This window comes from Cyprinus carpio, chromosome A10 (assembly GCF_018340385.1).
Source record: "Cyprinus carpio isolate SPL01 chromosome A10, ASM1834038v1, whole genome shotgun sequence".
Taxonomy (NCBI): domain Eukaryota; kingdom Metazoa; phylum Chordata; class Actinopteri; order Cypriniformes; family Cyprinidae; genus Cyprinus; species Cyprinus carpio.
In genome coordinates, this window is record NC_056581.1 from 18,516,356 (window position 1) to 18,660,534 (window position 144,179).

Consider the following 144,179-nt stretch of genomic DNA (forward strand, 5'->3'; position numbering starts at 1 on the left):
AAACCTACAGAAATATGTTTGTTTGGTTTTTTAAAAAGATAATTGTCTATTTTCACATAATTGAACATTTCTGAATTAAAAAGCTATATTCAGCTGTGCACAATACTTCATTGTGAGGCTATGTGTACATCTTGATATATTATATTGTGATTTATTAGGTGCATCTTAGCTAAATATGTTTAGGAATTAAATGATAAGAACACTTATTTAATACAAATGATACTTGTACAAATAATTGTCCATGTTTACAAGCATTTGATTTAATATATATATTATATTATATATATATATATATGTTTAAGTCAAACTTTATCTTAATATTATAACTTTAGGCCAGACTGTTTTGCTGTATTGTATGCTGAGTACTTCTGGTTTTCAAGCCCCTGGAGTTGTGAAAGACCAACCAGAACAGCAGGTTTGTAAAGTTTCTGATGCGAGTTCTTTAACATGCTCTCTGGTGTTACAGCAGAAGTGAAAATATGTTAAACATTATGAACAATAGAAAGTATAGAAAAGGGAAGTGTAGACGTATAGAAAAGGAAATATATGTAAGATGTATTTTTTAGTGGCAAGACCAAACTTCAGTTTTTGACATATTTAATTTTTTTCATTACATATACTACAATAAGCAGACATGTGTGACCTAAAACAACAGGCTTAAGGTGATCCGCAGCTGAGTGATTATTGCTCTGTCACATGTAGAGAGTGTTCAGGTCAGAATGTGCTGCACTATTAAAGTGCTCTTACACACCCTAGTGGACTTTTGAGTTTTGTTTAACTTTCTTATATTGAAGCAGATTTTTGTACTTCTTTATGAAAATAATATTTATGTCCTTTTATATATATATATATATATATATATATATATATATATATACATACATATATATATACACATATACATATATATATATATACACACACACACACAAACACACCCACACATATATATATATGTGTGTGTGTGTGTAATATTTATGAAACGAATTACATTGTAACCACAATTGAGGAAGTAGCAGCAGATATTGGTGGTGACTGAATAAATATTTATATTAGCCTAAAAATAAAAAAAAAAAAAAAAAAAAAAATTATATACATAAAAAAAAAAAAAAAAAAAAATTTGTACAGGGTTATTATAGTTAAACATTTTCGTTATCTGAAATAATATACACTTTAAATGAAATAAAATAAAAACTGCCAAGGCAACATTTTACTTGTAGTGAAATAACTAAAACTGAAATTAAAATTAATAAAAACTATATAGACAATAATAATAATAATATAAACACATAACACGTTAAAATTAACTTGAAAACAGAAAGTATAAAAATAAAAACGAATTAAACATATGGATAAAAACTATTATAGCATTTCAGATTATGCTAAAATAACACTGCATTTGTCACACCTGATGCACAAATTATCTTTTATTAATTTTATTCATTTATTTGAACTGACTGAAGTGAATTCAAAACGCTTTGCATTGTGGGCTAAAGCAAATCCAAGATGGCGGCGAGTAGGCGACTGCATAAGGTAAATATTCCGAAAAATCTGCTTTTATGCGCACTAAATACAGATTTTACTCGAGTTACCTCCGTTAATAGGAGTATTATAGACTTGAATCACTTTTCATCGGAAAGCTGAAACTTTAGAGTACTCCGGTGTGAAATGTGACGAGGATGATGAGGAAGAAGCTAACGATCTTAGCCGTAGTTCGAATTTACACTTATAATGGAAATAAAGAGTCAGATAAAGCTCATATAAGTTCATCAGTGCTCTGGACGAGTCTAATTTAGGACGTGCTTTAATAAACTTTTTCACGTCTGTTAAAGAGTGTCGTCGTTGAAAGGTGATGTCTGATATATAAGACAGAATCTAGCTGATTTGTAAGTTTATCAAGTAAGAGCAAATCAAAAATGCTGTTCAAATTGAATAATAACTAGTTTAAAATAACAGATGAAGTTTTTTGCGCGGTCTTTATGAGACAATGAGAAAGAGAAACAGGAAGTATGTGTTTTCCTGCTTTAAAATCGTTCGTAATTGAGCAAATCTGTTTAAGGTTAACGATATTTTGATAAATATGTAATATTATATATATATATAAAATATATAATTGTGTGTTTTAAGTGATTATAGTTATATTTCAGACTCGTGCTTTGCAGCCTGTTAAATAATCAAGACATAAAAATAACGATTCTCAGTATTTTGCATGAATTTGTGCCATTTTGAGATATTTAAATGAAAACGGGTTTTTTGGAATGTGAATATAACCGTAGAGTTTTAATTACAGATGAGAGTTGTTCACATGACCGCAGTGAAACTGAAAGTATTTTGTTCTCACTTTGTGGTTTCTCAAATCTCTCAACCATTCGAGAAGTGTCAGGCTTCTTTGTAGCGTCATATACTGTGTGTTAACAGGAGCTTGATGAAATCCGTAAGTCTGGAATGAAAAATTTCCGCAACATTCTGGTGGACGAGTCCAACATTCTGACCTGGCAAGGACTCATTGTTCCTGTAAGTTTGAAGGCATTGAATCTGAATGTGTTTCCTGCATTAATTGCATGCATTAAAAAAAAAAAAAAATCACTGTCTTCTCTCGATTGAGCCATTTTGCACGTACCCCGTTTTATTTTCAGGACAACCCTCCATACGATAAAGGTGCGTTCCGGATTGAGATCACATTCCCTGCAGAATACCCCTTTAAGCCTCCGAAGATCACATTTAAAACTAAGATCTACCACCCGAATATTGATGAGAAGGGTCAGGTGTGTCTGCCGGTCATAAGTGCTGAGAACTGGAAACCTGCAACCAAAACTGACCAAGGTATGGCCCGTCTCTAAGCCCTTTTATCAGCCTCACACTCATAAAATATTGGCATTAAATATGGTTTTCCCCCCTTTTTAACCAGTAATCCAGTCTCTCATCGCGCTCGTCAACGACCCCCAACCAGAACACCCGCTGAGGGCCGACCTGGCGGAGGAATATTCAAAAGACCGTAAAAAATTCTTTAAGAATGCAGAAGAGTTTACAAAGAAACATGGCGAGAAGCGGCCAGTGGACTGATATCGCACGGGCGCATTTCCCTTGTTTCTCCTTTGCCCACTCCTCCAAAACCGTTTCCCCCAATCCGAGTCCCCACCAGTCCGCCCTCACTCTCGGTCCCCCGTGGAGCATCCCAACCACATTTGACCTTCGACAGAAAGACCCATGACTTCTCAGTCTCTGGGTGTCGAAGTGAGTTGAAATTGTGATGAGGGGAGCGTGCGAATGAGAACTTGATAAAAGTGGTGAGATTTGGGGGTGGGGAAGGACGGGGGCGAAAAGGTTGTTCCTTTTAATTTGTTCTTAAATTGCACAGAGATGTGTTCAGGTCATGTAATCTGCTGTGTGATGAATCTTGACTGTTTTCATAGCAGAATACTATGGTGAACCAGAGTATAATGTTAAGTCGTTTCACTTTCACATTTATGACATTGAAGAAATCAAATCCAATAGTTTGTTTAATGGAAACACATTAATACGTCAAAGGTGTGTGGCAAATGTTTCTTTTATATTTCTCTCATCTCTGTAATTTTTTTAAAATTCTTTTGCTTAGGTTGCACTGTTTTCTGTGGAATAAGGTTTCATGTTCTTCATAATCTCAGTTTGTAACACAAACTAGTCACTTTCACCAATATAATGTTTATGATGTCATAAAAAGGAAAGCAAAACTTGATTTGACTTTGTGTCTGACTGAACATCATGAATCTCGAGACCTTTCTGGAACCTCAAACATTTAAAACTCTTTTAAAAATTCTTGGTAACACTTTAGATTAAGGAATACATATTCATATTAACTGAGAGTTTTCCCTTAATAAACTCCTAATTTCCTGCTTATTGATAGTAAGTTGTAGTAGTAATGTTTAGGTATTGGGTAGGGTTAAGGGATCTAGAATATAATCATGCATTAATGTGCTTTATAAGTACTAATAAACAGCCAATATTCTAGTAATATGCATGCTAATAAGCAACTGGTTAATAGTAAATAGTGTTCCGTAATCTAAAGTGTTACCAAATTCCTATACTAAACCTCCCCTTTTAACTGCACGTGAGATATACAGTCGCATAAGAATAGTTATGTCTCTTCACTAGTTAATTCCTGGATTTGGCGGAAATTAACACATAAGTATGGTGACACAATCACTGTACCAAGTTACAGCAACAGTGCTGTTTTGTCAAGGTTAAAGGATGCATTTTTTTAATCAGATTAGGGGTTATGCAATGAATATTTAAATTAATGTAGTGGTTTGGTTACTTATAAAATAAATACATAATAAAACCGTGTGCAGTCCTATAGTTGTGCAAAATCCAAAACATACGTCTAACGATGAAGCACTTCATCATCATGGCCATTAGGGGGCGTTTGATGCTTCTGATCCAGGAAAACGTGGACCGCATGAATCGCCAAACCAAGGAAGAAGATCTGATTACAGTACTGGATTAAAGACATTAAAGGTAATTGGCTAGATTTGTGCAATTCTATTATAGCCTAATATATGTTTTATAGACTACAAAACTGCACCGTGCAATGAGTTTACTTGATTACAGCAAACTACCATACTTGCCACCAAAATACACAAGTACTTGTACAGTTATTGCTAACTGATATTGTGGTAATTTTCATATTAGCCACCAATTTAATCAAAACAGAAAAAGGACATCATATTAAATTCTCAGTAATGGAAGTCATACCTACAGCTTTACACAAGTTTGTAAAAGTTACAGTATTCTTTAAAAAAAAAAAAACAAATTCAGAACAAAAGTGTATAATAAGATGATTAGACCATTTAACCTAGAAAAGACTGATTTTCTCATATTGAAAAGTGTTTTTATATATAGTTCAGCATTCCTCTGTCTATACAAATAATGGTGGTTCCAAGGTACATTGATGTTATAAGGAGGTAAATTGTTTTATCATCATAGTCATTGGCTACATTTAAGTTTTGGTTGCATGTAGACCCCCTTAAAATACCCCTCATTTTTTTTAATGACTTCTACAGCCAACACAGTAAACCCATTTTGTCCAAGCGCACACATATTTACCCCCACCCCAACCTGCTCCTCGCTTAAGTATAGAACAAAGATTAGCAATATTAGATACGGCACTAAGCAGCTCTAAATGGAGAATTAGCCTCACTGGATTAGTCTGTCTAACGATGGGAGGCCAGTGTCTGGCGTTAAATTAATAACAGTTTAAACCATTGTGTTAAGAAGGTTGGGCCTTTCTGCACTTTATAATGTTTGGACAAAGACTGTGCTTACATAGTGTATAAAGATTTTTTTGCTATAACAACTCCTCAGATGACAAAAAAACATATACCTAAAAATCTAAATTGAGACAAAACAAAAAAAACATAAATAAATGCTCAAAAAGTCCATCAACTCATTCACAAAAACCAAACTTTGCTTGGAATTACAGTGCATTGACCATACCATGTGTCCATTTACTGGGTTTCTAGAACCTTATCTAAATGTTGATATGATAAACTCACTGTCTATAACATCAGAGCAACTGTGTGTGACTTTGTTAGTAACATCCTGCTGCTAAATACTTTAGAGTAAAAAGTTTCTGGTAGCAACATAAGATGTCTACACTGCAAGCAAGCAACGTTACAAAACTAGATACATTTCTGTTATAACAAAAGAAGCTCTTTACACTGCTACCAAGCAAATCATTTTTTGTTGATTGTAATGGCAGCGTTCTATAAGTTGCTCAGTGCATGCACATAATGTTAATGTTGCAAAGAAATAAGAAAGCATTTGTAGTTTTAGGGTTTATTTTATTGAGCTTTCTATACATATAAGACCTTCGGTTTTGGGATTAGTTGAAGGAGTGTCCATGTTTCTCTTGCTTTGTCCATCCTTCATTAAAAGAGCATTGCTCACTTCCTAGACTGTTGGATGGGGGCAGGGATTTTGATATCCTGGCCCTTTTCCAGCCTCTTTTCACACTCAATAAGGTAGTTGACACCATCGATGACTAGCTGCACCAGTTCCACCTGGTAAAGAGAAGCAGAGTCACACCAGAGCTTAAGAATCTTATACATGTAAAACTCCATGTATTTAACTCACTGGTTTTGAATGACCTACCTCGGATCTGCCCAGACGGTCAAGGTTTGAGATGTCGAAAGTATCACCCACTGCAGCTGTGTCCACACCTCCAGTGCCACGCTTCTGAAGCCGCAAGTTTTCCAGGATCTTGCCAAAGCGAGGGTCCTACAGGCAATTGTTTCCATTAGACAGTTTTCAACACTGGATATACCTTATATCTAAAAGCTCTCACTATAAGATAAAGGTAATTATTGTTACCTTGCTGAGCTTTGGCAAGCGGACATGTACTCCAGCCCTGAGGCCGGTGCCCAGGTTGGATGGGCAGGTTAAGATGTAGCCAAGACGTTCATTCCACATAAACTCCCAGCCTCTCTCCTGAATCAAGTGTTCTACCTGTCCAAAAGATGGAAGACATTAACCTTAAAGGACAACTCCAGATAAGTCGGTTAATGGTTAAAAGTATGAAGGAGGTGTGGTTTTACCTGTTTGAGTCCTCTGCAGAACCTCTCAAACACCCTTTTCATGTTGCCACCCTTCTCCATGGAGATGACACGGGTGTGGTCTTCCTCATTGATCCATATTAAGAATGTCTTGTCATTGTTATGCTTGCAAATGATTGGATGTTTAAGAGACAAAAAGGAGCTCTGTACTCTACCGTCAGTCATGCCAGCAAGTCCTTTTTGTTTTATGAATCAAGAGTATCTTGCAGAAGTATCCTATGTCATGCATTCAATCTAGCATTAAAGCTACATATGAATATGTTTTATCTAAATGCAGTTCTTTACTTGCAGGCAAATGTGAGAATATTTATATTGTGACATATCTTGTTAGTTACACAAAAGGTGACCAAATCATGCCAAGAACTTCCTAAAGCCATACCAGATGCCTCTTGCATCTGGCCAGTCACGGGCCATAAAGGCACAAGTCAACAAGGGGGAAACAGGTTTGTCAAACAGGAAGTGGTCCTACAGAAGGATGAAAGGAAGAAAAGGTGGAACTGGAGGAGGATCACAGAATAAGAGGAAGACCAGACACTTGGAACACGTCTTGAGTCAAATGCAACCTACAAAAAACACGGAAGATAGGAAGAAGGGTCTAGGACTAAAGAGTGGGGACTGTTTGGGGTTGTACTGCCATGGCTTGTTTTCTCTCCCTGTAGCCTTACCATATCCCTCGAGCATCTGGCCAGTCCCTGGCCATCCCAGATGCAGTGAGCAAAGGAGACACAGGCTTGTCAAAAAGAAAATGCTCCTAAGCCATGCCAGCATGAAAGGAAGAGTTCAGTATCATGATGTGTGGAAGCAACTCAGTTAAACCCAATCACATTATCAACCAAACACTTTACCTAGAAACCTGTTGGGACCAAAGTATCCCATGACTGAAAAAGCTTTATGGAAGCAACTCACATCGATAAGTCTTTGCTGCTCTTCTTCAGTCATTTCAGTCAGGCTGTAGTAACGACCAGAGAGGTCTCCCTTCAGGCCAGCCAAGGCCTGGACCGTGACCCTTTCGACTTCACGTCGCTCAGAGCGGCTGCAGGCAGGGGGAAGGCTGAGGCCACGGATACTGCGGCCTGTGCGCACACGGGAGGACAGGACGTAGTGATCATCAAACACGCCTGAATGGATCTGGAAGATATAGAACAATCAGGTAATGTTGATATAAAATAGAATTAAATGGAAATTTGAGAAACTCATTTTGCATGAAGAAATAAAAACAGACGTGCACCTTGGAGGCATCCAGGTCAGTGGGATGCTTCATGGTCCTTGGGTCATAGCCATTGTGTCTGTCCTTGATTACAGGATCAAAGATTTCAGCAAACACCTGCAACATCATTCAGCAGAGGAGTCAAGGTTGGTTTCTCTAGATTAGTTTGCACATCATTACCTTGAAAAGACAGGAGAGGCAAAGCCAGAACTTGCAGAAGAATTCAGCTTATACAATAATAAATTAGATTTGGCCAAGCTGGTTTATTTAGTTTAGTGGTGGTATAGTTAGCAGACCAACATAGTTGTACCCTTAACCAGCAAAACTAGGTCATTCTGGCGAAGCAGGATGGTCAAGGAAGTTTTGCCAGTTAAGCTGGTTAAGAAGCCAGCATCCCAAACACAACGCATGCTGTTGACCAGCTGGTCTTTTCATCAAGGTTTGAACAAAACAACCTTGGGAAGAGAAGTTGGATGTCACATTAAAAGAAAAGCATGAGGTAGTTTGAATGTGTTGCTGTACCTCATAGCTCTCCTCATCGCCAGCGACCATCCCAACTGTCTTGATGAAGGGATGACCAGGGTTGTCCACACCAGTCTGAATGCACTGGTCAAGAGTCCAGTTGTTCGGGGTGATCTTGTCCCTCAGTTTGGCATAGATGGCTGGGGTCAGTGCACTGGCCATGCAGTTGTTGTGTTTGCGAAGGTCAGGGTAGTCAGCACTGTTGAGGAACACAAAGTCACATCTTTAGTCATGTTCTGTCTTTGGGTTAGACCTAGAGCCTGTGGAAGTGATTACTAAGAGGAAAGTGATGTCCCAATTGTTGGCTATCATGCCCCATGGCATTCTTGTTGGAATGAAGAATGTGTTCAGCAGTACAGTAATGCAACAGGGAGCACTACAGAAAGTAATTTCTATCTACTGCTTTAAGACTGTACAACTCATTCACTATTTGCATTCAGAATTGGCTCTGGCTCACATGGCACACTTGTTGAAGTGATTTGGTCAAATCGTGAGACTACACTAGTGAGGACTTTATAGTGGACTACTACCTGATGATTTGTCCAGGATTAAGTCAGTGTGGACTTAGAGGATTGCAAAGAATGAGAGAGGCATTTTTGAGGCAGATGAACTTCTTGTGAACCAGGCCTTAATCCAAAATATACAGGAATGTAACAGGAGACTGACTGATCAGAAACAGTTATTGTGGTTTCTCGATTGATGGTTGTTGTTTTTTGATCACCCTAAAAGAGAAACTCTCTTCAAAGTTGGCCCCTTTAAGAAACTTAAATCCTGGAATGCTGATCTGATTTGATCTTTGGCATCTATTAGAGTAGTGCAAATAAGGTGACATGAGGGACAGGACATAAGTGTCATGTTCCCACCCTTTTACCTTTCACTCAGTTAACATGTGATACTTCATCATATTGTACATTATGACCATCTGATCATATTTTTTTTTCCATTACAGAACAGGTGCAAGTAAGCTAATGGAAAAGAAAGTACCTCGCCCTTCTGGGTGCATTTGTTGAATGTTAAAATCTTATTAGCTTCTCATGCATTTTATTCTGACATGATTACTACATTAGCAATGTGTTAAGGGACAAATGGTAATTATAAAGCAAGTCTAGATATTTATTAAACACAGACTAGCTATATTTTATGCAATATTATCATTATTGCCTTCAGTGCCTACCTGGGAGGGTAGAGTTTCCTCCTCTGATCTGCAGAGGCGGCAGCATTATCGCTCATTAAGTAACCGGTTGCCACAGCACCAGCTCCAAGGCTCGCCATGAGCAAGCCAGTGGTACGGCTCGACATCACCTTGGCGAATGAGCTTGCCATCTTCACACCGTTTCTTGTCAAAAAGTTCTGACGGGATCAGCACTGGTAGAACAAGGTGGCAAGTTTTTCACAATGATCATAGCAGTAAATACTTATTTTTAACACTATAGTCCTATATTGTCCTAAATTTAAGGCATAGTTTTGTAGTCAATCCAAACATTTTTGTCAAAAGAACACATCAAATCCATTTCAAATACACCTCTACAATTTGGAAACCCTAAAGTTGGTCAATCAATATTTGTTTTTCTTCTTAAACTTTAACATTTGGTGACATCCTTGACAAAGTCCTTTTGACACTGCAACTGGACTCTAAAAGTGAAAGTCTTATTAATAGACTAGCAGACTACATGAAGTGTTTGGAACAGAGCCCCAACTGGCACCAGTCTACTCTGAGTCCTCGTGCTCTGACATGACATTCTGAACAGGTCACACAAGCGTACACAAGACCCAACCAGAATCTGGCAGCTTGAACTCAGATCTACATTATACAGCAAAACCATGAACACTCTGTGATACTTCCAAGCAGGTGGCCTGTCAGCACTTGACTGTGGTTTAATGTCTATCTCTCAGTGGAGTTGTTGGGGATTTTTACGATTCTAAATCACTGATTAGTCCAGAATGTTTGGAGAATACTACTAAATAAGATAAACTACTGTTTAACGTCCTTAAAGATGGCACAGTGATTCCAACAAATGATTCCTGTTGAAATGGTTACCTGTCTTATATAGGTATCTGCAATCTATTTTACATTCATTCAATACAACATACCAAATGAGAAAAATAATTAAAAGATATACCAAATATAAATTACAGTGCACTCTGTTATTAAATAAGTAAATATCCAAGCAAATAAAACAGTTGATCGTTGACTTGCTACTTTGCATCCAGCATTTGCAATTTAATTAAAGTTTTCTCTGGATAAATATTGACATTAAAGTGATTTTTGTGAGCAAATAATATAAGAGAAGAGAGTTTTACCTGTAGAGTCTCCTCTGTTACAGTAGGCTGTGTCAGGAAGCACACAGTCTGTGAGGGAAGCTGGCGCTCCTCCCAGGATATGGGATTAGAAGCGGACCTGATGGCCAATCCTCTTCCACGTAAATGCCAGGTCATAACCCATGTCTGTCGTCCGACTTGTCCTTGAGACCTGCCGCCATAGTCCAGCATTTTGCACTATACTCAGCCTCTTAAATAGAACCACTACCAGCTCTTTAAAACTTCTTAGTCTTAGCAGTACGTAGGACAGGTCTTAAGTGGACATCTAGAAAACTTCTTTAATCACAGTTTTATCCCATTATCAAGTAACTTTTAGATGCACAGACAGGCAGCAAGATAGCTGGCTAGAATGATAAAAACATAGGCTGATTATCTAAAGGATCTTTTGCTATAATTAATCTTTTAAATGAATAATGGAAAACAAGCATACAGAAGATAAGACAAAAAAACTGTTTATTTCATTAGTTACAGCTACATCATGGATAGATGTACAGCACATTTATGTCAATGACTGAAAAAAGATGTGAATTCATTTATGAAAAGAGGTAAAGACACTCCTTTAGGAAGTGTGCATTGGTTGACAGCATTATTTGAAAAAAATAACAACCAAGCAGGGCTGCCTAATGTTTACTAAACTACTTTTTCCAAATACAAGTTAAAATAATATATATACCCTAATAAATAAACAGGACACTGCACACATTCTGCTGAACCCATGTTTGATTTAAACAACAATACTCTATTTCTCTTTGTACAAAACAGACTTAAATGCACACGTAGAAACTCTGAAACACTGTGTAAAATGTAATACTGTCACAGTACAGCTGGGTGGAGTAAACTTTAAGAAAACAACCAAAAACTGTAAACTGGTGAATGATTCCCTGCCCATATTAAAATCAACAATAAACCACTTCTTCTGCATTAACCAGAAAGTATCTTTTCTGGACATGGTATGGTACCATAGCGTGGAGTGCCATGTAAATACCATAGTACATGGATATGGTAATAAATCAGTACAAAATTACTTTGGCATTACCATCAAATTTTTTTTGAAGGGTGTCTAAGTGTAGAATATATGTATCAAATGCTTTGAATAATATAAATAGCTATTGTTAAGCCAAAAGTTAGAGACAAAAAATAAAAATATTAATTAAGAATATGACTAAGTAGAGATTCATGCAAACACATGCCAAAAACATCAAACATTTCTTCAAACAAAAACATGCTAAATGAGCAAATGCAGCCTCGTGGCAAAATGCAGCTGACCTGCTGTGTAAACAGATGATACCTAATATTAACATATAACAAAAGCGTATAAACATATTTCTTTTGATAAACTGTAAACATGCTTGGTTACACTTTGACATTTCAGCAAACTCCAGTGGATCAAAGTATTGACATGAGTCTCATACATGTGGGCAGATTATAATGGAGGAGGGATTGAGAAACTTGCTTGTCAAAATTGGACCAATGAACATCAACAGTTCATTTCTTGACATCTGAACAGACGTTTGCAAGCATACAAATATGATTCTGATTATAGTAAGGGAATGATCAAACTTTAAAAATGGAACTGATATTTTGCATTCAGGTAAAAACAAAGATTATCAAATTGTTATTAAAATGCATCATGATAGAAATAAGTTCTATGAAATATTATAACTGTACATAATATTTTACAAAAAGGCACATTTAAACCTGAGTTTACAGCAAAAAAAAAAAAAAGAATAATTATGACACAAAATTACATGGAATGAAGTAAATATATGGATAGGTTGTCGTTTCTATAGTGGACAGACTTCAGTTCAGATGTAAGTTTAGATTCCCACAAACTGACTGTAAAAGGTTTCTTACTTTAAATCTGAGTCTGGTGTAAACATTATCATCAGGTTTAATTGGCAGGAGGGAGTCTAGGCTCAATCTTAAGAGATAATTCATAAAGTGTGTCCTCGTCCATTACAAGAGTCTTATCGAGGAGGAACTGTGTTACCTGAGAAAAAAAAACAGCGATATGTAACATAAATTGACAGTCTTAAAGCTATAAAGCTACTGTACCATATTTACCATAAGGCCACTATATGTTCAGACAGTACCTTGGGTTGCAGATCTATCCTGTAGGGCGCCTGCTGAAACTGTCGGATCTCTCGTATTATGTGTGAGATCTGTGAAAAACAACAAACAGACATTTGAAGACAGGTTTACAGATGTCTTTCAAAACCCTGAGATGTGACGTCCTACAAACAATTTCCATGTAAATCGGAGGATTGTGTAAATACCATCCTCATTTTAGAGAAGTTGACGAGACCCTCCTCTGTGAAGTTTGGCGTTCCTTCCTCGATAAACGCCAAATCCGTCAGGTACATGCCCAGATAGGGCACACACGGAGGGTTACAGCTGCAGATCAAATATCTCTCTTAGTATAAAATCATATATATATTTATATCATGTGTAAATCTAACAAACTCAAACTTACTTTTTCAGAGTTTCCCTCAGGTTCTTAAACCTCCCTTCAGATGAAACTATCTTCTGCAGTCTGTCCATAAGCGCCTTGGTCTAATCCCACATGGTTAAAATTAATAACATGCACAAAAATCACAAATACCATGTTTGTTTACATAGGGTGACCATTCGTCATTTTTCCTGTCCTGGCCAGGATTTCTCTGGATTTTAATTTTTTTCAAACTTGCTTAAGGTAATGACTGAAAAATATTTTGACCAAGGCCTGCACAATGAATCGTATTTTAATCATGAACAGGATTTCTGCTTCTCTTGATTTATTACGCATAATCATCTGTGATATTTGCCCACTTGTTATTTATCCTGAAAAGGTTTTTATGGCATATGCATAATCTTGCATTGGTAAGAAGCCTCCACAAGCTTGCATTCGCCAGATTTCAAGAGTGTGAATCCCCCAATCAGAGCTTTTATCATAAACTGATACATTTTCTTCCCAGTTGTTTACTTCAGCTTCACAACCTGGCAACTATAAGCACACGCTCCTTCTGCATTATGGAAAAAGCGCTCATGATCTGAAAACATCAGCAAATATGTAAGTAGGAGTTTTTATTGAGATATTCTGCTCAAATAAAAGTGTAATACAGCAAGTCTTATTTTCTTTCTCTTGGCCGTTTGCGCTGTTTGAGGCCTAAATCTGCAAGCAAACCATGCAAGTTGACATTCTCTTGATCTGTGCTTATGTGAAAGGTCAATAATTTTGATGAAATGTAAAAATTACAATAATTGTGATCATATTTCTGAGCAAAATAATCGTAATGAACCATTTAAGCATGCATGCAGGCATTGCACATGCATAGTATGACGGCATTGTACATAACTAACCAATCGTTGTGTGTGATCTACAGAAAACGATCAAAGCAAAGCAAATACACGTACATATAATGTACGAGGACTGCAGAGAACATTTCAACAGGAAAACAAAGGCAAAACCCAGACATTTTAGCAGTTTAGAAATCCCGGCCAGGAAGAGGACGCATGCTCACCCTAGTTTACAATCCTATGTAATCTGTGTGGCTTTCTCGACTCACCTGTTTGCAAACCTTGACCCAAGTCTTCTTTAACCTGTAGATGGCGCTGCGGTTCAGTGCGGATGTGATCTCCAAGACGCCGTTGTAGTTGTTAAGACAGCGGCATATATCAGCCACTGCCAGCCACTTTCACACGTCTGCATGAGCCATGATCTGAGACGCCACCAGATTACTCATCTGTTCGAGAAAAAAAAAAAAATTCATTTAAACTAGGGCTGTCAAATGTTCGAGAAAAAAAAAAAAAAAGAAGTTATACTGACTCACTCACACCACATTTACATTTAAACGCATGCAAATGCTGTTTAATGTTGTCTTTTTCAGGCTTAAAGATGTGATAACGTGCTGGAGGAACAGCAGGGGTTCGTGAATTGATGAAAAGCTAACTATTTATTTTATTTTATTTATTTATTTATTTTTTTTTTTTTGGAGAGAACCCACAATAAAATTAGTTATTTAAAAAGAAAAGCTAAAATTCTTGTTAATTTTGTAGAAGCTGCTGTTATACTAAAATGTTTTTTTATTTTGTGGTGAAGTTTTGTGTTTTTATTTGATTTAATTATAATTATAATTGACAAAAAGTTAATTGGAATGAAAAAATGCCAATCTTTGAACAATTTAAAATTGATATTATAATATATTTGGAAACAATATTCAGAAGTAAAAACTTGAACACAATAAGAACTTTGCAGCTGTTTAATATGTACAAGATTTTTGTAATTATGTAAATGTGTATTTACTTACTAACTTGCATGTATTTGTGCATATGTTTATGTATTTCCATATAGATCTACCCCGACATGTTTGATTATATGTACTCTTGTTAGTACAATATTTTTGCTTATCAATAAAAAAATAAATAATTACAATAATGCCCTATACGTTAACATTAGTTAATGCATTAGCTAACATGAACTGACAATTAACATGATATTTTTCACAACATTTATTAATCGATGATAATGTTAGCTAATAAAAGTACAATTCTTCATTGTTTGTTCATGTTAGTTCATGTTTGATTTAAAAAAAATTAGTAAAATGTTTAAATTAACTAACAAATGCTGAAAATAAGTTTTGTTCATGCTGCATGATTATCTAGATATAGCTAAATGCAATTATTCAATCCATGTCTGCAATTGATTTAAATAATTGTATAGCTCATGTGCTGCATGTTTCTGAGTATAACTGTAATTTATAATTGTAAGATATCTGTCTTTATTTTATAATTTTATAATTAATATAATAACACTACTACTGCTACTAATTATAATGATAATATAACAATAAAAAATGTTTTAATAAATAAAACAATTATTACTACTAAATATTGTAGAAACTTAATTTTCTGTAAAGTTGCTTTGCAATGATTTTTATCGTAAAAAGCGCTATACAAATAAACTTGAATTGAATTGAATTGAATTACTTATGTTAATCAACATCAGAAAACTGCGAACACGCAATTGTGCCATTAAATTATTGAAATGACAATCCCAGGAGTCTTTAATTAAATATTTGTGATGATAAGTTGTGTTTCTCATGATTTTCAACATCTTTTATACCAAAAGCGTGAGTCACTATTATTTTAAAATATGATTAGGCGTGTCCAAACTTTTGACTGGTAGTGTATGTTTACAGTTAAAATTTTTGCCCACATCATTGAAGTGCTGACTGGTCTTCATAATGTATGGAGTCCTTTCATTTTTGTCCATTTTCATCCAGCCTTGACCAAGAAACTCCCTGGAAATTCAAACACCTTTATCAGACATTCTGCAGTTTATATCACCATCAGTTTAATACTAAAGCGCTCTAAAGTACTTATTGTTGCTCCGGTGATACACTCACTCATATGGAATGTTCCGGAACACAATATGGTCCAGTAGAGTGATTTGTTCTGCTAGTTCCATCGCTGACAGCGACTCAAAGGATTCGACTCTCGCACAGTCGGACTAAAGAAAACGTATGAATAAAATGAAAAATGAATGAAATACATCTATGCACACAAACCAGGGAGACTTCAGTGATGCAGTCACACTAACCATGTGCACAATATCCTCAATCTTCAACTGTGAATCATCTTGCTCTTCTTGAGAAAGCGCACTGAGGAAAAATGAACATTATTAATGGAGTTAAAATTCTGTCATTTAACTCTTTCCCTGCCACTGACGAGTTATCTCGTCTTTTAGAAGACAACGCTTCCCCGCCAAAGACGAGTTTTCAATGCTTTTCGTGTTTTTACTGTTATACACTCGAGGGCGCTATTACACATCTTCTGAACGAGTACAAAACCTCCTGAACAAAAACACACGTGAACAGGACGGAGAAACGAGCGATCTCTTATGTAAACAGATATGACAAATATGACAAATAATGCGATCATCGGCAATAGACAGCATATAAATGAAAACTGCGTAATGTTACGGAGTAAAATGTTGATCCAGGAAGTTGTATATGTCTGTGCAAGCTTTGGAGGGGTTGATGGAAGCGATTTACTGGATTTATGCTTTGATAATCATACTGAATATCATCCAGATGTAGTTTTTGATAAAAATTTGATTTTCTCACGATTTTGCTCAAAACTATACAATTTTATGAAACCTACCTATATTCAAGTGTTGATAAAAAAAAAAAAAATAATTCATTAAGCTAGAATAAAAAAAAAATTAAGTAGAGGCTCTGATCTTTATTTTGGTGTATTGCATATTCAAATATTTAAATATACAGCAAAATATACTGGAGGCCATCAGATTTTAGAGAAAATCATCAAAATCGCTGGCGGTGGCTGGCAGCTTTTTTCAAACATGCTAGTGGGGAAAGAGTTAATTATTTATACAACAGTAATAAAGTTACTAATTAATTAAATATTTTATCATTTAAATTCCATAGATTTACCCCAAATCCAATAAATTGATCAAAAGTTACAGTGAAGATTTTCTTTTGAAAGAAATGTATACTTTTATTCAGCAAAGATGCAATAAATTGATCAAAAGTTACAGTGAAGACATGTCTAATGTTACAAAAGATTCTATTTCAAATAAATGCTGTTCTTTTCAACTTTCTATCAATTAAATAATCCTGAAAAAATGTTTCATGGTTTTCACTAAAATAGTAACTGTTTTCAACATTGATAATAATTAAATCAGAATATTAGAATGATTTCGGAAGGATCATTCAACACTTAATAACCCATAAATTATTACAAAAATAAATCACCGCATCACACTAATAAAATACATTTTAGAAAACATTAGTAACATGTATGTTTTCTATAAGTATAAGAAAAAGAATTTTATTCAACTGAAATAATAAAAGTAAACTATTAAACTAAAAAATAGGAAAGTATGCTTTTAGTTTACTTTTTATGTACTTATCAGAAATGGGATTTAGGTACTCCTAAGAAATATACTTAAAATGTCATTTAAGTATACTTGACTTATACTTACAAAAAGTCTAAATATATTTGAGCTATACTTGTGCTCCTAGAATCCGTGTTTTCATTGTTATACTGTAGAGGGCGCTAGTACACATCTTCTGCACAGAATTTCCAAATAAACACAAGTGAAGAAGAAAAAGAAACAGCAGATACTAACACATGTAATCTAACACGATCATCTGAAATGTTGACTGATGAAGAGGTAATAATTACAGTCAAGCTTTGGGGTGTTGATTGACTCCATCTACGTTTTGATTATCATTCTGAATCCAATTCATAATCTTTTTTTCAGCTTTTTGTTCAAAATGTTTATATAGTAAAAAATATTTCTTTATTTTTTTTTATTAAACTTACCCACGTTAAAGTGTTCAAAAAAAGAATGCATGAAGCTAGAATAAAATTATTTTGTTTACAAGCAGATACCCTGTTCTTTCATTGTATGTTTTGTTATGTTCAGATATTCAAATAACAAAATATATACAAATTAAAACCTAAATAGGGACATAGTAGTATACTTAAAGTATGATATAAAGTTCACTTAAAGAAAACTCATGAGTATACTTGCAGTATAAAACTACTAAACTAGTAGTTTACTGAAACTATACTTCAAAGTGTGCAAAGTATTTAATTAGTAAACTGTCAGTATACCTATAAGTTCACTTTTAGTATAAATGCAGTACAAACTACAAACATAGTAGTAAACTAGTAAACTAGTTGTGTACTCAAAGTTTGCTACTGTTATAATTAAAGTATACTTTTATATACTAGAAAGTGGGCCAATTTAGTCCCAAGGAGTATTGAAACAGTACACTTACAAGTAATATAAATAAATAAACTTGAAGTATACTACTTTTTGGTAAGGGTAGTCATTTCGTTCACCTGGTCTTAACTAATTATCTCATTAGCCCCATTGTTTCATCCATGCATTTTAAACCCTGAGTTTTCCATTAGTCTTTGTCTTAGTTGACGCTTCGTTTGGTTGTGTTTCTCTATGGTCTACAAGTATTTCTCATTTAACTCTGTTCCAGAGTAGATTTCTTATTACAACCAATGCGTAACAATATTCACATGGAAAATAGTTATTTGAAATTGCAATGATATTGCATAGTACTACTCTTTTTTTTTTTACCAAACTCAAACTTTTGAATGCTAGTGGAGGTGTTTTAACTAATACAAGGGTGAGTAGACGATAAAACATTTTAGGTGATCTATCTCACCTTTCAGTGAGACATCAAAATAATTCTACCAGATTTTTACAGATTTATCACTCATGCAACTGATGCACACAAATGCAGTCTGATTTCAGATTGATGGTGTGTCACCTCAGTATATTAGCTGCGGCCTTCCTCTCCTGCGGCAGAAGATCTGGATCTCGCAGCACCTCCTCCAGCAGAGCGATCACAGCCGTCGTCAGCTCTGCGTTCATCTCAAAGTCCTACAAAGACAAACACAATGCTTCAGGGAGGATGTTCCTTTAATTTATGCACTCCATGTATGTAAACGTGACCCAACCATTACTGCAGAAGAACAGACATGAACATCCTGTCATGAACATGTTTTTTGGTCCTCTCTGAGTGAGTAAACACCAAAAATGGTGTTTGTGTGCATGCACAGGTTAAATTAATTTAATGTAACTGCTGTTCAGAAGTTTGGGGCCAGTAAGATTTTTTTTATGTTTTTCAAAGACATATCTTCTGCTCACCAAGCCTGCATTTATGTGATCAAATATACAGTAAAAACAGCAATGTTGTGAAATATTATTACAATTTCTATTCTATTTCAACTATTTTCTATTTTATTATATTCTAAAATGTATTTTATTTCTGTGATCAAAGCTGTATTTTCAGCATCATTACTCCAGTCTTCAGTGTCACATGATCCTTCAGAAATCATTCTATAATGCTGATATGCTGCGCAAAAAAAAAATTTATCAATCAATAATAAATATATTCTTCCTCATACATATTTATATAAACAAACATACATACCTTTTTTTTCTTCTCAGGGTTCTTTGAATAAGTTCAGATGAACAGCATTTATTTAAAGTAGTATTTCAACTATTTAAAATTTAATTATTTTAATATTACAACTGTCTTTACTGTCAAATTTGACCAATCTTCTGCATCCTTGATTAAATGTATTAATATATATATCTTACTGACACCAAACTTTTGAACGATTGATTTAAATTGATTTAAATTAAGTTGATTTAAATAAATTTTTGAATTCCATATTAGAGAATTTTGAGTAAATATGAAAGAAAATTTTATTTATATAGTACTTTTATATATCATTTTAATATATAACAATTTAAAATATAGTTCTAAAGTACGAGAGTATCAGCCATTGAAATACTCATATTGGTCGATTGGAGATAAAAGCATCCACTAAATGACTGCTTACTAAAACCGCTGTGAGCCAAAAGTATGGTACCTACTACAATAAATTAACCACCAGCTCCTGCAAATGATCTGCACACTAAAGATGGAACAGATTTGACTGGATGCATGTAGCTGTAGTGCAAAGTGATATGCTGCTCTGTTCCTGACAGGTAACAGCACGGGGCCCTCGGGGGTCCGCTGACATTTCAGCACAGTCACTACTGCACACGATGAAAGACTGAAGGGCAAAGCAGGTCTGACAAAGACTACGTTTGTGAGGTGTGAGACATGTCACAGCAGCTGTTTGAAACTGGTGGGCCGCAGGTGTGTCCTGATAGGGTCACATACTAAATGCAAATCAAAAAAAAATGCAGCTAATAATCATATAATCATGCATAAGTGGAATAGCAGTGTAAATCAACTGTTTGAGTTTAAGGATGTTTTGTGTGCTTTAGTACAATAAACAATTTTGGTACTATGTTGGATCACAAATCAATACTCTCCAGACACAAAACCAGTTGAGAACAACCAAAAACAGAAAGATTTAGAGTAAATGGAGGATTATATTTAGAGATGAGATGCAAAAAAAGGCAATACAATACAAGCAAAGCCATTGTTTTTCAAGTACTTGTCAATTTTGAGATTTTGGAGTATTTTGCTTCCATTGCATGTCTTGTTTCCACCATGGAATAAAATAATAAAATGGTAATTGTGACTTTTTTATCTTGTGATTGTGTCCTTTTTTTCTTGAAACTGCAAGTTTACATCTCACAATTCTGACTTTTTTTTCCCCAGAATCGCAAGTTTACATCTTATCTTGCAATTTTGACTTTTTTTTCCCCCGCACAATTCTATTTATTATTTATTGCAACTTTATCTCACAATTCAGCCTTTTCTTTATATTTTGCAATGAACAGTTCTCAAAATTGTGAGCAAAACAGTAATAATTGTGAGATTTAAAAATAATAATAATTATCACAATTAGGTTTTTATTTTTTTATTCTGTGGTGGAGACAAGTTTCCTTCAGACTAAAACATACAAAATATACATTTACATTTTTATTTTGTTAGTTTTATCAAAACATTTTTTTTCTCCATTTCAGCAGCATTTACATACACCAAACATTACAGTTTTATTAATATTTATATTCTGAAGGGTTTTACTGTAGGGTTTGTTTATATATCATTTGGCTGATTTATATGGCTGTTGAGAAATCCCAAATCCCTTCTGTAAAAACCTTTAATATATCAACAAATAAAACTATATCCAATGTTTAGATTTATGTTCTGGAAATGTATGCAAATGAGTGCATATTTAATTAGATAACTCATAATTTGCATATTTAAACATAACTTTCAAGAAAACCTGTAATACAATATAATTGATTAATCAACTGGGGAAGTATGGTGATATCTATTAGTTAACATTTTAACCCTGTTTACCTCTTGTGTCTTGACTTAAAGGTGACCTATTATGCAAAAATCACTAAGTTGTTTGAACAAAGTTGTGTGGCCACAGTGTGTGAAAGCAACCAGCCTAAAAATGTAAAAATCCACCCAATCATTTTTTAATAATCCCAATAAATAATAAACAGTCTCTCCAAACGAGAGAGATTTCCATAGATCTCCATACACCACTGAGGACACAGTGGTTCAATTTAATTTTCGAAGGAAATGTCTCAGGGAAAAAAACGGAAAAGTCCTATATGTTTGTGCTAATCATTTAACACTGGACTACCCCACAAACGAAGGTCAGTTCAGTGCTGGAGTTGTGCAAAGGTTGCTTCTGAAAGAGGGATCGATACCAACGCTTCGTGCGCGAGCGTCATCTCTAGACAAAGTAAGCATCACACGTCATATTTTGTTTTCTTGGCTCTCTGTAAGGCTAATGTTGCTAAAGCTACCATTGTCTCTGCCTGTTTTCACTGATGCTGTTTTCACTTGCTACCAGAATGATCGTAAATAGGAACGTGGTAGTTAAAAATTGCATATGAAAGCAATGGGAAGTTTACCGCTTGAATTTGTCAAGCTCATAATGTGATGTGCACCATGGGACTGTCGTTATTTTTATCGTGCCGTGCTCCCCGTCTGTGTAATTCATAAACGCACATTTACTGCACAGTACAGTCCGATTACATGAGATTGTACTGTTTTGGCAGAGCATGAGATCTTGAAGCTCCACCCACTTCTGAAAAGGGAGACAGGAGCACCAGCTCATTTGCATTTAAAGGGACAAACACAAGACAGCGCATTTTGGCTCATACCCTAAAAGTGGATATTTTAACAAGCTATAAAAAATTATCTGTGGGGTATTTTGAGCTAAAACTTCACATACACACTCTTAGAGACTTATTTTACATCTTGTAAAAAGTGGCATAATAGGTTACCTATAATGCAATGTAAACAACCCCTCTCTATTATGACTGATAAATCACTCAAGGGCAGGGCATTGGGAATAAAATGTCAGGCTGGAAAGTCAACAAACCTGCGAGTGTTTGGAAACCCAGTGGCGCAGGACGTTGAGCACCCTGTTGGTGGCGGCCCTGCGGATGAGGAACTCCTTATCATACGATTTCTCAGGGTTGGTAAATCCTGAATGAGAGACAGTAGGAGAATTCTGTTAGATGAGGACATGAAAGCTTCCCCAGAGCCGTGTCACGACTCCTCAAAGACCCGAAGGGAGATGTGTTTCAGCGGCGAGGGCAGCTGTCCAACCCCATCAGTGTCACCTAACCTTGCGGCCTCCTTTTCCAACCTCCGCCGTTGCAAATGCCAAAGCGGACGCGGGGGACATGGCACAGCGGGAGCCATCGGGAGACTGACCTATGAAGTCACCATATCATGCAAAATCTGATTTTCTTGTTTTGAAACATGAGATGAATCCAGCCAACACGGGGATGTTCGCTAAACTTTGGCAAACATTCTGCCGAACGATCTTCCAGTAACATTAATAGAATGTTCATTCAAATGTTCTCAAAACATTAACAAAAAAACATTATTTATACATCCTTCATGGAACGTTTTTCTTCTAAAACATTTTAGTTGGATGTTTGTCTAACGTTTTTTTTTTTAAATGTTACATCTCAGAATGTTCAGGGAACATTCAAAAGTAACGTTCCCATAATGTTTGCAAAATTACAAAATGGAATGTTCCTTTAACATACGTATATACAAGAGGGAAAAAAAAAGCATTTTCAAACTTTCAGAGATATCGTTTTCATAACTTAATGGGAACATTAACAAAACATTTTTAGAACATATTTTTGTTACCTGAGAATGCATTTTGCAAACATTCAAATCCTTTTTCCCAATCCATGCAGACTGTTTATTGTAATTAAACTAATCCAACTTCACAAGGTGCATTTTGCCATGCTTTTTAAACAGTACTGAAGAAGTTAATTTGCTGGACTTTGATTTATGCCTTTCCTGCACTATCCAGTCCAACTAATCCATTTACAAAAATGAATGAATGAAATAAAAATGTAATTCAAATAAAAAACATTCAGTCAATTGTGTTCAAACTTTGACTTTTAGAGTAAATTTTTTAAAGGTATAGTATAAAAACGTCCTATTAAATTTGGTTTAAAAATCTAACAATAAATTATGTTTTTTAGCGGATTAATAGCGGGGTACACATCCACAATGAAAATATAAGAGTGAGAGAGCAGTACCTGTAGGTGGTCGGTAGCGGAGGTGTCGCGGGGTGGACGGTGAATGGCACGGAGACATGTCTCCAGAATCACTGGACGTGGGCGTCTCAGGAATGAACTTATCCAATGATACCGACTCCAGTACAGCTGTCAGGAAAATCATACAACATCAGTCATGCATCTATCTTCACTATATGGACAAAAAATATTGGGATGCGCCTCTTAATAATTGAATTAAGGTGTTTCAATCTGACCCTTTGCCACAGGTGTATAAAATCAAACACCTAGCCATGCAGTCTGCTTTTTCAAACACTTGTGAAAAAATGGGTCGTTCTGAGGAGCACAGTGAATTCACCTTTGTCACTTTTGCAATAAGTCCGTTCATGATATTCAGATCAGCTGTGTGATGGGCAAGTCTGAACATTTACATTTAGTGCCTGAATGCACTGTGCTAACTGTCAGGTATTAAGGGGAGGAGGAATAAAGGTATGGGGTGTTTTTTCAGGGGTTGGGCTACTGTAGGCCTCTTATTTCCAATTATGGGAAATCTTAATGAGAAGCATACCAGGACATTCTGGACAATGTTTTGCTTTCAACTGTGTGGGAACAGTTTGGAAAAGGCCATTTTCTATTCCAGCATGACTGTGCCCCAGTGCACAAAGCAAGGTGCATAAAGACATGGTTGGACGAGTTTGGTGTGGAAGATCTTGACTGCCATGACTTTAACCACATCAAACGCCTTTGGCATGAACTGGAACAGAGATTATGAGCCAGGCTTTCTTGTCCAACATCAGTGCCTGACCTCACAAATGCCCTACTGGATGAATATACAAAAATTCCCACAGAAACGCTCCAAAATCTTGTGGAAAGCCTTTGCTGAAGAGTGGAAGCTGATATAGCTGCAAAGCGGGGACTAGCTCCATATTAATGTCTGTGTTTTTAGAATGCAATATCATTAAATGGGCAGGTGTCTCAATACTTTTGTCCATATGGTGTATCTAGCTACGTTTCTGTATGTCTGTCTGTCTATTCGTCTATTCATATATGTGACCATGGACCACAAAACCAGTCATAGGTGTCAATTTTTCGAAATAGAGGTTTATGCATCATCTGAAAGCTGAATAATTAAGCTTTCCATTGATGTATGGTTTGTTAGGAGGACAATATTTGACCGAGATACAACTATTTGAATATCTGGAATCTGAGGGTGCAAAAAAATCAAAATACTGAGAAAATTGCCTCTACATCTGTCCAAATGTATTCTCTAGCAATGCATATTACTAATAAAAAATTAAGCTTTAATATATTTATGTGAGAAATGTACAAAATATTTTCATGGAACATGAATATCCTAATGATTTTTGGCATCAAAGAAAAATCTATAATTTTGACCAATACAATGTATTTTTGGCTATTACTACAAATATACCCCAGAGACTTAAGACTGCTTTTGTGCTCCAGGGACACATATCTGATTTTCTATCCATCCAATATGGTGTGAATTTGCAACTAAATGTTAGCAGATCCACAACACTCACCTCGTCGAATACTCCGTCGCAGCTTCCCGCAGAAGGCGTCTATACGAGGCAGCTCCCCGCCCTCCTCTGGGGTGGAGGGGCTGAGCTCTGGAGAGCTGGGGCCCCGGCTGAGGTCCAGAGGGGCCTTGGTGCAGGTGGGTGGAGGGGAGGTGACGAGGGGGTTGTAGGGAGACGTCGGGCTGCCGGCCGCAGAGAAAGATGCCGTCGACAGATCCAACGCGCCACCCTTAGAGCTCACAGGAGAGCTGAGGGACAGCTTCCGGGGGTGGATGGGGGAAGAGGTGCGTGAGGGGATGGAGACGGGCGGAGGAGAGGAGAACTTGCGAGAGAGCCGTGGGGATTTGTTGTTCAGGTGCTCTCCACTCCAGGTGCCTTGGTTGGTAGCGAAGAAAAGCTCAAGGGACCTGAGCCATCAGCGTAAGATGGAAACAAGTAAATAAATGCAGTGCACAACCAGATCTATCTATTATTTATCTATCATCCTAACAGAGCTCATTTACATACAGTCATGTGAAAAACAAAGGTTGGTTTTTCTGTATCAGGACATGATAAAAAAAATCATCTGGTCCTTGGCAGGTCTCAATATTTGAAAAAAAAAATAAAACCTCAGATGAACAACATACAGTATGACATATCATGTGTCATTATTTATGATAGGCACTGCTAATCAAATGCCTTTGATTAACTGATCACCCGCAAGTTCAGGTGTGTGTTAACACAATGCCAAAGAGGAAAGACATCAGCAATGACCTTAGAGAAGCAATTGTTGCTGCTATCAATCTGGGAAGGGAAAATCATGGAATTCAGTAGAGTGTCCTTTCTTTTTCACATGACTGTATATAATACTTTAAATGTACAATAGCAAATACAACCTGTATAACTCTTAAGGATCAGAAAGAGGGTGGAAAATTATCATGAAAAACTAAATTATGACAACAAACCTGATTAACTGCTAATAAGAATGGACATGAGGGAAAATAAAGTCACAAAGGACACGGGGGAAAAAGTCCCCATGAAAATCAAAAAGAGACACAGGGAGAGACGGGTGATGAGTTACTTGGACTGGTCCAGCGCAAGCCTTGTGATCTTCAGGCTGTAGTCTGGACAGATGGAGGTGATGGACAAACGGTCGGACGAATGATACTGAACCCTGCGAGTGACAGTGAGGGAGGAACAGGAGGATTGTGGGAACAGAGTGAGTTCTGTGGTCTGTATTCACACAGATGGATCTAAAATATAACATTTGTGTGCAGCTAAAGTGAGGGTTTTGTGTATTAAACCCATAATGAAAGAAAAGGATTTTATTTGCATTTTATATATGTTTAAGATTTCACGCACATATACTGGAGGATTACATTTGCTTTTTTAATTGAATGCCTTCAGTTTGCATGTTTGAATTTGGCATATCATTGAATAACATGGTTTTTCAGTAAAATGCGGAAAATCTCATTTGTATTTGCATCTAATTGAAAACTGATTAATCAAAGAAATAATTCAAAGATGAATTGAATATCAAAAATGATTCTTAGTCACACACCTAATATTCCATTAATTAATAACCATTCAATAATTTGTGGTCAGTAATTTTTTACATTTTCCAAAAAAGATTATTAAAATACTATTTAATAATAATAATAATAATAATACATATTAAATATTAATAATAAACAGAGAACGGTTAAAACATAAGATATATTTAGTTTTTTAATTATTTGCTGTCATGACATTGCTCTATTTCTATCTCTATTTAAAAATTAAAATTGTAATTATTTTATAATTATTATGATTATTATTAGAAAACATTACAAATACCTGCGCTTTTTGATCAGTTTGCTTTATTTTCAGCAGGCATTACTCCAGTTTGAAAAAAAAAAGATAATTATTTGATCAGTTATTATTATTATTATTATTGATACATTTTTTATCAGTTTGATACATCCTTGCTGAGTAATAAAAATGTATATTTATTCCAAACCTGGCAGTTTACAAACTCAAAATGAGCTTCAAATTAAGGGTCTCACAATCATCACATCAGAAAAGGATTAAGAACGTGTTTTGAATGTGTGACAGTCAAACAAAACAATTAGAAGAAAAACAACGATTAAATAAATCTTTTTTGCATTTCCTTTGCACTGGACGAAAAAAAAAGCTGCTAGAGTGTGGGGTACTCTAACCTGACAGGTATAGACGTGAAGGGTTTCTTGTAGATGTCGGCCAGTTTGTCCATCACGACAGCAGCGGTGGTGAAGATGCGGTAGGTGTGGAGGAAGGTGTTGAGGAAGTCGATGGACAGGAAGCGCAGGTCGGTCAGTCGTTCCAGGAGTCTCTCCACGCTGGCGTAACGGATCTGTGGCACTTTGCAGGAGTTCAGCGTCTTACTGAAGCAGATGTCCACATCGTCTTTGTGCAGTCGGGCGTCAGACCTGCAGACACGAACGAGCAAATTATTAAACTATTAACTATTTATGCTTAATTCATCTATGCTAATTCTGTGTTAAAATTAAAACAAACTATTAAGTTTTTTTCTATTATTGGAATTATGCTGAAATGAAATAAAATGTGAATATTAGATAAAAATCTTAAATTATAATGAAAATTAGAAATGGTGTCTTGGCAGCTAACTTAAAAAAAGTAAAAAAAAAAATTTTTGTAAATACATTTTAAATAAATAGATTTTTATTTTAAACAAATAAAATCTTATTTATATTTTTAAGAAACATTTGTTTTTATATTTGTCTTAACTTATTTGTAATTAATTTAAAATAAATGTTTTTACTGTATTTAAATAAAAAATTCTAAATAATAAAAAAAAAAAATAAAATAATAAAAAATCAAAAATATTTAACATATATAATTATATATGTGTCTATTAGTGTGTGTGCGTTTAGGAATGTAAATAAATATTCATTTAAAATCAAGCATATTTATGTTAAATACATACATGTTTATTATAAAATAAAATATGTTTTTATAACAAATATATGTATTTGTATTAATAAATAAATCTGAATTTGAATAAAAATAAAGAAAATTAGAAATTAAATAAATTAAGTTGAATTACTAAAACTAAACTTAAAAATAAATAAAAAGCTAAACAGAAGTATAATTCAAAATATTTATATATATAAAAAAAAAAAAAAAAAAAAAATATATATATATATATATATATATATATATATACACATATATATATATGAATATAAATAATAATAAAATAACACTGGAGTGAGTGTGTTTTACTTGATCATGTGTGGCACAGTGACTTTGGAGTTGTCCTCAAACACGCTGGTCATCAAGCCATTGCAGCGAATGTTGTCAATGCACTAAATGGCATAAAAATGGAGAAGAGAAAAACAGACTGCAGTGACTTCACTCTCACACAGTAGCAATTTCACTCAAAATGAACAAACTAGGAGAGTGCATAATATATGAGTAAACAATCATTATCATTATTTTGAATGATCAGCATTTGTATTTTTAGGCCGATACTGGAAGCATATAATATTAGGCCTTGTTTTTCCTATTCAAATCGTTTCTGTAAGATGAAATTAAAGAGTTCATCTGAAGCTTGTAAAAGTATAGATGAATAGATAAACAAAAATACCAAAATAGCTACCAGTATTAACCCAAATTTGCATACCGGTTCATACCAAGGGCATGAAGAGTGTATAATAGACTGTTCCTATTAAAAACATGCAAAAACCTTACCGTAAAGTCAGTGAAACTATTTATGTCAATGCACATATGATGGAAACTTCTCACTCTTGTGCATTTCATGCATGCTGCTTTCTAGCTACAAAACATGAACTTCTGCTCTACGGGTTTGACTGAATCTCTGCATTTCTGAACTTGAATAAATTCTTTATTTCTTGTGCATTTTTGCTTCATATGAGCTGTGATATTCATAGAAAAGCTGTCTGCAGTTTGTTCTACAGATGCACACACTGTGAAAGAGTGTTGCATGTATTGTGCAGATTGTACCTGGCTCATGTCGCTGGTCCAGGCTGCTTTCTCCTGCCGAGACGGAGCGAGCAGAACCACTGAAAATGACGGACCATCAGCAGGTTCGACTACTATTTTAAACTCCAGGTGATTGAGTCCCTGACCAGCAGCATTATCTGAAGAGATGGGGAATCAAACCTCACTACATTTACTTCATTGATAGTTAGCTTCATGTTGGTATTACTAGGATTAATGGTATTAATAAAGTTGTGTGAGTCACACTCACAGTCTTCATCACTGGCATCCAGCTCCTCGATAAGCGTGCACTCTATCAGAGACAACGTGCCTCCTTGCTGTGGTTTAGAGGAAAGGTACTTTGAGTTATTTTATACTTTGAAACGGTTAAAGTAAGAGTTCACCCAGATGTCTGCAGTTAACTTTTCAATGAAGGTGAACAGTGACCAGTACTGTAAATAAAAAAAAAAGACCAAAGTGGGGTAGGAACAACATGATGGTGATTCAATCATGAGAATATTTTAGGGTGAACGATTCCTTTAAGAAATTTAAATCACTTTGATTCCTTTTATTGCTGAGTGGTTGTTATTTTCAGGGCGACTCGAATCACTTTGAGCAGGAGCATATTTTTGTTTTTGATTAATTTAAAATATAGAAATGATATTAATTTAATATATAGTGACACACTATATATATGACACACACTTAAATGAATAATATAATTCAAAATTATTAATTTAGGATGCATACTTTATACACACACACACACACACACACACAAAAAAAAAAACACACACTTAAATGAAAAACAAAATTAAAAATTAATAATTCATAATTAAAAACAAAATACATTATTTATTTTAAAGTAAATAAATATTATTAATTTTAAATAAATAATACAGATCTATTATAAACATTAAAACTATATAATTTAAAAATTTTAAAAATACATTATTTTAGAATAAAAATATTGTAAATAAAAATACTATTTATACTTAATATTTTAAATAATGCATAGTTATAAAAAAAAATACATTTTATTTTAGAATAAAAAATTGAATATTTAAATATAATATTAAATTTGATATATATAATATATATATATAGATATATATATATATATTATATATATATATACACATACATACATATATATATATATGAATAATTTTGGGTGAACTATTCCTTTAAGACACTCAAAGTATCACTTAGATTTTTTCACTTGCTGAGCTGTTATTATCTTCAGAAGGACTTGACTCACTTTGAGCAGGTGCAGTTTGCCGCCAGAGGTGCGTGTGCAGATGAGGAAGTGTTTGGTGAACAGAAAACACTGGCGTTCGCCTTCTTTCCTGAGCGACAGCGAGCCCAGACGCACCTTACTCAGTTTACCCTTCTCCACGGAGGGCAGCTGAATCAGAGAGCCTACAGCAAACACACACACACACACACACACACAGATCAGCTCAGTACCCAGAGGAAGGAGAACATTAAAGACAGTGTTTCAGGGAGAGAGGGCAGCGCTGTCTCATCCAGTGATGCTTTTCTATGAGACAAGATGCATTAAAATGGCACATTAGATCTCATTAGAGCACATTTCACACCTTGCTGTCAGTGTGGAGCAGAGCTGAATGAGATCAGTGTTTGTGTGGAGCTGAAACAATCACACACTGATATTCTTGCAAAACCGCTGACTGACTCCAGTTAAGCTGGTCAACTTTAGTTGTAAATAAAGAAACAATAATAATGTACAATAAACAAATAATATATATGCATTTTAAATAAATACATTTTTATTTTAACACAAATATTTTAGGTTTTAATAATAAGTATGTTTTTATATTTGTCACTTTTTAAAATAAAGAAATAATATTAATTTTAAATAAACACCTATTTTTATATATATATATATATATATACACACACACATATTTCTTTATTATGCAAATTATATTATATATATATTTTATAATTTTAAATTAAAAGTATTATGAATTTATAATAAATAAATAATACATTTTTATTTTATTTTATATATATATATATATATTAATAAATGTATATGAACAAACAAAAAAAAAAAAAACTAATGAATATATTAACAACAATAAGAAAAAAGTGAACATCTGACCCATAAAAAAATGTTCCTTGCCATAACATGATAAAAAGTAATCAGTAATATTTAATCACAGAAATAAATCAAACCATTAAATAAATAAGCCAACAAATGAAAACAGTTACTGTGTTTGAGAATGGCACTAGTACTGTTGTAGAACAGAGAAACAAACAGGAAGGAAATCACTACATGAAGTACTGGGGAAGAAAGTAATTTGACGAGGATGTCCTGCAATCAAACACAAACACAACTGTAATGAACTGTGTCTCACCCTGCCGTACAAATGTCTGGCTGGTGTCTAGCAGAATATCACAGCCCTCCACAATCATTCTCTCGATCGCCAGATTCTTACGGATGTTTTCTGTGTCACTCACTTCATCGTGCATCATTCTGAGAATAAACACACAAACACACAGCTGTATCATCTCTATATACACATTAAATTGATTTTAAGTGTATTTTAAGGTGTTCGTCAGAATGGTAGTCAATTGAAAAACAAATTGGACAATACTGAATCATGACACATTCTAGGCTTGAGAGAAAGTGTGATCAAAGCCTTGGTCACGTGAATGTTAATAATACAATTCAAAAGCCTTGTTTGCATTTAAAAGCATCACTTTCTCCATAGAGGAAGCGTTCATGCTGATAGAGCTGTTTGATTTGAGAGTTTCATCTTAGAATAACCAAAGGTTTAGTGGATGATATCTGATATCATTTCACAGAGGTGTATGGCATCTTACTGCTTGAAGTAGGATGATTTTAAAAGCTGGCAAAGAATTAAGAGAGATTATAGGAATTTAAAATAAATAACACATATGCATTTTAAATAAACAGATTTTAAAACAAACAAAATATAAATTTTTTATATTTTATATTTTTATAATTTTAAATAAATAAATTATATTAATTAAAAATGAATAAATTAATATAAATGCTATATTATTTTTATTTTTAATGCATTTTTTATTTGTTAGCATTTTGATCCAAACCAATAAAAATAATAAAAAACAATTATTTGCCTTAAAATAATTTAAGTATGTTTATATTTTATCACATACGTTAATATTGTTATAATTTTAAATAAAGAAATAATAGTAATTTAAAATGAGTAAAACATTATATTTAAAAAAATATATATTTTAAAATGGTCATGAACAGAGAAATCAAAATTCCCTTGATCTTTTGACAGATAAGCGAACAGAACTTACAACTTTCTCGACAGTCTAAAAACAGCTTATATTGAAGCCAATCTGCCAAAACGACAGCTTGAGGAATGAGCCACTTTATGATGTAATAGTGTGTCTAAACCCCGCCTCCCCAGAAGATCAAAGCCTGCTTCTACATCACTGCCTGTTTAGCCCCACCCACCGATTCTACATCACTGTTTGTTGAGCCCCTCCCACTGATTCTACATCACTGGCTGTTTAGCCCCGCCCACCGATTCTACATCACTGCTTGTTGAGCCCCTCCCACTGATTCTACGTCACCGCCTGTTTAGCCCCGCCCATCAATTCTACATCACTGCTTGTTTAGCCCCGCCCACTGATTCTACATCACCGCCTGTTTAGCCCCACCCACAATTCTTCATCACTGCCTGTTTAGTTCTGTTGTACCGTTCATCAGAAAATGAAAGAGAATATCATATACTTTTTTAGCTTTCACTCACTTGGACAGTTCCTCGAGTTTGGATTTGGCAAATTCCAGGCTCTTGCGCTCCACATGTTCATGAGGCGTGTGAGCGAGAAGCTCATGAAGGGTGATGATGTATCGTGGAATCTAATAATGATAAATACAAAAACACTAATTTTTACACAATCAACCACGGTTAAATGAAATGCACTGTGCAGTATTGCTAGTGTTACTATGGTTTGTTCTCACGCTCCTTGCTCAAAGGTCAGAGGTCAGCGGTTCACCTGAAACATGGGGTAGGTGAGGAAGGTTTCCAGCATTCGGCCCTCACAGGAAGCGTTTGCTTCATACTGTTTCAGAAGCTTGTCAAAGTCCCGGTTCTGTTTACAGTTGGCCAGAACCTGCAAACTGTACTGATGGTTTCGCACAAACTCCTGATAAATGTTCAGCATCGGCAGCAAGATGTCAAAGAGATCCGCTGAAACATGACAGTTCAGTTTTCAGACATTAGCATCTTGTTCATGTGCACATTTCGTCTGACAAACTGTGATATGTACGTGGTCGTGAGCATTGAAGTTAAGTCAAATAACATTTCATTTGTCTCAGCAAAATTATTCATATACTTTCTATTCTGACTTGTGTAAATTACTAGATGAGAGAATTATTCTTATGTTCATTTTTATTCTATATGTTAAAAGTACAAAAAAAACAATTGCACTGCACTTCGTACTACTTTATAGTGTGCAAAAAAATACAATAATTTAATCTGAATTAAATATAAAATGCAGCTTAAGCAAACTCACCTAAAACTAATGTTGGCCAGTTGGCTATCCGAGCCTTCAAGCCTTGATGGAATATCTCATGGAGAAACATTATCGTCTCACTTAAAAACAGCAAAGAAGAGAAATGCATGGTGCATTAATTTCTAAAAAACATATTAGACTTTCAAAAAAAGAATTGCATATAGTTGCATATTTTAATCATGTGATAGTTGCATATATTAATCATTTATTGGTGGTGTTAAAATAAAAGTTATTTTTTTGTTGGTCAACAGCTTGCCAAAAAATAAAAAAATAAAAAATCTGAAATACTGTATAATCAGAATCAGAATCAGAATGAACTTTATTTGCCAAGTGTGTGCAAACACACAAGGAATTTGTTTTGTTTTTATTTTAAGAGCTCTTATAAAAAAAATAATAAAATATACATATATACATATACATCTGAAACAGAAGATTTATGTACAGATTGTTCAGATTTTTTTCCCTAACAAAGAAAATAAGAACTGCAAGATAAAAAAAAAAATTGTAAGAAAAAAAACCCCTTTGCAATTACTGTTTTCATTTAGAAAATAAGAACTGCAAGATAAAAAAAAAAATTGTAAGAAAAAAAACCCCTTTGCAATTACTGTTTTCATTTTTTAATTCTGTGTTGGAAACAAAACAATGCAAGATGTAAACTTGCAATTCTGAGAAAAAAAGTCAGAACTGTGGGATATAAATTCAGAGCTGCAAAATATAATCTTGCAATTGCAATAAAAATTATTTATCATGCTATATAAATTATTTATTTTGTGGTGGAAACAAAAAAGCAGAATAGTAAGATATAAATTGCAAGAAAAAAAGTCTGAATTGTGAGATAAAAAGTTTTTTATTTGTTATTCCGAGGTGGAAACAAGCTTCCACAGTTTTCCACCAAGTATTCAATTAATTTAAGTTGACCATCAGAACATTAAATATACCTATTGAGGAAGATGCTGCTGACATCGTCATGACTAATGGGGGGTTTTTTGGAGCTGGCCGCCATCCTGAGCGGCCGCAGGAAGCAGTTGACCAGGATAGAGAGCTGGAGCACGTACTCCGTCTCGGCCTCCACCATGTTAAAGACGATCTGGTTTCTCTTTCTCATGCTCTCGGCGTGTGGTGAGCAAATGTAGTCCTGCACAATGATCTTCCACTTCCTTCTGCACAGCCAACCACGCATGAAGCTTTGCACCTGCGAGAAAACACGCAACGGAGACGCCCCAATGACTGCACTTACGCTAGAAACAATAGCAAAAATGATTGTGTAAATGAGGTGGATATAGAATTGTGAACAAATGTATGACAATCCATATGTAGACAACCATTTACCTTCTTGATTTTCTTGATATCTGGATCTTCTTCCTCTTGATTGGACTGAAAGGGCAACATTCGCTCTTTCGTTTTATTCAGAACAAGAATCTAAAACACAGATGACACAGTTAATATACACATAGCAGTGTTGCCAGGGTTTTCCTGCACAATTGGGCTTTTGAAAAATAATATGAAGATGGATCATTTTACTAACGTGTGAACCTTTCCTATTGTTTGTTTTTTTTTGGGGGGGGGGGCTACTTTTATAATGCCATCAGAACCAAATAGGTTTAATTGTAGACAATGAAGATGATCATTTACTACTAACATTACAGTTAGAGACACGAAATTAGGCAAAGTAAAGATGCATGAATTATATATGTATAATATGTTTTGTATTAATTATATATAGTTTTTTTGAAAGATAATTCTGCTCATCAAGTCTCATTATCTTTGATCAAAATAACAGAGCGTGATACCAATAATTGTTTTTAAATTTTATTAAAATTATCATTTATGTTCTGTAGACAAATAATCATTTCTGCTGAAGATGGATCATTTTACTGCACCGGCCAGGATTCTACACATACTGCCTGTTTGCGCACGCGTCATCGTGTGAACCTTTGTCATGGATCGTTGGATGAATCAAACGGGGGGTGTAAAACAAAGAAGCTATTGTTTTAAAATATTCTTTGGTAATAACGTATACCCTACTGGTCATTAACCACAGTAATTTGAAGGGCAGCAAAGTAAAAGTCGAAACTATATTCTAGAATATTATTATTAGATTTTTATTTTTATTTATAATGGCGTTATAACCTTTTATTCAGCAATAACACTCATATAAATCAGAATAGTAAGATGATATATATATAGACGGATTGTATGTATGTATGATTCAGTAACTATTAAGTGGTAGGTCATATACTGTTTTTTTCTGTACATAAATAATCAGGCTTGATGAACAAGAGGGGACTTCTGTTCAAAGACAGTAAAAACTGTTTCCAAACTTTTGACCACTGTACTACAATCATGTGTGTGTGTTTAGTGTATAGTATAAGAAATGTAAACTACATATAAGCTAAATAAAAAAAGAAATAAAATAATTAATAAAAAAAAATAAAAAAATAAAAAAGGTAAACCCTTTATGGGAATCCAGCAGCTGATTGGACGCTTAAAAACTAGGCTAGTTTTCGTTCATTTTCAGTTGCTTTTGGGGTGGATTTTTTTTCTGAGAATAAAAATAAAAAAATAAAAAAGGTAAATGCCTTTTTTTTCTTGCAATTTCAAGTTTATATCTCGCAATTCTGAGAAAAAAAAATTGCAAGCTTTATGGATAGCTTTGTCATATATCACATGTTGTGATATTAAAATGTGTTATTAAAATATATACATCACATTTTATGCAATTTATCATGCAAAGTTCTATATATATATATATATATATACACACACACACACACACACATAAGATTCAGTATGTGAGGAGGTATAAAATACAGTAAAAAATTATGCAACTACTACATATAAACTAAAATCATCCAAATAAAAACAGAATAGTGGGTTTGGAGTTTACATTTTTTCTGGTATCTGGCAACCCTGGATAGAACCGATGAAGATGAACTGACCTCTGCCTTTAGTCTCTCGATCTCTGTATCCTGGTCTTCCAGTTGCGTCCGCAGCTGATTTGCCGCCACCTTTTCCGTCTCCATGATCTGCACCAGATGGATGTATTTCTGCATGAGAACTTCCCGCTCGATGATGAGGTCTGAATAACTGCCAGTGACACAGTTACAAAGAGAAACTCTGAGTTCTAAATACATCAATGAGCCACTCAAAAGTCTTATTTAATGTGGTCTGGATTGAATTTAATTTTACCTTATGTAGTTTTGTTTATGGCCTTTGAAGATGTTGCATCTGTCTAATTTATATATATATATAGGTATTTTTTCTTTGGAGAAATATCTGAGAAGCACGAAACTTCAGCAAAAGTCTCCATTTGCATTGCTATCTAACAGCTGTTACATGACAGGTTAACCAGCTCAGCAAAACCACATAATGTTCTCCAGAGACGTTGAGTGTTTTGTCTTTTATTGTACCTGGCCTGATGAATGGCCTCCACCCACTCATTACAATCAGCATCCTCTTCTGTCCGCAGCTCCAGAGGTTTCTGCCCATCGTGGCCGAAAATCACCAGGAAGTAATACTGAAAAAGATGAGAAATGAAACATTAGAGAGTGCAGGCCACATATCAGCATTCAGCATTCATATTGCATTTGACCCATGGTGAGCAGCATTAAAACAGCTCTGACCTAAATAGAGATGCTTCCAGCGGCCTCTAGCATGAACTTGCATGCACTCATTAAATGGAAATGACAATAGATGTGCCTTAAATCATGAAGCAGCATGTGAAACACCCAATCAAAAGAAGGTAATATAATTAAACACCAAGCGCATCGCCAACACACAGTGGAAAAATATGAATACATCATGTCTGGAAGGGAAAAATACAACGCTTTCTTTAACTCTCATGTTGTGTTCCGGTCATTTTAACTTTGATTTTCTTTTTCCCAAAAATGCTAGTTACTGTCCTCACCAGAGCTGGGTAGATTACTTACAAATTGTAGTCTGTTACTGATTACAGATTACATGATGAAAACTGTAGTTAGTAATGTAATCTAGGTTACTCATTTTAGGTAATGTAATTCAACTACTTTTTAGATTACTTTAATCAAACTTGTTTTAAACTTACATTAAACATACCATATTCATATAAAAAAGCAAAGAAAAAATTGCCAAACTGGGGTTAATGTAAGCACTTAAATAGGTTTGTGAGTTGATAAAAAGCTAATAATTAATAAAATCTTAAAAAGCACAATAAAAATAAATAAATAAATGAATCCACCCCCACCTTGCTATACTTGAGGTGTCCTGGTCAATAATGACCAGCCTAGAAAATACAGACAAACAAAAAAATTGCTTATACATTTTTCATTATGCTATATTTTTTTTTTACCAAATATCGTATTCAATCTTTTGGTCAACTTGTATACTTTCAATTAGTGCAGGTTTTGTATTTATTTTTGGAACTGATTGATCATAGGCCTCATTGATCTTATCTCAAGCAGCTCAGTTTTTCAATGAATATTGCCAAAATTACCCAATAATTAATGCTTTTTTCACTAAAAAACTGAGGTGCAGATCAATGAGGCCTTGCTACGATCAATCAATTCCAAAACAAAATACAAACCCGTGCTAACTGAAAGAAAACAAATTGACAAAGAGACTGTGATAATATAGCATAATGAGAGAAAAGCAGTCATTTTTGACCAGGAACACCAAATTAGGTAAAGGATTTTCACTACAGAGTTTATTTTCTTACATATATTCACTTGATTATGGATATAAATATGACCTGGACAGTTTCACCCTCAAATAAGTGATGGAGCAAAGTGTGTTTTATAGGACGTAGGCTTAAGGGTTTGTGTGTGTTCTCATGATGCACGGCTGGTGTGTGTGAGTGTGTGTGTGGTTATGTAACCGGTAGAGCTTCTCCTCTGTCTTTAATGCGTTGTCCTGAGCCTCAGGCCTTTTAAACAAACAGATAAAAAAAAACACACACGGCCCACAAAAAAAACATATTATTCTGTTCAACTTCAACCAACCAAAAAAACAACAACCCCCACACTGAATGCCATTAAAATCAGCTTTATGCATCCGATTACACTCATTGACGTGTCAGAATTCACATTAATATCTGTCTCGTTTACATAATTTTTGCTAGCAGCCCTATATGCATGTTTTCTTGGGTCACGCACATAAACGCACACAGATTTTTCTTTCAAAGTCATGCACTGTAGACTTTTATTCAGATAACCGTGTCTGAGAGAAACACGCTGCCAGAAGGGCTACTATTCCAAGATTGCAACCAATCTACGGTCAACAGAGCGCACGAAACAGCAAGAACCCTGGGAAACGCTTCTTCCAGAGGGACTACATCTGTAAGAATCCAGAAAATATGACAAAATCAACATGCAATGGCATTCGATGTACAAAAAAAAAAACCTCAACAACATGCAATGGCATTCTAATGCATTTTAACGTTTAACATTCATACAATAAAAAATGTACATTAAATTCAAATTTAAAAATTAAATATTTAAAATTCATATTATTTTAAAAACAGGCGGGAACAGACTTTATCCATTGGGAATCAATAGGTACAGCTTCTGTCCCAGAACTATTTTTCCAGTCTTTTCTACATAAGGATTTCATTTTCTTTTCATTGCAATAAATATGAACAAATCAGTACATTATACAACTGACACAAATATAAAATATACTTAATAAAATTAGACTTGCAGTGATTAACAACAGCTTAAAATATATTTAAAACGTATAACTTAAAATATATAAAACACAACAAATATACAAAACAAATTAATATTTCAAAACACAAATTAAACACATAAATAAAAAAAAATAATATTTCAATTATTTTTCGAAACAAATTAATATTTTTATTCAGCAATGATGCGGATAATTGATCAAAAGTCAAAGTAAATACATTTATAACATAAGAAAATATTTCTATCTCAATTAAATGCTGTTTTTTTTATGTGTATTGAAAGAATCTGAAAAAAAAAACATAGGGTTTGAAAAAAAAAAGCATATATGTACACTATATATATAAAACTGTTTTCAACATTGATAATAATAAATGTTTCTTTAGCAGCAAATCAGCATTTAAAAAATAAATAACATGTTAAACAGAAAATAATATTTCAAAAAACACATGTTTTTTCTGTTTCAAATAAATCCCGTCTTGTTGAGCATTTGTTTCTGTTTCAAATAAATCCCGTCTTGTTGAGCATTTGTTGAAAAATACCCACCCCAAAATCATTTTGTTGAATTTTATCCACCCCAAATTTTTTAACAGTACAATTATTTATATTATTTATATAAAGTCTAAGAGTGCTTTATCACATCATTTGCTATGTTTAAAGATAGTGAGTGATCTAAAAAATAAATTGGGTGACCTTTAATTTTAATGTTGACTTTAAAGTGAACAGAACTCAAAGTCAGCTGACGCAGCAGGAAGCTGGTGATGTGTAAGAGCTGCAAGCATACAGCGGCACTTCAACATAACATCAATCCTGATTTCCATGGTAACACAAGTCATTGGCACACTGGTGGTTGTGTCAAGCATATTTCATTTGCATCTGAATCTTTATCATGTAAGTTCAAAGAGGGAGATACACAGCCAAAACTGGAGCAAGAGGAAATATCCACCAATCGGATAATGCAGTTATGAGCACTTTATATCACAATAGCTCAAACTGGATTGGCTTATATCAAAAACTGCCAAACTATCACAAACATTACCATAATTAATTATAATTTAATTCTAAATTAAAAGCAGGCAAATGACTGTTTTATAAATACACAGTTTAGTTTGCACATCACAAGCTTATTTAATTGAGTTGGCCAGAAATCAAAGCGCAATCAACATTGGCTTTTAAATTCTGTTGAAGTACTTTGAAGCCCTTTGATGTTTAACGTTGATTAATGCGTCCACAATGAGTAACAGCAAATGCAAACACACTCAACTTCAACATACACCAATATTTGTTTTTTACAGTAATACCAAATTCATATGCAATAATAAAGAATTGAAAAGAATTATGTAAGTGGGTGAAAAAAAAAACACACTATTGGTCAAAAGTTTCAAGTATATATATTAATATAATAAATATTACATTGTAATTTATTTCTGTGATCAAAGCTGAAGTTTCAGCATCAATACTCCAGTCTTCAGTGTCACATGATCCTTCAGAATTCATTCTAATACCTGTTTTTAACATTGATAATAATAATAAATGTTTCTTGAGCAGCAAATCAGAATATTAGAATGATTTCTGAAGATCATGTGACGCTGAAGACTGGAGTAATGATGCTGAAAATACAGATTTGATCACAGGAATAAATTACATTTTGAACAGATGTTCGAAGTAGAAAACAGTTATTTTAACTAATGGTGAGCAGAAGAGACTTCTTTCAAAAACAACAAAAATATTAAATCAATCAAAACTACACAATAATGAAAAAAAAAAATACACTTCTTTCAAAAACATGAAAAATATGTAATGATTCCAATCTTTTGACTGGTGGTGTATGTCAATGAATAACACGCAATTATGAAAGAAAAAACTACACTAAACAAACAAAACGTGTTTCAGATCAGACGGCTGATAATCTCAGAGAAGTGTGTGTGTGTGTGTGGAGGGGGCAGCAACATCTGCTATAACATAACAGAAGAGATTGTGTGTGGGTTTACTTAGCTAAATCTGACAAAATCTCTCTAAAGGGGGATAACTTCAGCTGGAAACTATACATTAATATAGAATTTTTATTTTTTATTTTTTTTTCCAAAAATGCCAAACGTTCTGTTTTATGGTTGGGCTACAGAAATTCATATTCATATTTCACCCTATAAAATAAATAAATGATGATGATGAGGACATCCCATTTTACCACATATGTGACCCTGGAGCACAAAAGTAGTCTTAAGTCTCTGGGGTATATTTGTAGCAATAGCCAAAAATACACTGTATGGGTCAAAATGATCAATTTTTATTTTATTCCAAAAATCATTAGGATATTAAGTAAAGATCATGCTCCATTAAGATATTTGTACATTTTCTACTGTAAATATATCAAAACTTAATTTTTGATTAGTAATATGCATTGCTAAGACCTGTCATTTGGACAACTTTAAAGAGATCATTTTCTCAATATTTAGATTTTTTCTGCACCCTCAGATTCCAGATTTTCAAATAGTTGTATCTCAACCAAATATTGTCCTCCTAACAAACCATACATCAATGGAGAGATTATTTATTCAGCTTTCAGATGATGTATAAATCTCAGTTTCGAAAAATTGACACTTAAGACCACTTTTGTGGTCCGAGGTCACATTTGTATCGTTACATTTCTCATTAGTACGTAAAAACATTTCACTTTTGCGTTTATTTGTAATTGTCATTATCCTGATAAAAGTACACAGCAAAAGTGTTTATTTAAACTAATAGAATGATGTTTTTTATTATTAAAATTCTAAATAAATAAATGCTTTGAAATGTAAATAAATAAAAAAATTCACCCCTACAGTAATTTAACTTAAAAATCACAGGAAAATTTTGATGATAATCGCATTTTATGAATAAAAATATATAACAGTACACTCATTTTAATAAATAGATTTATTTTTAAATGCGTGTGCAGTTATAGATTTTCCTTTGCAAGTCTTTCTCCGTAACTTGCACCTCCATAAGGTGTTTGAATGCCTTAGTGCTTAATTAAAGAGAATGATACAGAATACAACAAATACCAAAATCATACTGTATAAATTAATACTTAAAATTTTAAATAAATAAATAAATGTTACCTTCATGATTAAATAAATTTAATTAAATCAATAATTAAAAAAAAAAACAAAATAATTTAAAATAAAAAAAAACTAACATAAAACAACAACAAACCTCAATACAAAAAAAACGTGTCTCGTGTGGTCCCAGTAAATGGCCGGGGATCAGAATATAAGTGCTTCATACGCAGAAGATGAGTGTTTAATCTGCAAGATGCTGCTTAACATGAGCAGTGACCGCAGCGCATGTCTGTTTAAGTGCAGGCTTGCTTCTAAGGATGTAAACATATTGATTCCCAAACCTCTTGACCAGAGAACTCCCATGACTTTTCTGTGAGTACTGGAAAAGCATGGTGGCTGTCCAATATAATAATTATCATATAGTATGTATAATATAGTATCAAATGTAATTCAATAACAGAAACTAACACAAGTGAGAAGAAACTTCTGTTAAGAAGCCAAGCAAATTTTCAGGCTGATGATACGTTTCAAAATAACCAAATATCAGTCAATGAATCATTTTGCTTGATAAACCAGTCTGTGACCTACCAGTGTCTAACCCATTAAATAATTCAGAGCTGAGCATAACTACTAAAATGTATATTCACAATAGAACTTTTCATGTCTGCACACTGACAATATTTTATTTCAGAACTCATTTGTATTCATTTTGCTGATGAAAACCTAAAAACTCTCATTTGAAGCCACGGTATCAGCACACAGACATTTACTCATTTATATCCACTAATTTTAAAGCCGTCATGTTTGATTGTAATATATGGGCTGCTATTACTGGTTTAGCTGGTTAACATCTGTACACTAACACTTAGGAAACGCCGGGGCTAGTTGTCACATGGCTAAGAATCAGAGGAACTAGAGCGTTTTTTTTAAAAGATGTTTTAGTTGTAAATTTGGACGTTCTATTAATAAGTGTTTTTTTAATGTTAAGATGTTTTTCTGTTTGAAACTAAGGTTAATTTGGACGTTTAAACTAAAAACCATAAAAATCTATACTTGAATAAACAATAAAAGCTATATATATATTTCACCGATAATATAATATACTAAAACTACATATATAAAAAACATAGTAGATGTTATACTACTTGAAAAAGATACATACAAATATAATTAACAAATAATAGTTCATATTATATCCTGGACTGCATTCCCTATACTTTTTTTTTTAAATGATCACCAACAATATCGCCAGAGGGCACTCCATCCCAAACCCTTGCTACTCTATCCTGGACTGCATTCCCTATAGTACACTGATCAGCACTTATTGTTTGCACCTGTGTCTTGTTAGCTCACGCTATAAAAGCCCGGTTCTCCTTGTCATTCATTGCTAAGTTTTGTATGTGTCTGTACTGCAATTCTAAGCCTTGTTTCCTGGTTGTCTCGTGTCTTGGTTGCTAATTTTGTTTTCCTGCTTGACTTTTGGATTACCCTTTTGCCTGTGTTTGCCCTGTTGTTGTTTGGACTGATTGCCTGTGTAACTGACCTTCTGCCTGTTTCTGGATTACCCACTAAAATAACACTGCACTTGGATCCTCAACCTTCATGTCCCCTTGCATTTTCATGATATTTCCACAAATTGTCAAAATAAAGCAAAAACATTGCACTAAATGTACTAGAATAAAAATGTGATAAACAGCAACTAATAAAAATGACAAACACAAATGCAAAAATTTTGAAACGAAAATGAAGACAGAAAATATAAAAAACAAATTTATATATATATGTATATATGTATATATGTGTGTGTATACAATATGTATATCTGTTGTGTGTATATAGATATATATATATATATATTATATATATATATATATATGTATATAACATATTAGTCTCAAAGATACTAAAATAACAGTGCTTCAAACTAAAATTTTAATATAATTCAATCTATGTAATCTAAAAACAAACACAGACTGAGAAGTTTTCAGTAGAGCAAAAACTGTGACAACTAGCCCCGGTGCACTGTTCAATGTGACCCACTCAAACTCGTAAACAGACACAAACACGTGGTTTGTTTAGAAACCAACTTCCTCCAAACTGGCACACTTGCATCTGAAATGTGGCTTTGAATTATTAGATCACGGATGAGATGTGGAGTGAAACATACCTGCTGTTTATCTGAACTCTCTTTCCCAGCGGTGGACACTTTGGGAGCCGGGATCCTCTCGCAGGTGCATCCCTCCAGCAAATAAATCCCCGAGGGTCTGGTGCTCTGCTCGTTATCAAAGTAAAAGCAGCACATTCTCTGGTGCAGCGCGAAGTACTTCTCGTTCCAGCGGCCAGTTTGTTTTTCTCCTGCGGCTTTTTTACTCAAGTACCCGCGTTTGATTCCCTCTTTACGCGCGAGCATGGACAGAAAAAGCGCGTGTCCTTCATTATAACGCACGCTCTTCTGCATCTTACAGCTCTGACTGTCACACTGAACCCATCATCATCCTCCTCCTCACACACAGCAGCCAGAGATGATGATCTATAGTCGAGCAGAACTCGCTGATACTGTGCCCAAAAGCATAATCAAGAACAGCAATTACTCACAAAGATGACCTAAAGGAGTAACAAAATAACAAAACAAACCAAAATACACTTTAGAAAGTAAAAGAGTTAACATATACTAATACATAATCTGTCTAAACTGCGCGCAGCGACGTAAAACAAAAATAGATGCAGAGAACAGACGGTACAACAGAATCACGACCGAGATCAGCGCTAATCGGCTTTGACACCGATTTAAAGAGACAGTACTATTTACCCTTTCAGTCTCTGTTTACCCGACGGTCTCTATTTACATCACTGTCCACTGAGAATACTCTCTTTCTGAAACGAGTTTCGCGCTTTTGTCGGAAAGTGCAGATGCTAGAACTAATCTAACTCCATTTTCAGGAACATGACTGAAGTTTTATCTCTTTACAAATCATTTAAAAAAAAGTGTAGTTTTCAAAATACTACACCGCTATTGCCAGCTGGTAAATAATACACATCTTCCACAACACTACCACTACTACAAATAGGCTAATAATAACAACAAACAACTTCAATCTCAATTAGCGTTCGGAGGTCGAATTCAACGTACTGAATCGGTTCGTTCGTTCGTTCGAAAACGACTCACCAATTCATTTGCGTCAATGTGCGCATTGACTCTCATTTGTATCAAAATACTTAAATACTGTTGTTCTTTATTTATATTAATTAGAATGTTTTCTAAAGGTATGAGTTGTATTTTAGTGTTAATGTCCATCAGAAACTATTTTTAAAAATACTTCACCGTTGTTGTGTTTTCTACGTCAGCTGAAGTAAACAATACATATTTTCCACAACATTAATGATAATAACAACAACAAATAATAATAATAATCTACAATCGAGTACCGTTTAGATGTTGGACTTAATGTACTGAATCAATTCGTTCGTTCAAAAACGATTCACCAATTCATTTGATTCGATGCGCGTACTTGCGACTCCTTTGAATCAACACATTTAAAAACGGTTGTTTACTTAAATAAATGATCATGTTTTAAAATTTTACTAGTCGCATTTTGTCTAAATGTCCATCAGAAATTCAGCTGTTTCCAAAACAATAATACAAATAACAACAACAAATAATAATAATTTACAATCTCTCTCTCAAGTAGCGTTCGGAGGTCGGATTCAGTTTACTTATTTGATTCTCTGCGCGCATTTGAGTCTCGGTTTTATTAAAAACATTTAAATACTGTCGTTCTTTATTTACTCAAATAACATTTTCTCTCACTTTTTTTCAGTAGTATTTTTTTTGTGACACCAAACTAGCTGGTCTTAAAGTAAAGCCAAACTGAACTTCAAATGTTAAGACTTTCCACATCTAAACACTTGTAGAGTTTATTTAATTTTAACAAGAGTTTGATACAGTCTGAACTGCATTAATATTGACATGCACGCCCCCTGGTGGTGACTGTATGAAGTCACCAGTAAACACTTTTACTGCACTGGCACACATCACCTCTTGATAGCAGATCATAGCAGAAAAATACAGTATACATTTATATATAATACTGGGATGATGCATGTTGGCATGTGTTATGCATAAATAATCTGAGTTCTGAGCTCGTGATGCATTCTAGGAATGCCTTCTCTGGTAAGGATGCATTGATGCTTCCTAGAATCACATAACAATGCCTTAAAAACCCTGTCTCTCTAGGCATCTAACTGGGTTTGGGAATAGAGCCAATGTTTCATGTGCTGTCTGTGATTAGAAACTCACATTAAACTTGTTTCAGACGAGAATAAAGCATCATAAAGCTTGCGGAAACTCACACCGGTTCTAATTTCATCTCCCGCTCCTGGCTGTAAAGCTGACTTCACTCCTACAAAGAGATGAACTTGTGTCTTACAGAGGAAGAGCCCACGAAAGCAGACGCCCACTTCAACACAACCTCTGCAGGGCCGATCTGGAACAGAGCAGGAAACCACATTAAGAGCTTACCCAGCATGCTTTGAGACTTCTTTGGGAACATGCAGTATAATGTTTGCTGCTAATATTGAATATCCTTGCAGCCAAAACTCAATCTCGAAATATATGAGCATGCATGAAACATCTAAAAAAGCCTGCGAAATTTTGAAATGCTGCGTTAAAAAGAGGATAATGGAGTAAATTCAGAACTAGGACAGTATTTCTGATTGTGTCCAGCTTTGCATCGGGTCAGCTGAGGTCCTCAAACTCATGATTTGATATATTCAGTGTAAAACACACCCTAAAAAAACATCTAGAGGTTTTCTCCTATGAAAAAAAAGAAAAATAATTAACAATAAAATGAAATAAAACAAAATAAACAAATCATTAAAAAAAAAAGATTATTAAAGCAATGCAAAAATCTTTCAAAAAAGAAAAAAACATTTTGATTTTTTAATATTTTTAAATATTATTATTTAATATATATAAATATATATTAAATATTATTATTTATTAATCTAAAAAAAAAATAAAAAAAAACAAATAAACAAAAAACAAATAATTAAAAATTATTATTTATTAATCTAAAAATACCATAAAGAGGAACAATTAAGGAAAAAATAAATAATTAAAAAAAAACTAATATACATAAAAAAAATATTAGAAATTTTTGAATCTTTTTTTTTATTTATTTTTTATAATTTTATAATTTTATATATATATCAGAAAGAGTAAATATACTTCCAAAATGTGTGGCTAGTGTTTAAACAATTTTATATATATATCAGAAAGAGTAAAAATGTAACATTTAAAACTTAAAATATTACTTCCAAAATGTGTGGCTAGTGTTTAGCCCAGGGAACGCTTTGGCAAGGGCAATTGGGATTATGGAGGATTACTGATTTGTCTGACAATCCCAAAAATAACGGCATACTCATATCTCAAATCTCAAAAATGGGAATAGTGTGGCAATCTGTTTGTAGATGTTCTGTTTCTAAACAAACGCAAATGGAATGAAGAGTCAAGATTCATGGATTTGGAAAGGTTATTACCAGGCCAGATGTTCAGATACTGGGAACAAACATCATCTTTATGCACAACAATAAACTAAAACCTTTGAAAGGGTCAAAAAACAATAAATGAACAGAACCAGTATTTTTAGCTGTGCTGGTTTTAGTGCTGTTCCTATAAAACTATTTCTATTGCTCTTCCAAACACACAGATTCTGTCAGCAGCTGGGTTCTTATCATGATCTTATGATATTAATATGATATTGACATGAATTAAAACACTATCACACAAATGAATCTGTTAAAAACTGCTGATAGAGTGCCATCTTGTGGCACGTCTAGAATTAATAGGTCATTTTTAGTGGTGTTTGATAAGCCAAGCATCACTAATCAACTACTTAGCAAGGTTTTCTCAACCATTCGGACCTTGTTAACAATGTAGCAATGCCAGAAAAAGCCCTTGTAACCGCATAGCAAAACCTTTGCAACCACCCACAACACTGTAGCATTGAGTCAGCAGGTTTTGCACAGGAAAGCTTGCTCTGAATATGGATGGAACATGTATGTATGTTTTTTTACTGAAATGAAAATCAATCTGAACGGACGCTGCCGACTGCTAATAGAGGAAAAGCATCATTAATGTCACTCAGTGTACTGGGAAAAGTTGCACCTGATGTTCTTGAATAGTTGCCATGACGATGGCTAAACAATTAGACTGTCCACTCTGAAGCAGGTTCATGGTTTCTGTTAACAGCAGACACATGGAATGTAACAGCTCCATGTGTGCAATAAAAGAAAAGAAAACGAAACAATAAATTAAAGAAAAAATTAAATGGAGTAAAAATGCAACAAAACAGAATAAAACATAATACAATTAAATAAAAATAAATTAAATTCAAAATAAAATAAAATAAAACAAAGAATAAAAAATAACAGTACAGTAAAAAATTAAATGACAAATAGAACAGAATAAAACCGATTCAAATATAAAAATAAAATAAATAAAATAAATAAAATAAATATATTAATTAGAATAAAATTAAACAATTTAAAGAAATAAAATAGAACAGAGTATATATAATAAAATATAAAATTAAATTACAATTCAATTAAACAAATAAGAATAAAACAATGTTAAATAAACAATAAAATAGAACAGTAAAAAAATATTTTCTAGTATTCTAAATCTATCAAGCAGAACCTTTCAGATAAATGACTAATAAACTAGAAAACTGTCATTCAAACCTGCACCACAGGTGACCTGAATGAGTAACCTGGTCATGAGTTTGATTCAAACACTGGACACATTTGAGCTTCATTAGGTTAATAAATGACATGTAGTTATTTAGTCTTTAAATATCACTCTTCTGACCTTCACTTCCAGCTGTTGCATGTGTAAAATGTTTCAGTTCTAGCATTGAAACATTTCTACATTACATCTCTAGACACCAGAACACCCAATATCATCCCAACCAAAGGTAATCACACTAAATAACTCATTTATTATCCTTTCTTTATATTCACGTGATTACTGTGTGGTGGTAAACTGCTCGGTGAGCTGCTGCAGTAATCAGCTGTGATCAGACGCAGGAGCCGTAATCTGGAAGTTCACGGTGAGTTTAGTCCAACCTGTGTGAGACTCATACGCAGCGTTTCTTTATTCCACTCGTTGCCATGGAGATGGCATTGCTCAAGTGGACTGAAACTACGCCATCTCACCTTCCAATCAACCTGACGACAGTTCTTTCACATATCAAAGCAGCTACTATTTCAGACTGCACCATATAAACACCATTATTTCAAAGGCATGATGAAAAAAAAAAGACAGGAAATACAGCTGTCCTTATGCAAGGTGTTGTTTTCTTCAGGAGTCGCTTCCTGTTTCATACAAGCATTGAAAAGCATTTTAAGGCTCTCATCTGCATGCCATCCTTGAGTTTTGAGACATTACAAATGCAACAAATGCTGTACAAACCAAAGATGACGGCATATGCAGTGTCCCTGTGAAACTCAAGATCTCTACAGTGAAGTAATACTTAAAAAAAAAAAACAACAAAAAAAAACAATGATGCATTACAAGCAGCAAAATCAATTAATGGATTAACTAAATCAAGTTTGCATTGGTTTTGCACAAAGAAAATTAAGCACATTTGCATTGTTGTATCAAAATATTGTATTATTTTCTATGACAATTAAGACCATTTTTTTCCTCCAAATTCTCATTACTGATATGCAATTAATAAAATTCTATCTATCTATCTAAAAATAGTTTATATTTTACATTTTTATTATGTGTACGTGTATTATGTGTGTGTGTGTGTGTGTGTGTATATATATGTATATATATATACATCGATATATATATATATACACACACACACACATACATGTAAACACACACAATTATATCCGTATATCATCATCTATCTATATAACAGTGTGTATATATATATATGTGTGTGTGTGTGTGTGTGTGTGTGTGTGTGTGTGTGTGTGTGTGTGTGTACAGTGGGCATAGAAAAGAATCACCCCTCTTTAAAATTATCACTGAGTAAACACAGCTGGAAAAAACAAACGGTGTCTGTCTTCATTTCAGATAGCAAAGCATCAAAATGTGATTATTTTAAAGGGGGTTGTTTTTTTCTATACCCACTATATGTATACACACACACACACACTCATATATACACATACAATAAAATAGTCTCTGGACATGTTTTAATGAATTCCCTTATGGCAGAGCCTCCTTAGACAAAACATTGAACGAATTGCCTCTGCGACCCCTCAGTTGCTTGAAATGAAATAGTTTCTAAATCAATTCTCTGAAACTCTGAAAGGGTCCAAATGTGTATCTGAAGTTCTCGAGAATCAGGGTTATTTTGAGTCTTGATGCTTTCCTGCTTCTCTCTCTCTCTCTCTCTCTCTCTCCCATCCTGCCTGTTTCTCTCCCAGCATGTGAATCATGCACCTCTCATTGTCGCTTAGATCTGATCAACGTCAGCCTGCAATGAAAGCACAGTCAAACGCATTTACACCACAGACAGACGAGCAGCTGTGATCACTGACTTCAGCCTCCATCCAGATCGGTCTAAATTTCTGATTACACGGTAAGAACAAAATGTATTTTTCTTCTTTATCTATTTACTTTTGCATCAACACTGCAACTCTGTAGTTTTTGACATTAAATGATGAAATGAGCAGCTTAAGACAATCACACCTAATTTTTTTTTCATATGCAAACTGAAGGCAGATCATATTCTATTCCCATGTCACAAAGTTGACTGAATGAGGTTCGCTTAAAGCATTGTTAGATCTATTTTCTTGTGATTCACTGGTTAAGTTGGCACAGAGCACGGAGCGCTTTGAACCACAGTACCTTGTTTAGAATAGAAACACTTTGCGACCTCTTCAAAATCTCAAGTGCATACTGAATATGCTGTTTCGTACATCATCTTTCCATGTACATTACAAAAGCTTGAAGAATTGAAGCGAAAGGCATGGAGTGGTTTTCTGAGTTTTCTCTCTTAACAGCTGGGCAGGATTTCCAAAGACCAATTTAAGTGCAAAGCTGGAGTTTCTCTACCTGCTCCCAGTAGAGTTGAGCAGCTCAGCAGAACATCGCTGACAGGGTAGAAGTCACAGCTACTCAAAAGCAATCATCATTTCCTCCATGGTAACAGCGTGCAAGCTGCTCATGACAACTTGCTCAAACCCTTGTTGTCACATAGAGGAAATGCAATTGCTACTTGGACAGTCAGTACTGATAATGTTTCACTGACAGGCAGAGCTGGGGTTTTCATTTCAACACCTGCAGCATGCAACGTGATTACAATCCAGATGAAATGACATTTGCAAGCGTTTTGCTTCTGTAACCTGACATTTCTGAGTGAAACTTGACATTCAGCGAGAAACGGAGTGCACCACACGAGCATCAGCTGAAAAGGAGAGTCATTTGAGAAGCAAAGTAAAGCATTGCATTTTGGTGAAAGATTGCAAAAATACAGAAATTATCTCTGAAATAACTGTACTAATTAACTGTACACAATAACACCAGGAATGTACGTTAACGCTGTGCAAAAAATATTTTTAAAAGTAGTAAGATTACCGGAGTATGTTTTCCAAGAAAACACTATTTCAGACTTTCTACTTCAAAATTTTATGTTTTGCTTGCTATTTCTTTGTAATCAATTGTGAAATTTACTAGCAAATTCAGAGTAAAAAGTGTGCATGTGTTCATGCTGACTTTAACACATGCAAATTTGAAAAAGAATTTTGAAAAAAAGGTCTCATTCACAGTTGAGAACCATGGAAGCATTCTTTATATTGCATCTCTCAGATATAGGAACTGAATACAGTATCTATACCTTCTTTACATAAGCGCCTACCATCTCTCCAATTGACTTAAAATGTATTCAGAAACCCTTTATAAACCCTAATCAGAGGCATGATGTTCTGCAGGCGTGTGTCAGTGCTCTGAGAAAGTAACACCAAGGACGACAAACACAATGGCCTTTAGAAAGATGCCGTTCCTAAAGAAAGTGTGAGTAAGGCCAAGCTTTGCGCTCAAGCTGAAAAGGACAGGCAGTGCAAAGAATGTTGTCTGGCAGTAATGGCAAACAATAAAGCCAAGGTCTCTGCTTCGGTTTATTGAATTTAGCTTTTCAAAAAAAATTAATAAATAAAATTGCTTGAGAGGGAGAGCTGTAATTCTTCAAAAAAGGAGCTTGTTGCTGAGCAGGACTGCGTAAAGAAACAGAGTGGGAAAGTGCATTTGGCTTCATTTCATTATTTTGCAACCAATCAAGCATCTAATAACGAGGCGAACACAATAAGATAATTCAAAGCTACTCAAGACTTCCATTCTGCAGATGTAATGCGTGTAATTTTCCATAAGAAGAGGTTTTCAAATGGACTGTCTTCCATACATCCATTGTGACAGACCATGCAATACCTAACCTTTTTCCCCTCTTTACAGGCTTTGCCATGGCAACATACGTGATCCCCATCAGGTGCGAGTCACAGTGAAAGAGGTGAAGATGGAAGGTCTACAAGTTGTCAACACTGATGGCAACTCCTTGCTTAAGGCCGTCTATCTGAGTCGTCTCCGTCTCACACGGCTACTCCTGGAAGGAGGTGCTTATATTAATGAGAGTAATGAGTGTGGCGAAACACCCTTGATGGTCGCCTGCAGGAGCAGGCATATGGACCACCAAAGTGTTTCGAAGGCTAAGATGGTTGGGTACCTGCTTGAAAGTGGTGCTGATCCGAACATCCAGGACAAGAGTGGGAAGACGGCTCTAATGCACGCCTGTCTGGAGCAAGCCGGTCCTGAGGTGGTGGCGCTGCTCTTGGGTAGCGGGGCGGATCCGTGTCTTGAGGACCACACCAGTTCTTCGGCTCTGATATACGGCATCAATGCCAGTGATGAAGAAACTCTTAAAATCTTGATAGATGCCTGCAAAGCCAGAGGAAAAGAGGTCATCATCATAACCCCTGACAAACTGGCATGCGGAAGGCAAATGGCGAAACAGCACTTAACCATTCCTCCGCTTGCAATGGTGGAACAATGGAGTTCTACAATTGTTCCCTGTGCTTCTCCATCTGATATTCTCCTCAGTACATCTCCACAGGGCACTCTTTCTTCTAGTACTACAGAGCACAAGTTTTCCTTCCAGGACCTCCGAAGCATGACTAATTCCCAACCAACTTCTCCATCCCACCAGGTTTCCCTGGTAAACAGTCGGTTGAGCAAAATCCACAATCTCCAAAGATTACATTCCGAGCCTTGGCTGAAGATCCCACAGTCTTTCTTGGCCCAACAGCATGCCAAAAGCATCTCCGCTACGGAGGAACTCCCGGACATCACGCCTGAAGAGGAAATTACTTTCAGAATGAACAGATTGGCTTTTGATAACACGCCACTATCGCGGCATTGCAGTGTTGATTTGAAAGAAACCAACTCTTTGAGTCAAACTCTACGACAAGGAAGAAATCGTGAAGGTTTAAGACCGGAAGGAGCACTGTGCCGAAACATGTCCTTTGATAGCTTATCATCCCTGCACTCTTTATCCCATCCCAATCTTCACTCCAAAAGCAGCGCGGAAGCTTTACCGGCTGAGAAGTACCCGGACAAATCCCTGCCAAATTTGGCCGTGTCCAGTCTCCGCAACATCATCCAGAGGAGGAAACTAGGAATGGACCACTACAGCTCCGATTCCCAACTATCGGTGAGCCTCGCCAACTCTCCAGAAGACCGTAAAGGACAGCTGGAGAAGAGAAAACTTACTAACTCGCGTTCTCCTATCTTGGTGGGCTCCAGGGAATCTCTTGAGAGCGCTTCGTTGACGCAGTTGCACAGGAGGAATCCCATCGGCTACGAACGTCAGGGCTCTGGGGCGCTTTTGGATCCCATCTCCCATCCTCGAGCTGGTTTCCTCCCTCCGCTGAACCAGCATACACCAATCCCAAATATCACCGGAAGTGGCAATCCAAGCAGCATCAGCTCCGGCAACAAAGCAGTTTGTGGTGTAGCGGCAGGGACAAAGCCCTACATTCCCTCGGCTCCTGCGGGTTTTCCGAAGGATCAAAAGACCAGGAGGATGTTGATGAGAAGACACTCCATGCAAACCGAGCAGCTCAAGCGACACGGTGACTTCACAGAAATCTTTGGACACTGAATGGTTGCTATTATAAACATTTTGACCATAACAAAGGCATCAATTTGCACTGACACCAAATGATTGCTGGTCATTGAAACGGAACAAATAACATCTATACTCTTCAATCTAATCTAAAACAATTTTAACCATGAATCCTTAAGGTGAGGTCACATTTACTACTGCTTTTTGAAATTTCATGGTCAAAATCCAGTCATTCCCATAGGAACCGGCATGTGAGTACCATGTGAAGATTTACCCATGCAGATTTCACACGTTCTACTTAAATCTACTTGGTATGAAAGTGACTTCTGTGAAAGCAGTGCTCCATACATCTCTGCACTACTGACAATGGTCCTTTTTTTTCGCCTGTGAAATTTCACTGATGTGACCGCACCTTTACAATCAAATACGACTTAACAGAAACAATTGGTTATGAATGTGGCTACAGCTTCAATAGCTAAGAAAACAGGATACAAACACATTAAAATGACTCAAACTACACCATTCAGCTGCTGGCATTTCTGGCATAGACATTCAGCTTGCCAACATACAAATTCATTCGTAATACATTTGAGTCACTGTGTATGGAACATAATGTACCTTTGCTTGTGTGTTGTGTTTGATGTTCACAATGTCTTTTAAAAAATAAAAAAAGTACAACAGAACTCTATAATGTGAGCAGTACATTTGCAGCAAATCACCCATTTAGAAAATCTCACTTCATCTAAATGGTAAAACAAAAGGCTGTTAGAAACATGTCATAAATGAGCAGGAGACAACGAATTTGTATATTTATCAAAATTTTATTATTCTACATGAGATACATATTAGAAATGAATGTTGTTTTGAAGAACATCCTTAGGTCCCCTACCAGATAAATCATCAAATAAATCTGGTTTTCAAGAATAAATAGATATACATTATGCAAACTGGTACATCTTAACAGCTTTTTGTAAAGCATAAAAATACTTTAATTGTGATGATTTAATTAATCAGTAACAGTGAGAAAACAATATAACTCCCAAAATATTCCACAAAGCCCAAATATATGGGAAAAGGTCTGAGATGTCTATAAAATGCTCAACTAATTTCACATTTAATCTCTATCCTTCCACAACAATCATCTTTATCTTAAGAACATTTGTATTTGGTTTATGACAGAATTATAGAGGCCTTCAGATTATTTAAATATACCAGTCAATATATCAAATAAACTGATTCATCACTGTTTATGTTGTGTTTTATCACTATGAAAAAAAAAATGAATTAAAAAAATAGTAACAATCACTCGTCCTGTATTTCATTTCACCAACGACAGTAAAAGTGCATTTTGCAAATTAATTAATTTAGATTTTTGTTAAGCTGCAGCATTTAAGAATTAATGGCTTCAATAGAATCAGAATTCATTTGAGGGGAAAAAATCTTTGTTTTGCAGGTTTAAGGTACATTTTGAGGTGAATGTAAAAATGTAGGATCACAGTCTAGTGAAAGAAATAAAGGTTATTGCATTTATAAAATGGATACTTAATTCAGAAACACCATCCAGCATATTTTATAAGGAAAGAGATTCAAAAGAATCTGTCAAACCCATTAAAAATGACAGATATTTAATGTCTATAGTACATTAAGGACATTTGGCAGCCTTGTTAACTCATCATGGTGGGCTGACCAAATTTTAATAATAATAAAATAAAATAAAAAAACATGTAAAAGTGTTCAGATGTGTTGATATTTTTTCAGGCCAACATTCAAAGCTCTAAGGATTTTTCAATTCCAGAAACACATTTGTAGTGTTAACAGATGGGCCTGTTTTCCAGTTTGTCCAGTAAAAATTAACTAATAGTAAAAGAAAGCCATTTAAAGATCTCAATAAATGGCCTTTTCTTTAATTAATGTAGTAGTGTGAAAATAATAACATAAATGTTAAAGCAAATCTTTTCATAGAGATCCCATCATCCCTTTTCTTTACTCTGAACTCCTTTTTCTTTTCTTTTTTGGTAATATATGTGATGTGAAACAATGTTTTCATAAGCATAAGATTTTTTGGGGTTGTAATTGCAGAATGAGTTTTAATTTGTAATTTCGATGCCCTATCAAAAATATCACCTTTAATCAACACATGAACTGTCTGTTCCAAAAATAGTATTTAAGCTTAATCTAATTAGCATATATGTTTTGAGCAATCAAACCGATGTGTATTTACTCTCTGTGTATTTTACAGATTGAGAAAAATGGCTAACCATAAGATGCAGTACTTAGAAAGTACAATAATCAGTACATAAAACCTTCATATGGATTCTTAAGTCCACATGAAGCTACTTCATAAGGTAACATTAAATTATGACGGATGGGGAAAAAACAGCAGATTCCAGCTCGGAAAAAACAGACATAAAGAAATGCAGCACTTCATATGCTCGGTTGCCACATGTGCAATCAAGTAACGATTATAATTATCGGTATATCTGACATCACAGTCATACATAAACAATTCTGTTCGCATTCAAACCAACATTCATCGACCGGCATCCATTGAAACACGAAGAAGCACAGCAAAGTTCTCACGTTTTTATTTTTGTTGCTGACCTCTGCTTTATTCTAAAGGGTCGCTAATATAGTTCCACTTCAGTGAAGTTCCTTTAAAATGCATCAAACTCTCCATACCTTGTCAGAGATCAGATACAAAGTCTGGGTATCCGTATCTGCGATTCATTGGCACCAGTCATAGAGGTCCCAATGGCTGCCTGTGGATGCAAAGTTTGTAAGTCACCAGCTTTCAAATGCTCAGTGAGATGTAGAAGAAAAACTCCATGTCCATGGCCTGATGGGGGACACAGGAGCTTCCTCCGTGGATGACAGGAATTAGAGCCCCGTCCAGATCATTCATATACTTCTGAGGCAGGAGGTGGCCACCAGAGCCAGCCTGGTACTCAACCTACAAAAACACAACAATGAGAGGGTTACAAATGCATTTTATGCATTTAATCTACATTACAGTGACTTGGGAGTTGCTAACAAATAAAAAGTGATGCCAGTGAATATTTTTTCCAAAAAAGCGGCAGTGTAAATCATTTTATGTCACCTTGTACAGATGCAAACTTACAAACTTACAACTGCATGATTCAAGTGCTTTCAAGATTGAAAATGTGATCAAAAAAGGCTTCAGGTTTTATAATTTCATGATTATATATGGATATTACTGTAACAACAATTTATATGTGTCCCTGGAGCACAAAAGCAGTCTCTGGGGTATATTTGCAGCAATAGCCAACAATACATTGTATGGGTCAAAATTATAGATTTTTCTTTTATGCCAAAAATCATCAGGATATTAAGTGAAGATCATGTTTCATGAAGATATTTTGTATATTTCCTACCGTAATTATGTAAAAACTTATTTTTGTTTAGTAATATGCATTGCTAAGAATTCATTTGGACAACTTTAAAGGCAATTTTCTCAGTATTTTGATTTTTTTGCACCCTCAGATTCCAGATTTTCAAATAGTTGTATCTCAAAAAAATATTGTCCTCCTAACAAACCATACATCAATGGAGAGATTATTTATTCAGCTTTCAGATGATGCATAAATCAGATTGAGACTTGAAACTGGTTTTGTGGTCCAGGGTCACATATGATTATTTTTAGTGTTATTACTACTAAATCAAAACATAAAACAAAATAAGAAATATAACTGAAATATTTCACTGCAAAATAAAAGTATTTAAGAAAAAACATGACATTTTTAAAAAAAAATTATAATTCTAAAAAATATCACATAAAACTAATATTACACACACATGCAATTTTACAATAGTAATGTTAAAAATTATGTATTTTTAAAATACTTAATATTAGTAATTTTTTATAAAGAAGCATCTTGTGCTGCTTAATATTTTTTTTTGCACCCTGAGATACTTTTTTCAGGATTCTTTGATTAATAAAAAGTTAAAAAGAACAGCATTTATTCAAAACAGAAATCTTTTGTAACAATATAAGGCTTTACAATCACTTTTTAGCAATTTAACATATCCATGCTTAAAAAAATATAAATTTCTTTCAAAGAATTATGTAGCCCAACTGTTAATAATTAACATTAATAATAAATCAGCATATTGGAATGCTTTCCAAAGGATCATGTGACACTGAAGACTGGAGTAATAATGCTGAAAATACAGCTGCACATCACAGAAATAAATTATATTTTAAAGAATATTAAAATAGAAAACTCTTATTTTAAATTGTAATAATATTTCACAATATTACTGTTTTTTTTTCTGTAGTTTTGATCAAATAAATGCAGCATTGATGAAAACCTTAAAAATCTTGCTGATCCCAAACTTTTAAATGGTAGTGTCTAGTAAAATTGCAATACTAATATTTATAGCTAGTGTTAATTTATTAATTTTCAAAAGCTAACTTTAACCTTAACCTAAAACCAAAAAAGCCAAAAAAAACCTTAAATTTTTTTTTCTTTTTTTTTTTTTTTTTGTGGACAACCGTGAAATTTTGATCTTACATTGGAAAATGGGTAGGTCTTAGCCCAGCAAGATATTTCCAGAGTTTTTAAGCCAACACTGCTGTGCCCACAATAATTTACCATGTCTGAGTCGGTGGAGACCCGGAGAGCGAGAGAGTTGAATCCATTGGCCACGAGCACAGAGAGGTGCTGGCAGAGGGTGGCGCAGCTGGCGGTGGCGATCTCTCTCTGAAACTGAGCCGATGATGTGAGGACGGCAGACAGAGAGACGTCTGAAGACTTCAGCAGATAGAAGACCTAACGGGAGAGATAGCACATGATTGAAGCAGAGAAGACACCAATAAAATTCCTCCTTTAGCAGGCATCATGCCGTACACACCTCAGTACACCTGATGGTTTGGCCGTCCATCTCAAAATCCGAGTCCTGTTGGATCTTGACGCTTGACACTCCCTCTAGAGACCTGCCATCCACCGGACTGATGACTCTGCAAACATGCTACACGTTATACTGTCTTAGGGGAATTATTTTTCACCTGACACAGCATCTTAACAATCAAAGGAAGCTTAAAGAATGAATATTAAATAGTGCTTAATTAATGCAGCTAACATTTTCAAGGTCACTTGCAACATCGGCCAAATAGATCAATAGTGCTTTATCATTCAGTAAAGTGGTTATTCAGTACATTATTGGCATACCAAACCTGCATAAGAAAGCATCTGATGAGAACGTACACTATTAGCCAAAAGTTTGAAATCATTCCAATTTTTTTTTTTTTAAGTATCTTCTTCTCACAAAGGCTGCATATATTTGATAAAAATATTATTACAATATAAAATAATTGTTTTTTATTTGTATATTTTAAATAGTAATTTATTCCTGTGTTTCCAACATTGATGATAACAATTTTAATCAGCAAATCAGCATATCAGAACGATTTCTGAAGAATCATGTGACATTGGAGACTGGAGTAATGATGCTGAAAATTCAGCTTTGCATCACAGGAATGCATTTTAAAATACATTCAAATAGAAAACAAGTTACTTTGAAATTGTAAAAATATTATTGTTTATATTGTGTATTTTGATCTAATAAATGCATCCTTAAGTGAGCTTTTCAAAAGCAATAAGAAAATCTTTTGATAGTGTTAATGTATATGATAAATTGCTGGTACCCAGTGTTGACAGGTGCGGTCCAGTCCACCCAGCGTACATTCACATTTTCCCGTGTCTCATCCGAATCTGCCTTTCCACAGGGGATCTGAAAGTCGGTTTGGTCCCTGAGGGCCTGTCGCAAACCTTCCATGGTCTCCGGAGGGATTTGCACCATTAACCCATCTAAAGATGAATAAGGAGAGTTGACGATAAAACTTTTTGAGAGTGATGACCTAAGGAAGTGTTTGAAAATGATTTGTGTGACAGCTTTACCCTCCACGATGCTGGATTTGGCTATGAATCCCGATGAGGCTTTCAGAGCACCGTTAAAAACCACAAAACTCGCTCCAGTCACTGCAAAAGAAAGAGAGGATCCGGTGAAACATCCACTTATCATATTACATAACAAATATTATACAACAAACAACTTGAGTGATTTCACACCAAAACATTTGGTGCTAACCAAAGTACATTTGAGAGTTTGGTTTTCCTAAAGATTTCGATCAAATTAAACTGGTTTTGTGATCCTTCCTTGTCTTGCAACTTGCAAGTATCACAGCGTAATCACCTCAGATATAAAATGTTAGTACTTGTAAGTTTAAATAATCATCTAAATATTTGTATGCATATAAATGAAAACGATTTAATGTAATTTTTTTCTTTGTGTTAATTCAGTCAAAAACAGTAAGAAAACATGCCTTAATTATTTTTCAGAAACATATGTAGGTAAAATAATGTGTATTATGTAATATTTGTGTATATAAATAAAAACGATTGAATATTTTTTCTTCGTGTTAATTCAGTCAAAAACAGTAAGAAAACATGCTTTGATTATTTTAGACAAATATATGTAGTTGAAATTATCTGTTTTATTTAATGTTATTTTGGTGCAAAAAATTTTTCTTTATGTAAATTCAATGGGAAAAACATGCCTTGATTACTTTTCCCTTGATTTTTCGATATTGCATTAAATATTTTGAATCTACTTGTCTACAATGGCTTGAAATTATTTAAATGTGGGTCCATCTGATTAAAAAAGAAAATAGTTTGAAGACATTAAAGAGAAAACACAAAGTTATTAAAGATTTTGAGCTATATCGCCCAGCTCTAGTAGCAGTGACTAACAAACCTCTCCTGGTTTTTCCTGGTATACTGTTGGCTTGCGTCTGGTAGCTTCCGTCCTCGTTCTGCACGCAAACCAAGTGAGAATCGGCCTCAGTGCTGAAACAGGCGCCGAAACTGATCACGTGTTCATTAGAGGAGTTCACCACCTTCAGCATCTACAACAGCCAGAACAACACAACACATTCAACAACACAATAACACTGAAGCCTGACAGCTGCACAACTCAAACATAACTCTGACCTCATTAAACCTGGACTTGGGAATGTCGATGTAGCTGTTGCCCATCTCCATGTGCACTCGCAGGCTTTCCACCACAGGTAAACTGTACTGGTAGTTCCTCAGATCCTGTGTCAGAATCAACAAAACACAAGAATGAAGGTTGATAGGCCTAAAGCTAAAGGAACAGTTCACCCAAAATTTGCTAAAAAAAAAAAAAAAAAAAAAAAGTCCTCACCCTCAGGACATCCAAGACGTAGATGAGTTTGTTTCTTCAAGAGAACAGATATGGATAAATGTAGCATTGCATCACTTGCTCAGCAAAGGATCCTTCTGATTATTGTGATGCTTTTATCAGCTGTTTGGACTCTCATTCTGACGGCACCCATTCACTGCAGAGGATCCACTGGTGAGCAAGTGATGCAATGCTATGTTTCTCCAAATCTGTTCTGATGAAGAAACAAACTCATCTACATCTTGGATGGGCTGAGGGTGAGCAGATTTTCATCAAATTGTCATTTGTAGGTGAAATATTCCCTTAATGTATGTGTGTTATGTAATGTTATTTTGGTGTTTATAAATAAAACATTGTTAAAACCCTTTTTGTTAAATCAATCAAATCAGAGGAAAAACATGCCTTGATTATTTTTCACTTTATTAGATTTTGCATTGAATATTCTGAATAAACTAATAAAAGCATAAAATCATTTTAAGCCATAAATAAACAAAGGATTTTGGGTTAAAAGGCCAAAAGTTAAAACTTGATAACATGTTTACGTTTACCTTTATACTAAAATGAATCTGCAAAGTAGACTAACTGGTAATAAACCAATTTAGATGCAAAATAAACCTATTTTGCAGAGATGTACCACATTTTCCATGCCTGCATCCAGAAAATTGGCCATAAGTGTACTTGCAAGCACAATCGTTAGAGACCAAAGAAGCTCTTTAACTCTCAGAAATCGAGAGTGGCTCAGAGCCGAAGCACACACTGTTTGGCCTCGGGTTTGAGTCTCGAGTGCTCTCTAATCTCCTTCATTATCTGTCCTGAGCTGAACTCGAGACTCCGGTTAGAAAAGAGGAAAAACATCTTAACCAAACTACCATCTTTGATTCCTGCCTTTGGTATTCATTTAAAATCTTTCAGGGCAAATCACATATTTTACATTTAACTTAAACCACAATAAACCTAAAATTTAGATATTGTATATAAGGTTAGTACCAAATAGTCTGGATTATGATCTTGACCTTAGTTGCACATCTTTCATCTTTGAGAACCAATAAGCCTTAAGCAGAAATAAACAGCATCATTTCAAAGGTTCAAAAGTTTGGAGTCTTTTTTTTTTTTGAAAAAGAAATTAATGCTTTTATTTTGCAAGGAGGCAAAAATATTGAGCAGCACAACTGTTTTCAACATTGATAATAATCAGAAATGTTTCTTGAGCAGCAAATCAGCATATTTGAATGATTTCTGAAGGATCATGTGACACTGAAGACCGGGGGAATGATGCTGAAAATTTAGATTTGCATAACTGTATCAAAATGTGATGCATTTTGCATCAATGTAATATTTTACAACTATTCAATATTACAAAATCTTACCGACCCCAAACTTTTGAACAGCAGTGTACATTTTTAAACAATACATTGCACATTTATATGAATAAGTCAAATATTTTAGGGTTAAATGTGAACACGTACTGTGAGCAGATTCATGATGGTGTGGCCCAAACCTATAAAAACAAACTCACGCAAACCAAAGCCCACCAAAACACAGTAAAAAAAAACAAAAAATCATGAACACATCATGAATGGAAGGAGGTGGTACTTATATATAACATTATATATTTTAATAGCAATATTATAATAACATTTTTTCTCTTTTATACTAAAGGATGTTTGGGCTCACCGCTGTATTGTGCCCCCAGAGCGAGCAGCAGTCGGAGGGGAAACACTTTAGCCCAGGGAACCTCCAGTTTCTGGATCAAAACACCACAGAGGAACGAGACCTGCGGCAGAGCAAGACCATCCAGGGGCTGAAAGGTTGGAGTGAAGAACAGGACACCCCCGTGATCTTTACTGCCCAGGAAACTGTCAGTGAACGTCACGTTGCCAAGGTGCTCGATGAACTTCCCTAAGTGGGGAAAAATAAGAAAAACACAGTATAAACTTCACTCATTTACATCCCGAATAGTTTGTGTTTTTGTAAAACAGATCAAATATCATTCAACAAAAAAAAAAAAAAACCCATCAAAACTAATTGTTTTTGCTGGTATAAATCTATTTTGTTACTAATTTATCAGTGCAGTAGTAAAAAAAAAAAAAAACTGTTTACTTCTAAGGGGGTGGAATGTAGTCATGAAAAAGTAAATAACGAATGTTTTATCTCTCCTTTAAAGTAAGACACAACAGGGAAATGGGGTAAAAATTATACTAACAGATATCATCATACATCTTCAGATGACTGATTACAGTGCTTTTGTATAGTATGTTTAAATATGCAAATGATGCTAATGAAACACTCATTTGCATACATTTCTAGAAAATGAAATTTCACAGGTTGTTTCAGAAGGGATTGTGGATTTTTATTAGCAAAAATGTTGTTTAAGCCAATTTATGAAACATTAACAGTTTAGTCAATACAAAAAAAGTATATATATAAATAAAAAAAAAAATGTGTGTGTACCTGTGTGTATATATATATATATATATATATATATATATATATATATATATATATATACGGGCCTTCCTGCATGTACTATAAAGCCTCTAAAACTGATCCAGAATGCAGCAGCGAGGGTTGTCTTCAATGAGCCAAAAACAGTTCATGTTACTCCTCTCCTCATCAGGTTACACTGGCTACCAGTAGCCGCTCGCATCAAATTCAAGGTACTGATGCTTGCCTACAAGACGACCACTGGCACGGCGCCAACATACCTAAGCTCATTAGTTCAATCTTATGCACCCTCCAGAAGTTTGCGCTCTGCAAGTGAACGGCGCCTTGTGGTGCCATCCCAAAGAGGTTCAAAATCACTCTCACGGACCTTTTCCTGGACTGCTCCCAGCTGGTGGAATGACCCTCCCGATCTCAATTCGAACAGCTGAGTCTTTACTCATTTTCAAAAAACATCTAAAGACACATCTTTCTCGCCAGCACTTAACCAACTAATACTAGCACTTACCTTTTCTTTTCTATTCTATTCTTGAAAAAAAAAATAAAACATAGCTACGTGTTCTGTGCTAGACACTAACTGAGACTTGTCATGTCACTTGTATATTGTTGTTGTTCTCTTGCTGGTCTGATTTCTTCTATTGTTCTCATTTGTAAGTCTCTTTGGATAAAAGTGTCTGCTAAATGATTAAATGTAAATGTAATGTAATGTAATATATATATATATATATATATATATATATATATATATATATATATATATATATATATATATATATACTATATATATAATATACAATTTATACAATAAATATAACAATAAAAAAATATATAAATATACAATTTATACAATAAATATAACAATATAATTTCCAACAAAACCACATTTTTATTTTGTCAAAAAGTGCTGCAGTACAGAAATTGTACACTGTATTAATTAAAACATGGATGAAATTTATCGGGGTTGTAAGATATTCCTTTATTATAATAATATTAATACTACTACTGCTTCTAATAATCTAATTAAGTTGTAATATTGTTATTATTAATATTATTTTTACTTATTATTTTATTATTTTATATTATTGTTATATTATTTTATTATTATTAATATTATTTTTACTTTGAGAAATACATTTACTATTATTCTAGAAAAAATTAAATACTGTCAACAGCCAGAAAAAAAAAAAATCACCATGGATTAAGCAAAAAACTGTAAAGTTTGGTGTATGCAAGTGCTGCTGAAGTGGAGCAAATACCTATTTTGAGGAAATGGCCTTTAAAGATATGTATTATAATTAAAATGTACAGACACAAATAGATCAAATAAACACTTTTGGATGTTGTCTTTCCACTAGACTTAAACAACACATTATGAAAAGCCCAAAAACTGACCAGTGCATAAAAACACAATGTTTTTTCCTGTAGTGTGAAGTGTTTTGTGTGACGTACCTTTCTGTGCATCCTCGTAGATACTAACATACAGGTTGAATAGGTCTCTAGGCAGGCTGTTCTCCTCTGCGAGACACTCAATTATAAACACCAGCTCCTTCTGGCCCACTGCCTGAAGACCATTAGAGCTCAGACACCAGCACCTCTTCCCACCATCTACAACACGAACAGAGAGAGAGTTATGATGTTTAGCATATGAACAAGCCGGACATGATCAGATATTTCAATCAGATTGAGATAACGTAACATACATGCGACGATCTTGACGTTCACCAGTAAATTGGCGTTGAGCACGAAGGTCAGTGGCTGTGGGCCTCCCTCTTCCAACAGCAGCAATATTTGGCAAGCAGCAGGACGTTCCTCAACTAATAAATCTGTAATGAAGTGAAAAGAAAATTAGACATTTCAGGAAAACACACCATGAAGAATCAGTCACAAAATAACTACCAAATTGTCAGCAGCAATTAGGATATCAACTGACTTAAACGTAAATAATATTTTGCTGTCATCAACAAAGCAGCACATGGATCTATTTTGCCATAAGTGTTGCAACAGAGGGCATGAATTTCTCAAATGTTCTCATCTAGTAATTACAGTATCTCCAATGTATTGTTGAAGCAGCATGATTCTGGTTAAAAATCACCTGTTTAGTGGGGCTGGACGATATTGCCCCCCAAAAAAACCCCAAACAAAACAATATTCACCACAACATTCAATATTTAATTAAAACAACAAGAAAATGCATTCCATTTATGCATTCCATATATTTGTTCGACCATGAGACAAAATCTGAACATAGCGTAAACTCCACAGAATAAACTACCTTTTAATTCATGGCCCCATTAATTTTTTTCCCACAAATTTTGTGTTTTCTGTTAAATTTTTTCTGGATTCTGTGTTTTATGATTTAATACAAATTTATTATCAAAAAAGTTTTCTAATGAAGTGAATTCATAAAACTTTAACAAGTGCTAAATTAAAAATAAAATATGGATGTATGATATTCCTTAAAATTGTAATATTAATAATACTATTAACAATAATAATTCAAAGTAATGCTTTAAAAAGTTGTATTATTATTTCAGAGGAAAAGTAAATTTTTACTTTACAAAAGTAATATATTTCTGTAATTATTTCTTCAAATTAAACCAGGTGGTAGCGTAGACTCGAGTTTCTGTGTGTTACTGATGATAGTTTTCTCAAAAGAAATGGTGAAATGTTCATGTGTTCATGTCCTCATGTAGTGAGACGGCAGACGCTGAGCTTCACGTCACGCGTGCTTCAGTATGTGTTCTAAACAAAACTGCACCACTCATTCACACTATATGCTGATTTTTTTTTTTTTATAATTTATACATTTTACACTGCTATTGAACTGTAAAAACAACACTGTACTGATTTGAGCTGACTAACAACATTGTTGTCTTTTAGAGCTGTTTCACAGCAGAATTTAAAGGGGTCATATGACGTTGCTAAAAAGAACATTATTTTGTGTATTTGGTGTAATTAAATGTGTTTATGTGGTTTAAGGTTCAAAAAACACATTATTTTCCACATAGGCTACTGTACATTATTGTTGCTCCTCTATGCCCCGCCTTTCTGAAACGCGTTGATTTTTACAAAGCTCATCGTTCTGAAAAGCGAGGTGTGCTCTGATTGGCCAGCTATCCAGTGCGTTGTGATTGGCCAAATACCTCAAAAATGTTACGCAAACTCAAATACACTTACAATACTGTGATGCCATGTCCCAGCACGATGAGACAAAACCAATAAAACTCATTACAAACGAGGCATTTGTTGCATCCAGTGGGGACATAATTACTGATTATAATGACTTATACTGTGTTTTTACGCGTTGAGTTGAGTATTGCGCTGCGTAAACATAAAACCATGTCTGCATTTGTGATCTGAGAAACAACAAACAACCAGCTCTACTCTACACTGCTCAAAACTCGAGTTTGAATCATCATTGGCAAATCCTTTAAAATATGTAAATGTACTTACAGGCTGTGAGTCAGAAGCGCCAGACTGTCCTTGCAAAGTTGCCCCACTTTATAGAAACAGACACCGGCATTTTAGGCTACTCTCACAGAAAACAGTCCTCATCCTCTGTAAAATGCGCTGCACACATCTGAATATTTGGTTTGAACTGTTCTGGAACAGTGTTGTAAATACAACTTAACCACTGATTTCTAGTCATGACCACTTCATGAATCCAAAACAAAGCAACTACTCCAACACAAAGAAAAAAACAGCGTCCCCACAACATGGCAGCGGCAGCAACAGCAAGAATCAAAGTTACGCCTTCTTTCTTTGCGTGAACATTTGGGTGCTGTTATGCAAATCTTCCCACGTAGTGACATAGACATGTGGGGGCGTGTTTTAACGAGCCGTTTTAGGGGGGTGTGGTTGACTCTTAACTTTTATAAAGAATATCGCTTTGGATTTGAGACTTTAGTCTTTGCAACTTTACAGATCTTCTTTATTCACCAAGAGCTTGTAACACTCCAAAGAGAAAGGAAACTGATTGTCTAAAATGATGTAGGCTAAATATCGTAAATTACTCAGAAGTTTATTTTCGATTTTGTGGATTTGTTTTTTGATTAACATTGATGTTGGTTTATCACCTAGTCCTACCATTTAGACAAAAAGAGGCCGTCAAAATGATGGCTACCCTCTAGTTTAAGCCTTTAAAAGTCCTCACCCCCATATTCCTCCTCTCCTGTGGTAATGAGCAGTGGAGGCAGACCGTCGTCGTCCTCCGGCACCAGACTGACCGCTCTCTGCACACAGCTGCCCACCGCACAGAGCAGGCCGTAGTCCCACGGGCCTCTGATGGGCGGGCGGCTCACCTCGGCAGCGCTGTCAGAACTTCCTCCGGCGCTCTCATCACACTCGCCAGGAAATGTACCATTGGGCTGAAAGGCAGCGAATCAATTAATGACTTCAGTTGTCATTATCAGTTCTCTCCAGCATCAGTTAAGAGGATTAAGCCGTCTCACCCCCGGCGGGTCTGGTGTTACTGGGCTCGACTCCTGAGAGGATCTCCGGGTCTGTACACAGAGTTTGGTGGTGTCTGCGACCTCACCATTCGGCAGGATACCATCGGCAAACCACACGTGCTTCTGCTCACGTGGAAACCCTACGGGAACAAATGGAGAAACACAAACAGAAGGGTAGTTGTTGTTAAGCAAATAAAATATAAAAACGTTAAAATTATTTTAAGTTAGTTGCCAAGGAATCATTTTCTTATTTTATTTTAGTTTAACTTGAAGTACTAAAGTAACAAAAACTAAAAGTGAAAGAAAAATGTACAATAACTATATAGACATATTATTAGGGATGCACCGATTTTCATAGCATTTGTAATTAGTATTTTTTTTAAATATTGGGTACAGAAACAAAAAACAAAAAAAATATTAATCATATTAGCTGGCTTCATTTAGCAAATTTGAAAGATGTTTCCTTCAGTTGTTTTCACACTTAATTAAGGCTGCCCTAGACTAAAGATTTTTCTGGTCGACTAGTAGTCGTTAATTTTTAGCAATTAGTCGACTAATCGCACACTTATATTAATAAACCGGTAACACTTTACAATAAGGTTCCATTAGTTAATGTAAGTAAATGTATTAACTAACATGAAAAAACAATGAACAATCCATTACAGTATTTATTCATCTTTGTTAATATTAATTAATGAAAATACAGTTCATTGTTAGTTCACAGTTCATTAACTAATGTTAACAAGCACAACTTTTGATTTAAAAAAAACATTAGTAAATGATGAAACGAACTAAGATATTGTATTGTACATGCTTAGTTCGTGTTAACTAAAGTAGTTAACTAATTAACCTTATTGTAAAGGGTAAACAATTAACCATATAATTCACAATAATGAGCCTTTAATTGCATATAGCCTATCAGCACTCAACCGCATGCATAAAACTTGCCACTGCCCACCGCAGAAGTAATGATTATGAATGCATCAGGGGAAAAACAGCAAGAAGATAGCCTTAACATGACTGCAGTAACTAGTGTTTTCTGTATTTTCGGCTGCAGTGATGAAGTCGACGACACAGACTCATCATGCACGTTTCATATGGCTTACATTATATGAAAATATTAAAATACCACTTTAACATATTAATCTAAAAATAAAAAATTAAACTTCTAACTATATATATAAATACTTTTAATCAATCAAAGACAATCACAGATACTCTTTAAATATGTTTTTTTTTTTGAGATGATAAAGTTCACAGAGACCTAGATGGCAGAAAGCACACCCTGTTTGCTTTCATTATTTTACAAAAGCACAACGTTTTGTTGTTATTGTGAGTGCACACAAATAAAAGTAAATCCTTTACAAATTTGACAGATGTATTACTCTGTATGAGCAAAAAATGACAGAGTATTTTAAGTTTAATGCAAATGACTGGTCCCTTTAAGTGAACTATATTGCAGTGAGCATGCTAATATTCAGCTTCCGCACAAACACTTTAATAGCACACATGTTTCTAAGTTAACGCTAGAGTGAGGGGCCATGTAATGATGCTACAACTAACATGTTTCAGTAGCCACATTTGAGGTTGGTGAAGGTTTGGATGTCCGATGTACTTTAATTACCACATAGACCAGCTGTTGATGATCTGTCTAAGACTTTGCCCCTTGCTGTGGATTTTTTTTCTGCGACATAAAATTTTGATCGACTAAGACTCTTCTTGTCAACTATTGGGGGGCAATAGTCGAACACTAAATTATGCTTGATGTTTAAATATTTATTATAGTGAATGCACCAATAATTTTTTGTTTGTTTTAAATTTACGATGTAGTTTTAATTCAAATAATGCATGTGCTAACAGAGCAAACAGCAATGAAGATCATGCAACAGAATCAACAAACTCTAGGAATCACTCCATCCTTACAATCAATTACTTTTGATTATTAACATCAAAAAACACAATCCTTCTACATGCTGTGCAGTTTAAAGTAATCTCTAATAACTCCATTCTGCTCTATGTTGTTCTGTTGTCAGTGTTTCTTCGTCTGGACACAGCACTTTTCACATGCTGTGTGGTATCGGAGCATTCCAAATATCAATACAAGTATCAGTATTGGTGTATCCCTACATATTATTTTTAAAAAAATGACAAAAAAAATTATAATTACAATAAATGAAGCTAAAATTTAAAACAGAAAAAGAGCTAATTTAAATGAAAAAAAAAAAAAAAAAAAAAAAGTAATTCAAAATATTAATAAAATCTAAATATTATATCAAACTAAAAGAATGGACTTAAAGCGGTACAAAATACATGAAGAGGGAAAAAAAATTATAAAATATTGCCGTTTGGGTTTTATAATGTTCTGAAAGTCCTACCAAGGCTGCATTCATTTATCTATCTATCTATCTATCTATCAAATAATTCTTGTGAACAAAGCATTTTCAGCATCATTACTCATTATTCACAATATCATTGCAAACAAATCAAATCAAAAATAATAAAAAAATAAAAATCAAAAAATACATTGTGAAGAAGCATTTACTCTCAAATCATTTTATTTTAGGGCTGTCAAATGATTAATCACGATTAAATCACATCCAAAATAAAAGTTTTGTTTACCTATATGTGTTTTACTGTGTAAAGTTATTATGTATATATACATAAATACACTATATACTTCTGCTTTATATATTTAGGCTGCATTTGTATGTTATATATTTAAATATATTTATATAATATAATATAAAACTATAAATATAAAATGTATTTAAATGTAAATATTTTCTAAATTTAATTTATGTTTGTGTAAAATATATTAATAAATATACCCTGTACACAACATATATTTGTAAACAAAACTTTTATTTTGGACTGATTAATCGTGATTAATCATTTGACAGCCCTAATTTATTTTTAAAATAATAACAACAATTAAAAAAAAGAAATATCAATACAAATACAAAAAAAAATATTATATATTAACATATTTAAAAATATTATTTATTTCCGTGATGCGCAGCTGAATTTTCAGCATCATTACTCCAGTCTTCAGTGTCACATGATCCTACAGAAATCATTCTAATATGTTGATTTGCTGCTCAAAAAACATTTCTGATTATTAGCAATGTTGGAAACAGTTGTGCTGCCCAATATTTTTGTGGAAACCATGATACATTTTATATTTTCAGGATTCTTCGATGAATAGAAAGTTTAAAAGAACAGCATTTATTTGAAATAGAAATCTTTATAAATGTCTTAAAAGTACTGTCACTTTTAAAGGGACCCAAAAATGAAAATTTTATGTTTATCTGCTTCCCCCAGGGCATCCAAGATGTAGGTGACTGTTTCTTCAGTAGAACACAAACAAAGATTTTTAACTCAAACGTTGCAGTCTGTCAGTCATATAACGTAAGTGGATGGGAATCACGGCTTTGAGAGTCATAAAACATACTCCCAATTCAGATTGTATCCATTTGAGAGAAAGGTGGCGGTAAAACAATAAGATGTGATGAAAAAAAAAAGAATCCGATCCGTAAAGCAAGAATAAAAATAAACCTCACTCAGAGGCTGAAAATCAGAGGTAAAAAACGATATAAATTATCGTTATTCTGCAGACACTGCGTGAATCAAAGGTAAAAAACAGATCTAAGTACTGTTCAGTTTCTTGCACAGACTGATTGTTTTTGTGTCTTTACAAATCAATGTATCGTCACGAGCCGCAGGGTTTAATTTGGTTTTGTTTGTGTACGTTTTATGACTCTCAAAGCCGTGATTCCCATACACTTACATTTTAGGACTGACAGACTGCAACGGTTTGAGTTAAAAATTTTCATTTGTGTTCTACTGAAAAAACAAAGTCACCTACATCTTGGATGCCCTGGGGGTAAGCAGATAAACATCACATTTTCATTTTTGGGTGAACTATCCCTTTAAACTATTTAATGCATCTTTGAATAAAAATATTAATAAAAATCTGATAAAAAACTAAAACTCTTGTTCATTTGCTGGATGAACAAACCTTTACATAACAGTGTATAGTGAAGCTAACCTAGTCTAGCACACTATAAGATACGGAGTGCATGCAGTTTGGGACGCAGTCACTCTTTCTTTCATGAAGTAACTATATTAAATGGAAGTCACAGTGTTTTATAGCCATAAGAGCTATAACTCTGGCTCAGAGTGCAGTGCGTACCGTCATTACCGGGGTGTTTGAGGACAGACACGGGGACCATGACGGTGGGTGGGGGAGAGTTGAGGGTGCCGGCGGCGCGGGCCTGCTGCATGGGCGGTATGGTGGAGCAGTACTCTGATGGGATGTTGGGATTGGGACTGGGCCCAGTAGGGCTCATCATTCTCTCATGGGCTTGAGCTGCATACAACAAACAAAATCAGCCATTCCCAAATCAGTCTTTTCAGTGTATTGAATGAAAGGTCATGCTGGGAGAGAGAATGAGAGAGAGAGAGGAACAGGGGGGAAATGTTGTAGAAAAAGGTTTCCCAATAAAGGCTATGCACAACTTAAATTAACAGCCACCAAAAATGAAAATCAATGCAAACGATGCTCTTAATAAATACTCCTGGTTTTGTGAACGATTCATTAGTGCACATTAATTTTGCATCAGAATTAATAACTTACTCAATATCTGACTTTACTTGACGTTTCTTTCTTCTGTTGAACACAAAAGGTGAAATTAAGCACAAAAAGTACCATAAAAGTAGTTATAAGTAGACGTGCTTGCTGACGTCCATGTCTCTGTGTGAGGAACGGTCAATATTTATTGAAAATCTTCTGCAGCCAAGTGAATACATTTCAATCTGTTCCTCACACAAATAACTTTAGTATGATGTTCAGTATAGGACATTGGCAAGTATGAACTACTTTTATCGTACTTTTTCTGGAGACTGACAACCTCTGGTTGATATGCTTTAATTGTATGTAAAAGTGACGATGTTCTGCTTTTTGTATTCCACAAAAAAAAAAAAGTCATGGTTTTGGAACAACTAAATGGTAAGTTGGTGACGATTTTCATTTTGGGGCGAACTGACACTTTAAATGCAGTAATAGAGCAGTTCAAATGTCAAATATATTTATATACACTTCCATTCAAAAGTTTGGGGTAAGATATTTTTTAAGTAATTAATAGTTTTATTCAGCAATGATGCATTAGATTGATTAAAAGTGACAGTAAAGACATTTATAATGTTACAAAAAAAAAAAAACTATTTCAAATAAATGCTGTTCATTTGAACTTTCAATTCTTTAAAGAATCCTGAAAAATAAAATGTATCACAGTTTCCACAAAAATATTCAGCAGCACAACTGTTTTGAACACTGATGATAATATTTTTTGAGCAGCAAATCAGCATATTAGAATGATTTCTAAAGGACCATGTTACAACAAATACTCAAATAAACATGCTGAAAATTCAGCTTTGATCATAGAAATAAATGATATTTTAACATATATTCACATAGAAAATGCTTATTTGAAATTATAATAATATTTCACAATATTACTGTTTTTACTATTTGATTAAAAACAAATGCCACCTTGTTAAGCAGAAGAGACTTCTTGCAAAAACATTAAATCTTACAGACCTCAAACTTTTGAACGGTAGTGTAATGTACACTATAATATCCATTGTTGTCAAGGTATTGATACGCTGTAAATCAAATGATGACTAACAGCACAAACCTCATTCAGCTGAATCACATTCCAATAAATACAAAAACATCAAGCTTTTACAAGCAAGAGCACTGAGTGTCAATCACAGCACTTTTGTTATTAAAATGATGGGCAACGAGCCACCGAACCGAATTTAAGAAACAGGACGTCCAGTGCAGCCACAGCCCTCCTCCAGCCGTGAGTCAGCCGTGCTGTGCATTACGTTGATTAAGGCTCATAGATGCTCATCGACCTGATTACACTGGCACTGCCTGTGACACCCACAAACATGTCAGCTAGAAGCACGAAAGCTGAAATATGCTGGCTCACGGTGAAAACAGCTACGACCACAAGACAGATGGGAACAGTGAAGCCAAGAACCAGCAGGACGGAACGTCCTTCAATATGTGGAAATTCATTAAAAGACGCTGCAAAAAAAGTTACAAACTTAAGTGTTAACCAGATAAAATGATCAATTACACTTCAAGCCTCAAGAGGGCTTGGTTTCGATTTAATTCAGAGATATCCCAAGCTTACCTCATCCTAAATTAACTCTCTTCCAGGTTAATCACGGGTTGCATGTTAGTCTCCCAGGACGGTGTTAGTGTGCGCCGAGCAAAGGAGGAAGTGTCCCCCTTGCTGTTAAGCAAGAGAGAGTCCGCAAGTGAGTGAGACAGAGGGCGCATCCTTGAGCCTCTCTCAACCCGGGCAGGGCGCAGCTCACTTCCGCAAGCTCACGCGGAGTTCTCGTCTGTCCTGGACAAGGTGCACGTCTCTGGCTGCGAGCGCAAGCTCAGTCCGTCCGTCACACACACACACACAGAGGTCGTATTAAATGGCTGCCCTGGGCTAAGAGTGGTGGCAAACCCTCCTCGCCTGAAGACGAGAGGTGTGTGTGTGTTTATGTGTGTGTCTAACTCTATTCCTCAAACCAGAGAGTGGATGAGAGAGAGTGTCACGAATACTGCACCAGGTGGGTCCTATACCACACACACAAACACACACTCAAGGACATGCACCAGTGCCCTGGCTCCACCCAGCCCTGCACCAAACCCTGAGAGAGCTGGCTGGCGACTTGCAGCACTGACGCTCTGTGATGAATGTGCTTTTTAATGTGCAAATGGACCACACGCTCGGCCACACACACCGTGTGCCAGCCTCTTTTTATAGACTGTCCGGTACAAAAAAAATAAAAAATAAATAAAGCCTTGTTCTTCTCCATTAAATCAGCCCTTAAAAAATAAAAGAGCTTCTGATGTTTGGTCCACAAAAAAAGTTGGACACAAATTAAAAGGGTAGGGGATCTGCTTCTTTTAAAAGGGATGCAAGTGAGCCAGTGTTTTTATTGCTAACTGAAACTAAAAAAATCAGTAAAGCTGAAATTAAATAAGATACATATTAGATTGATAAAATATATTCATCGCTGAAAATCTAGAATTTTAAACATTGTTGTTTTGGGCATCTAGAGTGAAATACACAATTTAAGTTGATGTACTAAAATTACTGTCCTTTTAAATCTGACTCATATAAAATACTGCTTTATTTAATCAGAAACACAGATATGATTTGAGTATTTTGCTTTTATTTTATTAGAAGTTCGGCCACGCGCCCCCTACCAGAATAAAACTCCTTACCGGATTTACACTGCTACTCTATCGCACACCGAACGTTCCATTCTGTACATGCATTTCTCAGTTTAAATGCAACGATCCAAAACACTAACCCATCATTCAGGCAAAACTTTGCTTCAAGAAAGAGTTACACTGCTGCCGTGATCTAATCGCTAAACACCCTGAGCACACGCAAGTCATGTTTTGCCTCTTATCCGGCAATCAATAATTTTTCATAATAGGGCTGATGCCAATAGTTATATTTAAAGCCATTATCGGCCGATATTGATCCGAGCGTGCATCCCAACATTAAAACTGAATAGAAATATTAACAACAAATTCACAACAAAAATAGATAAGTTAAAAATACAAAAAAGAATTCAAAATATTATAAATACTATTCATAGTATATATAATAGTAAAATAAAATTATATACGCCTAAACTAAACTTTTTCACAAAAAAAAAAAATAATAAAAAAAAAATCCCTAAATCAAATGATTAATAAATACTATAATAGTACGTAAATAAGCTAAAATTATGTAATGATAGCCTTGACCCACAATTAAGGAAATCAATTTAATCTTTCATTTAATAAAAAATGGAATTAAAAAACCTCTATGAAGGTTAAGAAATTATAGTTATAAATAAATAAGCTGAGAATCCACCACTGGCAAGATGTGACCAGAGTTTCTGTCTGCCAGAACTAATAAAGACCAGATACATTTTTAAAATTGTTCAAATTGTTCAATTTTTTAAAAGCATAGAGTTCACATCACAACTATAACGATAACGGCACAAAGGAATGATATCGCTGGAATCTCTTTCAGAACGATTTTTTTCCAGCTGATGAATAAGATATCATTATAATTATCATTTTAGGTGTAAATGGGCCTTAAGAACTGATTATGTCACAGACATAACTAAGACATACTAAATGCATCAAACACATCTCCTTCAATGACTTGATGCCAATATCACAATACCAATGCAACGAGTGTTTTTGAGTAGTTCTTCATCAAAAACACTTATTTTACCAACCTAATTACACCAGCTAAAAATAAACCACGGTTCATATGACCCATTTCTACACTGACATGAACTGCTGCCACAGATTGTTGGTATTTAAAGGAATAGTTCACTAAAAAATGGAAATTTGCTGATAATGTGCTCACCCCCAGCCAGAGTCCAAACAGCTGATAATATCCACAAGTATTCCACACCACTCCAGTCCATCAATTCATGTCATATGAAGCCAAAAGCTGCATGTTTGTAAGAAACAAATCCATTTCAAAGACGTTTTTAACTTTAAACCACCAAAACACAAATCCATAATAATGCTTCCTAAAGTGTAAAAGTCCATCTCCTGTTGTCCTCTCACATCAAAATCCACCCACATATTTGTTTAGGACTCTTTTTGATCTGCATATTTCACTCCTGATTCAGATAAGACAACTTTTTCACTGGATGAAGCAATATTTTGGAGAGAGAAGTCATATTTTAACTTGAAGCAACAGTTTAAAACAGTCTTGATGGATTTGTTTCTTACAAAAACGCAGCTTTTGGTTTCTCAAGATCTTAACTGATGGACTGGACTGCTGTGGATTATTGTGATGGTTTTATCAGCTGTTTGGACTCTCATTCTGACGGCACCCATTCACTACAGAGCATCCATCGGTGAGACAGTGATGCAATGATACATTTCTCCAAATCTAATGAAGAAACAAATTAATCTACATCTTGGGTGGCCTGAGGGCGAGTACATTTTCAGCTAATTTTCATTTTTAGGTGAACTATCCCTTTCACGTACAGTACATTACATCCACTTGAATATATTGGATTCGTTTTTAATCAAGCCAGCCACAGAGTATATTAAAGTGGTTAAGCACTCACCTCTCTGTATGGTAACATAGCAGATGACACAAACCCTGGCTTCTTTGTCCAGATATTTCAGTCTGCATTTGCGGTTGCAGCAGTTAGCACAGTACACCTGCAAAGCAGACAACATTATTCACTTAAACACTGGATAAACACAGTACCTCATCAGACATAAACCTGGAGAAAGCTCTCTGGTGTCCTTTAGCCCATTTAATTACTGGCCCAGTATGTCTTGGAAACAGCAACTCAGTGCAGCAATTCAAGCGGTAAACTATATCAGCACTAAAAATACATTCTGCTGACCCGGCAAATCTGCCTCTATATTTAGCACCTCCAGAGAAGAATAAACCACACATTGACGTAATGAAAACAAAAGACCTCGCACCCATAGATAAAATGAGAACTTTTTCTGTCTAAGGCAGTGGACTACAGGTTTAAGGCTTTCCTGTGGTTATAAATAAATGAGAACACAATGGCAGGGTTGTGTCACAGACCTTTGCTCGAAATCAACGCAGCTGACTGCATGTTAATTCATTGATTCACACTGCGGTTATTTGCCTTTCACCTCCAAAAGTCAGGACACACTCAACTGCTACACAAAGTTATTACAAAGTCGCTTTCAGAACTGAAGCAAACATATTAAAAACTCTAATTAAGTTCATTTATGCAAAATACACCATGACAGGGTGATCAGGATCCAAATCTAAAGGGGTTTATTTTGAAATAATGACCATCTGACTGTACATATCTTGCTTATTTTGAAGATAAATAATAAATGGACATGAAATATTGATCAGAGTTTAAACAAATTTTTTTTTATGTGAGAAGAAAGAGTGCAGAGTAATATAGCAGAAAAGGAAATCGCCTCCCTGGGATAGTGGTCAATTATACAATTTAAATGAAAATAAAATAAAATAAAAGTTTGGGGTCAGTGAGATTTTTTTAATGTATAATATATTTATACTACTGTGGCCACAGGTTTGGTTTAAAATATGCATGCACTAATTAGATTAATTTGAGACAGATATAAATAACCAATATTGTAACAATATTGTTTTTTTTTTTTTTTTTTTTTGGTTTAAAAAAATCGCCTTTTATCATAGGATGTTTACAAAAACCTATCCAACTTTTAAAATAATACAAATAGAATAGTACTACTGCATTTAATTACTATTATTATAAACCTATTTTATATATATATATATAAAATAGATACTAAAGTTTAAAAGTTTGGTTTTAAATATTATCAAAATAAAATAAAACATTAATATATAAAAAAAATAATAAAATTTAAAATAAACTTTACTTAAAAATATAAAAAAATATTACTACAGAAATATTACTAAAGTTTAAAATATCTGTTCAAATTTCAAAAAGAAATTGTAATATCTGTTAAAGTGTAATTTATTTCTGTGATCAAAGCTGAATTTTCAGCATCATTCCTCCAGTCTTCAGTGTCACATGATCTTCAGAAATCATTCTAATATGCTGATTTGCTGCTCAAGAAACATTTATCATTATCATTGTTGAAAACAGATGCATCTTATTTTTTAATTTTTCAAGATTCTTTGATGAATAGAAGAAAAACAGCATTTTTTTGAAACACAAATCTTTTGTAACTTTTCACTTTTGATCAATTTAATGCCATCACGCTCTTTAAGGTCACAAAACTCTGGACTTTTAGTAGTACCCAGGATATCTAAGTCCACTAAATGAGGGATTACACCAGCTCCAACACGGATCTAGCTTCATATAAAGACTTCAGATGACCCAACACCTGTGAAGAGATGATGCTGACCCCTGCGAGGACCCCAGACAGTACCAACTTGAATCGACATGCACAGCTGCCAAAATTTCTCTATATTGTAATCATTACGATTACACTTGTAATAATCACTTTAATGAGCTTCTGCCAAAAATTTATTCACGTTAGCTAGCTGTATGATTCTATTATCTTGAACTGTTCAGGTTATTTGTGAAATGAACATTACTTGGACACATTCACTTCTGCTTTGTAATGTAGACACATGCATCTTCTGTAAAGCTGCTTTGAATTGAATTAATGCATCCTTGCAGAATGAAAGTATTAATTTCTTCAAAAATGAATCGTACTGACCCCAAACTGTTTTTGCTTTAATATTTTCCAAATAATTGTGGGTACTGACACTGAGAGGCAACAAACTTACCTTCCCACATGCTCTGCAGTGGTGTCTCCTCTTGGTAAAGGTAAACTTCTGCTCACAGTTCATGCAGTTAGGAGCCTCAGAGTCCGGCACCCATGGGGGCTGCTTTGACCCCAGATCCTCGGCCTCGTGTGCTGGTGGATCAGGACTCTCTCCTGGGTATGGTGGAGGCTCTGAAAGCTCATCATGGCCATAACTGGCATCATATTGCTGATAAGAAGGGGGTTCACAGTTATTTTCATCTTGGTTGGGAGAAATTTGCGAGCTATGCTCTTCAGAAAGTCCTGCTACACTGTGTTCAGCATGACCAGTCCGGTGTCTTTCAGATGGAAGCCGTGCGGTTTGGTTGGATAACTGCTTCGGTCTCGCACCGCCGTAATTTGACTCTTGGTTGGGGGCACAAACTGACTGAATCTCAACAGGGCTGGTTGCATTTTCATGGATAACAGTTTGTGTGGAGTCTGTCCTCAGCGGGCTGCTGTCCTGAGACGAAGAAGAAACGTTCGAACCTTCGCTCTCCTCCAGATACTGAAGTGAACCGTCGCTCTCAGGAGAAGCAAACGTCTCGACTTTACAGCTCTGCAGCTCCTCATCTAAAAAGCCTTCCCCATCTCCGTTAAATTCTGAAAAGCCGTCATCTGTGAATTTTTCTGCGCCTGCGTCGGAGTTCATTTTCACATCCTGACCCAAAGGAAACCAGCCCATCTCCCCTAACCAAAACAACATCACGGTCTCTTCCATTAAAGTAATCTAATCCTATACTAAACTCAAACTAATAATAATAACTATCTCAATATGAATAGGGTGGAGACGGGTTGCTTTCGCACACCTCTTTATCTGATGGCGACAAGTTGCGTTTAAAGTTTCTATCAGGGTAACGGCCCGAGACAGCAGCCGCCCTTTCTGTGTTCGACATGATTTGGACAAGCTCAGGTTCATCTTCAGGTGAGGAATCAGGCCTGTTGGAGGAGAACGGAGTTGTGGGTTCTTCCAACGGAAGAATTAACTCTTCAGCCTCTTCAATCGCTGAATTCTTTTCTAGATCAGCCTCATCTTTGGTTTCAATCACTGCTGTCTGTGGGTCTAAAGACGCCACAAGGGATCCACACATCGATACAGCCATCGGCAAGCAAGATAGAGAAGGTTCCTTCTCCAAGGAGGGACTTCCAGCTGGATCATCTGGAGTTTTAACACTGAGATCTTCAGACAGTTGGGTATCCTTTGAGTCCGGCTGGAGCGATACAGCATGCTCTTCTTTGGTTGCTGAAATAGCTTCATCTGTAGCATGAGGATCTGAATTACTAACATCATCCTCGTTCACTGAGACTTCGCATGGAGAATAGTTTGAGTCTTCAGGACGAGAACTTTCAATCTGATTGCACTCCAAAGGCGTGATGCTACTTGAACCATAAGAGTCACCAGCGGCTGGTAATATGACATCCAGCAGGCTGAATGCGTTATAGTTAACCTCAGAGTCCAGTTTTAGTAATTTACCAGGGTTAGAAGCATCTTCTGGACTAGATACTACAGGACTCTCGAAGTCCACTAGCAGCTCCTCATTAGTTTGTTTCTCAGGGACATCCAGCTCTTTAAAGTCCTCCTGACTGTCAGTCTGCTGGAGGTTTGCAGAACCCGTATCGTTCACCAGGTCACACACAGGCTTCAGCGATCGGTCCGGACAAGGCGGAGCTGAACTTCTGATGCCTCTGCTATCGACAGAGGACAGAAGATCCACACCTGTGAGCGGCCGTTCATTTGAATAAGAATCTTTTTGGTTTAAAGTAATGCTTTGTGATGTAAGTCCATAGTGCAGGGCATTGACATCTGGGAGTGTTTGTGTGACTGTGTGTTGCTCTGGTATGAAGCTCTGAAGGTCCAAACGGTGACCAGGGACGATCGTGGAGTCCGGACAAGGAGGGCTTGCAAAAGTGGCGGGCTTGTTCTCAAGCTCCTCTGAAAATAAAGTGAAACATCACATTCATGTATAATATAGACATCAACCATAATAAATATAATATCATAAAACTGACAAACCATAAAATCAGACAACATATACAGGATATATATTGTTGTACATATTAAATATTATATATAACCTATGTCATACTGTTAATGAATTGAATTTTCCATTCAAAGAATCCTGAAAAAAAGTAGCACCGTTTTCCATGAAAATATGAAGCAGCAAAAACAGTTTTCAACATTGATAATATTAAGAATAATTATTAATAATTGAGCACCAGTAATAACTAATAATAATTTAGCAGCAAATCGGCATATTTCTGAAGGATCGTGTGACATTTAAGACTGGAGTTATGATGCTGAAAACTCAGCTTTGCCATCAAAAGAACAAATTTGAATGTTAAAATATATTCAGATAGAAAACAGTTATTTAAAATTTTAATAATGTTTCAAAAATGTTCAAAAACTTAAAAAATATATATTTTTTTTTTTTACAAACTTTTGGCCCTTAGTATATAGCACACACACTAAACCCTGGGCCACAAAACCAGTCTCAAGTCCAAATATTGTCCTATACTAACAAACCATACATCAATGGAAAGCTTATTTATTCAGATTTGAGATGATTTCCGAAAAATTGACCCTTAAGACTGGTTTTGTGCCCCAGGGTCAAATTTAAGTTAAGCAACCAACATGATATCATAAATCTTATAACATAAACTATAGGATATATACAAATTACATATGATCAATTAACTGAATGGCAAAATGGGCCAAATTTACATCAATTCACCCTAAATTAAAAAGTGCAAAATGAATAATTGTCACACTATAATATCAGTAAAGCAAAAGTCTCAAACCTGCGTTGAGCTCAAAGTCATCCAGAAGCTTGTCCAGGTCGCACACAGCAGCCTTAAAATAAGTGTCCATCCTAGGACAGGGTACGATACACCTCACTTACCCCCTGCAGAGAAACTGGGGCAGTCGGGACAGAGAGTTAAAAATTACAGTTTTTCCAAATATAGACCTAAAGTTTCTCTTTCTTAGGAATCTAACCAGGAAATCTGACTTAGTAGTTACTGACAGTGATAGAAAAAATAAGAAACAACTAGACAAGCTGTTCTCAATGCTTAAATACTAAAAAAGTGGGAACAAATATGTACGGCTATTATTTAATATTCAATATTTGTATAATTGCACGCTTGAATGTTTTCAAAATCTGAACTTGTTTATGTTTAGTTTGCTGTGATTTACTGTGAAGTGAAAAGTGGAAGTGTGATTTCACCAGGTCTGCAGTTCAAAATCATAGATTTGACAAAGAACACATTGTAAACAACAATACAATACAACAGAAGAAACTACAAATACAAAATAATTAATTAATACACTCAGAATATGGTAGGATTTCTCTGTCTTGAGCTATGACATCAACCTTTGTTTCGAAAGGGATGTTAATTATTCATCTAAATGGACACAGTGTTTATTAGACTTATTATTTTCATTATTAATAATAACACCATACATTAGCTAAGATAAAGAGTCTATAATTAGCTATATTAATGTCGTTGTCTGCTCAATGCAGTGTCAAAAACTAATAAAGCACTCCATTCAAACCTAAATAAAGCTTTCTAAACATAAACCCTAAAATATCAAAAATAAACAGTAACTTGTTATTTTCATAAAGTTATATTAGCTGTTTAGTTTTCGTTAGCAATTTGCTAACTGACGTTAGCTTCTAGCTATTAGCGTCTAACCACACACAAACATAAATACAAGCCATCTAAGTGTAATATTATATTTTATCATATCATTCCGCTTCATTGTCTACCTTAATATGTGTCATTGTTGAGTCGCCTTCGTTTCTTGGCTGTATTCGGATGAAATGTTAGTGTATTTCACTGTTAGCAGCTAGCTGATGTTTTCTTTTTCCTCAGTAACACTACATTCCACAGTCGATCATTTCCACCCGGCGCTGTTTAAAGGGGACGCGCACTATTTCTGACTGAATTTCCTGAGTCAGAGTAGCGTCACATCCTCCTGAGAACCAGAAAAAAACGTTTTGTAAATTTTTTATGTGATTACATTAATTTGAGCAAATCTGAGAAAAAACATTTTTGAAAAAATAATTTATTTATATTTCATTCTATGTCCTTTGTAGAGGACGCCAAAATAAAAATGAAATTAAAATAAAATTAAAATAGACATTAAAAGGCATGTACCGGCAGAAGCAATGTTTTTTAAACATTTATTTTTATTTATTTATTTTCTTTCAGTTTTTTATGTTTCAGGCTATGTTTTTGACCCAAACTTTGCACAAAGGTGATTCTCAACTATGTTATGAAAGATATAACAGAATGATTAAATATACTTTTGTACTTTATGGAATACTGTATGTGTGTAAAATGTCCATAAATTGGTATTCCCATTCTATACAATGCATCAGTTAATTGCATCTTATTTGCATATTAATGTGTTCTCGGTGCAAACCATTAGTGTAATAATAGGAGTAATAACTTGGCAACATTTTCTCATATTTCATGGGAATATCGATCAATAATTTCTTTCCCTCTTGACTTGTTGTGTTTCCCCAAAATCCCTGATTAACAGTCCTGGTGTCCTCTACAGAAGACATGCATGAAAATGTTGCCCTGTATCATAACAAAAAGTCATATTCTGATTTGAAACGCATCACATTTTTCAGAGATGTTTATTTATGATAAACAATTTAAAATTTAAATACAGATTTAAATGATAACTACAAACCATTATCATATTTCCTAAGAATTCAGACTGTGGCATGTACAGTCTCTCACTAAAATATAATGTCCTCTACTGAGGACAAACATCTATGCCTGGGTCCCAGGAGTGTATTTCATTTTTGACACAAGTCATAAAAATGAGTCTGTGAGGGACTGATGTACAGTGTGTTCAGTGGACTGTATTGTTGTCTCACAACTGCGTCTTTTCAGAGAGGAAGAAGAAGAAAACTTTCAGAAGGCAAAAACTGCATAGAACAGTGAGTTTTAGCTCAAGTGATGTGATCTAGGGCCTTTATACAGTACAGTCATTCCTTCACAGCCTCGTTTATCCTCATTAAATTCAATGTGGCATCTAACCTGAGGAAAAAGGTCTTAAGTTATAAATTAACTTAAGTAATAAAAACATTCTGAGTGTTCACAGAACGCCCATTTTTTAACCCTTTATGCTACGGAGTTGCCATATGGCAAGAATTAATTTCTACTCATATGCTTATCATTCTGAAAAAAATACAATATATTGCAGTATGGGAATTAAAAAGGCCTTAAGGTAGACAATGATGACATTTGACATGACATTTGAATGTCTGTCCAAAACTCTTTTTCCCAGCACTGTCACCCTCACAGAAGACACCTGTTGAAGTGCTCCAGGATTTTTGCAGCATCTTAATTAGATACTTTTATTCACATTTTAACTTTGTCTAACATAGTTTTACTGTAAATTGCGCAAATATCAATGTTTCTATATTGCAACGCTGTATCACAGTCACAGCGGAGTTGCAGTAATGTATTTCCCCACTGGGATTTTTTATAGATAGTAGCATAAATAATACGATTGCAGTTATTTATTTATTTTAATTGTTTATTGTAGTATAGTTGTGTTTATGTATACATAACAAAATTATTTCTTGTTTTCAGAAAATGAAAACAGCAATATTTTACGGAAAGACCAATAGGAAGAGCGCAGAGTTAGCTCTTCCATGTGATGAGAGCGAGGATGAGTTTGCCTTCAGTGAAGGTTAAATGAATGAGATTTACTTATTTTTGGTTTGCATGAGTTCAGAGTATATAAATCTATCAATTTCTAAAAGAAATGTGCATTTTAATAGAAAAGAAAATTGCTTCCCTAAGTACCCTCACAAAAATCTTTTTTGATTTGTATGACTGAAGCAAACTCATTTAACAAAAACATAACACACATGCATATAAAAAAATGCATATATAGAAGTTTTTTTTTTTTTTGTTAATGTGAATGATACAAAAAACATTACAAGGGAATTCCAGCTAACGTTTTCTACCGTTCCCATTAAGAAAACGTTAATTCTGGATGTTCTCTGAAATATCTAGTTTTTAAAATGTTTTAAAAGCATTGTTTTTCTTTGTTATGTGAATGTTAAGCCAACATTTAATTTCATCATTCTGCAAACATTATGAGAGCGTTACTTTTTAATGTTCTCTATACATCCTGAAACAAGTAGTAACATATTAATATATGTTAAAAAATATTACACAAACATCCAACTAAAAGGTTTCTAAAAAACAACAACAAAATGCTCCATGTATAAATGTTTTTGTGCTTACGTTTTGAGAAGATTATTAAAAACATTAAAATCTTCAAATGAACATTCTATTAATGTTACTGGAAGAGTATTTGTTCATAATGTTCATACTGTAAGCCAAAGTTCTGTTCCCTGCTATAGCTGGGATAATATTTCAAAATGTAAAATTAAAGGTTAGCCCTTAAGATTATTCTGTTAGTGAAAGAGCTCCTATTCATAGTTAATTATTGCCATGAAAAGGTGAGGCGGACCATAAAAAGACATCATAGTTTGTAAAATCAGTTATGCAGCTCGATACCAGTGTGTGTGTTTAACAGTATGACACAGCAAGAGAACGGTGTCGTAACGTTTATTACTGATCATATTCTTTTGAAGTACAAGCAACTAATACTTTTCAAACTAACCTTCATCAACTTCAGCTGGAGAAATAGTATTTGTTTTCATCTGAACAATACTACATCCTGGTTTTAAAGAATACTTCCACATATTCTTCCTCTATATGCTTCTTTAGTTCCTCAACTTACTGAATAAAAACTGCCTTCCGTGTGTCAACTGAAAGTCATTGTCTCTCTGAATTTCAAGCTTGATCAAAAGATGTTTGGAAATGAATAACACTGACAGCACATGAAGAGATAACTCTTGTTTACTCAGAAAACACAGCTTTTTGTTTCTTCCCAGCAAACGATGCAGAGTAAGCAAGACGTGACTGCACAAAACTGATGATTTGCAAATATGTCAATCACAGAAATCTAGGTCAGTGAAGACAGCACCATATTTTATTTATTTATTTGAAAAAACATGGTATAGTTTATAGCAGATTGAAGCTGGCATGAGGAACACCATCCACAAACATGACACTCCCCACATCCACCCACTGGTCTGATTATAAATGGTATCTTTATAGTGAAGAGGAACCACAAACTCTTCCTGAAGTGAGTCACACGTGTGAGTTATTCAAAATATATCTTATTTAATATTCTTCTTATTCCCAGTATATCTTATTTAATATTCTTCGTATTCCCAGTTTGCACTATTATGACTTCTTTACTTTAAGAATTACTTCAGTATTCTGTTATTCTATTGTGTACACCAATATTTTATTCTTAAAAATATACCTGTCCATGATAAAGATCATGCAAATGATGTCACCTGGGAGTCTGCGCACATTCGCCACCAGAAGAAGAAAGAAGCTTCTCGTGAATTATGACCACAGATTTAACAACATTTGACAGCTGGCTTATCTCCCTCCTCAGGTAAAGTCTTCAAGTCTTCTGCTGACGTCACAGGCAGGGATAGGCTGCGTCACGTGGTACAACTTTCCAAACCTGTGTTTTCCGAAAAAAAAATCGTGGAGAAACATAATCTGGAAAAGGTAAGACGAAATCATCCTTAAAGTACATTATATCGTCTTTATGTATAATACCCGTATAATATAGTTATGTAAATGGCAATCATGTAAACTGTGTGTTGACCTGTTGATCCCGCGGTGTTTTTCTTAAGCGCGCGTTCACGCGGTGCAACATTGTTTCAGTTTAGCATGGAACGCATCGATTCGTTGTAGAATTTTAAATGGCGAGGACATGTTGTATTATTCTTTACTGGTAATTAGTTACATTGTTGAATTGCTGCCAGCAACTCCAAAAAAAAATTAGCATGTACTATGGTATTTATATCTATCTCATACATATATTTACCATGGTCAAGAAACATGGCATTACTTTGGTACCCTTTAGTACTTTTTTAAGACGTAGATACAGGTATTTTTGTCTCTTCGTGAATGTGTTGATTTCTTTCATTAATATATAACTTTATCACTTCTTGTTATTGTCTTTCAGGCCTTTGGATTCTCATACATCATTTGAGGATTTACACACTGAACTCAAGGCCAATGTAAGTCTTGCACAGTGTCTGCGTGTGAAAGGTATTCCTTAAAAATGTCTTGTTCCTTCTCATTCGTAATACTTTTCTCTTGTTGTTTCATTAGGTAAACTATGCTCACGGAAGTATGTAACATGAAGAATGTTGTTTTCTTTATTGTATGCTGTTGACGCAGCGTTAGTAGTCTGTGATAACCCAATCAGATGTCTAGGTCTTGAACAGGCATGTTCATTTCTGTCCCTGTGGTTGTCTTGATTCTATCTGTTCCATCAATGTTTGGGTTGCAGTCGTATGTGCTGTGGGTTTAGAGTAAATGCTCTTGCTGGTGGATGAAGGGTTACTACTACAGTCGCTACTATGTTCAGGTTACAAAGTTGGACCGCCTGACCTCAGAAGCACCTGTGTCCGAGAACATATATTGTACATAGATCAATATAAACATTTGTCTCACATCTTTGGAATACTTGGTCAATCGTAGCATTACGTGGTAAAATATTTTTTTAAATAAAGTGTATGATTGTCCCACAAAGTAGTTCTAATTTCTGAATCTACATTATTACTTAAATATTGCTTACACATACTCTATATATAATTCCATTTAGCAAGTTCACTTACAGTATTGATCCTTTAAGACACTGTTGCTTCCGAGGTGTTTGTTTCTTGTACCTCTTCCTGGTATCCCGAATGGTGATTGAGTCGATGGCCTCTTATCTGCTTTGGAGAAGGGGTTTTTTGCATAATGTCTCTTTCGCTTTTTCTTGCACTCTTTTCACTTGTATAGAGGCGTTTCCAGCTCCATAAGTGGATGAAATCATCAAGATTTATCTTAGTAAAAAACAATATACAAGCAGACAATTTTGCATACTTTGCTACAATTTCTGTCATATTTATGAGTTCTAGCACACAATATCTGCTTCTACAATAGCAGTTCTCAACTGGTTGTTCTTCAGGGCATAGATTTTACATTGCACGTTTACTGATGACCCAAAACTCTACCATGATTGATATATAAGTACTTAAAAATGTATTTAATATCAAACAATGTTTAACAGGATGCACTGACTTCCTTTGACGTCAACAACAAAGGTTTTGGGAATCAGAAAGCTTCTCCTGTTTAAAAGTTCATAAAACTACTTATTTGTTTTCTTAACTTTGCAAAACAGACTAAAATAATAGTAATCAAAAATATATTTAACAAAAAAAAAAGTTACAAAAAACCTTCACCACAACTTTGTATGGAAGTAAGCAAAAATGTATTTAATATTAAATGGTTTTGTACTTCCTTTGACGTCAACAACAAAGGTTATGGGAATCAGGAATTTTGGGTCACGAGCCACCAGTTGAAAACCACTAATCTACAAGAACTAAACCCAGTTTTCTAGATCTTTTCTTTAAGCCTTTTTACTTCATGTTCCTTTAGGGATAATTTATATATTCTAGAGGAGACTCCATTCGGCGTGTCAGAAACATGCCCCACTACAACGATGTACGCACAGGCTCGCTTCCGAGTCTTCACGGATTGACTGATCACAGGACATCTGACTCTTTAGGCTCCGAACCTCTCCCACCACCTCCACTACCGGACCTACCACCGATAGGCCCTGAGGTTGACCCCAGCGGAAGCGAGGACAACGGGGACTCTGCCCTCGACATCAAACCCGTCCACCGTTTCTTCCCAGACTCATGGAAGAACATCTTCAGGTCCAGCAGCGGAAGCAGCAAGTTGAAGTCAATGTTGGGCTCGAGCAGCAAGAACACGACCACTGACGGTGTTCGTTGTTCTCCGCCGCAATCACCCTCGGTTCCCGGTTCCTACCGTGACCCGTACGGCGGATCCGGAGGCAGTTATAACTCACGTAAAGAGCGTGAAGCAATGCTGTTGGGCAACCCTTTGGAGTCCATTGATGGGCACACAGCTTTGACATACAGCGAAAAAGTCGAGGAATATAACCAGCGCTACGCCTACATGAAGTCTTGGCCTGGACTTTTACGTATTCTTGGTTGTGTCGAGCTGCTTCTTGGAGCAGCGATTTTTGCATGCGTTTGTGCTTACATTCATAAAGACAATGAGTGGTATAACATTTTCGGATACTCGCAGCCAGGTGGGTTTGGAGGAGGTTACAGCGGCTCTTACGGAGGAGGCGCTTCCGGCAATGCCAACTACACCGGACCCAAGACGCCGTTCATCCTCGTGGTGGCAGGATTGGCGTGGATAGTGACCATAATCATACTTGTCTTGGGAATGACCATGTACTATCGAACTATCCTTCTAGACTCAAGTTGGTGGCCTTTAACGGAGTTCTTCATAAACCTGACTCTTGCAGTCCTGTTTTTGGCGGCGGGTTGCGTGTACGTGAATGACACTATGCGAGGTGGACTCTGCAGCTATCAGTACTTCAATAACGGCATCAATGGCGCTTTCTGTCGCACTGAGGCTGGGCAGACGGCCGCGATCATTTTCCTGTTCTTCATCATGATCGTGTACTTGGTCGGAGCCCTTGTGTGTCTGAAATTGTGGCGTCATGAGGCGGCTCGGCAACTACGAGAACGTAACGGGCAGGAGGTGAGATTGTCTATTTTGATTTCTATTTCGGTTGCATACTATATTCTAAACCAGTGTTATTTTAGTATCAAGATGCTATTATAGTTTTTTTGTTATATTGATAAAACAATAATTGATTCACCTCCACTTTTGTGTTATAGATGCAGCCAAAAGATTCTCCTGCTGATGTTCATTTGGCAAGTTTTTTCTATTTCCTGTCTGTTGTCATGTTTACCCATGATGCATTGCCATCTGCTATATGATGTCTTTCACAGCATACTGGAGACCAATTTGGCGACTAATATAACAAAATATAATTCATATAATGCAATCATATTTAAATGCATGTTAATGCAGATGTTATTCGATTATTTCTGAGGTGATTTACTTGCCTTCCTCTATGTTTGACAGCAACAAACAAGCACTTGTATGAAACCTTACAGAATAGAATGCTACAGTGTTGACTATTTCTATTGTTATAGGCCAACCTGGACGTTAGCATCACCCTGGTTTCCTTTGACAGAAACCCACTAGGGTTTTTCAGTTGACTTTTGGATTATTGCTGAAAATATGCTCTATGACTAACAAAAGTTTATGATTCCTCCATGTTTTGTTCACTATGATAGTCTTAAGAGACATTTTTTCACTTTAAGTTTCCATAAATAATCTTTCCATTGATGTGTGGTTTGTTAGGATAAGACAATATTTGTCTGAGATACAACTATTTGAAAATCTGGAATCTGAGGGTGCAAAAACATCCAAATATTGAGAAAATCACCTTAAATTTGTCCAAATGAAGGTCTTATCAATGCATATTACTCATCAGAAATTAAGTTTTGATATATTTATGGTAGGAAATTTACAAAATATCTTCATGGAACATGATCTTTACTTAATATCCTAATGATTTTTGGCATAAAAGAAAAATCAATAATTTTGAGCCATACAATGTATTTTTGGCTATTGCTACAAATATACCCCAGAGACTTAAGACTAATTTCTGGGTTTCGGCCCACGGAAATGCATCATCCCTGTAGCACTCTGTTAATAGCCATAACTAAGGTGGGCGGGGCTTAGCAAAGGGTCAGTATGTGATTAAGTCAGAGAAAATTCCTGGCAATTTTGCATCATCTTCTTTGCTCTAATAGGTTGTTGATGGTTCAAGGGAGCTGATGCCGGTCTCAGCGTCAGTACAGCACACTGGCACCCCTGCCGTCGCCAAGCCCAAAGTTGTGAAAGGGCATATTCCAGCTGGACACGCTCCAAAACCTGTGATCATGCCGGACTACATCGCGTGAGTATTTGCTTGAAAAAGAACTTACAAGAGTATTTTATGAGCTTGAGATGCTTTAGCTCTGTGATTAAGCTCATCCTTGTGTTTTGTGTTTCCCTGCAGTAAATATCCAGCTATCCGAACGGATGAGCAGCGGGATCAGTATAAAGCCGTGTTTAATGACCAGTATTCTGAGTATAAAGAGCTGCAAGTAGAAGTTCAAGCGATACTGAAGAAGTTTGATGAAATGGATGTGATGATGCAGAATTTACCGCAAAACCCCACCAGCCACACGGTCAGTTGAAAATCGCTTTTATTACTTTACACATGCATATGAATGATCATATAAAAAACTAATATCTAGCACAAAGTCAATTAGTGTATTTTTAGTTGGATTTGTTTTTTTTTATACTTTTAATTTTTGCAGTATGTTCCCTGTTGGATGTTAGAACAACATTAAACAAATGTTTTGTTTCTTCAGATTTAAACATAGTGAATTTGCTGTTTTTAAAGATAATGCAATGTCACAAGACTTAATGCGTTGTATTTCTGCATTTTTTTTTTTAAGCAAAGGATTTTGTCCTAAATGTTGCCATGTTATAAAAAAAAAATCTCCTATATCTAGTTGTCTAATTAACCCAGCATTGCATATTATGAATATTGTTGGCTCTTTTACACAATGCTTTTGTTCCTCTTTTATAAGCTGCTTTGGATAAAAGTGTCTGCTAAATGCATAAATGTAAATCATGAATTTCAGAAGAATAATTCTAGTCTTTTTAAAAAAAAATCTCTCATTTTTGATTATAGGAGCGTGATCGTGTCAACAAAATCCTGCAGGAATATCAGAAGAAGAAGATGGTGAGTTATTGGCATACACTGTCTTTATTTAATTTTCAAAAAATCCTTACGACAAAGGAATTTATTTATTTATTTATTTATTTTTAAAATATTAGTTAAAAAACAAGGAAATAGTCATTTTTGATTAACTATTCCTTTAAAAACTAGGTGTAAAATGCGGTATAACCGATGTTTGTGGCCATTGAGTGAACATGTAGTTCTCACTCTTCATGGTCTTATTTATGTCTATGATGGTGTTTTGTCCCAGATCCTTCATTTCTGGAGAAGAAGGAAAGATGCGAGTACCTGAAGAACAAACTCGCACACATCAAGCAGAGGATTCACGAGTACGACAAAGTCATGGGCTGGAACGATGGTTACGGCTGAAACGGGCAGCACTAGATTCAATCCTGCTGTGACGGTCCTTCATTTTCATGCTGGGACATCGTATTACACTGAACATGTGACCACTGTATCTGCAGAGCCATGCTGGTCTGGATTTATATTACACACAGTAATCCAATGAGGGATCAATAACTTGCATGCACTTAATATACACGCTCTGACTGAAAATATTTTCTTTTTCATTTTGTATTTGACAATGCTGACTAAAAGTGCATGAATGTTCAAAGAAATACTCTGTGTTCAGTTTGTGCATGAATACAGAACTGCTGTTTTTTTATCAGTTCATTTAAATGATTTTATGCATTAATTTATTTTTCTGTGTTGAAGTTCTATGATCTGACAGTTCAACATTACAAACATGAATACAAAGCTCCAGCAAGCCAGCAGGTACATCATCATATAGAATATTTAGCAGTTTGTCACACTTTAATTCTTGTAATTAAGTATATTTCCCATTATTATCACTTGTCTTGATACTAGTAATCTATAACACATCATATTTTATTAAAATAATTTTAATAGTAGCCCTATAAATAGTTTAAAAAAAAGTAGTACAAATGTTCCAAATTAGTTGTTTATTAGTATATAATATAGATTTATGCTGTAAACTATTAAATTAAATGTATAATACTTATAGAGGAGAGTGGGGTAAGATTAGCCATTTTTTACCAATGTGGTCAAGATAAGGGAAAATGACGCAGAAGTACAATGAAGGTATCTATCCTGTCCTAATGAAAGTATTCCTATCATTTTAAATGATCAGAATGTATCTTTGACAAAGGGTTCTAAAAAATATGGCTTCTTGTAAAAAAAGTGTTCCCTGGCTCAGTTTGCCCCAGGTTTGAGTCGAGTCAGTGAGTAAGATGCACCATCTGGGTGTTAAATGACCATCTGACCGAATCTGATTCAAACCCATGTGAAATAAATAATAATTTAAAAACTAATTTAATAATTTCCTTTTACAGACAGTCATATTTGTTTTCTTAAAGTTAACTTTAACAACATAAAAACAACTAAATTAAGTTTAAATTTCAATATTTAAGTGTTTGCATTTATGAAACAATATGTTGAACATCAGAGTTGTAGCCTTCCTAAAAACAGACTAAACAGAGAGTTTGTTGTCCATTAGTGACTACAGGTGGAAAGATATTTTTATTTATTTATTTGTTTTCATAGCAATATCTGGCAACACTGACAGAACTTAAACTGATAGTAATCAAAAAAACCCACAGACATGTTATTGCTGACAGGATACCACATACGGTAAGGCAAGCGCAAAAAAACAAAACCAAAACACATCATTATATTATCTGTCAGAAACGTTATCAACGCTATCAAAACAGTAGCATATAACACTAGTGCAGAGATCTGTAGAACAAGTAGGTTACGTCTATGCTATTTCATATTGTAGTTAAATTTTCACAAAGTTGTGCCAACAACATTCATAAAGGCACTAGATAAAGTTATCATCTATATAGCAATGGTTATTAATGAAAACTATAACAGTAATAGGCCTATGTATTGCTGATTGAATAATAAACAACTGATAAAATTATACAGCTACCCCTAACCTAAAGTAATGGTACAATGTGATATAATTTAACAATGCTCATTCCTCCAAAACAGAGAAAACATCTTTCACAAACATCTACATATCTGTGTCTTCTAAAGTGTTTAGTGTGTATAATGAGTGGGGTTATTATAGCACAATTCCCACACAGTAAATTTGACAGTAAAAGTGTACAGTTGCCAAGATGCAGGGGGTGGCTCAACTTACCCCACTCTTTATCCATTGAAATGAAGCAGAGAGTAGAAGCCCACTCTTATCAAAACATCTACAAGTCAATTATTACAGATTGTGCTGTCTTCTCTTTTAATTGTATATTTGTAACAACTTGATCATTTGCATTAACAAGCACCCACCCTCCTCGTGCCCCCTTTTTGTTTTGGTTTGGGCCACTGCCCCTCAAAATGTCTGTGCACGGCCCTGGCCTTGACCTTATATATTCAGTGTTGTAAATGCATTTTGATGAGTTGAATAAGTGATTTATATGCAAATACTGTAAAGAGTGAAAAGTCGAAGCATTTCATGCAGATTTGTTGTAACTGAAATAATCTTTGAATAAAAAAAGTCCGGTCAGGAAGCACTTCAGACACAACAGAGCATACGCTTCCTTTCTCTCCATGGCTGATTTGCAGAATAGACATAAAAAGCTTAAGAATGTCCTTATTCCCCCTTTCACTACCCCTCTTTTAAAGAAAACATTTAGTTCTCCATCGCCATCAATTCTCCATTTCCACCACAAACCGCAGCAGCCGTTTAAAAGTGCAATTACATTGGAATAAAAAAAAAAAAACAAATAATGCAATTATAAAACTTGTGGTGACATTTTACACATTATGTCTCTGCACAAACCTATGGCGTGTTCTCTCCATCTGGGGAACTATTTAATGATTTTAGATTTTAAGATCAAATTTATAGAGTAGTTTTTTTTTGTAAGTAAATTTTAAAATAAAATAATCTCTGTAACATAAGTCTCACCACAGCTCTGTGCGTGTTTCTTTTTGCAGACTCATTCTTTTATCTCGTGATATCTGTATCACACTGTAAAAAAATGTGGAGTAGGATTTACTTGAAAAAACTTTGGAAATTTTTTTCACTCAGAAAAGGCTAGTAAATTTACAAACATTTGCCAAGTAAAAGCCTAAACATAATTATTAGTAGGTTTAATTAGACATATTTAAGTTAAGTTTACTTGGAAATTCCCAGTTAATTTTGTTGACTCTTTGTTTTTACATTATGTAATGCTTATCACTGTAAAAAAGTGTACAAATTTTTCCTTCTTTTGCACTCATATATTTTAAGTAAAACTCAAACATTGAATTAAATAAAATCTGCAAGTTTATACAATTTACTTTAACAAGGCAACACTTGAAAACCACCATTCTATTACAGTGTGTGATTTACTTGCAAACATGCAAGTAAGCATGTAGACAGGCTGTTATCCTTTTAAGATAATATACTCAATAAAATGAATAGTCAAATGAACACAGAGACCTCAATACTTGGTACACCACACACAATGACAGTAACAATCAGTGAATAGTGTTTGAGTATGAATGGGTCATTTTGAGTAGAAAATGAACTCCAGGTGTCACAAAACAGTATGTTACTAAAACATACAACAACTAACAACTAAACAACTAACAACAAAAGCAACCATAAAACAGTGTACATTTTTAATTATTCATGCCCCACTGCATGATAGGAAATATGGGATCATAACTTTGATATTTACTTAAAGAATCCTTGTAAACATAAACGGTTCTAAGAAAAATATACTTATGAGTTTTTTTAACTTTAATTTCTACTTGGGCAGTTCCATTTGAATTTACTTATGTATTTAAGTAAAATATAGCTTATTGAATTAAACGTGATATTTTGAAGTAAAAAGACAAAATAGTATTTGTTTGTAAAATTTACTTAACTGATGCTATCTTTATTTACAAGTTCAAAAAATCACTTTTTACAGTGCATGAAACCAGATGATTTCTTTATGGCTGTTTCTAGTATGCTGTCTGTCTAGGCAGCATTTAATTACGCACCATAGGCTTTAAACATTATTTTGAGGCATTATAAAGGTAGTGCATTGTCTGCATATCAGTATGAAGCACATGAAGCTATCTAGTTAGGGAGCTCTTTAGGATTTGAGTTACTCTCTCTCTCTCTGTGCGTGTATGTGTGGGCGTGTTTTGTGTGTGTGGGCGGGGTTTAATCATCTTAAGGGCAGGTTGTTTGTCTCACCTGAACAGTGACACACAGGGAACATCAGTGCGCGAGAACAACTGCGCAAACAGGTGAGACTGAAACTACTATATATAATCTATTATGTATTCCGTTCTGTAATCAAAATTCTAGTATGATTTTGTTATAAAGTTAATTATAAGATAATCGATACCGACGATCAATGAGATTTACTTCAGAAACAACTATTAAAATGTAACATTTGTACACCGGGTTCGCTGAGTTTTATCCACTAATTGACTTTTTGATTGCTTTCTGATCAGTCGTAATGAGGTTGATAATATTGAAATTAAGTAAAGTGCGTATGATGCTGATTTTATACTCCGTGTATTTATTAATATTCATGTTTTTGTCTCTTTTCAGAATGTCTTCGAAGCCGCACGGGAGTCCTCCGCCCTATGATTATCATACAGAGGATGGATAGTAAGTGTTGAGTTTCACCTCACTGTTTCTCTGGATTATTGTGTTACATGGCTTTAGATTTTTTTTTTAAAGAGATGAATTGAACTGCACAGCCAGAATTAACTGTTACTGAACAAATTAAATTAATATAGGGCTATGAATGGCTACTGAGTGATGTGTGTTCCCATATTTATGTGACCCGTATTTTGTTATTTTTTGGGATGATTAGGCTGGTATTCATTTTTATTTATTTATTTTTAATTCACTGATACTGATCGCTGATTATTATATGTTATGGATGAAAACCTACATGTTATAATGGTTGATAGTATATATATCATATATGTTTTAGCTGTTTTTAAACCACATAAAACTCACACCAGCACACTAAGACACCACAAATGAAATTATACAATAAAATATTGAATATAAAAAGGTTTTTAGTGCTTTTGAAAGCTGGTATAGGAAAAATTACGTAATTTGAAATTGAAAAAAGGAAAAAAAAATACAGAACAATACTGCTATCTAGCATTAGTGTGAATGTGTGAATATCACACTAAGTCAGAATATATTGCTGTTTTAAACAATTTCTCTCTAAAAACCAAAAAAAAAAAAAACTAATATGACACAGGTATATTCACTAATATCTTGCATCCCTCGTTCAAAGATTTGAGCTTTAGTGTGATTTGTTAGTCAGAATGTATTGTGTCCTTTTCTCTCTAGTAATGTTGCCTCGCAGCCTGCGTATTCGTACTATCCTGACGATGAGTTCCAGCATTTCTACCGCTGGACGTCTCCGCCAGGCATCATAAAGATCATGTGCATCATGTCGATCATCTTCTGCGTGGGCATCTTCGTGTGTGTGGCCTCGACTCTGGCCTGGGATACGAATGCAGGCGCGGCTGGATTCGGCTCTAACGGAGGTTCTTACGGAGGATCATACAGAGGCTCATACGGTGGCTATGGAATGGGTGGAGGATACGGAGGATACGGAGGAAGCGGAGGCTACGGTTACGGGATCCTCGGCTCTCAGAATGACCCCAGGCAGGGGAAGGGTTTCATGATCGCCATGGCTATCATCACCTTCATCATTCTGCTCGTCATCTTCATCATGATCATCTCGCACCAGAAGTTGGCCCAGGGAAGGAAGTTCTACCTGGCCGCCATCATCACCAGCGCCATCATGGCTTTTCTCATGTTAGTTGCCACCATAGTCTATCTGGTGACGGTTTACCCAATGGCCCAGTCGTCCGGATCGGTTCAGTTCAATCAGGTTTACGCCATGTGCGCCGCTTACCAGCAGCCTCAGATGGCGGGTGGGTTCGTGAACCAGTATCTGTATCACTACTGCGTGGTGGATCCTCAGGAGGTGAGCACAAATCGTGTAAATCTCAGGAGATGAGCAGTAAATCATGGTCAGTTTAAGTCCTTGTGCTCTAATAGGGCTAACAGTGACCTCTTTCTGTTTCTCATCCAGGCAATCGCTATTGTTTTGGGCTTCATTGTCACCGCGGCCCTCATCATCATCATGGTTTTTGCCATTAAAACCCGTCAAAAGATCAATTATCACGGGAAGGACAACATCCTTTGGCGCCGTGTGAAAGTAATTGGTGATCAAGAGTCGCCACAGGATGTAGAGGATTGGGTGCGTATGATATTATTGTTCTTTGCATTGTTATCATCTGTTCTCAAATGTTTCTCCTAAAATTCCTTTGGTGAGAAAATGTCTCAAACTAGTCAATAGTTTTCATAAAATTGGTGTAGGATTTACAATTTCCCCTCAGAAACTGCTGGTAAATTTAATCTAAGACATACTCTGGTAATCTTTTTTTATATACAATCTCAAAATTGTTTTTTTTTTTTTGTTTTTTATAAAGTTTTTACAATCTGATTGCAGACATTTGTATCTTGGCAAATCTGAGCTCAGTTTAAGACATTATTGAGATCTCTTCAGAAACTCTAGAAGAGACACGTTTGAATTTGAAATCGGGCTTAATTCTCAAGAGGAAAAGCTTGGGAAATATCGGGGATATTGTTATCTCCAGCCCTGGAAAAGTCATAAAAATTCTTATAATTAATTAATTATTTATTTAATTAATTAAAATATATATATATATTTTTTATAATAAATCAAAAATCAGTAAACCAATTATAATACATTATAAATTAAAAAATAAAAATCATTTTAAAAATGTAATCTTAAAAATATTAAAGAGTCATAATGAAATGTAATAATGAAATATCAAATATGGTTATGTCCATTTAATTAGTTAGAAATAACCTTTTTTTCATGAGTAGAATATCCTTGAAAACATGTCTTAAAATTAAGTTATCAGGAAAATATGTAAAACATTTTTTTTGAAGTATGTTTTACAAGAAAATACTATTTCAGTCCTACTACTCCAAAATTTCATTTTTAATTCAATGTTACTTTTACTTGCCATTTATATATATGTGTGTGTGTGTGTGTGTGTGTGTGTGTGTGTGTGTGTGTGTGCACGCGCGCGCGTTTGTAACTCAGCAGTTACTGAGTGAAAATTGTTTCCAATGAAAACCTACACCAAATTTTTAAAGTGAAAGATCAAAAGGTGCAAACCTGTTGAGAAACTGAGGTCTCATTTGCTCCCCATTTAATGGTGTAGAAATGTCAATTATTATGTTAAAGATCATTTATGACTTTTAGTGATCACTCAACTATGAGCCTTTTTCCTAGAACTTGTCATGGTGACTCTACTGTGACTTGAAGGACTATAATTTGGTGTTTTCCATACAGAAGGTCTATTCTACTCTAGATAAAGTTAAGATCAGCTTAGATTCTACACCTGTGCTCATTTCTGTCGCCAAACAAAGAGTTATTTGGCTTCCTCCAGTCTCCACGTAGCATGAACCTGTTTATCTCCCAGGGGAATTGTCTGTGTGGTTCTCTATATATTTTAACGTGCTGAATGTGGAAAGACCTGTTTATGTGTGTGCGTGTGTGTGTTTGTGTGTGTGTGTTTGTGTGTGTGTGATGGTGGTTGGGGGAGGAAAGAGCTCGCCCTTGGTTTCTGGGTGTGGTTTGTTGTGACAGTTTCACTCACATATATGTGCTAGACATGTTAATGGTGCTTAACAGAGGCTTCATTTTCTTTGTGAAATGTGCTTTAATATTTTCCAAAATCTTTTTCGTAGTTTGATTTTTGGGCTATTTTGGAAGTTATTCAGTGGATCAATGTAAATAAATAGCTTTTTAGAGCATATAGATATAGTATAATGTTGTAAATCTGATATTTTAAGATCAGTTTTTATTAAAAGATGAATATTGGATCTGAAGAGAACATAAAGATATTTGGGTTTCCAAGCAAACAAAGATAATTTGTTTAATGCTCAAGGTGAACTGGTTCAACCAGAAACTCAAATCTATGTGCAGCAAAAGGGATTGTGTTTTCAGTACTGTGGTTCATGTTAAATCAGACTGCGATTCTATGAAGAAAAAAAAAAAAGAGCTAGAAAAATGTGTAGGTCTTCTATAGCTCTTCTTTAGTATTTGATGACTCCCTCAGTCAGGATAGACACGTTGAAACATGTTTGCACCAAAGAATCCACCTAAAGCACTGAAAACTGACAGCACCGTTTGAGTGAATCTCACAAAAACTGTCCAGAAATGTTAACTTCCCGTGACACTTCTTAATTCTTTAGCAATCCCTCTGATTATATTAATAATGTCTTGTTGTTATTACTGTAATAGGGGACAAAATAATGCAGTTTGTAATGTGCAAAATGCAAGTATACCTGTCATGGCAGTATTTGCTGTACTGAATTTAATTTATGCATAAATAAATAATACGACTGGATTTTAATCTCTAATCTTCTGACAGGTGAATGATGTGAATGGAGTCCCTGAACCGCTGCTGGCTGACTATCCCATGAAGTTTGGAGGGTCTAGAAATGATCTAGATGACAACAGCACAAATTATGACAAACCTCCTTACAGTGAAAGTCCTGTGTGAGTATGGCCCTCATCTCATCTGTGCGTTTCTGCATGTGACTGAGTTCGGCACCTGATTCTGATCTGTTTTTAAAAATCAGATTTTGGGACTGATTGTTCATACTGATGTTTTGAAAGTGTTGAAATCAGGTCTGTGTGTTCAGACAGTATACTCAGTGTATCTACATGCTGGAATGCAATTATTATTATTATTATTATTATTATTATTATTATTATTATTATAAAAAAATAGCATAATGACAATAGAAGAAAGATGATTATGATGTGTAAACTTCAGTTTAAAAATAGAAAATCAAATTAAAAAATATATAAAGTAATAAAAAAAATTGTTACTAATTTAGTAAAAAATAAATTAAGTTTAAATTTTCTTAATCTATCTGCATTTGTTGTACTGTATTGTGGTACAACATTATTATTATTATTAATAATAATAATAATAATAATAATAATATTAAAATTAGCATACAGACAAATAATAGAAGAAATGATTATGATGTGTTAATTTAAATTTAAAAACAAACAAATTATAAAAAAAACAGTAAAACATTTGAAAAAATTCATATTTTTTACGATACATTTTTTATCAAATCTATCTTCATATATTTGTTGCACAACTTGTTAAAATTAGCATAAAGACAGTAAAATAAATGATTGTGTTAATATGAATTTAAAAAAATTATTTTGAATTAGAATTATTTTGAAATAGAATTCTTTTTTTTTTATGTATCTACATACATTAGTTGGCATCACTGTCAATTGTTTCAACTTAAAATAAATGTTGTGCTTGATTTAAAATTCTAAGTTTAGTTAACTTTAGTTTAGTTCAAGTTAGATCTCTGTCCTTCGTGACCATTTGATAGTTGATCAGCACGACACCTGAAACTTTGTTAAATGAAAAATGCTGTAATTTGCATGAAGGGAAATAAGAGTGTACAGAGTTACAGAACAGGTCGTGCAGAGAAGCGCTGAATAAAGACTCATCAGACGTTACGTGAGACAAAGGGAGTTTTCTCACTCTTTCACTTCCTCGTTTCTGTGTTCCTCTCGGGTCTGAATAATTCCTGAATATGATGTGCATTCTGGAGACTCACTGTGACCATTGAGTCAGTTCAAACAGCATGACGAATACCTCAGCTATGTGGACTTCATCTCATGTAGTGCTTTTCAGAAGTAGCACACAGTAGAAAGAATGACGACACTGTGGAGGAATGTAATCTGCCCTGCAAACTGCTTGTCTTTATGTGCATTATAAGCTTGCGTGATTTATGTGTCAAATGTCTGCTCATGTTTGTGTTGTTTAGGGAGATTGAGCACAGTGTGCCCGTCCGTAGTCCAGTCCCGCCGAGCAGCGGATCAGAGATGAACAGTTCTGCAGGACGGCCCAAGAAACGGCGCGCTGGACGCCCACGAACCGCTGACTCACGGGAGCACGACATGGACTACGCCTCCTCTGGAGATGAGCTGGACGATGATGACTTCTCCAGGTGAGCTCACCGCTGAATTCAAGCTCTGGGTTTTAAGGTACACTGGCATTCGACATGAGATGCATGTGCTTTTGTTTTTCCAGTGAATTCCCTCCCATTATTAATAATGAAGAGAGAGAACGTTACAAGAGCCTGTTTGACGAGGATCATCTGGAGTACAAGAAGCTCCAGGCAGAAATGGACCAGATCAACAAGCGTCTGGCTGAAGTGGACCGGGAGCTCGATGACCTGCAGGAGGGCAGTCCTCAGTTCCTGGTATGAAAACATTACTGAGAATTAATAAGTACTGTAATATTGTCATTATTTATTATTATTAAATTACCATAAAGACAGTACAAGAAATATGATTATGAAGTGTAAAAAAAAATTGAAAATAATAGTTCAATGATAATTATTATAAATTGTCATTACTGCGAATCAATAAGTATCGGAATATTATAATTATTTTTTATTATTATTGTAATAAAATAATTATACAAATATTTTTAACAACAGCAACGTATGACTACTACTAAATATTATTATTGTTGTTGTTGTTAATAATAATAATAAAAATAAAATTAGCATAAGGAGTACAAGAAATATCATTGATTAAATAATTTAAAAAATGCACATTTAAATTTCTATTGCTGAGAATTAGTAAGGACTGAAATACAATTTTTATATTATTATTATTATTACTATTAAATAGTTTAAAAAATAATTATTTATATAACTTTATTTAAATGATGATGATTATTATTATTATTAATTATTAAATTAGTATTTTTTATTATTATTGTTATTAATTGATATAACTTATTAAATATGTATTATTATTATTAATATTAAATAAACATAAACACTGTACAATAAATATTATTATGATGTGTAAAAAATAAAAAAATAAAATGATATTCCTCAGTTCCTGGCATGAAAAGTCTTCTAGAATCAATTATAATTATCATTAATTCTCATTAAGTACTGGATTATTATTATTAAATACATTTAATAATAATAACTTATTTCATTTTACTTATTTAAATTATTATTAATATTATTTGTTTTTATTATGCTAATTTTAAATATTATAATGATTATAAAAATATAAATGTCAATTCAAATAAATTATTTCTTTCCCATTTTTTTTTCTTATAATTTTGCATTGAAATATGACTGTTTTGTAAGATTCACCCATTGGTGCATGACTTGTTTGCCTTTCGATGGGAAGTTCCTGCTGGTTACGCTGTATTTGTGAATAATTAACGTTAGCATGGGAAAAGCGTTTTGAGTCACTGCGCTTGTTGCTGACTTCAGTCATTCTCTCGTAACAGGACGCCATGGACGAGTACAACGCGCTGAAAGACAAAAAGAGGGTAAGAATGAGCTGAATCCAAGATTTCCCACAGAAACAGACAACAGTGAAAGATGTTATCTGATGCATTTCCCACTGTCTCTGCAGAGCGGCGATTACCTGGTGAAGAAGAAGCGCTGCAAGCACCTGAAGGCCAAACTCAGCCACATCAAAAGAATGGTCAGCGATTACGACCGCAGGTCCTGAAGATCCTTCCCATCATTAGAGAGGAAGCAGCTACTGGACGGTATTGTGACAGCACAGATGTGTTGGCGTCTGTCCAGATGTGGGGGTCGTTGCCACTCGTGAGCTTCTAGACATTTGATTGATAACGCATGTAAATACTCAAGGCATTCGTATTGCTCAGTGCAATATTTTCCCAGAATCCTTAATGAACCACTTTTAAAATCAGATTTGACTAATGCATAAATCCTCATCAGTTCTACAGTTGTTGTTTTTTTTTGTTGTTGTTGCAAATGTCCAATTAGCTGTTACAGATTTAACATGAACTTGTTGGTGTTTCAGCACAGCGTGTTTGTTTTATAATGTCTTTTCTAATAGTTATTCACAGATTTCTTAGTGTGTAAAATACTGTGCCAAATGAATTTTACCAGGTGGGTGGTTTGAACTCTTGATAACTAGTATGTCTGTATAAATCAAGCTGTGATCAGTTTCAGGTTATATATAGCCTACGAATGCAATAGTCTTTTAAGCTATGTTTATGCCATTTTAAAAACTTTTTACATGCTGGTATGTAAATATGTAATGTATATGTTCAACCATGTGATTTCTTTTAATTGTTTTTGACCGCTATTAATAAAACCATTTTTAATGTCATATTAAACGTGACCATACATTTACTAGGACATAAAGCATTTGTGGTTTCAGAAACTATGCTGAAAAAAAAAGAACGACTTACCGAAATGTGTCATGTCTCACGTAATTGATCAAATAGACATCAATAAACCACTTGTAAACAATAAGTCTCGTAACATTACATACACCTCAGCAAATTTAAAGGGGTAGTTCACCTAAAAATGAAAATTCTAGTATCATTGTTTATTTATCTATTCCTAGCCAGACGTAGTAAAAACGCACATTTGTAGATGAATTAAATCAATTTATATATATATCTTTTACGCTCTCTTTAATTTTAATTTTCAAAACAGTGCAGGAAAACTGCAACACTTGATTAAAAAAATAACTATTATTTATTCGTTATTTTTTTTTACTTCATTATTTTTTTTTTACTTACTTTAGTTACTTACTTAACCTGTTGTCTTTATTATTTAATGTATATTCTAAGAAACCTGTCAATTACCCGTGTCATCTGAGATGTTCATGTCTTTGTCTTCAGTCAGAAAGAAATTAAGGATTTTGAGCAAAGCATTCCAGGATTTTTCTCCATATAATGGACTTCAATGGACCATTGAAATTGCAGTTTCACTGGAGCTTCAAAAAGCTCTACACGATCCCAGCCGAGGAATACGGCTCTTATCTAGCGTAACTATTGCTCATTTTCTTAAAACAATAAACATTTATATACTTTTTAACCACAAATGCACATTTTGCACTAGCTCGACTTCATGCATGATGTAATCACGTTGAGAAGGTCGCGCGCGGACAGCTCTTCGGTTGAAACTGCAGTTTGGACCTTCAACCCATTGGTTCCCATTGAAGTCCAGTACATGGAGAAAAATCCTGGAATGCTTTGCTCAAAAACCTTCATATCGTTACGACTGAAGACAGAAAAGAACATCTCGGATGACATTGGAGGAGAGTAAATGATCAGGAGGTTTTTATTCTGGAAGTGAACTAATCCTTTAATTTCGAGTTGATATTTTGTATCAATATTCAAACTTCCGATGCTTTTTGTTGCAGCCATTTCAAATGTTCATGTTCAACATGATATCAGAGCTGGTTTCTTCCAGTGTTATGGTGCTTGGAAAAAGCCGTACCCAAAGTGAAACTAGGTGCAGCCTTGAGTTCCACACCCTGTTAAACACACTTTCAAGAGTCTCTAGAGTTTGTCAGGACTCAATCATAGACTGTTTCTGGACGTTCCTGACACCAATCAGCGCAAATGCAAACACTTTTGTTTACATATGTCATTAGCCCTTCACCTATGATTTATGTCAGCTCATGTGACCTCATCATGTTGACAACATGAAAAATAACCATAGTAACATAGAATAAAACCATGTGTGCATATAATATTTCTCAAAATATATAAATATTTCTCAAATTCAATCATCAAATACTTGGTGGGGAATAAAAATTCAGAATATTGCTAACATAGTAAGCAATATATATATATATATATATAATATTGGTGCACAGTCCAATATTGGTGCAAATATATATATATATATATATATATATATATATATATAAGCATTTATTAATCTTTGTTAATGTTAGTACAAATATAATTGTTCATTGTTTGTTCATGTTAGTATGGAAGCTTGTTTTTTATTTTCTAAGAATTCTGAGTTTAATTCAATTCAAGTTTATTTGTATGGTGCTTTTCACAATACAAATCGTTGCAAAGCAGCTGTACAATATATGTTTTTACAATATATTTAGTAGTAGCTTATGGCAGAAATGTACGGAAAAATCAATTAAAGACCTAATCAAACACTATGAACACTATTAACAGCAATTATTATATGTTGCAATTAAATTTATAAAAGTTTATATTTCACAATTCAGACTTTTCTTCTGAGAACTGTGTTTACATCTCATATCATATCTTAAATCAATTTTGAAGCATATCTTGCAATTCTGAGAAAAAAAGTCAAAACTGTGAAATATAATCTCAAAATTGCAAGAAAAAAGTCAGAATTGCAAGTAAAAAAAGAAGAAATGTGAACTGAGATAGTCACATTTAATCATATTTTTTATCCTGTCAGAAACAAGCTTTCATTTGTTAGTTACAGTGCAACACCTAATGTTAACTAATAGCATCAATATGAAATGTAAACAAATAATATTAATATTGGCTAATATGAATAAATGCTTTAAAAGTATTGTATACTGTTAATGTTGACTAATGTAGTTAACTAATGAAACCTTAAAGCATTACTCAATGTTTTAAGGTAGGAATGGGTTATAACTGATGCAATGGTTCTTAACTAATATCTTAACTGTCTTTATTGTGTATTTTTTGGACTACAGGTGCTCAACTTGCATTAATACCTTTAGAAAGAATCAAAGTAAAATACCTCATCGAGCATTTCTCTGTTGAAATACTGATCGGTCACATGCGAGATATGGCAGATGAACCGAGATCAAACCTAAAAGGAGGATTTGGATTTAATATACCACTAACATTCACAATCTAACATGCTATAATGCGTCTCAAGCACCAGGAAGTAAGAAAGTGACTGTGTTTGACCATATAATAAGGTCTTATGGTAGATATGAAGCCATTCATAATGTTTTGGACACAGATTTTAGCTACACACTTTTTCACAAGTTCCCCCCAGTTGGTTTTCAGAAAGTCCCAGGCAAGTTTGAAAGCTTTCGGGTTTTTACTGACGCTGATGAGCAGCGATGGCAGGTCTTGTGTTTTTATTATCTCTCCTTCGATGCTTCTTTCCCAAAGCCTAGACAGAACGAGAAAGCAAAAGACATCATAGAGCAGGTTTAAATGACTCAGGATTGTTATTACAGACACGCAGGATTGAAAAGGTGAGAAATGAATCATGCTTTTGCATTTTAATGACTTTTCTGATAAACATGCCAAACAGTTTGACCTTCCTTAATGATTCATGCGTCATCATCGATGTCAGGTTTGGGTGAACTATGAAAATGTCATGTTTACATAATATATGTGTGTGTATTGTGTATATTTATTATGTATATATAAATACATAGACATGCATGTATATGTTTAAGAAAAATAAGTTATGTTTATATTTTAAATATATTTATATATAATATAAATTTTATGAATATAAATGTATACATGTAAATATTTTCGAAATATATACATGCATGTGTGTGTATTTATATATATATATATATATATATATATATATATATATATATATATGGTTATTTTGTTAGTACTAATAATATATCATTAAAATAATATAAATTCTTAACTCAAAAACAACCCAAAATTTTGGATGCGATTAATTGTTTGACAGCACTATATTATATTTTTTCCCAAACTGCATTAAATGTTTCACCAGATTCTGTGTTTTCCATTTTAATTCTGTTTTAATAGTTTCATTAAATTTTAATAATAAAAAAGGATGTCTAATCAACTGATTTGACTTGATCAATTGACAAACTGAAAAATCTATTGAAAAATTGTATATATTGGGATTCTATTTTATATATCTTTAAAGAATTATGTTTTAATAATAAAAAGGATCTCTAATCAATTGACAAATTTCATGAATCCCCCCGCCCCAAATTCTGTTTTACATTTAATTTTTTCTAGATTCTATTTTACATATTTTTGATTAATGTGTTTTAATAATAAAAAAGCATGTTTAATCAACTGAATTCATAAACATTCAGCAATTCAAAAATGACTGAATAAAACTTTTACAATTTAACTAATCAGTAATCAAATTAAAATTTAACAATTTAACAAAGTGCTGCACAAACATGATCTCCGACTCTTTACTGAGAAACAAACTCCGGTTCAGAGCTTTATCCAGCGGGACTTTCTTAGTGCTGAAGGAAAGGTTAAGAATAAAAATAAACTGTCTGCAATGACAGCAACATGATTTGAATCATTGAACGTTAGATTTAAATCAAGTCAAATAAAAAAAAAGTGTTGTTTGTGTTCAAATGCTGCAGGATCTTTCTCTTCACTCTTTTTTCCAATTTATATTTTATTTTACTTTGTATCTGGTGATTTTTAGTGGATGTATGAAGTCAGCTCTCCTCAAGTTCACACAGGTGTCTACAAGACTTATCACAAACTTCTTTTTGTCAAATGTTGTGCTTGAAAGTGTTTCTGCATCTTTCTTTACCATAAATGACACTGGATTTGATGCATTTAAATGCAATGACATTCAGACGATTTAAGTGTGACATGCGTGACCAAATTCTTTATGTTTCTGCCCAATCAAATGCATACGGATAGTTTTCCACTGAATATTCTGTTTTACTCCAAAATATGCGATAATACAGAAAAGAAATGCACTGCAAGTACTGTTTTAGGTTCTCTTTAAAGGAATAGTTCACCCAAAAATTTTAATTAAACTTAAAATGTACTCACCCACAGGCCATCCAAGATGAGTTTGTTTCTTCATCAGATTTGGAGAAATGTAGCATTGCATCACTTGCTCACCAATGGATGCTCTGCAGTGAATGGGTGCCGTCAGAATGAGAGTCCAAGACATTAACTGATGGACTGCAGTGGTTTTGATAACTTGTGGATTATTGTGATGTTTTATCAGCTGTTTGGACTCTCATTCTGACGGCACCCATTCACTGCAGAGGAACACCAGCTCTGTTCCCTCACCTGACCAGCTGAAAGATGTCATGGATCAGACTGGCTCTGTCGTTGCTGCTGAACACACTGTGGTTCTGCTGGAGTTGGTTGATCAAAGCATCCCAGCCTCTCTACTCATAATGTACAATATAATACCCCCGCAGGTCCACGTTGAATTCAATCCAGTCCACCTCCTCAGCAGGTACAACATATCTGCAGACACATGGTCAGATTTCAGCATAAAAAAATTTAAATATTTTAATATCTTATAACACATAATAACCTTATACACACCTCTATCAATAAACGCACTGCACTACTGTGACTGGTGATGTAAGTCAGAGGAACCTGCCACAGGAAGCTTGACATACTGCGAGAAATTAAATAGACAAACAACAAATATTAAATAAACAATTACTGCTTTGAGTGATTAATAAAACATTAAGGCTACATTGAGAGTAGCATACTAGCTTACTTTATTTACTGTGTGCATAGTAGACACATTTTCTGTATTCATAAAACCAATATTGTTATTATTAACCAAATCCAAAATTATATATATATATATATATATATATTTTTTTTTAAATAAACCTGAAATTAAAATATCAATATTAGATGAAACTTTGGCCTTGGCAAATAATAGTACTAAAACTTTTAAACCTAAAAAATAACTGTTGGTCAGCAGTCTCCTCTGTGTCTCTCCATATCACCGTATGCTGTGTATGCTCTTCTGTGTCATCCGCGCCACAAGGATGTGCTGTTTCTACATGTATTTAGCTTTGATTTGAAATAAAACAGCGCATCCTTGTGGCGTGGATGACACAAGGTTGACAAAGGAATTGTTGAATAAAGTCATTCTTTTTGTTTTCTTTGCTTACAAAAAATGGGTTACCGTCGCTTCATATAACCCAGATTGCACGTCTGATGGCAGATGGAGTATTCTGACCACGACTTTCATACCTTTTATGGACCTTGACACTGTTATTTAATTGGCAGTCTATGGGACAGTCTCCAGGTTTTCATCCAAAATATCTTAAATTGTGTTCCGAAGACGAACAGAGTTTACGGGTTTGGAACGACATGGGGGTACGTGATTAATGATTAAATTTTCATTTTGGGGTGGAGTATCCCTTTAAGAAACAGCAAATTCTCCCTAGATGATTCAGAAGACTTTTTTCAGTTTGGAATAAATGTTTCAATTTTTGAATCTTGAATGCCATAAGTTATCATGTATTTCATAATTTAGTCTTATTTTATTTTTTATTTTATTTTTACCTGACTCTTTGCTGTTTTACAAAGTGTTGATCTGATGGAAATAAATGGGGGTCCTAACACCACAGTCATCACCAAAATATGTACAGCCTTTCCAAAACACATCTATGTGACGAAACTTTGCATGCAGACTCGTGACTCGTGACTCTGAATGATAATTTGATGTTTATCTGCTTACCCCTGGGGCAACCAAGATGTAGGTGACTTTGTTTCTTCAGTAGAACACAAACTGAGATTTTTAACTCAAACTGTTTCAGTCTGTCAGTCCTATAATGTAAAAAGATATTTTATTCATATTTTATTCTATGTCCTTTGTAGAGGACACCAGGACTAAGTTAACAAATAAATAAATAAATAAATAAGAAAAGGCATGTATAGGCAAAAACAAAGTTTTATTTTTTCATTCACCAATTAGTTTTAAAGGTTTCAGGCTATTTTTAACCAAACTTTGTACAAGATGATTCTCAACTTATGAAAGATATAACAGAATGATTTGATATACTACTGTACTTTATGGAATATGTGCGTAAAATGTAAATAAATTGGCATTCCCATTTCTATATATACATTGCATCTAATATGCATATTAATGCGTTCTTGGGGCAAACCATAATGAAAAAGAAGTGTTATAATGTCTTTTAGTAATTTATTTCATATAAGAATATATAAGCTCAGAATTATGTAAATAATGTAACAATTGTGTAACCTTATATCAGAATGTAATGTGTCAGATATGAACGAAAATTACTGTAAAAATTAATTAAAGAATATACAGAATATCATTAAACTATGAAATATATAGTTTGATAACTGAACACCACAGAAGTCCATTATATGGAGATAATTCCTGAAATGTGTTCCTCAAAAAACATCATTTCTTTTTCGACTGAAGAAAGAAAGACATGAACATCTTGGATGACAAGGGGATGAGTACATTATCTCTAAATTTTGTCCTTGAAGTAAATTTCTCCTTTAAAGGGATCCAACAAGAAAAAACGTTACATAAAGTGGTCTTTTAAGTTGTAACATGAGTGAGGAAGTGATATTATAATATCTAGTGGCAGATGTAAGTATCACACTGATGTCGGTCAGTAGAGGTAAAGGCTTTCTGTCTGTAGGTGGCGATGTTGTCTTAAGATCCCTTTGTAACGCACTTGCTCTCATTCACTGAAACGAAGCCCAGAGGAAACTGGGGCTAGTTGTCACAAATAAACATAATTACTTTTTTGACACTAAATACAGTTGCTTGATTTTTGTTTTTTTTTCAGTTATGTCTAGCAAGTCATTGCACTTTGTTTTAACATTGTTTCAAGAATTCTAAGAATGTTTATCACTAGCAAAACCTATGTCAGTACTTAAATGTAATTGAAACTTAAATTATTTTAAAAGAAATTAATACTTTTCAACAAGGATATATTGAATTGACCAAAAGGGACAGTAAAGACATTTATTATGTTATAAAAGATTATAAAAGTTATTTTGAATTTTCTATTCATCAAAGAATCCTGAAAAAAAATTATCATGGTAACCACCACCACCAAAATAAATAAATAAATAAATAAATAAATATTAAGCAGCACAACTGTTTTCAATATTGATATAAATAAGAATGTCTTTTGAGCACAAAATCAGTATATTAGAATGGTTATAATATTCTATAATAATAATAATAATAAATATATAAATTAAAATCATTTGATTCAAAGCAGTTATTTAAATAGTAATTATGTTTAATAATATTACTGTTTTTAATGTATTTTTGATTAAATAAATGCTGCCTTGGTGAGCAGAAGAGACTTTTCTTTCAAAAGCAATAAAAAATTTTAATGACCTAAAACTTTTGAACAGTAGTGTACATTAAGAATAAGTAGAATATATACATAATGAGGTAGCTCTAGCAAAAAAAAACATCAATGGAATGCTAAGAGAGCACATCACATCCTGCAACTTTCCCAGCCGCTCACTTCCTGCTGTACACGAAACTTTATGTGATTCATTATCAGTCTCCTGTGAGATACTGTGAGAGATGTTATAGAAGAGTTAAGATGAGTCAGTCAGTCTCTGTTCTGATGGAGCTCTTCCGTGACCTTCTGGGTTCATCGATAAGCTGCGCTGCTGTGAAGGTCAAGCTCAGATCATCTGCTGCTGGTTGTCCAAATGGGAAAACCTCTCTGGTGAAGCGGGTCACAAAACATGGCATCTGCTTTTTGCCGCCCAACAGTCTCCCTCTGGATTCAAAGTTGTAGGCCACCTGGTAGTTCAGTCGAGTCAGAAGTCTTGTGATCTCCAGATCTGGACCTCCTTCCTTTTCTAGCAAATCACAGAGGGTTTGAATCAACACCGAGCCCAGAGGATGCATGAATGCACCGTAACCTAGGAAACGAATGAATGTACGTGAGTGAGGAACTGAAGCGTCTGTGACTTTACAAACTATGCAAACAATGTTTTGGAGTTAATAAGTCACACCTGGAGATGTGGCGTACATGACTGCTGTGTCACTAGGAATGGAAAAGAGCTCAGACATGCAGTCCTCTTCCTCTGAGAATGAAGAATCTGCCTCCATCTCCGCACCTCCATCCAACACACGCCCTCGACAAGCCTGAACACCAGAAACTTATGTTCATTATAAACATCCAGTTATGATCTGCAACAAGTTTCAAGGTATATATATTTACAGGAAAAAATTATTAAATAATATCAACTTAAATCAACATTTAACATCCATGCATGTATTTATTTGGTGAGTAGCCATGCGATAAGCAGAGAGAAACCTAAAAAAAATGCTGTATATTTCCCTTTCATTTCCTATGGCAGTCATGTGTGACATTTTTTTGTGACAAGTTTCATTCCATTCTGATGAATAAAAAAGAACTCCAACATTTTTTGGCTTAAAATGACTGAACAGTACCAGAGAGTCACAGCCATCAGTATTTCCTGAAGTATACTCTTCTAAAGTAATGTAATATCATCACAGCCATCAATATTTCCTGAAGTATACTGAAGTGTACAAAAGCTGTCATCGGGGTGGTACCTTTTCAAAAGGTACACTTTTGTACCTAAAGAGTCCATATTGGTACCTTAAAGATACATATAAGTACCTAAAGTGTACCTTAAAGGTACAAAAGTGTACCTTTTGAAAAGGTACTAGCCCAGTGACAGCTTTTTTACCTTTTTTTCTGAGAGTGTATGCAAGAAGTAAAAAGGTCAGAGGAGTTTGTATGTGAGAAGGTTTTCACTAAAATGTACCTGGATGAGGAAGAATTTGCTCTTTTCTGCCATTGATGGGCCTCTGAAGTAACTGTAGATCTTGGCCAGTTTCACGGCACGCCCGTCAGCGCCAAACACAACACCCTCCTCACCGTGACTGGATATGACGCCCACAAAACAGTCTTTAACCGTCGTCTTGCTCTCTGAGGATGAAAGACATAGAATTAATAAAAGTTAGTGGTGGTGTGTAATTAAATATAATGGACAGATTCTGCATTCTGTTCATGAGATCACAACCTCTTCCATTCATATTGTGTATCATATGTTCAGATTTCAGTTTGTGTGACTTTTAGTCATTTGACAAGTAATTTTATTGCTCATATGAATCACTTATTTGATTCATTCTTTCTGATCGATAGCAAAATCTACTTCTCAAAACTCAACATGAATCTACATTTCTTGGCATATTAAGATCAAATAGTTTTTCAAGTGTAAAGAGTTTGTGCCAGAGGTAAATTGTGTTTAATCTGTGCTTGCTGCTGATAAATGAGGACAGTATTATTAACAAGCACAGGACTTTGGCACCAATAAATGACCTTATGTAAAGTGTTTTTAAGAAACCAGAGAGAAAAAAAAAAGCATTCTGCTTGGAAAGAATTATTTTTATTTTTAATCATTAGACTTAATATTGTTACCTGCTTTAAATGCTTCATAGATCTGATTTGCGTCGATGTCCGTTCTGATGTCCACAGAGAAGCCGAGATTGGTGAGGATTTTGTGAAGTCTTCTAGTGTCTCTCTTCACACCGTTCCTCTTGTTCAGATCAGCATCTGAGCAGAAGTTCTCCACAGACACTATCAACGCCCTGTTCTTCATTCTCTTGTTGCAGTGAAAGGAAGTTTACCTCCCTCCTGTCAAACACTGAGGTCTAATGCAGTATGATCGGTGTGTGAATGAGGAGAGCTTACTTTATGAGTCTGTCTGAATGTCATATAACAGGTGAGTCCAGCCTCATCACGTCTTATATATGGAGTTCCTCCCAGCATTTTCTGTCATCAGTCTGGTCTACACATCTACACAACACTAGCAGTTCCCTGACAAATCAGAATATTGTTATATATATACTATATATACCATTTTTTTGATTTATAGATATATATATATATATATATATATATAATATATATATATATATATATCTATATATATATATATACATATATATATATATATATATATATATATATATATATATATATATATATATATATATATATATATATATATATATATATAGCATTACTAGATATATATATATATATATATATATATATAGGCTATATACACATATATTTTTTACAAAAGCTTTTAGGGTGAGATCGCACAACTTTATTTGTTCCAAGGAAGGGTGGATATGTATACAGTAGACAGACAGCATGATTTACAGCTTCAAATTATTTCTGCAATCCTGTTCTTCCCACAGAAGTTCTGTACTTCAGCTACTGTATTATATACTGTAATTAGCATAAAAAAGGATGATGTGCTTTTCTTATTTTGTGCGCTTACTTTGTATCAATAGCTTTTTAAGTTTCTCAGTGCCAGTTTTCAACATGTAAATTATTATTTTTAGACCACTGCTGAAGAAGAACATGGTGTTGTCGCATATGTGTTACGTTGGATTTGGCAATTTGAAATATTTTTATAAAGTGTGGACTTTCCACTTGTTTGTAAGGAACCAGTTCTTTTTATTATAGTTTTTAAATTTCAAAAAAGACAAAAAGTAGAGAAAAGAAATTTCTCAGAACTTCATTTCTCACATGCGCCTCCTAGTGGAAGATGACTTTATGGTCTCTTTAATAACTTTGACTTTATGGTCCGAATTTAAATAATACTGTCAGTGTCAATTTATTAATAATAATAATAATTTTTCAGAGTATGCATTATTTTTTTCAGAATTATAAAAAGAATAATAAGTATTTAATTTAAATGTATTATTCAAACTATCATCAAAAAGTGATAATTTTATGACACAACAAATCTTGTTTTTAATATCAGCTGAACTGTGTGGGCCTTTAGATGTTTATCAGTTCATCCTTATCCTTTAGGAATGTAAAACTGTAAGCAGACTTCATGCAGATTGCTTGTTAGTACTGATGTCTGTCGTTCATGATAATACTCTGTGTACAGTGTGCTCTTCACGTCAAGAAGTACATCAGTTCTGTAAAGTGATGCACGTCTCTCATGCTCACAGATAAGTACTGCAGAGTCATTCTTGAAGTTCCGGTAGGTTGAGAATCACCAGATACTTTACTGGATATCAGTTTGTGCCATTTGCATACCAGACATGGTTTAATGCTTCTTTATTTTTCATTCTTATTTTCACCAGTTCAGGTTACTGTAATATTTTCAACGACTTCTGCGTCTCATCATTGGGAGCCAAAATGTTTAAACTCCTTTTTCAGTCATTCTAAATGTGTAAAGAGTCCAAAGAACGACTAAACACTAATTTAAGCCACGCAGTTAACATACCGAACATCTCATAAGCAGAATAAGAGTTAAATGAAACCTGGCATTAGTGTTTGTGACCAACAGGCCGTGTTCAAATCCTGCATGTCTGGATTGGCTGTCAGCTCACATCATATGAGCACTTGCAGAAGTACAGAGTGCTTAATAAACACTTCACACCTACAAGTACAGTAACTACAGCAAGGGCGAAGTATGAATATATCATAATCGGAGTCACAGAGACTAGCTTCGCATTCGGTCAGCACAGGATCTGGATTATCATAACATAAGAGTTTCCCAGAAATGGTGTTTCATTTAAAATGCCGTTGCAACATTGACTTCACACGGATTGATTTTTGAATCTAGTAAGACATTGAGCTTCGAGTTCAGTTTAGGCTTTATTTGAATATCACATATACTTTAAGATTTATATATAAATATATATGTATTTTTATATTTAATTTTTTTTTCAATACACTTTCAAGTAAAACAGAATAAGACTGTTTTACTTTGAACGTCTAAGTATGAGGAACTGAAGTATTTATGACTTTACAAACTATTCAAACAATGTTTTGGAGTTAATAAGTCACACCTGGAGATGGAAAAGAGCTCAGACATGCCGTCCTCTTCCTCTGAGAATGAAGAATCTGCCTCCATCCAACCAATGCCCTCGGCAAGCCTGAACACCAAAAGGTTAACATTCACTTCAAATCTGTAACAGATTTAAACTCAGTGTTTGTATTTATTTGGTGAGAAGACATTCAATAAATTTTTAACAACTGTGGGAGAAAACCCACACACAGAGAAAAGGCTTGATATTTTGATATTTCTCATAAATTTCCCATGGGAAATTAATTTCCTCATTTTGAAATGAATTTGAATTTTAAATGAATTTCAAAATTGTATTTGAATTTCAAATGAATTTCCTTGTCATTTTTGACTATGACGAGCCCAAATGACCTTTTTTCTTTTCTTTTAGACTTCTCAAATAATGTCCATACTTTTTTGTCGGTTCACCAGGGTTATTGTAGCTAACTTAAACTAAAACTGAAACTTATTTTATAAACTTGAAATAAAACAAAATTTTAAACTTTTTTTTATTTCGGTTAATTGCTAAGGCAGCACTTGTCATTTTAATTTATTTTGAGTTGATGCAGACAAATAACAAAAAGAAAAAGAAATTAAAAATGAACAAAATTACAAAAAAAAAACTATAACAGATTTTTTTTAATTACTAATATTTTTACTAAAAAAAATTTAAATGACTAAAAATATAAAAATACGTATTCAAAGTATTAATGAGGACTGTAACAATATCTCAGTGATAGTAAAATAACACTGGTATTCATATAGTTTCATATCATTCCAATGACCAATGAATAAAATGATGTAAAAAATTCAAAACATAACATTTTTTGGTCTTAAATGACTGAATAGTGCCAGAAAGTCAAAGGAATTTAAATCCGGAATGTTATAAGAACTGCGAGTACTTTTTTTTTTTATGTACCTGGATCATAGACTGTATAAAAACTGGATGCAGTGGCGGTTCTAGACCACAGTAACTGTGGGGTCCAGGCAGGGGCCATTTGTGCTTTTAGGGGGCACACTTTTAAAATTAATTTGAACCTACTTTCAGTAATATTCATTCAGTCATTTTTCACCATGTCATTTATCACTGCAATCTCTAGAAGTAAGATATAACCATTTAAACTCAAAGGAATGTTTCATCATGTTTCGTTTATCTGACAAATAATTTTGTATTGTAGAGTCAATGGCGTCATGCTTATCATGTGACACACAGCAGCCACAATAGCACTGTATAACAGATATAGGCCTGTTTTATTTATTTTTTCCTTTTTACTCAAAATATTCCCAAACGTGTTAACTACATCATAAAATATCTCGATTCTCAAATATGTGTAAGTAAATGCATTTTGCACCTTTATAGATTGTTAGTTGATCTATAATGAGCGAAAAGCAAAATAACATAACAATCTAATAAATAAACAAAACAAAAATAACCCTGTTTTTACTTAAGTACCAGATATGGGTGTCATGCCAACAGTCCAAGCACTCTCATTAACTCCCATTAAAATCACTGAAGCGGTTTACACTATGAAATTAATATCTTACTAACATTTGTATGCACATCTGCACTTTGTTGTTTATGATGAGAAAATTCGCAAAGTCAAAACACACAATGAAACTAAAAAAAAAATTGACATTTTAAGATACAAAAAAAGATTGAGCTGTGAGTATTTTTTGAGCTGTTTTATTTCTGTTGGGACTGCTCCTCAGAAAATGAATGAGAAATACATTTTCATACATGATTGGAGATTTACTGGCCAAGTCACTGAACGAAATGTAGTTTTTGTGGATTAAAACAAAAAGAAGACAAAAAGAAAATAAAAAAATATATTACATGGGATATGTTTCAACTTTAATTCTGTTGGAAGACAATTAAAGATGCAGCTGTTCTGAAACAAGCTATTAGAAAATATAAATGGTCCCTGAGACAAAAACATTTTTGCCAATTACATCCGAAATAAGTCGATATCTTACTGTTTGCAAGCCTTCCTAAATTGTTTAAGACTTTACTTTAAAATGCATTCATTCTCACAAAAGTTCATCATAGTAGATTAACACGTAGAGCTGTTTTTCTGGATTGGTTTGACTTCAGACTCTTTTAATTGAAAGGGAGAATTCAGCCAGTATTTCCAAAATAACTGAACGTTCACTATACTTTAGTCTAGACTAAACACTAGACTATCCTCATACCAACACTTAAGAGTATTTATGATGGTGGACAGTTTCTAACAGTAAGGAAATGCTTTAGTATACAATAACAAAACAGAAATTCAATAAAATCCAATTCATCAAAAAAAGAACAAAAAATAAAAAAGGTTGCATGCTTGTTTCAAACCTTTAAAACTTGACCAGACGCCTGTCATTTAAAACACACCGTTTCAAATTCACATGTAAAAAAGAATTAGAGTTAAAAGAGTTTCATTATACAGGGCTTTGAACATGTTTGCGTAAATGCATCTCTGTTTATGAGATTGTCAGTTGTGTGGAAGGGTCATACTTTCATAGCTGCCAGAATTTAATAACCAAATAAAATTAAATAACACTAAATAAATAAAGCACGAAGTTTCCTTTCCATATTAAGCATATGACATAGTTTCATATGAATGCATATACATTCTAAAATAAGCCAGCAAAACATATTTATTCATTAAAACATTTACAAATGTCCACGAATGCAGTTCTTTCCATATCTATGTGCATGAAAACATATTCAGCCAAAAAAAAAAATCCTGTTTTTTAAAAGCTAACAAAAATTTTTTATTTTATTTTGCAGGTTTCTTTTATTCTCCTCGGTCCAAACGCTGTTGCATCACCATCTGATGAGCTTCTGTGTCTCTACGCCTTCTCATCCTTTCCTGCATTTGCATTTGTGAGGGCTGTTGTCTAAACAGTAAACACATAATATATTAATAAAGATATGACAAAAAAAAGAATGTCTACAATGCATATAAAACACAAATCTATTAAAAATACCATTTCTAAGATGCATATAAAACAAACATTTCACCTGTTCAACCATCCTCTGCATCTTCTCGATGACAGAGATCATCTGACTGCTGTTTTCTCTCAAACTCTTCTCGTATGTTTTGTTAAGCGTCTCGGATTTCTCCAGTTTCCTCTTCAGCTCTTTCTGTTGGCCCTGCTCTGATTCATTAGACGTCTTCCTCGCTTCTGCTGCCTCTGAATCACATGTACACACACACCGGACACGCATTCAAATGCATGCATAAAATCTTGTGCATGACATGATACTGGAATATAACGGCAGAAATAAAGCATTACGCCACAAGAGGTTTAAAGGAACAGTTCACCCTAAGAAATTAAAATTTGCTGAAAATGTAGAGTTTGTTTCTTCATCAGATTTGGAGAAATGTAGCATTCCATCAATTGCTCACCAATGGATCCTCAGCAGTGAATGGGTGCCGTCAGAATGAGAGTCTAAACAGCTGATAAAAACATCACAATAATCCACACCACTCCAGTCCATCAGTTAATGTCTTGTGAAGCCAAAATATGCATGTTTGTAAGAAACAAATCCATCATTGAGATGCTTTTAATTTTAAAATGTTGCATAATCCATAAAAAGTGAAAAGGTCCACCTCCTGTTGTCCTTCATATCAAAATCCACCCACATATTTGTTTAGAGCTGTTTTGACTTGTAAACAGTGCTTGATCTGTGCAGATTTCGCTCCTGATTCAGACCAGATGACTTTTTTTTTTTTTTTTTTACTGTAAAAAGCAATATTATGTATAGAGGAATTGTTTTTTTGGCCAGAATCAACAGTTTGAAGTTAGAAATGTCTTATTGTGATGTTTTTATCAGCTGTTTGGACTCTCATTCTGACGGCACCCATTCACTGCAGAGCATCCATTGGTGAGCAAGTGATGCAACGCTACATTTCTCCAAATCTGATGAAGAAACAAGCTCACCTACATCTGAGGGCGAGCACATTTTCAGCAAATTTGGGTTAACTATTCCTCTAAAGCGTTACAGTCTCACCGAGTCTGGACTGCAGGGCGGCGACACACTTCTCTAGTTCACGATGGGCCGCTTTGCTGCTCTCCAGCGTCTGCAGTAGGTTTGGTAGGTTAATGACGTTCCCTCTGTAGTTGACCAGATCTGTGTTAGCCGTGCGACGGGCGGACGCTCTCTCTTTGCATGACTGGCCAGGCAACATGGCTTTATTTCCTGAGAGGAACACACTGGCGTTTTTATAATGCTACGGACAAACGTGTTTACACACTTTATCAGACTGCATGATTTCCAGCACACACACCCTCAGCACTGGCGCTGCTGTCTGTCTGACCAGCGTCTGACCAGCGGCTGCACAGATTTCTGTAGAGGCAAAGCCCACCGACTGCAGCCTTTCTGACCAGATCCTGCGCCTGAGGAGAGATGGGAAACCAGACAGACTGTCTTAAAATATATTGTTTTTATATATAATTGAAGAATGCTTGTCAATACACCATAAAGAATTATGTTCTTTGTCAATATTTTTGACTTGTTTTTGAGTACAAATATCTAAACATTCTTAAATCAAGATACATTAACTTGAAGCAAAATGACTTGAGATATTAAGTTTGATATGAAAAATATAACAAAATGAAGTGAGCTTATGCTTAAAATAAAAATATATGTCAATAGGGTTAGGACTTAAAAGATTTAATATCTTATGTAATTTAGTTTTTTTAATTTTTTTTTTTTTTTTTTGCAGTGTTGTTTTTTTTTTTTTTTTTTGCAGTGTTGTTTTATATTTTTACCATATTTCTAATACTTTTTAAATTTTGAATCAAAGTTTGTGGTTCGTCTGGTTGGTTTGGTTTATAGGTTTGAACTCTCGACATAATACTCTAACATGCCCAAATTACAAATATTTCACTATACAATTTTTATTAGATTGAGATATTTTATTGACATTTATCAAAATAGACAAACTGATAAAAAAACATTTTTTTCCTAATTCAATATGGGTATACAAAAACAAAACAATAATTATATTATTATTAAATTATTTATTATTATTCAAAATATTTTATTTATTTTTTTATTTATAAAAATTAAACAAATCATTGAACAAAAGTACTACTATTGCAATAATACTACTGTAAAAAAAACAATTGTTGTTAATGTTAACTACCGTGCATTAACTACTGTTAACAAGCACAACTTTTGATTTTAATAATGCATCAGTAAATGTTGGAATTAACATTAAGATTAATAAATGCTGTAGAAGTATTTTTCATTCATGTTAACTAAAGTAGTTAACTTATGAACCTTACTGTAAAGTGTTACCAGTTAAATTAATAAAGCAATATACTACTATTGCAATAATACTACTGTACTGTAAAATAAAAACAAGCATTTAATAACACAAATACAATATAGCAATAAAAATAATAATTGTTTTATATAAAAATTTTATTTTCTTATTTAAATTCTAGTAAACAAGAAGTAAAAATAAACAAATCGATACAGAAATATACTACCATTTGAATAATACTATAATAATAGTATAATATATAATAACAATAATAATATAATAATTTTATTTTACAACAACAGCAAAATGATAACACTAATATTTATGTTTGCCTTAATTTCTTTTCAATTTCTTAATGTTGAAACCATAAAGCTTTTATTCTGCAGAATTCTAAGAAAATATTTTGGAAGAAACAAAACCTGAGCAGGACTGAGAAACAGGCCGAGAGACAGCAGGATGTTGACCAGGTCTGCCTCTCGAAGACTTCCTGTCAGCTGACGGTCAAAGAACACCCAGGACAGAAGCACTTTCCGGGGAAGTTGAGCCGTCCAGCCCAGAGGACGTTCCTTCAAGCACAGAGACGGACACGTTTAGAGGAGAAACACTAGACATGTGGCTCAGACGCAAGCAGAAATGTGATTTCTTACGCTGTCTTTGGGCGGCTGAGTGTCTGAGGCGCTGCTGCTCTGCCCGTCTCCTCCTGCACTTTGACTTTTACTCTCTTTTAGATGCTCAGATTGTTTTCCAGCTGGTTCAGTCTCGTCCGTCTGTGCCTTGTCCTCCGTCTCTCTCTCCTCATCCTTCTCTTTGAGTTTTCTCTTCTTTGCATCAATCAATCCTTTCTTTTTTGCATTCTGTTTGTCTGATTTTTTGGACTCATCCTCCTTTACAGAGAAAATAGTGTAAAAAAGTTACAATAACAACTAACTATTTAGTAGTCAGCCAATCATAACAGAGGTCATTTACATTCAGAAGTAAAACCTTAAAGAAACAGCAGGCCATTTAATTTTGTTTCTAATTCTTTTCGTGAAAGGAACCTTGTCTGACATTGAAAGTGAAATTCATTTACAATTCCACAATGCTAAAATGCTACAACAGTGTCAAATAAAGTATCAGTTTTAATTGTGACCCTGGACCACAAAACCAAAACCAGTCTTAAGTGTCAATTTTTCAAAATTGAGATTTATACATCATCTGAAAGCTAAATAAATAAGCTTCCATTGATGTATGGTTTGTTAGAAGGACAATATTTGTCTGAGATACAACTAATTGAAAATCTGGAATCTGAGGGTGCAAAAAAAAAAATCAAAATATTGAGAAAATCGCATTTAAAGTTGTCCAAATGAAGTTCTTAGCAATGCATATTACTAATCAAAAATTAAGTTTTTATATATTTACGGTAGGAAATTTACTAAATTTCTTTACTTAATATCCTAATGATTTTTGGCATAAAATAAAAATCAATAATTTTGACCCATGCAATGTATTTTTGGCTATACCCCAGCAATTTATGACTGCTTTTGTGCTCCAGGGTCACAATTGTTTAGGGGTATTCTTTCCCTTTGCACATCCAGATGTCCATCAGTGTTATTTCAAAAACTTATTTCATTATTCAAACTTAACTTTAAACTTTTAAACATTTTTATTTCAGCTAGTTGCCAAGGTAATAATTCTCATTTTTATTTAATTTGACTTGATGTGCTAAAATAACTAAAACTTTAACTAAAATGAAAAACAAAAAATATAAAAGCAAAAACCAATTCAAAATATTATTAAAACTATAACAGAATTAGTGCTGTCAAATGATTAATCGCATCCAAAATAAAAGTTAGTGTTTACATAATATGTGTGTGTGTACTTTGTGTATATATATATATATATATATATATATATATATATATATATATATATATATATATATATATATATATATATATATATATATATATTAAATTAAATTAAATTTAAGCATTTAGCAGACGCTTTTATCCAAAGTGACTTACAGTGGATTCAGGCTATCAATTTTTACCTATCATATATATATATATATATATATATATATGTGTATACTATATATACAAAAAAAAGTTAATACATAATATGTGTGTATACTGCAATGATCCTAAAACAACCCTTGTGTGTGCAGCAGGATTATTATAGTTAAAAATTAACTTTAACTGAAATAAAATCAAAAACTTGAAATTATTTTAATTTCAGCTAGTTTCAAGCCAACATTTACTTGATGTACTATAATAACTAAAACTGAAATAGAAATGAATTTAAACTATTTAGAAATATATAAATATCTTACAAAAAAATCAACAACCAAATTAATAAAACTTTAACTAAAATTAAAAAGAAAACAAAACTTATTTAAAATATTATTAAAACTACAACAGTATCTCAGTGATACTAAAATAACACAGGTGTGCAGTCTAGTGTACCATGGGTGCGCTGTTTTCCTCTTTGACGCCGGTCAGCGGGACACTGGGGCCCTGCGGCAGACGGCACAGACACTGATACAGCTGAAGACCAAAATCCCTCTGGAGCATCTCACTGAACATCTCCGCCATCAAACTCACCTGATACCAGCAAGAGAGACATCAGCTGAGACAAAAGTGCATCTGAACAATGCAGATTACATCATGTGTTGAAGAGGTCACAGAACTGTTATCAATGATTTCTTCAGAGTTTGACTGTTTTGCAATTGCAGGGAATTTTAATATTCACACAGATAATGCAGAAATCAAAACTACAAAAGAAATGATAACGGTTCTAAACACTTTTGACCTGATTCAGCATGTGCATGGACCCACACACAATCGTGGACACACTCTAGATTTAATCATCAGGAGAGGTCTAAACATTTCATTTATTGTTATTAAGGACGTAGCACTATCTGATCACTTTTGTATTTTCTTTGAAATATTGATCTCTGCTACCACTGAATCTAGATCTGTCTCTGTCTCTGCTATTTATGGAGGCTATATCTATAACACCAAGCATTTCTGCAGACTCTGCTGATATTCTCCTTGATTCCTTTAACTCAAAAGTTAAGAATGTTATTGATGACATAGCTCCTGTGAAAGTCAGTAAGAAAACAAGCAGACAGAAATCACCTTGGAGAAAATCAACAGCAGTACGGAGTATAAAAAGACAATGCAGAAAAGCTGAGCGGATGTGACAGAAGACAAAACTCAATAATTACTATAGTATCAATAAAGACAGCCTTTGTGCTTTTACTTTGAAAATACCCACAGTTAGACAGAGTTTCTTCTCAAACCTTATAAACAGTAACTTAAACAACACTCGTACTCTTTTTGCCACTGTTGAGAGACTGACAAACGCCTCAATCAGATTCCCAGCGAAATGCTCTCAGTTAGCAAATGCAATGAGTTTGCTTCCTTCTTTTCTGAGAAGATCATCAATATCAGGAATGCGATTAGCAAGTTATGCAGAGGTCAGACAGATTCGACCACAATTTCAAAAAGAAGATACTATGTCTGTTTTTGAAGCAATTGATAGCAAAATTTTGGAAGAAATAGTGCAGCACCTAAAGTCGTCAACCTGCTATCTTGACACACTTCCCACATCTTTTTTCAAAAGTGTGCTTAATTGTTTAGAAGCAGATCTCTTAGAAGTGGTGAACGCTTCACTTCTTTCTGGGACATTTCCAAACTCCCTGAAAACTGCAATTGTTAAACCCCTCCTGAAAAAGAGCAATCTTGATAACACCATTTTGAGCAATTATAGACCAATATCTAATCTTCCTTTTATAGGCAAGATTATTGAAAAGGTAGTTTTTAATCAGCTGAACAAATACTTAAACTCAAAAGGATACCTGGACAATTTTCAATCTGGTTTCCGACCGCATCACAGCACAGAGACAGCGCTCATCAAGATAATAAATGATATTTGCTTAAATTCTGACTCCGGCAAAATATCAGTGCTGGTATTGCTAGATCTCAGTGCTGCGTTTGACACTGTCGATCATAACATACTACTAGAGAGACTGGAAAACTGGGTTGGGCTTTCTGGGATGGTACTCAAATGGTTCAGATCATACTTAGAAGGGAGAGGTTATTATGTGAGTCTAGGAGAGCACATCCATGACATGCGGAGTCCCACAAGGCTCAATTCTTGCACCGCTCTTGTTTAGCCTGTATATGCTCCCACTAAGTCAAATAATGAGAAAGAACCAAACTGCCTATCACAGCTATGCTGATGACACCCAGATTTACCTAGCCTTATCTCCAAATGACTACAGCCCCACTGACTCCCTCTGCCAATGCATTGATGGAATAAACAGTTGGATGTGCCAGAACTTTCTTCAGTTAAACAAGGAAAAAACTGAAGTCATTGCATTTGGAAACAAAGGTGAAGTTCTCAAGGTGAATGCATACCTTGACTCTAGGGGTCAAACAACTAAAAATCAAGTCAAGAATCTTGGTGTATAATACAAAGGGTTCACACAAAACAAGGGGAGTGCGTTTTTTGCTATTATGTTGGAACCAGCTTCCAGAAGAGATCAGATGTGCTAAAACATTAGCCACATTTAAATCCATACTCAAAACTCTGCACTGTATTTTATATATAATTATTTTCTATTTTTAACTATTTTAAATTCATTTTAAATCAGTTTTTAAATCATTTTAAAAGTTTTTAAATTCTTTGTTGTATTGTTTGATTATTTTTTTTATGATTATTTTACTTTCTTTTATGTAAAGCACTTTGAATTACCATTGTGTATGAAATGTGCTATATAAATAAACTTGCATTGCCTTACCATGTCTGAGCCAGTTTACAACATACAGTACAGGTCAAAAGTTTGGAAACATTACTATTTTTAATGTTTTTGAAAGAAGTCTCTTCTGCTCATCAAGCCTGCATTTATTTGATCAAAAATACAGAAAAAACAGTAATATTGTGAAATATTATTACAACTTAAAATAATAGTTTTCTATTTGAATATACTATAAAAAAATAATTTATTCCTGTGATGCAAAGCTGAATTTTCAGCATCATTACTCCAGCCTTCAGTGTCACATGTAACATCCAGTCTATCACATGATCATTTAGAAATCATTCTAATATTCTGATTTATTATGAGTGTTGGAAACAGTTCTGCTGTCTAATATATTTGATGAATAAAAGGTTAAAAAGAACTGCATTTATTCAGAATATATATCTAAAAAAAATCTAATAATATATATTCTAATAATATATTTTCTTTACTATCACTTTTTATCAATTTAACACATCCTTGCTGAATAAAGGTATTGATTTTATTTTTAAAAAAGAAAGAAAAAAAATTACTGACCCCAAATTACTGACCAGTATATTTTTATTACAAAATATTATATTTTAAAAACATAGCTTCTTTTTTTTCTTTTTTTTTTAACTTTTTATTCATCAAAGCATCCTAAAAAAGTATCACATGTTCTGAAAAAAATATTAAGCAGCAGAACTGTTTCCAACTTTGATAATGAATCATCATATTAGAATGATTTCTAAAGGATCATGTGATAATGATCCTAAAAATTCAGCTTTGCATCACAGAAATAAATGATAATTTAAAGTATAATACATTTAAAAACAATTATTTTAAATTGTAATAATATATCACAATATTACATTTTTTTTCTGTATTTTTGATCAAATAAATGCAGGCTTGATGAGCAGAAGAAACTTCTTTCAAAAACATTAAAAATAGTAATGTTTCCAAACTTTTGACCTGTACTGTATGTAACATACACATTGTATTATTTAAATTATTTATACAAGTTAGAATATATATGTGCTCACCTCACAGCTGTTCCGTGTCTGAGGCGTCTGGGGCTCCAGCAGTGAAGACAGAGACACGATGGACAGATTCAGTCCAGCAGAGGGGTGAAAAACCACAGACGGACCTTCTGGAAGTGACAAATCCCCATCCTGGATGACAGGAAAGATACAGACAAGTTAGAAGACATCTATGATGTGATTTCAAGCATATTTCTGATGCATAATATTTATAGACTCTGATGTCATAGCTAAGTCTGTACCAGCTGTTTCTGTCGTAATTTTGCCCAGTCTTCTTCTGCTGGCACTAGATTCCACACATCTGGCAACAACACCACAACTGTCTCTATTTTATCTCCGGAAAGATATCTCAGCTCTGCCATCTTGTGCTTCAGAGACAGAAAGACATACGTGCAAATTACTAATTAATTTATAAAAGACAATAAGTGAGGTATTTCTTATACTTACATAATCAAAACATTAGACTAAAATTTTGGATTATGTTTGAGGTGGGCAAGTTAATTAAAGAAGTCTCTTTTGCTCACCAAGGATGCATTTGTTTGTTCAAAAAATACAGTAAAAACAGTAATATTGTGAAATATTATTACAATTTAAAATAACTGTTTTTTTATGTGAACATCTGTTAAAATGTAATTTATTCCTGTGATGCAAAGTTGTATTTTCAGCATCATAACTCCAGTCTTCAGTGTCACATGATCTTCAGAAATCATTCTAATATGCTGATTTGCTGCTCAAGAAACATTTCTGATTATTATTAATGCTGAAAATGGTTAATATTTTTGTGGAAACTGTGATAACTTTTCTTTGATGAATAGAAAGTTCAAAAGAACAGCACTGACTTTAAACAGAAGTGTTTATAACATTAAAAATATCTTTACAATCACTTTTGATCAATTTAATACATCCTTGCTGAATAAAAGTATTAATTTCTTTAAAAAAGAAATGAATTGGTAGTGTATTAAAAATGCATTTTTCTACATATGAAACTGTAAAACGTTTATTTCAGGAACTTACAAATAAATAGTTTATGCTTTACATGTTTCTTATTATGTTTTTCTTATAAGAATTATGATATTAATAGACTTACTGTACATAAACAATCACAATTCAACCCGCTTTGGCAGACCAATAAATCTTAACTGTATTGAACTGAAATTAAAAACCAAATATAGAGACCACTGTGTGCAAGCTGACAGGTCCAGAGCAGTTTGTTCCTTCATGCAGCGGACCGCAGTGTTGACCAGCGTCGAACCGTCCTTCCCTGGATTCGCTCCGTCCGCTTTGGGTGACCAGTGACCTCCTGGAAGCCTCAGTTCACCTCCACTGTCCACCATCACAAACTACAACACAGAGAAAGAGCCAGTGACACAATTATACATAACTCTCATTCAAAGATACAGGCACGAAAACAGCATGTTTTGGCTTCTACTCAAAACAACATTTTGAGCTGAAAGCCTGAAACATCAAAGTCACATTCACAAGACTTGTGTTCCATCTTGTGAAAAAAGGGCATAATAGGTGCCCTTTAATATTATTTCCCCCTGTACACCCTTGATTACATCAGCCGAAAAGCAGTCGACTTGCCGATTATGAATATTATTTGGCTTTAGAATTACATGCAACATTCACAATAAGACAAGAGAAATCCATGGAAACTTTTGATAGCAAAAAAAGATTCTTTATAGTAGAAAACAGTTATTTAGTTTATTAAAAAGTTCTTTAAACTAAAAAAAAAAACACATTTTTAAATATGGTTTTTCTATTGCATCACTATTCCGAACTTTTATTTTGAAGAGCGTGTGATTTCAGAGATGTGGAGGTCTGAATGTTCTTACTTTGAGAAGTGCAGTGGGATGCACGGCCTCCTTTGAGAGGTTACAACACTGTGAGTACAAGTCCTCAAGGCACGGCATAGACAACAACAGAACCTGCAGAGAGAACACAAGCACTCTTGAGAATCTGAGCCTTGCATGGTCACATGATCGGTCAAAAGAGCGGCACGCGTACCCTAACGGAGAAAGCATCATCTGTGGACTCGCAAACATCTGCTTCACTCTCGGGCTGGTTTGATCCCAGGTGAAAGTGACACGGTCCTCTCAGAGGAAGAGGCTGGTCGAGCGGGAAACTCTCGGTCCAGGACAGCTGGAGGTGGAAGAGGTTGGAGGGCAGGTGCAGGTGTGGGTACCGCCGCTGAAGCTCCAGATAATCACAGGCCTGGCTGAAAGAATCAAGAGGAAACGACAATGAGTTCACGCTTCATCAGAGCGTCCCGTGTTGTTTCTGACCGACTTACGTGTCCCTGGAGAAACAGGAGAACAGCGGAGCGCTGTGTGTGGATATGGAGCTGCTCTTTTTGGGCACTTCCTCCTCTGAGGCGGCCCTCCATCTTTTTCGTTTTTGGTGCATGGCGTCTCCTCCCCACGGCCCTCCGCCGCCGTCCTCCCTGAGGCACGCCACAAAGAACAACAAGGACACGCGTCAGCAGAGCAGCGCGTTAAAAACAGGACAGTCTTCAAGGACGGTCACACAAAAATAACAGAACGAGGCGATGAAACAAAAAAAAAAAAAGACTAGAAAGTTTGAAACTTTTTGAAAGAAATCAATACTAGATGCATTAAACTGATCAAAAGTGATAGTGAGATATTTATAATGTTGCAAAAGATTTCTATTCCAAATAAATGCTTTTTTAAACTTTCCAAACATCAAAAAATCCTGAAAAATAAAATGCATCACAGTTCCCACAAAAATATTAACCATTTTCAACATTGATAATAATCAGAAATGTTTCTTGAACAGCAAATCAGCATATTAGAATGATTTCTGAAGATCATGTGACACTGAAGACTGGAGTAATGATGCTGAAAATTCAGCTGCGCATCACAGAAATAAATTACATTTAACAATATATACAAATAGAAAGCTGCAATTTTAAATTGTAATTATATTTCACATTTTTTTTTAAATCAAATTAATGCATCCTTGATGAGCATAAAGTATCCAACAATGCAATGCACTCAACTTTAGCTTACATTTCTAGTATAAGGAATGATAAAGCACAAGAAAAGTTTCTTCCCCAGACCTATTCTCCTTTACGGACAGTTAAATGTTCACCCCGCTGTTCAAAACAAAAATGTGCAGATGAGCAATACCCCTTTTTTTGTATTTCATACTACCCTTCATCTTATTCCATTCCTTGATAATTATATATATATATATATAACACACACACACACACATACACATAATATATATATATATATATATATATATATACACACACACACATATATACACATATATACACACAGACACACACACAGACGTATTCATATTTCTTTATTGTTTATTATCTGTGTGTTGTTGTTGTTGTCTCTGTGTACTGGAAGCTTCTGTCACCAAAACAAGTTTCTTGTATATGCAAACACACTTGTCACTAAAGCTCTTTCTGTTTCGTTTTCTGTTCTGCTTCTGTTCTGTACAGATGCATCAACAACCTCACTTTTCACAACTTTGACTCTGATTTAATCAGACTGCTAAAAATTCAATGCAACATTAAACTACAAATGCAAAACGGTCATTTCTGTGTTAATGATATAACTGGATGCAACTCGTGGGTTGATTCAAATCAATCAACCAGGCTGCAGAAACTAAAACTTTCAATTGTGCTCCTATTTGTTCTGAAGAAAGACAAACACAAATAATGATAAAAACCTAAATATTAAATGTAATGGATTTTGTAGAGGGGCGGGGGGCTCAAAAATGACAATTTCAACCTGAGATTTGGAGCCAAATTAAATTGCAATGCAGTGTGGTCAATGTAGGCTGTTTAAAAGCATTTAATCATTGCATACTGGATTGTTTTTTTTTTTAACAACATGCAGTACACAGTATACTGAGCACATGTGCAGAACGCTACCATCCACTGAAAGTGTGACTCACCAGCGTCCACCTCTCCGTCCTCCCATGACCTCAGCGTGTCTCTTGCGTCCTCCAGCCCAACCGTCAAACGGCCCGCTCCAGGACATCTGCTGGTGATGGGACATCTGCATCATGCCACCTGTCACATATCAGACAGCTTAATATTAGATATCATTCTGAAGATCATGTGACACTGAAGACTGGAGTAATGATGCTGAAAATACAGCTTTGATCACCGAAATAAATTACATTTTAGTATATATTCAAATAGAAAACAGTTATTTTAACTTGTAATAATATTTCACAATATTACTGTTTTTACTGTATTTTTGATCAAATAAATGCAGCCTTGGTGACTTTTTTAAAAAAAAAAAAACATAAAAAAATTAATTTTGATCAGCACTGTACTTGCCAAGTTTTTTTTTTTTATCTAATATTTATTAATTTCATTTAGCTTTATTTCCATTCACAAACATGTTTCTTAATAGTTTTAGTTAACGATACCAACGCTGCATCGCGTACCAGGATTCGGCTGCATGCTGGGAATCAGTGGTGGTATTTTGGGAGATTTCAGCAGAGGCTGCGGTTTGGTCCCTAAAATGCCAGGCTTCAGATTAGATGACATGGAGGGCAGCAGCGGAGGAGGAGATTTGAAGGGCTGACAGAAAGAAACCAGAGAAAGAGACAAACCTTCTGAAGATCAGGCATAAAAAATAACATTGTACACTCCTTCATAACACTCGCATATCATTAATTATCCAGCATCTTTACATGCATCTTGAAACCAAACGTTTACATTTGTTTGTCATTGTAGATTAGAAATTGTAATATTGTTTTAACAACACGGTACTGACTCACATTTTCACAGAACAAATACTGATTGTTGATATAAATGTTAATAAATCTAAATTTAATTATAAGGCAAAATTAACCTTTCACTGTTACAGATATGCATTGTTTGCACATGTTAATATTATAAATAATGTGACACTGTGACACTGAAGACTGCAGTAATGATGCTGAAAATTCAGCTTTGATCACAGAAATAAATTCTATTTTAATATACATTCAAATAGAAACCAGTTATTTTAAATTATAATAATATTTCACAATATTACTGTATTTTTTAACAAATAAATGCACCCTTGGTGAGCAGAAGTGACTTTCAACAAAGGTTCAGACCCCAAACATTTAACACGTAGTGTTTGTTTAGTGGAAATTCATATTTCTGTGCTTTGAAACAGAATAGTAGTTATAAGGGTGAACCTCAAGAACAATACTTCAATCCAAAATCAAGATAAATGCATTATTTACTGTACAACTACACAAAATTATTATTCTCATTGTACTGTACAAATAGTGTATTACAAGCATTGCTGATGCAAATACACGGAGATGCACACAGAAATGTGCTTTTTCAACAAACTGTGCATTTCTATAATCTTCGTAAAGAGGATGTTATTGAAATATTAGCCCAAAACATTTCTGCCCACCTGTCCGTTGAGCGTTTGAACTTTCTGTGCCGTCCAGCTGATGGGCTTCAGGGGGTCCTGGACCGCTTTCACCAGCACTTTCTCACCCACCAGAGGCACACGGCCCACTACAACACTGTGACACACACCACAAACCCTCACATCAACCTGACACCCGTTATGACTGATTCATACAGAATAAACCAAACACACACACCTGACTGGGAAATGAACCTCCTGATCCACAATCCCATGATGCTCCTGCATCTGTGTGACCACCCCGGTGAACACACGCTGCCTCATCTGAACACAGAATCATCCAAAGATCACACAATAATAGATCAGAGAGTGCATCTTTATGCACAATGAACAGATTCCCATCATATATATACATCATATATGTCTCCATATCAGATTTTCTTTTCTCCTTTGCATGCAAAGTAAGTATACTGAGTGTTCGGGACACATGCATGCATACACAGTGGAAATGCACGAATGAAATATGTGAAATAATTTGTCTGCTTGTTGTGTAGGTCAGCAGCAGCATGTGTGAGCTTTACTTCCTCCTGGTGCATCAGCGGCTTTACAGGAACGGCAGTTTAATGCAGCTTTCCCATATCCAACGATTATTATATAGGACTTATCTATTAGGAGAGGTGTTCGTTAATGTGCTGCGGCGTTTTAAAGGTGAAACTTACCTGTATTTTGCGTTCGGTGTCTGTTTTTCCTCCACGTTAGTGCTTTTGTTTGTCTTCTGTCAGGGCGTTTCGCATCAGCGACATCAAGCGGTCAGTCCGAGTAACTGCAGGTGAAACGCCTTAAACTGCGTTTGGTTATAAATACACCATGAAAGACCGGACACAAACGTTAAATGTGACGCATCAATTCTTGGATCGTTTTTTAGACTTTGATGTTCTTCCTACGCGGTCGTTTTTTGTGTGAAAGCGACGCCGTGTGGTTTGACCTGCAGTTCTCCTCCAGTGCCGTGGGTGGCGCTGAGGCGCGGCGGGGTTTTAATGTCTCGCTCGTCTGTGCGCAAACACACGTGTGAAGATGGAGGAAGATACTGTACACTTTCACGAGATGGGTTTAGACGATCGGATATTAAAGGTAAAATAATCAATCGTGCTAATAATACAAAGTCTGTCCACCTCTAAACGCTATCATCAGTTGGTTTAGTGCAGTTTGATTGTGGTTACATTATGTTTTTATGCTAACATCGCACATCGGCACTGTCATTATATGAGTTGATATATTACTTAAATATTGTATTCATTTTATTCTATCTGTTTTATTAGGCTCTATGCCAACGTTTCTTTCTGTGTAAACAGGTTTCCCATAAATACCATTCTTATATTTAGTTATGTGGTTACTATAGTTCCTGAATATTGTAGTTTAAACAGTAAAACTCTGATTATTTGCTATTATACAAGAAATATACAACAAATGTTTAAAGGAGAGCTTTATATATTTACATGCTTGTATGTATTATTCACAAATATATGTATATATGTAAAATAAATATTCATTTAAATGAAATTAAAATAATTGTGTATGTGTGTATATATATATATATATATATTATATATATATATATATATATATATACACACAACACAAAAACACTAACACACAATTTTAAATATTTGAAAAACACAAACATATAAATATATTATTATACATGCATGCATATACATATATATATATAGACAATACTACACACATAATGTAAAAATATCCATAGTTTGCACACACATATATTTATTAAAAAATATTTAGTACATATATTAGTAAATTAAAAATTATTCCAATTTTTTAAAAACTCTCTCTCTCTCTCTCTATATATGTAAATAATTAATATAAGTAAATTTGTAACAACCGAATTTCAGATGTGCTTCACATGATTTGTGTCACTGCATGTTGATGTCACAAATCACAAAACATTTTTGCTGTATTAGTGCTGTCCACTTGTGACTGGGATGAAGCTGTGTTTGTTTCTCTCTCAGGCTCTGGCTGATTTAGGCTGGTCTCAGCCCACCCTCATCCAGGAGAAAGCCATCCCGCTGGCGCTCGAGGGGAAAGATCTGCTGGCCCGAGCTCGAACCGGATCAGGGAAAACCGCAGCCTACGCGATCCCACTCATCCAAAGAATCCTCACGTCCAAACAGGTGACACGTTATTTACACTAACTTTGGCCTCAGTGACAGAGGAGTCAGTTCAAACATAACACACAGTTTATTGTTGTGTCCAGACTGTACGTGAGCAGGCCATCAGAGCTCTAGTCCTGGTCCCGACCAAAGAACTGGGTCAGCAGGTCCAAACCATGATCCGACAGCTCACTGCGTTCTGCAGCAGAGACGTGCGAGTGGCCGACATCTCCGGGAAGGCAGATATATCGGCACAGAAGTCAGTACCACAGCAAAATATAGTTTTAATGCCGATAAAGAAATCAAAATCAACAAAAATAAAAACTACAAAAAAAATTTCTAAAAAATGTCACGAAATGTTTGATTTACTCTGAAATGACTTAAGAATGGGTGTTTTATTAATGAAAGGAACCCCAGATTAAAAATGTTACATTTTAGTATTATTTATATACAAACATATTTTTATATTATTTATATATTTTATAGTTTTAGTTAACGATAACCCTGCTCAGGTCAAACCAAGTTCATCAAGGAATTGTTTGAATCTCATTTAAGCTCTTAAGTCTCACTCTGAGTGTAATGAAATATTTTTTACAGGCCGATATTAATGGAGAAGCCGGACATTGTGGTGAGCACACCGTCCCGTGTTCAAGCCCACATTAACGCCCAGAACCTGCAGCTTCAGACTTCATTAGAGATGCTGGTCATCGACGAGGCTGATCTTCTCTTCTCCTTTGGGTTTGAGGCAGACCTTAAAAGCCTGCTGTGGTACGTTTTCATTAAAACAGCATGGGACACAAATGACCTGCATGTCTTGTTAGCTTTATTACCTTTTGTAGTACCATATTCTCCAGAAAACAAGTCGAGTCAAAACTGGATTGTTGAGAGGAAATAAAGACACTTGTCATCATTACATTCAAAAATAATGTAAAATACTGATAAATAAAATGAAACATTTAAACACATTATAAGCATGTATTTTAGTTTGCATCATTCCACAGTAAATTCTTTCAATTCAACAGTATTCAGAACAGAATTTAATAAATATAAGTATAAAGCAAGCATAAATTATACTTATTTATTGTGAGACAGAAAGTGAAATGCAGAAATAAACCTGGGCTCACGTATTCAGAATCCAAAAGTGTGCAGTTTATGCATGTTTTGTGTGCATCACGTTAATTGTTGTATATAAGTCGCAGCTCGTTTTAGATGATAAAAATGTAACTTATATTCCAGAAAATACTGTCCGGCAAGTTTTGTAACGGTAAATACATCTCACTTTCTGCAGGTCTTAAAAAGGCATAATTCCGCTTTTCCACAAATTAACACCTTAAAAAGAGCAGAGAGTTTTAAATTCATAAAGTCATGGCATTAAATGTTGCATGCATTGCAATAAAAAAATAAAATAAAATTGTATATCTTCCTCAGTATTCTTTTGTCAAAAACAAATTTCTAAATATTCTCAAATCAAGATTTATTTATGTGAAATGCAAAATGAAGTGAATGTATGCTGAAAACAAATATGTGTCCCTGGAGCACAAAAGCAGTCTTGAGTCTCTGGGGTATATTTGTAGCAACAGCCAAAAATACATTGTATGGGTCAAAATTATAGATTTTTCTTTTATGCCAAAAATCATTAGGATATTAAGTAAAGATCATGTTTCATGAAGATATTTAGTAAATTTCCTACTGTAAATATATCAAAACATAATTTTTGATTAGTAATATGCATTGCTAAGAACTTCATTTGAACAACTTTAAAGATGATTTTCTCAATATTTAGATTTTTTTGCTTCCCTCAGATTCCAGATTTTCAATAGTTGTATCTCAGACAAATATTGTCCTCCTAACAAACCATACATCAATGGAGAGATTATTTATTCAGCTTTCAGATGATGTATTAATCTCAATTTCGAAAAATGACCCTTATGACTGGTTTTGTGCTCCAGAGTCACATGTGTGTCAGTGACACATGAAAACTTGTTTCTCTTTGAATTAAGTAGATTTTTCTCAGCCTATTAGCCAGTATTTGTTCTCCCTTTAATCATAAACTCAATTCATTTTGATTAATTTCTCAGTAAACATGAGTTATCATCTTAACATTTTCCATCTAGTTTGATTTAAAAATCATTAGATATTCGCCCTGGAAAACAAGACACAAATACTGATCACTTTTGCAGCCTAATCAGAAGCTACAGTGAAAGTTACTTCCATATTCTAGTGTTTAAAAGCAGTTTTTTTTTTTAATGAAGATCTGTTGGAAGTTGTATCAGCACAGCAGCACTTCAAAGTTTGAAAATACAGCTTCAAAATGTAGCATTCTAACACCTGCAGAAACCCTGATAGAGCTCCAGCGTCTAGTATTTGTCTGTGTTCACCTCTGCAGTCACTTACCCAAGATCTACCAGGCGTTCCTCATGTCTGCGACGCTGAATGACGACGTCCAGGCCCTGAAGGAGCTGGTCCTCCACAATCCTGTGAGTGCAGCAGCGTCAGCGCCGGCGCCAGCAGCTGGTGTGTTTGACTGGATCTGACGCTTTCCTCCGTCTGTCGCAGGTGATGCTGAAGCTCCAGGGATCTCAGCTGCCCGACAGCTCTCAGCTCCAGCAGTACAGCGTCCGGTGCGAGGAGGAGGACAAGTTCCTGCTCATCTACACCCTCCTGAAGCTCGGCCTGGTTCAAGGGAAGTCGCTCGTGTTCGTCAGAGATGTAGACCGCTGTTACCGGCTCAAGCTGTTTTTGGAGCAGTTCAGCATCCCTGCTTGTGTCCTGAACTCTGAGCTGCCCATTCACTCCAGGTGAGGGAGGAGACTAGAGAGTCAGCGGTAATCTGTGTACTTTCCTGAAGCTGCAGGGTGTCATTGCTGCACTATCTGCAGGGTTATTATCATAAAAAAAATTTTTTTGTTGCTTTTTAATGTGAAGTTTCAGTACATTAAACAAAATGACATTTGGAAAAAAAAAAACATTTTATTTTAGTTAGAAAATTTCACACATTCATTTACTTTAACAACTAAAATTAATACAAAACACACACACACAAACACACACACACACACACACACACACACACACACAACACACTATTTTCTAAAAAAAAACAAAAACCAAAAAAAAAAAAACTAAAAACATATATATATATATATATACACACACTATATTCTAAAAAATAGCAAAAACCTACAACAAAAATTCTAAAAACTAAAATTAAAGTCAGAAGAGAGAAAATTAAAGTAAAATCAAATTCAAAATATGAACCAAAACTGTTATATTTAACACTGGTGTAAAGTCACTTTCAGGGTTATTATTAAAAACTTTTTTGTTAAAACTGAAGTAAAATACAAATATAAGAAAAGATAATTGAAAATTAGAAATAAGCTTAAGTTGAAGCAGTAAAATTACTAGATTGAAAGAAACTGAAACAAAATGTAAAACAAAAATTGAAAATTATTGGAAAATTCAAAATTGAAATGATAGAAAATTCCTTAATGAAAAAATAAAAAAAAACCTAAAATCTAGTTCAAAATATAAACATTAACTTTGATGCTTAACATGTGTGTCAGGTCATTCCAGGATTATTATTACAAATATGTTTGTTAAAAATAAAACAAAATTAAAACAAAAACTACTAAAAATATTAGAAATATTAGAAAAAGTCGGAGCACTAAAATTACTAAATGGAAAGAAACTGAAAAATAAATGGAAAAATATTTATTCTAAAGAAAAAGAAAATCATATGTGTTAATAATATTAAATGTCCTAACTCCTCTGAAACAGCATTTTCTCTCCTGCTGATGTAAGCAAGGCATGAGGCTGGATTAAAATAATATTAACCAGTAATATATATATATATATATATATATATATATATATATATATATATATATATATATATATATATATATATATATATAAATTATTACTACGCTCTGAATATTGTTTAACTCCGATACATCAGATTGTAGATGTTAAATGTGTAGGAAATGCTGTTTTTATGTTGCATTTGTATTGTGTTTTTCAGGTGTCACATTATCAGTCAGTTTAATCAAGGCTTCTACAATTACATCATCGCCACAGACGAGCAGGGACTGGAGAATCCCGCTCGACATTCCCAGAAAACCCCGGAGAAAGGGAAGAAGAAAAAGAAGAAGTAATGCAGCTGAAGTGCACGAAACATATCATTTTGTTTATCATCTTAAAAAAGTGTGGTGTGTTGGAAATGATTTGTGTTTTAAATATTAATGCTATTGTTGTTGCTCTCCTCCAGAGGAAAAGACAAGGAGTACGGCGTCTCCAGAGGAATCGACTTCCACAACGTGTCTAATGTGATCAACTTTGATTTCCCCGCTTCAGTCGAGTCCTACATCCACCGCGTCGGCAGGTGTGCAGAGAGTTATTACTGCTGTAGACAATTAGTGCATTTGAAGATCAGTTCTTAAATCCCAAGATCGATCTTTAAGTCTGTGCTGTTTCAGTTGATGCGTGAATAAAATTTCAGACATTATATAGCGTGCCTCCCGTCCAGTAAGAATTAAGAAACACATCTCAGCTTTCAAATTCTATCCATTTTATGAGGAAATTCAAACAATAAATGCAGTTTTTACACTCTTTGATGTTCTTTAATGCCAAAAATCATTAGGATATTAAGTAAAGATCATGTTCCATGAAGATATTTAGTAAATGTCCTACCATAAATATATCAAAACTTCATTTTTTATTAGTAATATGCATTGCTAAGAATTCATTTGGACAACTTTAAAGATGATTTTCTCAATATTTAGATTTTTTTGCACCCTCAGATTCCAGATTTTCAAATATTTGTATCTCAGACAAATATTGTCCAATCATAACAAACCACATCAATGGAAAGATGATTTATTCAGCTTTCAGATGATGCATAAATCCCAATTTTGAAAAATTGACACTTAAGACTGGTTTTGTGCTCCAGGGTCACATATGTATTATTCCTAGTTTATTCCAATGAATGAAAAAACATTTCTAATAGTTTTAGCTAACAATAACAACACTGATTTTTTCCCGCTTCTCTTTAGAACGGCTCGTGCGGATAATCCGGGCTCTGCGCTCTCCTTCATATCACACACAGAACTTCAAATGCTCGCCGAGGTCGAAAACACTCTTACTGGAGGTAAAAATGAACGTTTTCAGAAATGAATGGTCACAGAAAACTTCATCTGGCCTGCTTTTGTTGTTCAAAACCTAAAATTCCATTATAAAACTCAGAGTTCCGGTCCTTGATTCTGATTGGCTGAGCCACGTTAGAAGCTGTTATAAATGATTTTACAAAGTAACATACACCTTTGTTTATGTTTGTGTGTTGCTTGGCAACCACTTTGTTGGAACCACAACTGATTCTGAGGAACTACATTGTTTGGTGGAAGAATACTGTTTTATTGTATTAATATCATTACACTTAAACCAGCTTTTTGGTGCTTTAAACTAACATTAAAATATTATAAATAAAATGCTGGTATTGTGTAGAATATGGGCCCTTTATCTTTACAGTATTTGTTTTCAGAGGGCTCACATGACAGCGTTCTGAAGCCGTACGGGTTCAAAATGGAGGAAATCGAGGGATTCAGATACAGATGTCGGGTATGTTTGTGTCCTCACGCAGCACTGAAGCCGTGTTTGTGCTTTTGGCTGACTGAGGAGTCTCTCGTGTGCTTGAATTTACCCAGGATGCAATGAGATCGGTGACGAAGCAGGCGGTGAAGGAGGCCAGGCTGAAGGAGATCAAACAGGAGCTGCTCAATTCAGAGAAACTCAAGGTCCGGGGTCTTTAAACGTGCTTGGTTTGAACCGCTTCATGTCTCGTCGTGTCGAATGATTGGTGTTTGTGTGTGACAGACGTACTTCGAAGACAATCCCAGAGACCTGCAGCTGCTGCGACACGACAAAGACCTTCATCCCGCCGTCATCAAACCGCACCTGAAGAACGTGCCTGATTACCTGAGTAAGCACTCGCCGCCTCTTTACTGATCTTTATATAGGACACAAAGACAAATAGATCGTCAAAAACATTTTCATGTCTGTTTCAGTCCCGACGGCGCTGAAAAGTCTCGTCAATCCTCTGAAACGACGGAAGAAAAAGAAGAATAAAGCAGACGGCGTGATGCTGAGCAGCTTTAAGGTGATTAATGTTTGATTGGGCGTCAGTTATTTATTTTTTCTAGTTTTAAGTTTTTCATGTAATTTTTTTTTCTTTCAATTTATTTCAATGAACAATTTTTATTTTATTTTTTTTAGCTAAGATTGATATTAACTAGCTTTAAGGTTAGAATACAAATGTAAAAATTTTAAAAATGAATAAGTTTAGTTCACCATTTTATCTTTATATTGATATAATAATGGCATATTGGTTAATAGAGTTGAGCAGCAATGTGATTTTAGTATTATTGATAGTGTTTTTTGTTATTATTCATTTAGGTTTGTTTTTGTATTTTCTGTTTTCACTTTTATTTTAAAGTTTTGTTAATTTTGTTGTGTTGTCATTTATATTAGTTTGTATTTATTAATTTTTTTCTAGTTTGTGTTTGTTGAATTATTAATTAATAACTTAATACTTAAACAAAAAACAAAAATCAAAAAAAAATAAATTAATTTGTAGTTATACTTATATTAATTTTGTTGTGTTGTCATTTATATTAGTTTGTATTTATTCTTATTCAAGTTTATTATTTATTATTATTATTATTATTATTATTATCATTATTATAATTATTTATTTTATTTTAGTACTTCAGCTTTAAACAAAAATGAAAAATCAATAAAATAATTGTAAGTTTTAGTTTAAGTTTTATTAATTTTGTTGTATTGTCATTTATATTAGTTTGTATTTATTAATTCTTATTCTAGTTTATTATTATGTTATTATTATTATATTATTTTAGTACTTCAGCTTTAAAAAAAAATTAAAAATCAATAAAATAATTTGAAGTTTTAGTTTAAGTTTTATTAATTTTGTTGTATTGTCATTTATATTAGTTTGTATTAATTCTTATTCTAGTTTATTATTATGTTATTATTATTATTATTATTATTATTATTATATTATTTTAGTACTTCAGCTTTAAACAAAAATCAATAATTTTAAGTTTTAGTTAGTTTTGTTGCGTTAATTATATTAGTGTGTATTTATAAAAAAAAATATTCTTGTTTATTATTATATTATTATTATTATTTTAGTACTTCAGCTTTAAACAAAAATGAAAAATCAATCATTTTAAGTTTTAGTTAGTTTTGTTGTGTTGTCAATTATATTATTGTATATTTATAAATATTTTATTAAGTTTATTATTATTTATTATTTTAGTACTTAAACTTGAAACAAAAATGAGAAATAAATTAAATGAAAGTTTTTATATATTATATTTCAGTTAATGTTTATTACAAGTCATTTTTATGGTTTTAGTTAACAATAATAACTTAAACATAAAAGCAGATCCTCTGATAGCGCTCTGAATGAATGCTGTTTTTATTTGTGTTGCGTTTGCAGAAGAATTCCAGAGGCAAAAATCCACTGAAGAGTTTTCGCTACGCGAGGAAGAAGCGTGAAAGGAAGGCTGGAAAATCCTAACGTCAGGAGAGTCTGAGAGACACTGGGATTGGATTGAATCTTGACGTAACTAGTCGTCTGGACACATTGAACCGTGACTGTCCCCCTGATTATCAGACGTGCATGAGGACTCCTGTCACTGCATGTGTGGAATTATTTTGATGAATATTGAACATGTAATATCGTGTTTCATTAATATTAACACTCTACTTCATGAAGTGTCTTGTTCTGATTTTGTTTATAAAGGTTGGGTGCTTAAACGTGTTTTCAGCTGATTTACACCACAAAATTGCACAAGTAATTAACAAATGCATATTTTTAAATACTATATAATTATATAAATCCAATAATGTAATTATTGTCAAAAGAATGCATCAATTTGTTTTATTATTATTAATAATATGGGTTTATTTTTGGTTTTTACAAATGAAAATATTTAGTTCTCATAAGAATTCAGGAAGAAAATTAAAATATCACTGCAAAAAGTCCTCAAAATAGGCTTAATTAAATATAATATCTTTTTACTTTTAATTTAAATCAGTATATCATGGTATATTATTAAATCTAAATTAGAGAACAACGTACAATTTACATTAATTATTAAATCTAAATTAGAGAACAACGTACAATTTCGTAAATTCCAAGGTCAATGCTTAGTCCTGTTCGAACTTATCCTAACATATTTCATAAATTAATTGTATTCTGAAGCACAGTATAAAAACTTGAATGAATTATTTGAAAAAGAGCTCTGATCTGACCCTTTCAGCCACTGTGAGAGAAGCT

The 144,179-nt window shown here is 34.3% G+C and overlaps 10 protein-coding genes and 1 long non-coding RNA gene across 20 annotated transcripts; 5 read left to right on the forward strand and 6 right to left on the reverse strand.

Annotated features, from left to right (window-relative positions):
- The first annotated feature begins 1,433 nt into the window (after window positions 1–1,433).
- On the forward strand, window positions 1,434–3,715 carry ube2l3a (ubiquitin-conjugating enzyme E2L 3a). Its single transcript, XM_042765616.1, has 4 exons — window positions 1,434–1,533; window positions 2,419–2,514; window positions 2,637–2,823; window positions 2,909–3,715. The coding sequence occupies exons 1-4, from the start codon at window positions 1,507–1,509 to the stop codon at window positions 3,061–3,063; spliced, it is 465 nt and encodes a 154-aa protein (XP_042621550.1). The 5' UTR covers window positions 1,434–1,506; the 3' UTR covers window positions 3,064–3,715.
- A 2,083-nt stretch (window positions 3,716–5,798) lies between these two features.
- ckmt2a (creatine kinase, mitochondrial 2a (sarcomeric)) lies at window positions 5,799–10,775 on the reverse strand. 2 transcript variants are annotated; one of them, XM_042765618.1, is made up of 10 exons: window positions 10,621–10,775; window positions 9,494–9,684; window positions 8,320–8,518; window positions 7,819–7,914; window positions 7,497–7,718; window positions 7,256–7,341; window positions 6,573–6,696; window positions 6,349–6,483; window positions 6,130–6,255; window positions 5,799–6,038 (listed from the first exon to the last, which is right to left on the reverse strand). In XM_042765618.1, exons 2-10 carry the CDS (start codon window positions 9,640–9,642, stop codon window positions 5,922–5,924), a joined length of 1,254 nt encoding a protein of 417 aa, XP_042621552.1. In that variant the 5' UTR covers window positions 9,643–9,684; window positions 10,621–10,775; the 3' UTR covers window positions 5,799–5,921. The 2 variants fall into 2 exon arrangements, with proteins under 2 accessions (XP_042621552.1, XP_042621551.1); XM_042765617.1 differs by lacking the exon at window positions 7,256–7,341 and adding an exon at window positions 6,970–7,055 and having other exon boundaries at window positions 10,621–10,774.
- A 299-nt stretch (window positions 10,776–11,074) lies between these two features.
- Window positions 11,075–44,942, reverse strand: LOC109090606 (ras-specific guanine nucleotide-releasing factor 2-like). The gene is given in 27 exon segments (XM_042765619.1): window positions 11,075–12,628; window positions 12,732–12,800; window positions 12,915–13,032; window positions 13,112–13,191; window positions 14,184–14,360; window positions 15,833–15,917; window positions 16,023–16,126; window positions 16,217–16,277; window positions 18,933–19,045; window positions 22,477–22,608; window positions 22,726–22,814; window positions 23,663–23,788; window positions 25,180–25,583; window positions 27,354–27,602; window positions 28,420–28,502; window positions 29,161–29,297; window positions 29,408–29,474; window positions 30,398–30,558; window positions 31,521–31,639; window positions 32,916–33,025; window positions 33,163–33,356; window positions 33,682–33,761; window positions 34,620–34,873; window positions 35,011–35,100; window positions 36,621–36,768; window positions 37,092–37,198; window positions 44,547–44,942. Coding segments are annotated over 27 exon segments (3,747 nt in total). The 5' UTR covers window positions 44,838–44,942; the 3' UTR covers window positions 11,075–12,529.
- A 5,905-nt stretch (window positions 44,943–50,847) lies between these two features.
- Window positions 50,848–55,199, forward strand: LOC109053400 (ankyrin repeat domain-containing protein 34B-like). The gene is made up of 2 exons (XM_042765620.1): window positions 50,848–50,982; window positions 52,851–55,199. The coding sequence occupies exon 2, from the start codon at window positions 52,912–52,914 to the stop codon at window positions 54,550–54,552; it is 1,641 nt and encodes a 546-aa protein (XP_042621554.1). The 5' UTR covers window positions 50,848–50,982; window positions 52,851–52,911; the 3' UTR covers window positions 54,553–55,199.
- Window positions 55,200–55,317: 118 nt separating this feature from the next.
- LOC109053398 (zinc finger FYVE domain-containing protein 16-like) lies at window positions 55,318–83,954 on the reverse strand. Its single transcript, XM_042765632.1, is given in 19 exon segments — window positions 55,318–57,466; window positions 59,130–59,306; window positions 59,389–59,494; window positions 60,182–60,344; window positions 60,435–60,515; window positions 61,291–61,441; window positions 61,527–61,631; window positions 63,204–63,286; window positions 63,412–63,636; window positions 65,629–65,784; window positions 65,880–66,002; window positions 68,333–68,546; window positions 68,631–68,770; window positions 72,823–72,999; window positions 77,799–77,895; window positions 79,970–80,675; window positions 80,677–81,919; window positions 82,786–82,900; window positions 83,754–83,954. Coding segments are annotated over 18 exon segments (4,176 nt in total). The 5' UTR covers window positions 82,856–82,900; window positions 83,754–83,954; the 3' UTR covers window positions 55,318–57,307.
- LOC122146496 lies at window positions 74,627–75,682 on the reverse strand. The gene is made up of 2 exons (XR_006161020.1): window positions 74,834–75,682; window positions 74,627–74,724 (listed from the first exon to the last, which is right to left on the reverse strand). It is a non-coding gene; the product is annotated as an uncharacterized LOC122146496 (long non-coding RNA).
- A 3,493-nt stretch (window positions 83,955–87,447) lies between the features above and the next one.
- marveld2a (MARVEL domain containing 2a) lies at window positions 87,448–93,651 on the forward strand. Of its 8 annotated transcripts, none has more exons than XM_042765623.1 (9): window positions 87,448–87,612; window positions 88,076–88,130; window positions 88,225–88,243; window positions 89,539–90,681; window positions 90,822–90,857; window positions 91,809–91,954; window positions 92,057–92,228; window positions 92,741–92,791; window positions 93,038–93,651. In XM_042765623.1, exons 4-9 carry the CDS (start codon window positions 89,587–89,589, stop codon window positions 93,155–93,157), a joined length of 1,620 nt encoding a protein of 539 aa, XP_042621557.1. In that variant the 5' UTR covers window positions 87,448–87,612; window positions 88,076–88,130; window positions 88,225–88,243; window positions 89,539–89,586; the 3' UTR covers window positions 93,158–93,651. The 8 variants fall into 8 exon arrangements, with proteins under 8 accessions (XP_042621557.1, XP_042621556.1, XP_042621559.1 ...); XM_042765622.1 differs by having other exon boundaries at window positions 87,457–87,612; window positions 88,225–88,340; XM_042765626.1 differs by lacking the exon at window positions 87,448–87,612 and adding an exon at window positions 87,722–87,841 and having other exon boundaries at window positions 88,225–88,340.
- Window positions 93,652–96,951: 3,300 nt separating this feature from the next.
- oclna (occludin a) lies at window positions 96,952–105,024 on the forward strand. The gene is made up of 9 exons (XM_042765630.1): window positions 96,952–97,033; window positions 97,344–97,403; window positions 98,106–98,751; window positions 98,860–99,027; window positions 101,240–101,367; window positions 102,672–102,854; window positions 102,938–103,109; window positions 104,168–104,209; window positions 104,296–105,024. The coding sequence occupies exons 2-9, from the start codon at window positions 97,345–97,347 to the stop codon at window positions 104,392–104,394; spliced, it is 1,497 nt and encodes a 498-aa protein (XP_042621564.1). The 5' UTR covers window positions 96,952–97,033; window position 97,344; the 3' UTR covers window positions 104,395–105,024.
- Window positions 105,025–112,699: 7,675 nt separating this feature from the next.
- Window positions 112,700–115,103, reverse strand: LOC109050440 (caspase-3-like). The gene is made up of 4 exons (XM_019068054.2): window positions 114,823–115,103; window positions 114,167–114,330; window positions 113,387–113,519; window positions 112,700–113,293 (listed from the first exon to the last, which is right to left on the reverse strand). The coding sequence occupies exons 1-4, from the start codon at window positions 115,001–115,003 to the stop codon at window positions 112,971–112,973; spliced, it is 801 nt and encodes a 266-aa protein (XP_018923599.2). The 5' UTR covers window positions 115,004–115,103; the 3' UTR covers window positions 112,700–112,970.
- Window positions 115,104–118,888: 3,785 nt separating this feature from the next.
- Window positions 118,889–134,512, reverse strand: ccar2 (cell cycle and apoptosis regulator 2). Of its 2 annotated transcripts, none has more exons than XM_042765634.1 (18): window positions 134,372–134,512; window positions 133,891–133,976; window positions 133,695–133,809; window positions 132,724–132,859; window positions 132,223–132,340; window positions 130,577–130,726; window positions 130,291–130,501; window positions 130,119–130,211; window positions 129,460–129,623; window positions 128,526–128,652; window positions 128,287–128,415; window positions 124,926–125,063; window positions 123,129–123,365; window positions 122,901–123,047; window positions 121,498–121,606; window positions 121,221–121,409; window positions 120,228–120,400; window positions 118,889–120,103 (listed from the first exon to the last, which is right to left on the reverse strand). In XM_042765634.1, exons 2-18 carry the CDS (start codon window positions 133,974–133,976, stop codon window positions 120,056–120,058), a joined length of 2,370 nt encoding a protein of 789 aa, XP_042621568.1. In that variant the 5' UTR covers window positions 134,372–134,512; the 3' UTR covers window positions 118,889–120,055. The 2 variants fall into 2 exon arrangements, with proteins under 2 accessions (XP_042621568.1, XP_042621567.1); XM_042765633.1 differs by lacking the exon at window positions 134,372–134,512 and adding an exon at window positions 134,234–134,263.
- A 120-nt stretch (window positions 134,513–134,632) lies between these two features.
- On the forward strand, window positions 134,633–143,656 carry ddx56 (DEAD (Asp-Glu-Ala-Asp) box helicase 56). The gene is made up of 14 exons (XM_042765635.1): window positions 134,633–134,783; window positions 135,680–135,841; window positions 135,925–136,079; window positions 136,418–136,588; window positions 138,207–138,297; window positions 138,377–138,618; window positions 139,842–139,970; window positions 140,088–140,201; window positions 140,872–140,966; window positions 141,357–141,433; window positions 141,520–141,609; window positions 141,689–141,794; window positions 141,880–141,971; window positions 143,337–143,656. The coding sequence occupies exons 1-14, from the start codon at window positions 134,727–134,729 to the stop codon at window positions 143,415–143,417; spliced, it is 1,662 nt and encodes a 553-aa protein (XP_042621569.1). The 5' UTR covers window positions 134,633–134,726; the 3' UTR covers window positions 143,418–143,656.
- Window positions 143,657–144,179: the final 523 nt, after the last annotated feature.

Bases quoted from the DNA above. Each gene is read 5' to 3' on its own strand.
- marveld2a (XM_042765623.1), top strand. From the start codon at position 89,587: ATGCCCCACTACAACGATGTACGCACAGGCTCGCTTCCGAGTCTTCAC. The intron at 91,955-92,056 runs GTGAGTATTTGC...GTTTCCCTGCAG, and splicing joins ATCATGCCGGACTACATCGC to TAAATATCCAGCTATCCGAA. The intron at 92,792-93,037 runs GTGAGTTATTGG...TGTTTTGTCCCA, and splicing joins AATATCAGAAGAAGAAGATG to GATCCTTCATTTCTGGAGAA.
- LOC109053400 (XM_042765620.1), top strand. From the start codon at position 52,912: ATGGAAGGTCTACAAGTTGTCAACACTGATGGCAACTCCTTGCTTAAG.
- oclna (XM_042765630.1), top strand. From the start codon at position 97,345: ATGTCTTCGAAGCCGCACGGGAGTCCTCCGCCCTATGATTATCATACA. The intron at 101,368-102,671 runs GTGAGTATGGCC...TGTGTTGTTTAG, and splicing joins CCTTACAGTGAAAGTCCTGT to GGAGATTGAGCACAGTGTGC. The intron at 102,855-102,937 runs GTGAGCTCACCG...TTGTTTTTCCAG, and splicing joins GACGATGATGACTTCTCCAG to TGAATTCCCTCCCATTATTA.
- LOC109050440 (XM_019068054.2), bottom strand. From the start codon at position 115,003: ATGAAGAACAGGGCGTTGATAGTGTCTGTGGAGAACTTCTGCTCAGAT. The intron at 113,520-114,166 runs GTACATTTTAGT...TCTGGTGTTCAG, and splicing joins GCAAATTCTTCCTCATCCAG to GCTTGTCGAGGGCGTGTGTT. The intron at 113,294-113,386 runs GTGTGACTTATT...TTCGTTTCCTAG, and splicing joins CATGTACGCCACATCTCCAG to GTTACGGTGCATTCATGCAT.
- ccar2 (XM_042765633.1), bottom strand. The intron at 128,653-129,459 runs GTCTCTATATTT...TCTGTCTCTGAA, and splicing joins CTGTCAGCTTGCACACAGTG to GCACAAGATGGCAGAGCTGA. The intron at 123,366-124,925 runs GTACACTAGACT...TTCTCTGTAAAG, and splicing joins AGGAAAACAGCGCACCCATG to GAGGATGAGTCCAAAAAATC.
- ddx56 (XM_042765635.1), top strand. From the start codon at position 134,727: ATGGAGGAAGATACTGTACACTTTCACGAGATGGGTTTAGACGATCGG. The intron at 136,080-136,417 runs GTCAGTACCACA...TATTTTTTACAG, and splicing joins GCAGATATATCGGCACAGAA to GCCGATATTAATGGAGAAGC. The intron at 138,298-138,376 runs GTGAGTGCAGCA...CGTCTGTCGCAG, and splicing joins AGCTGGTCCTCCACAATCCT to GTGATGCTGAAGCTCCAGGG.
- ckmt2a (XM_042765618.1), bottom strand. From the start codon at position 9,642: ATGGCAAGCTCATTCGCCAAGGTGATGTCGAGCCGTACCACTGGCTTG. The intron at 8,519-9,493 runs GTAGGCACTGAA...GTTCCTCAACAG, and splicing joins AGGAAACTCTACCCTCCCAG to TGCTGACTACCCTGACCTTC. The intron at 6,039-6,129 runs GTAGGTCATTCA...TCTCTTTACCAG, and splicing joins ACCGTCTGGGCAGATCCGAG to GTGGAACTGGTGCAGCTAGT.
- ube2l3a (XM_042765616.1), top strand. From the start codon at position 1,507: ATGGCGGCGAGTAGGCGACTGCATAAG. The intron at 1,534-2,418 runs GTAAATATTCCG...GTGTGTTAACAG, and splicing joins CGAGTAGGCGACTGCATAAG to GAGCTTGATGAAATCCGTAA. The intron at 2,515-2,636 runs GTAAGTTTGAAG...TTTTATTTTCAG, and splicing joins GGCAAGGACTCATTGTTCCT to GACAACCCTCCATACGATAA.